This window comes from Bacillus rossius, chromosome 15, assembly GCF_032445375.1.
Source record: "Bacillus rossius redtenbacheri isolate Brsri chromosome 15, Brsri_v3, whole genome shotgun sequence".
NCBI lineage: Eukaryota > Metazoa > Arthropoda > Insecta > Phasmatodea > Bacillidae > Bacillus > Bacillus rossius.
The window spans coordinates 44,724,781-44,838,859 of NC_086342.1; the positions used below are offsets into that span (position 1 = coordinate 44,724,781).

The following is a 114,079-nucleotide window of genomic DNA, read 5'->3' on the forward strand; positions in this document are numbered from 1 at the left end:
TGTGCTACGTTTCCACCATGACCATGACTTGGCCGGCCACCCAGGTACTGACCAAACACGACGGGCAGTGGGTCAGTTCTACCACTGGCCCGGAGTCACCCGCGATGTACGAGATTACGTGCGTGAGTGTGAGATATGCCAGTCGCGGAAGGCTCGAAGATGAGATGGGGAGGAACAACAGCAGCCCCGTGAGCCCACCACGGCATTCCAAACACTAGCGCTCGACGTGATGTGCCCCTACCCACGAACTCCTAGAGGACACTGCTTCATCCTCGTAGTAACCGACCTCTTTACACGCTGGACAGAGGCCTACCCATGTCGGAACGTGCGGGCGGCCACGATCACCAAGATATTGAGCACAGAGTTCCTGCCACGCTGGGGCTACCCACAGTCGGTTCTCACGGACAATGCCAGTCAGTTCCTGGGCCGGTGTTGGAAAGCCTGGTGTGGAGAGCAACAAATCCGGCACCACACTACACCTGCCTACCACCCGCGGGCCAACCCCACAGAACGCAGGAACCAGGAGCTGAAAGTGCAACTCCGCATCCGTTTGGGCCAGGACCATGCCCAGTGGGACCAACACCTCACAGACGCACTCTTTTGTGTCCGGCGCCAGACGAATGCCGCCACCGGTATGACACCCGCCGAGATGGTCCAGGGGCGCAACCTGCCACTACCCGGGGAGTGGACCACTCATGGGGTTCCGCACACAGCGGAAGATTTGGAGGAACGGGCCCAGCGTCGCAACCTCGCACACGAGGGCGCACGCCAGAGGCAATGGGCATATGCGCAGGAGATCACACCTATAACAAATCAACCCCCTCCTGGGGTGCGGGCCGGGGATCAAGTCTATGTCGGGGTCCACCCGTTGTCAGCTGCCCCTCGCAATTACTGCGCGGGGTTAGCCCCGCGATGGGGCGGGCCCTACACCGTTCAGAAACGGCTCGGACAGACGACATACCAGGTATGCCTAGGCGGGCGCCGAGTGAAGAAAATACACCGGGATGACCTACGACTCGCCCCACTCCCAGGAGACAGGCTCCCGGGGACACCGACTCCCAACTGCCCATCCATCGACACGAGGTCACAGGGGGAACCGGATGAACCGCAAACACCCTCCGCTGGGAGGAATAGCGAACTACCCGACGTACAAACCCCGTGCCGACCGCAGCCTCAACAAGAAAACCTGGGGCAATTCAGCATCACAGATGTCTCAGCAGAGGAATCTGAGCTCGAAGCTGATGGCATGCCGCCCACCCTACCAGTCGTGACTGAGCCGGAGGAGCTAGATCCAGAAACACTGGAGTCGCCTACTCGCGGTGCCTGGGGCCACCTTGCACCCCTAGAAGGAGCCACCTTCACAATGTATGTGAGCGATCCGGATGAAGAACCACCCATCGGACCACACCGACAGTCACCGCACCCCCCCTTCGTGGAGGACTATGCAGGAAACCAGCCCACAACACCCGGACCAAGAGGCCAAAACCCGAGCTGCCCATGGGCCGGTGGCAAAACAGGGAGTCCCCAGTGCTATCAGGCAGCTGAAACCAACAATACAGACATGTCACCAGGTATTCCTGAGCGGGAGAGGGTGCCCTACCGTTCATTGTCAGTCCAAATCGGCCTGGAGAGAGAGACAATGGCATCACTGGACCCACAGATGGGCCCTTCGGTAGGAAGCCCAGCGCAGGAAAGGAGTCCATGCCATCTGCAACAAACGCGGGGGCAACCCGAATATGGGGTAACCACCGTAAAGACCAATGACAGCCCAAAACCTCTGGGGAGTCGGGCAGGAGACGGTCGACCTGACCACCCCCGCCGAGTACGACGGCCACCCAGGTACCTGGAGGCATACCACATGGGAAACATCCCAAGGGCCCTCGTCTGGAGACGCCGCCCCCACGTACACCATGAGGGACACGGGGAAGCAGAGCGCAGACCCTACCAGCGGCAGCTCTCACAGGTGCCTCCCACCTGGACCTGCTGCCAGCAGTGAGGGTGCAAACACGCCGCGGGGGCCAGAGCGCGGGGTAAGACCGGTATTCTCCAGGGGGGGGGGGCATTTGACATCGTACCTCCGTGGGCAGTAAAGCCCGGTCCCCACCCCGCCAACACCAGCCCCCGCTGGCGAAATGCACCCTCACACCCCTCCTCCGCGCAGTCACCATCACTAGTCAGTTTTCACCCGCGCGCGACCAAGGACGGAAGTGTAACTCTGTGAGACTCGGCGAGACGTGAGACCGCGAGACGTGAGACCGCGAGACGTGAGACCGCGAGACGTGAGACGCGAATAGTGAGATATGTGAGTGTTTTCCGGACGCGAACTCCACACCGCCGACGAGCCTAGTGAGCTGCACAGGGGCTGACGACCCACACCCATCGTGGCCTAGCTGCAAGCTAGCCTGGCGCCCATCCGGACCGAACAGTATACCAGCCGACTTCCCTACTAGGCTCACCCGCTAACGCAGCCTCCGTTACCGGGACGACGGCAGATTTTATCAAAAATAAAAAATAAAAAAAACAGATACGTACATTAGTGAGCATACTATATCAATGTTTACGTTTCAAATGTTTCTTCAGATTAGTCGATGATGATTTATAACTCAGTTTTTGTTTACACAAATTACAATTAGCAAACTCATTATTTTCCGTAAAAAAATTCCACACAAATGAAGTCTTTTTCCTGCACTTATCCATTCCTTATTTCACTATAAAGATACTAACTACAAAGCACGACAGCCCGCAACAATGTACATGGTGGTAATTAATACACGGAAAGGACGAACTGCAGTGAATGTTAAACTGATTGATACTGGCTGTATCAGGCGGGCATGATAGTAACAGAGGTAGAGAACTACCGGGCGTGATAAATAATGTATCAGAGACACCGATACCTTTTTACGCTGGTGATGACGGCACGGAGGATGTGTACCCTGTAACGAGATTGCTGATACCTTGTCGCTTCCTGGGAACGCTAAAGCTCTGATACAAAAGTATCAGATATTTGTAACTAGGTACATTACTGTATCAGTATCAGGTTGGAACAGATACCGAAAATTGCTGTAACAACCCACCTCTACATTTAGCTGTCTAGCGGGTTGAAACTTGCGGATCATTCCGCTATCGGAATTATTCCGGCAGCGTCAAGAATAGGGCCCCTAGCCGGATCCTTCCGCCGACGTAGCACTTGTTACCTGGCGTCCGCCCCGTCGCAATTTATACATTCCGGTGCGCGCACGAGTGCTTTCAGTGCACACGCCTTCGTGAGACGTTGATGAGGCATAGCGGTCTATGCGTCATAGAGGAGCATTGGCGATCGGCGTCACTATCAGGAAAGGGGGCATAATTTAGTTCGCATGGCGCCCAACAGATAACATACCAAGGCGGTGCCACATATGCGGGCATGGACCTAAAGGCATCCCCTGGTTGGGGGAGGGGAGCCGAAAAAATGGCAGGTGACACTAGGGCATGTGGAGAGAGGGAAAGAAATAATTAGGTCGGTGGGGAGGGGAAGAAAATTCCTGCTTAGGGTGGGAACCATGCTTTCGCAGGCCGGATGCACGGCAGTGTGTCTGGCATGATGGGAATTGGAGCTCGGATATATGTAACGAAACATGAAGTGCCTGCGCCGGGCGTTTGAGGTCGTACGTGATGGCAGTCTGGAAAAACCGATCTGCTGCCAATGAGGTGTGGGATGGCATGATACGTTCGGCTAAAATGGTTGGACCAGCTCTGGTTAAAGTTTAAATTGTAAAAGCTCCATTGGGTGCATAAATTAATAAAATTAAAGATGAGCATCTTGATGCTCATCAAAAAACGTTAATACAAAATTTAAAACCATGACGCCAACCGCCGGTGCTCCCTCTGGTCCGCAAAGGTCGTTATGTCACAACAACACTTACTCTTAAGTGCCTCGAACACACCCGAGCGTGATGTCCGCCGAGTGTGTAAAAGTGCGTCGCGACGAACACCCAAGCGACGACAGCGCCCGACCGGGTGCGGCAATGCGCCTAATTAAATATGTAATTATTCTGTTAAAACAAAAACAATCATATTAATAACAATTAAAAGAGAATTAATTCAAGGGAAATTATGTCCAATTGTTCTATAATCATATATTGTGAAATATGTCAGTTAAGTCCAAAACTGGTCGGAGCTGTTTTCCCGCGCTGCACGTGTCGAGGCGCGAGGCCGCAGGGCGGTCTCGAGTTCAGTTACATCGGGAGCTCGCAGGGGTCAGTCGCTCCGCGAACACAGAGCCATCAACTTTCGCGCTACATCCAAGTCTCAGCAATAGTGTAAGTTCTTCAAATCCTTTTACCAGCTCTGTGCTGACCCCACTCAGTCGCACGATATTTCGTGCGACTCGTTAACTAATTAATTTTTATCCCAGCAGGGAGCTTTGCATTTATTACGTAAGTTCATGTCCAGAGTTTAAGGACAGCGTAATTGAGTTACGCAGTTTTCGGCTCAAAGCAAAGTAATCGTTATCGTCGTAGACTCTTAGCAACGTGTGTCGAATTCTTACTTGTTAATTTACGTCTATTAACTTTCATCGTATGTAAATACATACAATCTAACCGAGTAATAACTGATTAATAAGTGACTGTAATGTGTATGTTTCCATCTTACCGGGTCTACGTACTTTTCGGGACTTCAATATTTTGGCACAGGTTGCCGTCGTCCGGGGTCTCGGGCTCGAGTCCCGGTGCGGCTCCTAGCGGGAATGGCTGTTGTCGATGTAGTGTTTCCGGATGGGCGCCAGACTAGCTCTGTTTCTAGTCGATAGGTGGGTCGTGGGGTCGATTGCCCCTGCGTGGCCCACTAGGACCGTCGGCGGTGTTGCGTGGGATGTAAGGAATTCCCTACTTGGTGGTGTTTGGGAGTCGTATGGCTAATTGATTAGGCGCTGAAGTAATGCAACAAATGACGTGCGTCGTTTATTCATGCGACTGTGGGTTTGGTGTAATTCCGTTGATTACACACCACATCGTACAGATGGTGACGTCACACAATACAGAAGTTACACAAAGTTAGTCTGAAAAGTTACGTAATAAGGCATGGCACAAGTTTACAGAAATGTTACGTGATGGTGCGTTGCACAAGTTTACTGAATGTTACGTGGTGGCGCGTCGCACAAGTTTACTCAAGAACGTTCCAGGTTCAAGGCGTCGCACAAAATTACTAAAATGTTACGTATTAGCGTGGCACTAGGCGGTTCTGAGCCTGGTTACCCAAAAGAGGGGAGAGGGCGTTTGGAGGCGGCCAATCCCGTATATCAATGTCTTGAGGCGGTGTTCGTGTCCACTGTATTGGAGCGCGGACCGCAGCTAAATTCGTCCAAGTTCTCTTATGGGGTGGTGTCAGCGCCGGGGCGACTGGTTTTAGTTCAAGTTCTGTGGTTCGGGAGGCGGCCCGTGCCGTATACTGAAAACTACCCCGCAGACCAACTGTGGTGCAGGGGGTTTTAAAATTTATGCGGCCGGATTAAGTCCTGGACCGAAAATTGGACCGGGTGCGCACGGAGAGATTAATAAAAAGAGATTTCGAGGAAGTGACTATAATTACCAGAAGTGAGTTCAATGCAGACAATGGATGATGTCTCTCCGTGGGACGTGCGTCCGCCCCGGTCCGCGAGTCGCGCTGTACTGGCGTGATGTCATAGTGTCCGGCCGAGGCTCGGTTTCCCTCGCGCCAGGGTTGACCTCATTACGTTATTTTATAATGTAACACGTTAATAAGAGATTTTAAGGGTGCTAAATTCCTACATTAATTATTAAGGCTAAATTAACATTACTCATCCCTTCTACAATTTAGAGTTAGTATGTTTACGAATTATGTTTTTTAAACTATACGTCACACCAGAGATTGTTCGTCTCTTGCCGGACTGCTCCGGTGGGGGGTAATAACGAAACACAAGGGGTTAATAATTATGTCACATGGGTTAATTAACTAATCTAGGCAGAAGGCCGCCAGGGGGACACTCACACACGTATCGACACATTTACACACGTGAGTGTCCGGGTACTCCTACGTCGCACTTTCGTTAAGCCACTTTTAATTTATACGTAATATTGTTTAGATTCTGTGTGTGTTTTAGCAACGTGGTCGGCTGTAATGTCGGTCTGTTTATTATGGGGCCGGGTTCTACCTTGTCTGCTGGTGGCTCGCCTGACTCGGGTGGGCCATGGCTAGGGGCGCGTTCCGTTAGCGGAGTTGAATACTGGCGGTTGCAGGTCGGGCTTTAGGATGGCCTTCGGTCGGACGACGTCAAGGTTAGATTACAAATAGCTTTAGAACATTCGTTTGTATGTGCCGTTTACCATGTTAACGTAATTGCCTGCATAAGCTGTTGCAGCACAGTAGCTCCGCAACTATCCGCCGCATCTTTCACGTTGATAATCGGCCACTGTATAAGTCCGTACATACCACTTTGCAACCTATCCTGGTCGCGTGCACCATTTACGCATAGAGACTCGCGTGCCGCAGCGGTCAGACAACAGACGCGGCCAGTACTGGGACCAGTGAGTGTAACGGTTCTGAATAAAGTGCAGTGTCGTGTCAATCAGTTTACCATTTATTTATAAGGCATCCTGGGTGGCCTGAACAACCCGGGTAGGTTTCGTACCGCGACGCGCTCCTGCCTGCAGCCACGAGGCCGAACCCCCGTTAAAACCCCCGAGATCATTTTCCAAACTAATAATTACTTAAAAAACTTAGACAGGCAGCGGGAGTGGCGTCAACCGTGCCAAAAAATCCCTAATTTGCGGCACAGATGTCGTTCTCCTAATTAATGATGCCCAGGAAATGTTAGTTCTCACTGCCTGCTGTCCCGTCTGTAGGAACGATCTTCTAATTTTTCAAAATTTAATCTCGCCCATGTCTCTATTGCACACCTCAATCACCAACGTAAAAAACACGGTCCCATGATAAATGTCATAACTTCCCCTTTACATATTCTGCATCAAAGTTTAATCTTGGGTGGCGACCGAAACTTCGACAAACTATGTCCGACTGTATCGCAAAGTGTCATGAAAAGTTAAACTACCGTTTGGGTTTATTGTCGTAATTGTCACGCCACACTGTCATCACCTGCCTGCCGCACTCGCACTATGCATTAACGCCTTATATTTCCACAAACTTGGAGTACGAATCAGACGTACCACTCGTCTCTCTACTAGTAGTGTTCATCCGAGCAATTTACAATTGCCCAACTACTACACATTTACAAGTACAACTTCTACTTCTGATTTAAATTTCTGACGAAATTTTCTAAGTTCGGCTCGTGGTGACTTCCATCAAGATTATGGCAGCAAGATGATTTTCAACGGTGTATCGGTGGCAGTGTTGATGTCTTCCCCGGAGCCGCGCGTCCTCACCCCGCACTCTCTACCAGGCTTGTCCACTGGGGGCCCTTTTGTACCCCAAATACGAGCTTCTACCATGTGCTGGAAGCACACCGATTTTTCATGACTACAGGAACAACACGACGGCGGCTCAAATCCCCGCGAAACTCGAGGATAGCCGGACATTGCCAAAACAGCCGAGGCATTTCAACAAATGATGTCATTTACAGAGTCACTCTCATGCCCATTCCCATGGCTATCCACAAGTGCTTTCTCCTTCAGGTTAATTTCTCTCAACCTCCTTCCACACCATCAGTTCGACATCTGTCCCTGACACTTTACCACTCACGCTATCACTAGTGTGGACCTAGGATTTACGAGGCGTCAACACACTGGCACGGTGCTACCCAACCTCGCCTGGGCACTTGACTCCATTCCCCACCCTAACTGGTCCAGCACATTGCTTCCACTGACATATCCTCACCTCATCGGCCTCCTCTGCTCATGCCATCCCACCCCGGACCTAGCCATCTCGGCGGGCATCTGAGTCTGCTCCTCTTTTTCGCCCACGTCTCTGATGAACACCTGCCTTCTAGCTTCCTGTCTCCGGACGGATGCTTTGGTATAACCTCAACTCCCTCGCATACTGCATCGGACTGAACCACTCCAAGTACCAGTCCACCCTTTATTCCCGACTACATGCTTACCAACACAACCCACCCCAATCTCTTCTGGGCTTCTCAAGTCTACTATCTAGGGTCGCCCTAAATCAAGCTTTCCCCTTCATTCCTCATCAAGACTACAATCAATCCTAATCTTGTGCCATCATTGTGCAGCTGGCCGCCGTACTGAGACCATCGTTCGGCACCCCACTCAAAATCAGCGTCACCGCATATCACTCGTATGTCATTTCACACTTCACCTACTCATGTGCAGTTTGGATTCATTCCCATCTGATCACTTACTCATATTTCCTCAGACTTCCCTGCATGACTATGAGAGACACTCCTGGACAGGACTCTCACGCAGACACACTCCGTCAGATGGCGGATGAGTTTCTAAGACAACTCGCCAAGCCGAGCCACCAACCACTAATACCATTGTTCAGCACTGACCACCACCGTGACAACACCGATGTCCCTGTGGCCGGTGGATGCGGCAGACAACATGGGAGACCACCGCATTCATCAGTAGTGCTGTGGGGCTCAAACCATGACATCATTATACTCTGCTTCTTTTTTATCATCTTCAAAAACTCCATGCTGCCCACATCGGCAGCACCTAGTGCCACCCCCGGCAGGCCAAAGATGACATAGCCAACCAAGTAGCCAAGTTATAAGGACGGTGTTGTTGGTGGCGCTTTGTTTTTGTAACTTTCAATAAAATCATTGTCACCACCAAGGCCAAAGTGACCAAGTATTTTTTTATAACAGAGGTCCTTCATTAAAAAAAGATATTTTTTTTTAGTAACAAAATTTGACTTTAAAATTGGCCCTATCATAAGAACTAGGTGAAATTCCATTTCCTTGGTTATTTTTTTTTGGTACAGTTATAAGTTGTACATATTTACCCTTGTACATGGTATTGTTTTATTCCAGATGACATATTTTCCAAATGAAATTTATTAAAATTTCATGAAGTTTTAATTAGAAGCCTTAAAATTTTGGATTTTGTGCACAAATTTTGCTTAAAATTGTTACTCTGTGCTTATGCTAAATTTTTCACTACAATATTATGAATATGGTCTTCACATCTGTGCTATCCTTTTGCTTGAAAGACATGACACTAGTAAAATCCACTACCTATAATTTTAACAAAAATGGGGGTTGTCTGTAAAGTCGGTTTACGGATGATAATTTTACGTGATGTCATAAGAAAACATTGATGAAAAATTGCATACTTTTTAATTTTCAAATATTATTTAGTTTTTGCAAATTTAATTAAAATAATTTGTTTAAATATAATCACGAACAATTAGTTATAGAAATAAACTGAAATCAAATCAATGTCAATAAATTATTAATTTGAAATGACAAAATTTGGACAAATAAATCAAATTTTTTAAATTGCTTCTTTTAAAAATCCCACCTTAACCTGTTTGATATTATAGATTTTCTCGCACGGTGGTTGGCCGGTATTTGCACGCTCGGCTCAGGCAGAACGTGACAATGAGTCATGCTTTTTCATGCGTGCAGCCGGTTTCAATTTACAAGACGTTATTACGTTAAAAAAAACCTTTTACATGCAATAAGTTATTTAAAAAAGACTTTGTGATGACTGCTTACTAAAAGTTTTGGCATAAATAATTATAATATACATAAACAACAACTCTAATTTCCAAAAGAAGCATAATTATGCTTCCATTGGAAATTAGAGGTGTTTTATATGCTATTCCAAAGTATCCATTTCCATTAGACAAAAAAAGTGAAATCACTTTTTTTTAAAAGCGGTGTAATTATTTCTTTACATAATTCACACGAAGCAAAGCTATTTTATAAATGCTTTTATATGATATAATCATAAAAAATAAATAAATCATATCATTTGTCTTATAAATACTTCAAAGAAATTGTTCCATTAATGTCTCATTATACTGCATTAATATTAAGACGCAGAAAAATTCTGAAATTGTTAAATTTAGTCATCAAAGACAGAAGAGTTAACATTTCAACACTAGCTTTTTCTGGTCAAGCGGTTTTTAAGACAGCTATTCTGGGCCCATTTCTGTACGATTGAGTTACACAACCTCTTTGAAAACAGGGAGCAGCAGTTTAGGAAGAAGGGAGGGAAAAAAAAAAAAAAAAAAAAAAAAAAAATTCCACCACTGCACAAGCTGTCGTTCAGAAATCATGCGCATGCAATGTGAAAGAAGCGAAGGCTGCGATGATGTTGCCTGGACTTGAGAATGCAGAGGTCGAAGGGGCAATCTTTGCCGACTATAACATGTAGCACCGGGATGAAGAAAGGAAGTGGCAGTGACTGTGACAAACTCCATTAGCACACGCTACACCCCCCCCCCCCCCCCCCCACCCCAAAGACATGCTTCATCTTTCACCTCCCTGCCACTCAGAAGGCAGACAAGAGTGGCGTAAGTGATGCAGTTTTTAGAGGCAGAGCGCGTAGATTTCAACTAAACTCTCCCCATAGTTGAAAGCTGTCGGAAGGGCTTGGAGTTACAGTGAAAGTACAAAACCGCCCCACAGCACGAAAAGACTTATTTGCCAATTAAATGAAAATGGTTCAAGATACTAAAAATTTCATAGTTCATAATTATTAAGGTCGCAACAAGTTTTTATCCACAAATTTTTTTTTTACTATGGTGCACATGTTATTGACAGAGGCAAAATTATATTGTGAATAGTGAAACTGAAATATCAGTGAAATTGAAGCCAATACACCATCAATATCAAACACCAAAATGAAATTTTCTTGCAGAAAACCAAATTTTTTTTTTTCCTTCAAAAGAATTATTTTAATTTTATTAACAGTATTTGAAACAACAAAAATATACTACCATTAGCAATAACACATTTCATGAGGCAGTGAATGTGACATAGCATTTCATTCTTTCATAAACAAACATTTTAACAAAAAAAAAAAAACGACTTCAAAATAAACAATTCCAACACAAAATAATATGCACTAAAAAGTAAAAAAATAATTGTGTATTCTTCTATAACTTAATAATCAAATTACTTTTTCTACTCATCAATATGTATGTACGATCTATGTGTTTACCACGCAAGAAGGTAGGTAGGTACCAACCCACTTCAAATATAACTCAACACATACCTATGAATAACAAACAATGATCAAAATGTTTTATAGAGTTCTCCTAAGTAAAATGAAATGAAAAATATTAGACTACTTAAAAGTCAATCAAATTATTACGATAATATAATGTAGTTACAATTATTGTTATTTTTGGAGTCGGTGTCAGCCAAGTATGCTAGTTTTCCTTGGCTGACACCGACTCCAAAAATAACAATAATTGTAACTACATTATATTATCGTAATAATTTGATTGACTTTTAAGTAGTCTAATATTTTTCATTTCATTTTACTTAGGAGAACTCTATAAAACATTTTGATCATTGTTTGTTATTCATAGGTATGTGTTGAGTTATATTTGAAGTGGGTTGGTACCTACCTACCTTCTTGCGTGGTAAACACATAGATCGCACATACATATTGATGAGTAGAAAAAGTAATTTGATTATTAAGTTGTAGAAGAATACACAATTATTTTTTTACTTTTTAGTGCATATTATTTTGTGTTGGAATTGTTTATTTTGAAGTCAGTTTTTTTTTGTTCAAATGTTTGTTTATTTTTTTCATTTTTAGGGACTCTGAAGTATTATTTATTTTATACTTTTTAATTTAAGTTCGTAAATATAAATACAGGTATGACATGTTTTTTAAACTACCTCTTGAAGTCACGTTTAACCAAATTAAATGAAATTAAAACAACAAACTTAAAAAAAAATGTTGCTATTGCTAATTAGCGCCATGGCAGGCTCCTAAGAATTGAAGAGTTCCGTTACTTTGTCATGGATCCCATGATCAGAACCTAACCAAACTCTCATTAAAATACCCTTGAAGTACGTCTTTTCCAATAAAAAAAAATTATCGAAATAGGTTGGCGTGATATTGAGTTATTCGTCCTTTTGTCGCCCACACATTTAATGAAAATTTAAGACTTATATGGTTTTCTCATGGATGCCATTGTCAGAACTGGACCAAATTGAAATGGGACCACACGGGAAGCACCAGCTTTCAAATGAAAAAAGAATCATCAAAATCGGTTCACCCAGTCGAACGTACTGAGGTAAAAAAAAAAAAAAAATATTGATAACCTCCTCTATTTTTGAAGTCGGTTAAAAATAACAAGTACTTTCACCTGACTACTATATGTATATATATTTTTAAAACCTACATTTAATATGGGAATAGGTAAAATAAAGAAAAAGAAAAATTGTACAAATATTAGAAATTTATTTAAAAAAAAAATAGTACCATGTGCTAATCAAAACTGTAGAATCTGCTCTAGCATATTTACATATACATTTCAATGGGTTTGTAGTTTTCATCCACTAAAATATCACATTACCGTGTTTTCTCACATAATCGTTGCACATTTTATTCTAAAATCAAGTTCGAAAAGTAAAGGTGCGATGATCACGCGTAAAAATTTATTTTTGTCAGGTAAAGTTATTCATAAAAGCAAAACCCGTTCATGGAAAGTACGTTTATTTAAAAAAAGGTGGAGTATACAATAGCACCCCAAACAATTTATATTAATTCATTAAACAAAAACCTTTCTTCAAGGTTAAATAGAAAAACAGAATCTGTGACCCGAACGCAAGCCACTTGAAGCTGTGACGTGAACTAACGCGTAACTGTCGTAGTACACACTTGCCACGAAAGAATGCGGGCTATCAAATGTAGTTAACTCGGAACCTGACAGAGAGCGCGCGTTGTATGAATCGGCGAGATATCGATATTAGACTACGTGTGCGCGCTCTATACTGGAAGCAACATAACCAAACATGAATGATGCCATATAGCGCTGGCTACATGTTCATAAGCGGTACACCGCGGCGACGCAGGCGGTCAGATAAAGGAGATAACGTTTAAAAACGCCTTTAAAAGAATATTTACACGTCAGACAACTTCGTATTTTCGTTAATTAAGTGGTAATGTCCAAATAAATATTAGGTTTCTACTTTAAAATACATCGTTTTATACGGAAGAGATACCTACACAAAGCGCTCGGGATATAATAACAGGGACCAAAAACAACATGCGACGTATATGCGAGAAGTTTTTTATCGCAATTTTGACGGCCTAAAACATGAGTGCCACAATTATGCGATAAAAGAGGGTACATAATCAATTCAGCAGAAAGCACCAATCTAGGTACTTATGTAACTTATTGCACTATTATGTATATTCTCAACTCAAGGAAATACCCTAATGTCTATTTGTAAACTAAAGTAAAATTTTTTTATACACCTTACAATAATTACACAGAGTCATTTCATAGGTAACAAACAGTTCAAATGATAGCTTCACTTTTAAGGTCAATTAATTTTAAAACAATGTATTGGATCCAGAGATCAAGTCTGCAAATCATTTTGGTCTAGTTGAGCACAGGTCGGAAATAATACCTTCAAAGTTGAGTCTATTCACTATAAATATGTACAGTTGGTCCTTAATCATGTAAAACTTGAGTTGTTGCAGACAATTTTGAGAACAACTTTTATGTTCCTGGTGTTTACATTATTAAAGCATTACCACTATTATTATATCTAAGTGATAGTCATTTGCCAATTAAATAAATAAAATAATAATATTAATACATAATACCATTTTATAATTTCTTTTTAAACCCCAAGTATTTTAGTCTAACTTTCTTGGATTACTAAGTAGTTGTAAAATAACTAAAGTCAAGGAAAACTTTGTGGTTTTTGACTTAGATATGAGAAAATATCAATAAATTTTAGGGGCGACTGAAATGCTGCCCCTTGGAAGGGGGCATTTTCTTAGCATGTACTAAATAAAGCAGTACACTAATTCACATCACGCAATGTGTACATTTATAAACACTGAGTTAAAAAACTAAAGTTAATGTAATGGACGGGACTAAACGTACAAAGTGACTTGTTTTCTCACACTTTTAACAATTATTTCTTGGCCCAATTTATTCAGTTTTGAAAACGTGAAGTGTTTGCAAACGAGAATTATTTCAGTATAATTTTTCACATTCGTTAGGAATTCTTCCGGGAAATCAAGTTGAAGAAACACCACACACGTTTTAAGTCACTTCAAGTAAATAAACAAAAGTTATGTAAAACCAGGTATAAATTTAAAATGCATTGTAGCTTCTCTTCTAAACAATACCATGTCACTAACTAAATAACGAAAGATATGAAGATACAAGATATATAACTTTGTGTTGTAAACACAGCACAACGAGCACGGTCACAAATAAAGTATCACAATTGAGGTGTTCATAAACAACATTGATATCTGTTTCCAGTGTTGCACATCTATGACGTTTTCAGAAATGGCATCGATCAACTCGTGGAAACAGCTGTACTTTGAGCCAAACTTCACGTTTCCATGAAAATGTTTAAATTCAGCAAAATTTGTTATTTTTTTTTTTTGCAATTTTTCTCTAAATTTACAATGATCCATTTATCAGGATCCCTACCAATTGAAAATTTATGCGAAATTGAAAACCAATTTACACCAAAACACTGTGTAGTAATTTTATAAACACAAATTTCAAATAAAAATTGCCCAGTCAATTTTCAATACAAAATAATGTAATACATAAGAAAATATAAATCCAGTACAAAGAGGGTCCAAATAACTCTCCAGGGATCATCATACATTATTTTTGCCCTGAGATGAATCAAGAGATTACATTTGTCCATTATTCAGTTCAGGGATTCATTTTCATAAACAGTAAACATTTTATACAATAAATTTTCAACTTTCACCAGTCACAACTCTCACACGATATTTGGCACAACTGAATTAATTAGAATTATTGAAAAACTAAACATACATAAGAGGGAAAAAAAGCATTCCACTGTAATTGAAGATTTCCCTTAATATCAGCGGGAAAAAAACAAAACATTTAATCACAATGTTAAAACTTCAAAGGAAAAAAAAAGTGTCATCTTATTACTCTTACGAAAACTTGTCAGGAATTTAAAAAACAAACCAGAGAGAACATCCACACTTAAATTTTTTTACATACTACGTAAATTAAGTTATTTCCCAGCAAACAAACTACAAACCTGACATTGCTACAATCTTGTTCAAATATTACTAATTAACCGAATCAGTTTGTACAACCTAAAAGATTATCTACATATCATTAAGAGACATTTTATTCCATGAAAACAATGGTTTACAATTTGTGTTTTGTATCCACCCACATTTCCTAAATATAGTCAATTATTCCATTTTTCAGGCATTTGTTTACATGCTCTACATATTTGCCATACACAACCTTGGTAAGGAGCACTCGCAGACAGCAACGCAAGTCAGAATTTACTCATTGAGAAGCGAGAAATTAAAGAACATATCAAGTAAAATTTTACCGTTAGAATTCAATGAAACGTTAATATTTAGTAGTTCAATAGCTTGACAGGAAAACCATCTCTTACATTAACACGATAACGCTAAGGCAGCTGTTAGTGGATTCAAAAGCCTTCAACCACACACTGCACAAACACAACACGACACGTTACGTCTTTACAAGAACACAATGTACACGTATGCAGGTGGTGATGAGAGGTCATGTTTCATATATTACATACTTACACATTAACCACTGTTGGGAAAAAAATGGGTCAGTTCTTACTGAAACTCAATATAATATAATAATATGTCTGATCATAAAAATATGTACACGTGTGAGCGCCTGTTGTGCGAGCTAAGGGGCGTCGGGACGCGAGTGGTTGCGACGGGAGAACGGGGACTTGTGGGAGGTGAGCCTCGTCTCGTAGGCCAGCTGCCGGCGCGGCGTCTTGAACCGCGGCACGGGCTGCGCGCGGAAGCTCTCGGCCAGTCTGCGCTGCGCGGCCGCCTCCGCCTCCGCCTCGAGGCGCGCGCGCTCTTCCCGCTGCACAACACAAGCCACCACCACAGCTGTAACTGCGACGACCGTGCACACGCAGTCTGCCGTGGCAAGCCGGGGTTGTTAAATTTACCGTCGTTTGCACACGACCCCTTCTACAGGCCGGCCAACCTCGACCAGCTTGCCTCTCTTGCTTGATCCTGCCTCAGGCAAGAAAGTAATCTTAAAACGGTGTATATATGTTAACTTCCGTTAACAACGGACAATCATATACTTCGGTTAACAATGGACAATCATATCTTCAAATCACAATAAAACCCCAGTATTCAAAATATTCTTTGTTCAAGGAAAGATATTATACATATATACACACACACACACATATATATATATATATATATATATAGGCACATACACATGTATCAATGCACGCACGCACGCACGACGAGAGGTTGAGACGCTCGGTGGGATTCAGCAGACACCTGACCACATGGCAGCAGTCACGGCACAACAGAACAATGAAAGGATGCAAATAAAGGCAGGGGTTCCCCTGCCAGTGTGTGCACAACGTGACAGTAAATGACTTGTCGAGACACAGTTTCCTGTGCAAGGCCATCTATTGTGCCCAACAAATTAAAATACGTAACTGAACCTGGCTCCTTGGACACACACCAGTAACAACCACTAGTGCCGACTGAGTTAAGGATGTGAGACTAGTTTTCATGCTGCACCGGTGTCTAGAAGGACAGGCTGAACACATAGACGGACAGACGGTCAAGAACCGTTACCCTTCAAGATACTGGCCGGGCGGACGGCTTACAAGCATGGCAGTGACTGGTGGCACAAAAGGAAAGCAGGTTGTGGTGAGGGGGAGAGGTGTAACCTCCCTTGTCTCACGCAGCAAGGCGAGACTGCAGTCCAAGGTCACGCAGCAGCATTGAGATGGTGACTGTCAGCTACCTACACCCGAACGCTAACGGAGAGAAGTGGCCAGTAAAGGGTAGAGGGAATTTTCATCTGTCTCCAATGGCATGCACGACAACACGCATCAATAATGTCAAAAATTAACATTTTTGTTAAAATTTCACCAAGCTCAGGCTTACCTGAAAATCTGTTCCAGTTTCATTCATACATAATTGTCTGCAAACAATGTTGCAGTTGTTATTTCGGTGAGGCATATATGAATAGGAACTAGTGATGTGTCCACCCTGTTTCACTGTTCCGCCAGTTTTTAAGCAAATTAACTGCCACTGGGAATCGTGAACACAATCCCGGATGCCACAGAAAGGTATACAGACAAACAGTGAAAATACAAAAGACTTCTGCCAGAGGTGTTTTACTGGCCTGAGTTACCTAGTAAATTAATTTTAACTATCCCTGATATTGTTTTTAATTGTGAACTTCACAATTTTATTTCCTGAAGTGTAATTAGTGGCAACGATAAACTTTTGTTCCCGTTGTGTCCAACTTACTGCCATTGCTATTCAAACAATTATATATTATTAATTTGGAATCTAGTTTGATGATTTGTGTTAAATGAATAAGTTAGTAAAAAATGCCTCTATTCACTCTCTTTATAAATGTAGTTTAACAAACTAATAATCATTATTTGTTTTTAATGACATATGTAACAGTTTGTACAAGTATACTATCCAACATAATATAAAGTAAGAAAGTATCTAGTATTTACCATGTTTTCTCGCATAATCGTCACACATTTTATTCTAAAATCAAGTTTGAAAAGTAGGGGTGCAACTATTATGAGGAATTTTTTTTTTTGTTAGATAAAGTGATTCATAAAAACAAAACCCATCATGGAAAGAACGTTTATTTAAAAAGTGAAGTATAAAAGAGCACGCCAAACAATTTAAATTAATAAGTAATACATACATCTAAAACCTGTCTTCAACTTTAAATAGAAAACCATCTGTGATCCTAATGCAAGCCGAACAAACGCGTAACTACCGTAGTACACAACACGACAGAGTGCTGGCTATCAAATGTAGTTACAGGGTGTCTACTGAGTTACAAAAATAAAAATTAGTGACTTTTTCTTGACTTTTTCATGACAATTTCCACTGAAGTGTGACCACGAAACTTGTCAAAATGGTATAATTTTTAAATGTTATAAAATTAAGTGTAGCCTATACCTAGGGCCTGGAATTTTCGCGATCGCGAATTTTGCGAAAATTCGCGCGAATTTCGCATGAAAACGCGAAAAGTACATTCGCGAAAACCACAACATTTCTATATTACACTGCGAATATATCCCCGAAAAGTACCATTACAGTAGAATCCCGCCGATGCGAGCCTCCTCTGATGCGTCCATTCCGTTTATATGACCGTTTTTTTGAGAAAACATGAAAAATTTAAGCAGAGAAAGTCGAAAATTTGAGTAAAATCGGCTGAAAAACAAGTCTGTTATACTTTGTTGGGCTCTATGCGTTCACGTTTATCTTGGCTAGAGCTGTACTGTAAGCAGCCAGGCATACAAAAGACGTCTAAAAATAGATACCACCCCTCTAGACTGGCCACGCGGCAGTGTCTAGACGAGCTCGGCGCCTCCACTATCGCACGAAAAGCCGTCTCAGCTGTCATGTTATCTTACCCGCCCGGCGGCTTGACGTCATACGTGACGTGACGCGACGCTTACCTCTCCCATCCCCTGCTAATTCTTCAAGGCTCATCCCTCCCAGAGCCACAAACCATGTAAAAACAATTACCCCCCCCCCCTCCTCATCCAACTAACAATTCAACACATTCCCTCCCTTATTTCAACCTTCTGCGTGAGAAACTGTCAGCGTGTTTTTTTTCTCTTTTTTTTTACGCTGCGAAGGGACGTGGAAAAGATAATTGCTTGAGCTGTCAAAATAAACATCCCTGATGGCAAGGACGGGAGCGCATCCTGTCGGTCTGTCGCTGTGATTATCTACTCCAAAAACATGTCACAGCATTTCAGGATAGCATTGTTCTTATTTCTTTCGTTTATAGCCGAATGTTTTCTACTTGATCCACACAAGGTTAAAGTATCCTTTAACCCAAGTCTTGTGTTTCAGCATAATTACCTTATTTTTACATAAGCCGTGTTCGTGTATGGTTTTGATGCTCAAAATTGATCTGGGGTATAGTTCACACTAAGTTTCTTCTCATTTGTGCGCTGGGGTTTGTTCAAGTGGCAACCCCATGTTCCTCCACTCCATTAAATACGAGCATATCAGTATCAGAAACATGGGTTTTATTGTACTGACAATAGCACAGTGATGTGCAAATTTTGCAACTGTAAAGTTTCATGGGATAGAAAAGATTTCATTGACAAACACCTAAAGTCGGCTAAGCATGTGGCATTGGCAGGAAAAAAAAAAATTTGTAGTTGCAAACATCTATAGCAACGTGTCTGTTTTGTGTAACTGTTTTGGATTTAATTGGCTGTTATTATGCATATTAGCCTATTCCTAGTATACATGGATTGTTTATTAAATATGTAAACTATTATATTCAATAACTGCACAATTTAGTCAACATTTAAAATACCGGTAAAATTTCCATTGCATAACGAAAATACAGACTTTAAACCACCGCTTTTCTAATGTGAAAGTACCGCTTTTTGCATATTGAAAACACCGAAATTTTCCAGGCCCTACCTATACCTTACATCAAAAATAAAATGAAAAATTGAACGTTTACTTTTCTTTATCAAAATATACAGGCCTAAGTGCTGGAAATAAAGACATAAGATAAGCCTACAAATGAAGGTTAGTTTGAAACTTAATATAATAAAATTAATTATATCTACTTTCACGCATGCCAATTTTTCGTCGCACTTTAAGCGCTAAAACACGTTAACATTTGTTGGCAAACATTTTCAGCACATTATATCATAGAAAATATTACAATTCCATTCCGTAGCACTTTAACCTCTTCGACAATGATTTCAGTTGGAAAATAAAATAGGGCGGTAATTTAGGGATTTTGTTGTTTTGTAATTTGTAAACATAGTCGTTAACAAAACAAAAATACATCACACATTTTTGGCTTTCTTTTATCCTAGCCAAACATAAATTTACGTTTCGTACACACAAACAAGCAGTAAACAATCGAACTCAACGCTAATAGTTCGATTATGAACGCTCGCGCTCGCCATTTGGCCAACAACTTATCGATATGGACGCGGGTCGCGCGCATTGACGCCTTGACAGCTGCAATCGATTATGTGCGATCTGTAGAGTAAGAATGAAACTGACTTTGCCGTGACCGCCACGGAACAAATACCATCTTTTTTTTAAGCGTGTAAGGTACGAGAATTGAATAAATTACATTTTCACAGCATTTAAATGGACTTTTTTTTTTTTTAAATATAGAAGAGCAACTCGCTATTATTAAATTTTCTCTGCATTCTATGTGAAATTTATGACGTTGCACGTAGAATAGAAGCTGTAAGCAACATTTTAAACGGGAATTTAAAGTAAACGTCTTATGGCGAAAATGGCGGGACTGGCCTAAACACGGGAAAATGTTTTGTGCGGGAAAATCTTAAGCGATGATTTTCCTGAAAATGCAAGCTGCCAAAAGCACAAAAAATATGGTATATACAAGATCAGTGCACAAGAAATACACATTAGCCTTGTAATTATTTTTTCGTGACTTTTACCAATATATACTTAAAAATTGTGACTTTTTCGGGACCTTTTACAACATTCGTGACTTTCGTGACCTAGTAGACACCCTGAGTTAACTCAGCACCGAATAGAGCGCGTGTGATGTATGCAATCGGTGAGATATCGATATTCAGCTACGTGTGCGCGCTCTATACGGGAAGCAACAAAACCAAACATTAATGATTGCAACGAGTGCTGGCTACATTTTTGTAAGCGGCACACCGCGGCGACGATGAAGGTTATACAGTTTAAAAAAATCTTTAAAAGATAATTTAAACGTCAAGACAACTTCGTATTTCCGTTAATTAAATAAGTAAGAGGTAATGTCCGAATAAATTAGATTTATATTTTAAAATACATCGTTTTATACGGAACAAATACCCACATGAAGCGCTCTGAAACTAATAGGGAGACCAAAAACATCATGCGACGTTTACGCAAGAGGTTTTTTTAATACAAATTTCAAAGCCCTAAAATATGGGTGCGACGATTACACGAGTGCGACAATTATGCGATAAAAGAAAGTACTCATACACTTAGAGAGCTGTATATTCAGTACAGTAGAGTAAAACCTTTTTGTTGCGACCCCATTTATTGCGACCACCTCTCTATTACAACCCGATTTCGAGGAACCGTGAAAAAATTGCCTAAAATCCGAAGAAAATCTGAGAGAAAATAAGTTTCTTGTGGTGAGTAGCATGTTACTGCGTTTCTCTAGCCGAGTGCTTCCTGTCGACCGCTGTCAGCGCTTAACAACCCCCATTCCACGTCCCTTTGCCGGCAGGGTGCAGATAAAGGTTTTTGTGGCAACGTGTTTACGTTTAGCTTTTTGCGAGTGTCTAGTTTGGTACGCAGTTAAGGCAAAGCTACCTGCTGGATTTCTCTTGATTTTGATTACTATCGGTTGACAATACACAGCGACCGACTGGATGCACGCCCGCCTCGACTTGTTTTAACTGCCGCAGCGATGTTTATTTTGACAGCTCAAGCAATTATCATTTCCCGTGGGTTGATAGAAAAAGGTCGCTTCACCCAGCATAAAAAAAAAAGGCTATGCCACTTATTCCCCACGCAGGAAACACACTGGCTGCCGTCTGTCTCCCCCGCATTTATCTTTCTTCTAACATTCCACGTCTCGCCTCTCGCGCGAGCAATAACTAGGGCCACGATTATATGGTAAATCGCGAAATTTTCTGTGAATTTATATGGAAAATACGAAAAAAGTGATTTTTAAGAAAAACAGCTAAATAACACCGAAATTACACAACACAAGTCTCTTATATTTTAATGTAAAAAGCTTGATAGTCAAGACTTGCCCGGGTCCTGGTTGATAAGCTGGAAAAATTTCCTGCCTTGCATATCTACATGCTTCCTCTAATCAGCTTTAGGGTGCCGTCTGTTCAGCGTGTGTGTTAGTGAAGCGGGATGATAAGAGCGACGATCAGTGGTAGTTCTAGCGCGGTAAAACCTCTAAGTGCAAGGCTCGTTCCCGTCAGATAACTGTGAAATTTGAGCGGTGACCGTAACATTATATGGCGGAAAAATAAAGATAAAGGTGTAATGCATTTCCCTCTGATACTTTCAAAAAATTTGTACAGTGAAACCCCTTATTTACGTTACCGTTATTTACGTTTTCCCGTTATTTGCACTATATTCTTCAGGTCCCGTTTAGTTCCCATTTAGTCCAATACAATACTTTCACGCGAATTACGTTTCAAAAATCGAATCCATCCCGCTATTTACGTCATGTAACAACCATAGTAGGCCTAAAAACATTGTGAAAAACGTAACGTTTATAGTCGGCAATAAACATTTTAAATCGCAAAATATACATATTTTATAACATGAAAAGTTGCTTTTATTTCTAAACATGTAATAATTTAAGCCTAGGCGTGTAAAAGTCCGAGTAATTATAGCAAGAGACAATCTAAAATGCACGAGGGAAAAACGTAAACTCACTAATGTATAAACGTGGCTGATTTTTAAGTTCTGATACTGTATTTGTGTCACAACTTAGCCGAAATACTGGTACGAGACAAATTTCACATGATAAAATGAGTGGACTCTTGGTAAGTGTTTTATACGTATTTTATAATTTCGGAAGTATTGTACAGTTGACGCATATTTTTTAAACTAACCATTTATTTCTGGGGATCGTAAATCATTAATTATTGGTATCAAGACTTCACGATAAACGTAAACTTGAACACGTCACGGCAGCGAGAAAACTGGTGCGTATACCAATAAACTGGTATTAGAACTGGACAAAACTGGTACACGGAAGGTGGAGCTTATATTTTTTTCCGCTAAGCTCGCATCTATTGGCTGGCTGCTGATGGAACGTCACGAGTCTGGGCGGAGCGTTGAGTGAGTTATACTGCGCATGCGCAGCTCAGAGAACAGAGAGAGCCAGCCGGCGAGCAAGCCGCGCCATAACAACAGCTGATTGAGTACAATGAACGTTCGCGCACAGCGCGCTATTGACGGTAAATTTCCAATTTGCGGCCCTTTTTTTTAATTTTTTTACCGTGGTGCAATGCGTATGTGTAATGTAGCCCGTATTTGTTATGAACGCTGCAGGATGTGACTATTTTAATTAACTTTAACAAATTTCTTACTTTTCCCTTTATTTACACTTTTTTACTTTGTCCCCATGAAAAGTGCAAATAAGGGGTTTTGCTGTAACTGGTTTTTTACACCTAAAACTTCAAAAACATGCCTTTTAGCCATTTTATCTCAATAGAACCAGTTGGGCATTAACAAATACTTAAATGCTTTTCGTAAACAGACTCCAGTCCGATATCTAGTGTAGTTTGGAAATCGCGTAGGTTTTTCGTGGCTGTGCACGGCACACGACTGTAGTTGCCATGCGTCACGCGCCGAGAATGTTGTCCGGCAGGAAGGGCGAGTATAGTTCATTTGCGGCAAAAATGAATACTTTTACTGCCCTGCTAAATTTTTCCATAAAAGAAATTTTGAAGTTTCAGTGATTTTCCAGCAGAAATAATGTTGTGTAACTAACAAACAAATTTATTGTATCAAAACAATTAACGGTAAATGGCTGTTGCGGGGGCCCTTAAAAATTTTTCATTTTACCAGAAATAGACTATACAAACCTTGCTTTCGTTGCACGCAGTATGGAGAAGGGGAGGAAGCATGTTGACAGTTTCACATGCCAAAGGACGCTAAAGTAGGAGGGGGAGAGAGACACGATGATTTGTATTCCTGGGAGGGATGAACCTTGAAGTCTGGGCAAGGGAAGGAGAGGTAAGCCGTATGACGTCATGCATCCGCCGCCTGTGCTGCCACCAGCCTGTCTAGACTATATTCCCGCGCTCCCACTTACGTTGCACAAGCTACTGCTGCCGTATTTTTAAAGGAATTGTCCCATTATTTTTTTGTTATTCTTACATGAACATTATTGGAAGTATTAAAGCCGACACAAAAATACGCTGTGTGTTAAAATTAACAGATTTTAATGATCTTTCATTTCGTTTTTTTTTTAATTTTTCTTCTGATTTTCACATTTGGTCAAAATGTCCAATTTTTTGACGGTTCCCGAGAATGTATTCGTAAAATCACTGCTTCGTTAAATCCGGGGTTCGTGACATCAGGGTTCTAGTGTATTTAACTACGGTAAGCAGAAAACGTACACGTAAACTAACCAGTAAAAATAAACTGTCTATTGACATATTTTCTTTAGAGGTGGCCTGTAGGGCGACGGACTTGTCATGAAGGTTGAAGTGGGTTTAAAGCAAAGCCGTCTAGCATTGTGAGTGACAGCATCCTGCCATTGTACGGCTGGTTTCTTAGCGAGTAGCGGTTTGGAAAGGAGGGGGGGGGGGGGGGGGGGGGGGTTTGAAATCAACTGAAAATTTCGGAAAACATCTATTATGACCCTATTCCTGGGAACCATGAGGGGTCGTTTAAGAGAGGTTTGACTGTACATCAAATTGTTGCAGGACAGTTGTTCAACTGTTCGGTGTAGTGTACAACTGAGAGCCATAGCCAGAAAAAAAATTTGTGTAGTTGACGGGAGGGAGTCTGCAATGAGGGGTTGCCTCCCCCAGCAGCCACAGAGAAGAACCCAGTGACAAGCTCCACTCACACCCTCTCCTTCGACCTGCATCTCTCATCTGTCACGTCTGTGCAGAGGTTCAGGAAGCCCCGGGCCAAAGTGGCATAAGTGAGGCATCTAACAAGCAATGACTGTAGTTTTTCAACTAAGTTATTACCAATGGCAAGATACCGTATTTACTCGCGTAAAGGCCCCCTTTTTTCTTCTTCCAAATTTTAGACTTCAAAAAGGGGGGTGGGGCGTAAATGCGGGCGGGGCGTATACGCGGGCGGGGCCTCTACGCGAATTTGGAGGATAAAAAATTATAGATTATCCTTTTCTTCAGGTATTAAAACCAACATTTATTAAAAGCAAAATGAAATACCGCCACATCTTATATAAAAGCCAATTAAATTTTGATTTAAACAAAACAGCTGACGGAACAACTGACCACTAGTGCGACGTGCGTCTTTGTTCTAATGAGGGAGGTATGGGCAGGAGGGAGAGGCAGAGGCGTGGCTTAACCTCCCTCCTGCCAGCCAGCCAGCCAGCCAGCCAGCCAAACAAAGGAATGTTAGAAATACCAATTTCATGGTACGTGTACCAGGTTTCATAGGTAATTCCTTGTCGTACTACCGGTATAGTTTCTTTTGTCGTAGTTTTAGAAATCCAAAATTAAATTATTACAATTAGGTAGCGGTAAACAAAAAACGAAAACCAGTTTTAGACATAAGGTTAGTTTAAAAAATTTAACTGTGATGGTCAAGTTACATTAAAAAAATGGTTTACAAAAATACCTCGCAATAGTTATGGTGTAAACGCACAGCATAACACGTTTAGCGTACCGTTTTTATCACCATAATGCAGGTAAACACGTTTCACCAAAGGCATAGTAGGTAGAGGTAGAAAATATTTACATACAGTTAATATGTTCTGTTAAGAATGAATTATCTGCATCTACTCCCCCTCCTCGTCGACATCGTCAGGGTCGTCGGTGTCGTTCTCGCTTGCGCTGCTTTCCCCGCGGTTCTTCCACACTTCATCATCTTCCGTGCCGTCTAGTGCGTTCGATAGGCCAGTCACTTTGAAATTTTTTGCCACAGTTTCCACAGGAATGGCACGCCATGCTGCAAGAATCCACTCGCACACAGTAGACAAGGAAGCCCTCTTCATTCTTCCTGTCGGTGTCAACGTGTGTTCGACAGATCTCATCCACTCGCTGTACTGTTTCCTGAAGTGGGTTTTGAAAGGCCGGTTCACAACAACGTCTAGAGGTTGCAAAATCTTAGTTAAACCTCCGGGTATTATGACAAGATCGCACCTCTCTTCTCTAGCCCTCGATTTCACCTTCTCCGTCAGATGGCCTCTAAAACTATCCAACACTAGCATGGAGCGTTGACGTAGAAGACCACCTGGCCGCGAATTCCAAACTTTGTTCAGCCAGTCGACAACCAAGTCTTCGGTCATCCACCCCTTTATCTGTACACGGACAAAAATACCATCCGGCATATTTTCCTTTGGCATAGTTTTTCTAGCAAAGATCACGTACGGCGGGAGTTTGCGGCCGTCAGCTGTTATCACGAGCATGACAGTGGCGCGCTGTTTCTCTGCGCCGGTCGTCCTAATGGAAACTGATCTGTCTCCCACTGGGTTTATCGTTGTGCTCTCAGGCATGTCGAAATAAATTGGAGTTTGATCAGCATTTCCGATCTGGGAAAGCATGTATTGGTGCTGCTTTCGTAGCGATATCACATAGCGCTGGAAGGCCATCATTTTCTCTTCAAACTGCTCTGGCAGTTTCTGTGAAACCGTAGTTCGCCTACGTATTGAAAGATCTTTCCTGCGCATAAATCTGCAAATCCAGCCATAGCTGGCACGGAATTCGGTGTGTGGAATGTTCATTCGTCTTGCAATTTGATTTGCCTCGACTTGTATCATTTCTGTTGTCACAGCATATCCCGATTTCCTTGTGTCCATTATATATGTATAAACTTCATCATCAACTTGTGGGTACTTGCATTTTCCTCCACGGAAGGCACGTTTAATTTTTGGGGCCTTTTCCAACCCAACGCCTGACACATTTTGCATCCACGTCGAATTTCCTCGCGGCAGCGCGTTTACTGTGTTCGGCCGCGTAAGCTATGACCTTTAAGGCCGTTCAAGGGACTCGGTCAAGTTGTTAAAGGCCATGTTATATAAGCATTTGTCATACATATGCAACAAGTATGCATTTGATGCATGTATAGTAACATTTCGGAACCAAAACTGCTGTAATTATAATTTTTATTACAAATTTTATATCGTAAATGATTTCATACAATTAGAGTTAATTTTCTTTTTTTTTAGTAATGACTAAGGATAAGTTGTTTTGAAATGTTTTCAATATCATTCTCAGAAATTTTCAATTGGTTAGAGCAAGGAGATTTATTTCTGCAATATTAAGCATTATTAACATTTGAACAGAAAAAAAGTAGGGTTGTAGTCTACAAACAAAATAAAATTAGTTTAGGGATATTATGGATTCATACTTTCAGAGGCTATAGCCTAGACTGTTTACTTTATTCTGATATGTGGTTTATATATTTACGATGAAAAATACAGCAATGGGGTATGAATAACTGTAGACGTGCGTCGCTCCCGCGGGAGATACCGACTTCGTCTTTCTTTCCAGCGCGACCCTCGTCTCCGCGTGACCGTTCGTTGTAACTACGTCGAGGAGCTCTAACCAGCCTCGCCGCGTATGGCAAAGAAACATTTTCGCGCACATTTTGTGTTACTGATTACTTTCGTAAGTGAATTTGTTATTCGTGTAACTTCCGTGCTTCATGCCGAAGTCTAAACCACTACCGAGCCGCTATCGTAAATAAATAATAGTTTAAAAAACTAAAAAACACGCTTTATATAGAAAACCAAACTAAAAAATAGAAAATAAATTTTAATAAATTTGAATTAAGAATAGTGTAAAAAAATTTAATAAATATAAAATAATAATAGTGTATGTAAGAAAAAATATATTTTATTTAAAAAAAAAGTGGGGTGCTTTTTGAGATATTATCGAAATAATAATCCTACTCATAAATGTCAATAAAATATTTATAACTATTGACACCATGCACCCACGCTTTTTTTTTTAAATAAAATACATTTTTTTCTTATATACACTATTATTAATTTATATTTATTAAAAAAAATTACACTATTCTTAATTCAAAATTATAAAATTTATTTTCTATTTTTTAGTTTGGTTTTCTATATAAAGTGTGTTTTTTTTTAGTTTTTTAAACTATTATTTATTTACGAGAGCGGCTCGGTGGTAAGGCGACTCCAGAGACAGCTGATAGCGCTGCAGTGTTGCCAACGTACTTGCTTCTCAATCCTCTTGCTCCGCAGGCAGAAGTGCGCCAAGGCTTTCACCTTTGCCCCTATCAAAGGGGTCGCAATGTCACAGCTACATCTCTCGCAGGGCCGGTAGCAGCGGGGCACAACAAACTAGCTCACTGAGAAACCGCAGCACTGGTAGAACTAGTGAATTATAGTTGTTTTCAGTTTAAAACTATGAGTATTGTAAGCTTGTTCGTAGTTTAAGTATGAGTTAAGTTTTTAAATTTAATGTTCGTGGATTTCGTGCTACGATTTAGAATGGTATTAAAGAAAAAAAAATCGTTATATGGTAATGCAAACGCTTGTATGAGACATGAAACTTCCTAGTTCGTAGTTCCAATGTGACTGCATTTATGTACCTACGTCTAACGATGTTTACATGTATATATACGTATATGACTCAGAAAAATTTTCGGTAGGTTACTCTTTGCTCAATAATTACACAAATCATAAAACGACGGAAAAAAAAGTTGTAATGAACATCTGCGAGCTAGTTTTTTGAATGTTGGCTTACTGAATTTATTCGCTGCGCCAACTTGATATTTTCTGTCACGAGGTTAAAAAATATATATATTATGTTTATGGTAAGAGCTTGCCCCAGCAATGATAGTTGTAGGCTATGCACGTGACTTGCATTACAAGCACAGCGCGTCCCCAAAAAGTCATGGCCTGAATTTTATCTCGTATTTACAGATGTTTGTTGTTAAAACAGCAACGAATATCACAAAAGAAGAGCAATTGTCGGTATTTCTTTCGTTGGAAGTTGAACCTAGAATTTTAGTTTTAGCTAGCCTGTTAACATTTGAAGCACATGCATGTACGTAACTTCAGTACCTATGAACATACATTACTTATCTATGCTATGTCAAATACACAATGTAATACATATTATGAAAATTATAGTAACACGTAACGCACAAGAAAATAGAATACTAGTATTTTAAATAAAATATTTCCTTCGGTGCTTATTATTCTTCCTAAATTATTTACAAAATTATTATCGTTCACGGCACCTACTCTCTTCTCCACATGTGTCTCTTTGAAATATTTTCGTGTATTTTTCAGTTGAACCAGGATATCATAAAACTTGCCTTTCTTACCAAACAACATTGTCTTGTCTCTGATGAGAATCGGTGTCCAAAGAGTAGGTACTTCCGAATAGTGCTCGCAGAGATCCTTTACCCCTCGAGATCTCTGAAAAGGAGGTTTCTGCCATCTCTGATACGTTCCAAAATTCTCTGAAGATGTAGATGCATCCTTTTCGCATGCGCAAATAAATGGTGAGAAACTCGCTTCCTCTACTGCGCCTTTGTGTTCTACAGCAACTAGTGTTCATCGTCATTTTTGTTTTGATATATACATAAAATTCATTATAGAAATATATACGTTCATGAATTATCAACTCTGACGATATTTTGCAAGATTAGTTGTCTTATTCAAATAATACAGTTTTATTATTCAAATAAATACGGACCACCTAATTTGTATCATAAACGACAAACTAAAATTGGCATGACACAATGAAAACGTTACAGTACACAACTTCAACGTATTTAATACACATTTCTGAATTTAAAATTATTTGTGTTTTTTAACCTAACTCAGGATTCGCTAGTTACTAATCTATCTGTGGAATTTGTCACATCACATCACACTACAAGAGATTGTTTGCTATGGGCAATAACCATAATTTTTTGTATGTCCATGAGTCCGGGCATGGTGGGAAATTTGCCCGAAGTCGATTGCCCCCCTCAATTGGAAGGGGGTTCAAAACCCCAAAAAATTTTAAATTTCAAAAATTGATTTTAACCTACTTCTAATTGTTACACAGAGATGTGGGCATTTTATGACTGTTGGTCAAAAAACAATTGAATTTTTTTTAATATTTAGTTTATTCAATGATAAAAGCTTTTTTTTAGTTTTTTTAATTATAAGTTTACTTTTAAATACCAGAATACTTAAATCCTGATTGTCTGTATGGGCAACTAGTCTTTTGGTGCCATAATTGCATGTTTAAGTCACAGTTGGACATTCGCCAACACCAAATCCCAATTCAAACTAAGCAATTTACTGAATAGATACAGTGCCCAACAAAATGTGCCTCGACAAAAATATATTGCAAATAAATTTACTTCAACATGCAAAGTTTTACAACTAAAGAAATGTACAGAAAATTCACAAATAAAGATACGTTGTCATTTCATGCCTGTCCATGTCGCATATGTCTTGCTGTTTATGTCAATTTTTGTTTTGTAGTCCCCCACAATTGTCAAATTAATAATTTGTAATTCTATCGCACAACTATCAGATCCTTAAGGGCGCCGTCTGGACGATGGAAGGAAGCCACTGTAGACATTTACCTCTATAACTCTCCTTTAGAAAAGTACTTGAGATTTTCAATTTTTGTTTGGGCAGGAAAGGAATAAAAAGAACACTCGACGTCGGTCTGGTGGATTTAAGTTGTTTCATACCCACCTTGACACTTTTGCGACCCCGCAAATATCACGAAAATGGCTCTTTTCAACCTATGTTTTTGTGCAGTAAAAATCGTCAGAATTTAAAGAACTCACCAGTCAGACGCGCCCTAGACCTTCTTGCATTGATTCCTGCATTTAAACAGGCATGTCACCGCGGAAAATCTTCCGAGGCACTAATAAAGGTTAACGTATGCACGGGCGAAACTGCTAGCCACCTCGTGGCGCCCGCTTTAGCTGTACCGGCAGCCGGCTGCTATCTCTCCCGCCGCGGAGGCGTGGCGCGTAGGAGAGGGGTGGGGAGGTGGGTGCGGGCCGAGGCCTTGCCTACTCAGGGCGATAGTGGCCCTTCTCCTCCTCTTCCCCCTGTCGATAATAAAATATTTACTTGATTATAGCTTTAATATAAATTTTAATAAAAATACGCATTTACATTCTTGGTTCGAACCTGGTGAGGGCAAAAATAAATTGCGAAAAACCACTAGAAGACTTTCATACTCTGTTAGTTTACTTTTGAAGAATAGCTTACATGTTAGTTTTCTCTATTGTTCTTTCAGTTATTCCTTCATCAATTTAATTGTGATTACAAAAAAAAATTCGTTGGTTTTATTACGAATGTGACTCTTGCGATTTTTCAAACGAGAGAAATTTTACACAGAATTTTTTCCATTTTTTTACATTTTGTTAACAAATTCTATACGTACAAATTATCAGAGAAAACTGGTTGTTTATGAGGTAAAATTAAACACATTAGCACAATATTATTATACTGTAAGTTAGGACCCTTTGAAATATAAAGTAAAGCTTTGATTCGTGTGTAGTCGAGTGACCTTCAGAATATGCTTTTACTAAGTGATTACTGAGCTTGCCCGCAAGTGTTTACCATAAAACCTTAGACCTATGTGTATCATCAAGTAGATTTGTAAAATTACAAACAGTATCTTGTTTTTCGTCAGAAAATCATTCGAGAATTACTGATGAAAGGTGCTGTTATTTGGCCTAAATTTCTTAAAGTTAATTTAAGAATGCAAAATATTTTTTTAAGGATAGAGCATGTAATTTCAATTCCAAGTTGAATTTTTAGAATTGACATAGTTGGTCTTATTTTCAGGACACAATTTGTACCACCTGAAATATATTTTACTCACACTACTACAGCAAACCTCTCTGAAACAAGGTAGGTCTGCGTTTTTGTGATTCATAGACATGTGTATAAAAATAATAATTACACTGAACAATTAATTTAATTTCAGAACTAGAAATGGCAATGAATCAGAAGCTGAAAGTAATCGAGGAACATTCTAGAGAGAAGCAAACTATGGTTCTGTAGTTGTTCCAGATTCAAGAGATCTTGTTGAAGGGTGAGAAACTAAATCAATACTACAGCTTAAAATAATTTTCATTATTTTATTAATCATACTTATATTGGCATGTAGAACTGTGAACACGCCGCATTTTATGAAACTGCAGTCTTATGTCAGAAGTTGGCAAGAGGTAGCAAGAAATTTTGTTTAGGATATCTGGGCGAGTTTGTATTTTATCAATAAATTCAGCAAGTGTGTAACATTATTTAGTTCAATATAAATATATGTATTTTATTCCATACGTCATAATAAATATAACAAAATGGAAGCCATTTTATATGAAACTGTACATAATTCATTTTTCAAGTGTTAGCATATGGTATTTAAAGAAGAGAAATTTTTAAGAAGTTTAATAGTATTGTATTACTTTTCTAAACATAATTATGTATTGAAATGTTACTTTTGGAAATAATTTAATGGCATACATATCTTAGCCTTTTAATTAAGTTATTAATTTTATTTTCAGAGAAAACTTAGTTTCTCTTACAATTCTTCAACCAGTACCACCTGACGACAAAATTCCTCCAGAGAGTTCGTCAACACACCACCCAGACATAAGCCCAATAGGTATGACTATCTTGTAATTTAGCTCGTTAAATTACTGCACAATTTTCTTACTAGTAATTTAATGAGGTATTATTGTACTCTTAAACAGGTCGTTCATTTACTTTTCAGAGTTACAGTCATTTCTGATCAAAGTGACTGTCACCAATAAGTTAAACAAGATAATATTATCATACAAACACAAGCAAGTTCATCGCGGAAGAACAGTTATGAAATACCCTCAAGAAATCTCTCTGAGCTCTATGGCTGTTATTATTATGATGCAAGTGGTATTGAACCCCTTGACCAAATTTATGTTGAAAATTATAAATTACAAATGAATTATGATTATTTTCCCAGTTCTTTTGTAAAAGAACATTCTCTGACTGGGTGAAGAATATTTGATGTCAACCATTTATTTAATGAAATAAGAAGAATGAGCAGGCATAACAAGGCATTAGATTGTTCGTATGAAAATATTAAATTGATTAACGAACAAAGAAAAGGTATGGAGAGTGTGTATCATTTCCAGTGCTCCATGTGTGGTGTGAAAGATAAATTAGTCTCGGACAATCCAAACAAGAAGTGTATGGACATTAACAATGCTTGGGTCAGCAGTATGCTACTAACAGGACAATCTTTTACCCAAATGAAAGAAATTACATCATCGCTAGACATGCCTTGCTGTTCTAAAGATAAATATTACAAATGTGAAAGGCAACTACAGTCTGTTATACATGACGTAGCATGGCTTCAAATGGAAGAAGCAGTGAAAGAAGAAGCTCGCCTAGCAGTGGCTGCAGGCTCCGTAGATGCAGAAGGGATTCCCCTTATTACTGTAATAACTGATGGAGCTTGGTGTAAACGATCATATGGAAATTACAATGCAATGTCGGGAGTGGTAAGTCTTTTGCATTATCATTCATTTATACTGTTTGCATATCATCAATAGTCAATCCACTAAATATTTGACTGTGTGTATATATTTTTTTCCAGGCTTGCATCATTGGTGCTCTAAAAAACAAAGTAATTTTCATTAGTGTTAGAAATTCATAGGTACTGCTGCATCTGTACCCGTGCAGAGTCAAAGGATATATCTGTCAGTGATCACGTTTGCTATAAAAACTGGACAAATCTGCTACAGCAATGGAATCAGATATAATTGTTGTTGAGGGGTTTAAGTGTAGTGTTGCAATGCATGGCGTTAAATAACACCAGCTGATCGGCAAGAACCTACAAGAAACACTTCTTGATTATTTTTTGCTAACACATTTTCCTTTCAGATATTTTATTTTAAATTTGCGTGTGTTCAACTATTGTCACTACATACATCTTTAAAAGTAGATAACAAAAACAATTTTTTGGTAGTTATTGAAAGAGTTATAATACATAATGTATTTGTATTATAGGAGATGGTGATAGCAGCGTAATGCGCCAGCTGGAGAAAGCGAAACCTTACGAACATACGTTCGTAATACAAAAAATAGAGTGTGTAAATCACATTCTCAGGAATTACCTCAGATGATTACGCGATATTGCTATGAAGACTAAAAATTCATGTGGAAATGTTCCCATAGTGATTAGGAAAGCATTGTGAAACAGGCTACTACCGTACTACGTCTTCGTTATGCCATCACGTGTGCAATTAAATACAGAAAAGGTGAGAGAGGAATAACTGAACAAGAACGTGTAAAGGAATTACGGAGTGATATTCATAATGGACCATTTCATGTATTCGGGGACCATTCAAAGTGCAGTGAACGAGAATACTATTGTGATGGTTCTAGAAGCACAGAAGAAAATATAGTTCCAAGTATGAAAAGTATGGGCATGTGGGATGAAATAATGTCAGCAAATAATCTGGTAGTTCATCATGCAGAAAGTCTCTTGAAAAACATGACAACAAATAGAGCTGAGTCTTTTAATAATACAGTTGCAAAGTTTGTTATTGGTAAAAGAGTCAACTTTTCTCTCCGTGGTGGATACCTTACCAGAAGTGAACTTTCCGTGATTTCGTGCAATGCAGATGGTAACGAACAAGCCGAAATTCACAAAAAATTCACAAATCACAGTCCTGGTGAATATTCAAAAAAAATATTTAAAAGCAAAAAAAAAAAAATTCTGCTGAAAAAAGAAAGAAGAGGCACTTGGAAAACCCCACAAAGAAGACTAAAAAGAAAATTAACTTTTCAGAAAACTCACATTATGGCAATGTTTCTCAGATACGAGACATGAATCCTGAATAATACGAAAAGAAAAAAGAAGAATTTTTGAGAGGACTTCAGTGTGACTGCAAAAAAAATTCAGGATATCCAGTCATCAACCACTGGACAAAGGCACTGACTGTATTTTGTGGAAATGTGAAAGAGCAAAGAGTTTGACGGTTTCAAATTTCGGAAAAAATATGTCCAATGAGAGAAACAACACCGCACTCTAAAACAGTTCAATCTATTTTATAGTCAACCTTCTCTGGAAACAAAGCAACTAAATATGGAATTGAGAACGAACCTCATGCAGTCACTCAGCTGGAACAGGAGCTGGGCTTAGTCATAATTCCTTCAGGACTTTTCATTGACGAAAATATGCAATTTCTAGCAGCATCGCCTGATGGGCTCATTGGTAGTGATGGCATCATTGAAATCAAATGCCCTGCAACTGCCAAGACTATGCTTCCTGAAACGGCAATTCTGGAGAACAAAAATTAATTTTTGTGAACTAAAGGATGGAAAAATGCATCTCAAGATCGGTCATATGTAGGCTACATGTACCAAATTCAGGGACAACTTCATATTGCAGGTCGCAAATTCTGCCTTTTTGTCGTTTAAACTCCAAAAGGAAGGCTTTTTTAGAAAATCACAAAAGATGACCATTTCTGGAAAAGTTTAATGGAAGAAAAACTTATACAGTTCTACATGAATTCATTACTGCCAGAGTTGGTGGACCCAAGATTAACCCGCAATCTTCTCATAAGAGAGAACCTAAGTAAATAATAGGTAGCAGTTTTGTTCAGTATCTTCTGTGGACCATGTAAGAACACTATTAAAAATTATATTATAAGTATATTTATAAATAACATATATATATTTAAGGAGGAAACAAAAACAATATGGAATTTCTTTCCATAACGGTGACAGTGAGTTAACACATTCATAAGCAGAGGGATTGTAATGAGTTGAAAGGATTTATGATATTTACAAACAAGTTTTTGAAGATGTTATCAAGAACGCTGCTCAATCTTACATTTTATTTGTCAGAACCACACTAACGTGTCATGATGTATGTTGTGTCCTTTCGTAAGTTGGCAGCAGTGCGATATGTTGTAAACAAAAGGTGATTATGGCGGGACACGGCTACGACGGACGTGGCAGGTCTTGTGTTGTGTGCGAACAACGAGGTGCAATATGAGTACCATGAAGGCTGCGATGTGTGGCATTAGTGTCATCTACATAACACTGGCGACGAGGTCGGAATAACAACGCATTATCGGGTCGCATCGGGCACGTTGATAATCCGCGGCAGCATAACCTAGATGGCGTCGTGGAACTCGTTTGGTGAGTTTGTTCCGGGCCGGGATGCCTGGCAGACGTACGTAGAACGGGTGAAATACCTGTTTATAGCGAATAAGATTACGGACAAAGAGGAGCAGAGAGCCATATTTTTTACGGTATGCGGGGCCGAATTGTACACTTTAGTGGCGTCGTTGTGCCTGCCGAAAGCTACCAGTGAAGTGGATATTAAGGACATTTTAGCAGCATTGTCCAATCATTTCAACCCCAAGCCGAGCGAAATCGTGGAAACTTACAAATTCCACAAGCGAGATCAACAGGAGGGTGAGTCCATCTCAGAGTATATGGCCGAGCTACGGCGTCTGTCGGCCCACTGTAACTTCACAGATTTGAACAGGGTGTTACGGGACCGCCTGGTGTGCGGGGTGCGCGACAGGACACTGCAGCACGCAATGTTGGGCAAGGTTGATTTAACCTTCCAGTCCGCCCTGGACATGGCGACTGCGGCCGAAGCAGCGGGTCGGAACGCAAGTGATCTAAGAGGGGAAGTGAGCGGTTTGACGGGAGCAGTAAATCGGTTAGGCCTAGGTACCTCCAAGGACCGGCACACCGGACAGAACAAGTCTAACCTGGGTTGTGAGGACGGGCCACACAGGCGCACACTCGAGCGGCAGGCTTGCTGGCGCTGTAATGGATCGCACAGTCCAGAGAATTGCAAACACCGTTCCTCAAAATGTAATTATTGTTCCAAGCTGGGACACCTTGAACGGGCATGCATATCGAAACAGAAACACGGTTCCAGGGTGCAGGGGACATCAAGAGGGGCCAAAACAAACCCTAGTAGCGGGGATTTTCATGTAGCGGATGGACCAGATCCAGCCGGCGAGCACTCTAGCCTGTACAGTCTCTACCAGTTACAGGCAAGCACCCCCAGGAATCACCCGCCATTCAAAATGTGGGTACAGGTGGACGGTAAAGACCTAGAAATGGAGGTGGACACAGGGGCCGGATTTACCGTTATAAGTAGCGAAACATTTGAGAGGTTATGGCCGAGCAGACCAAAGCTTAAGGCCGCGAATCTTCTTCTCCACACTTGGTCCCAGGAGAAGCTGCGGGTACTAGGGGCACTGGAAGTGCGTGTACAGACGAATGTTGCAGATGTACAGTTACCACTCTTAGTGGCAGATGGGCGTGGACCGAGTCTACTGGGGCGGAGCTGGCTAGAGCCCCTCGGAATTTCAGTAGAAGGGGTGCACACCATGCACTCGTTAGCAGCAAGCATGGCCGCACAGCACCCCAACGTGTTTGCCAGCACAGACCTGGGGCACTATGTAGGGCCCCCAGTGAGCATAGACATTGAGCCAGATGCCAGACCAATTTTTCGTAAGTGTCGGCCTGTGGCATTTGCACTGCGCGATGCCGTAAGCAAAGAGATAGACAGACTCGTGGAACAGGGAGTGTTTGAGCCAGTAGCGTATTCTAAGTGGGCAACACCCATTGTTGCTGTATGCAAAGCAAATGGTTCTGTCAGATTGTGCGGCGATTACAAGTGTACTGTGAATCGGGTGTGCCAAAGCGAGACTTACCCTTTACCAACTACAAATGAGGCTTTTTCCAAATTGGCCGGTGGTAAGATGTTTACTAAATTAGACTTGGCTGATGCATACTTGCAGGTGTCCGTGGATGAGTACACCGCCGACCTACTGACGGTAAACACCATGAAAGGTCTGTATCGGGTCAGGCGGTTGCCCTTCGGCATCAAGTGTGCCACGGCGGTGTTCCAGAGACTGATGGAAACCTTACTAGCAGGGATAGGAGTCGCGGTGCTGTTAGACGACATCCTCATCATGGAAGCGACCGCTGAGCAACACTGGCAGCGGGTCAACCAGGTCCTGGGTCGGTTAGAGGCAGCTGGGTTACGATTGAAGGAGAATAAATGCGTGTTTGCCGCATCATCCGTTCAATTTTTGGGGTTCAGCGTAGACAGTGCTGGCATACACCCAACGACAGCCAAAGTGGATGCTATACACCTTGCACCGGCACCCACCTGCAAAAGGGAACTACAGGCTTTTTTAGGGCTACTCAACTTCTACGACCGTTTCCTACAGGGTAAGGCCAGCATAGCCGAACCACTTCACCGTCTCCTGGATGCTGGGCATAAATGGGAGTGGACTGAGGTTCATGAAGAAACCTTTCACGCTGTAAAAGAGCTTCTTCAGTCAGACGCAGTCTTAGTACATTATGATGCAACGAGGCCTGTGTCATTGACATGTGATGCTTCAGAGTACGGCGTGGGGGCAGTTCTGGCTCATGTGGAAGAGGATGGGAGTGAGAAAGCCATAGCTTTCGGGTCGCGCACATTGCACAAACATGAGCGTAACTACGCACAAATAGATAAGGAAGCACTCGCAGTAATGTTTAGGGTGGTAAAGTTCAGGCAATATGTGACAGCAAGACCCTTCACAATTATCACAGACCATCAACCCCTGTTGCGGTTGCTGGACCCCACCAGGCAAACGCCAGATTTTCTATCGCCAAGGTTGCTACGTTGGAGCCAGTTACTGTCCATGTTCGATTACAGGATCACATATCGGCCAGGACAGAGCATTGCGCATGCGGATGCTTTAAGCAGGTTGCCGTTGAAGGTTACAGAAGTCCAAGTGCCCGCTGCGGGAGACGTGTTGATGTTGGAGGCATTGCCAGATCCCCCAATTGAAGCAGCCAGGATTGCTGCACTTACAGAGGCAGATCCAGTATTGGGTGCGGTCAAGAAGTATTGCGGTGGCGGCTGGCCACAGAGTGGCGCAGTGGCTGATGAGCTCCGCCCGTACTTGACACGACGGGACGAGTTGTCCCTGTACAAGGGGTGCATCCTTTGGGGCAGCAGAGTAGTTATCCCCTCGGCGCTAAGGCAGGACCTGTTAGTAGTGCTCCACGCAGCTCACAATGGCGTGGTGAAATCAAAGGCAATAGCACGCAGCTACATGTGGTGGCCAAAGATGGACGACGACATTGAGAGAATGATAGGGCTGTGCCAGCAATGCCAACAGTCACGGGCCAATCCACCCCAACGTGTACCTGCTAGTTGGGAACCAGAAACCAAACCTTGGGCCAGAGTACACATAGACTTTTTTGGGCCGTTCCAGGGCAAGGTTTTCCTTCTCGCTGTTGATGCCTACTCCAAGTGGCCGGAAGTCAGAATAGTAAGGTCTGCATCATCAGCATGTGTGGTGCGCGAACTGCGGGACATTTTCAGCATTCACGGGATTCCAGAATGTTTGGTCTCTGACAACGGATCCGCGTTTGTGTCAAGTGAGTTGGGAGTGTTCGCAAGGAAAAATGGTATCCGGTTAGTGCGCACAACACCTTTTCACCCCTCTAGTAATGGGCAGGTAGAGCGCATGGTCCAGACGGTCAAAGGGAAACTTAAAAAGGGGGGCACGGGTGACTGGCAGACCCGGCTAGCACGAACATTGTTCGCGCTGCGTACCACCCCAGTCACTGGAAGTCACAAGATACCAGCTGATCTGCTCATGGGTCGTGCCCTTAGGACAGCTTTGGACCTGATTCAACCGAACCCCAGCAAGTCGCCCTCAGTACAGCCAGCAGCTGAGCGCCATAGCAGACACTTCAAGGCAGGAGACACAGTGTGGTACAGGGCTTACTACAAGAACACCAAGTGGTTGCCTGGGACAGTACAAAGCACACAGGGTCACCAGATATTTATAGTCAAGGACGACATCGGAGGAGAGCATAGGCGCCACAAGGATCAGATCAGGCACAGGGTGCCCAGCGGATTGGCTGAGGCAGATGGGCACCTGCCTGCGCGGGGAGGGCCCAATGAAGCAATCGAGAAATGTGCCGCGGTCCAGGTTCCACCTAGGGGAGAGCAGCCCAAGGGTGAGAACGGCACTCGCAGCACCCATGACAGGCGGCAACAGGCAGCAGTAGAAGACACCGCAAGCTGCGAGGACGACACAAACCCCTTTCGCGGATTCAAGATGAATGAAACCGTTGGCAGCGGTACCAGCTACGCGGAACAGCTCATCCAGCAATCCATCGAGAGGGATCCAGCCAGCGTCTGCATCAGGGGAGGACCAGCGTTGGGAGAGCCCATCGCAGAATGGGAGCACAAAGGCACCAGTGACTCTAGGAACGACAATGCACGGCTCGCCCAGGATCCGGAACCATCGGAGAGCGACCAGGCGGCTGGAGCATGACGGTACCCACAGAGAATCAGCCACCGACCCAAGAAGTGGGAGGACTATGTACTGTACCACTAGTGTAGCATAGTGTAGTAAGATATTTGGCAAGGTTTTACTGTACTGTGATAGGGAGCTTTTAGTAGGGAGGAGGTGTTGTGTCCTTTCGTAAGTTGGCAGCAGTGCGATATGTTGTAAACAAAAGGTGATTATGGCGGGACGCGGCTACGACGGACATGGCAGGTCTTGTGTTGTGTACGAACAACGAGGTGCAATATGAGTACCATGAAGGCTGCGATGTGCGGCATTAGTGTCATCTACATAACAATATAGTTCTTCAATGAAGATATTTAGAAAACATGGCGGTTTAATTTCAACTTAAATATTGGGGTTTACAATGTACTTTTTATAGGACTAGTATTTATACAGGTAATATGCCAAGTGTCATTCTGATTGGGAAATGATGTTTAACAAGAAAACCCGTTTAAATGTGCTCGTGCATATGTGTGTGGTGAGTTTGAGAAAACTGAATGCAGAAGGTGATTTCAAACAGAAGATGTAAAATTGGTATCTGCATAAATAAGAAAGTAAAGGTGTGGACATTGCTGAAAAAAAATGTTTATTTTTGGATTGTATGTAAATACATTCAAAAATGTAATTAATCTTTACCACAGTTCTATATTTAAAAACAATTTTGTTTTGTGGGTTATTTCTATGCATTATTTTCTTCCTCTATTTTGTTTGGTTTGTGGATTCTTAGGTATATTTCGAAGAAAGACTACCTATTGTTATTGAAGCCGTTACCGAAGCCATTGTGAAATCAAACGTTTGTGTGTGTATACATATACAATTTATGGACACGATACTGCCTTAATTGTGCACAAATCATTTCCAAACTGATAAATAAAATATAGTAATAAAATTTTGGTCGAATTCTTTAATGGGCATAATCCCACCAAAGGGGTAAAATGGGGAAGGTTTTGATTAACTTAACAATCGCTTTAAATCCCATTGTATGACAAATATTGCATCGATTAAACGTATTATAACTCGTAGAAGTAATACCAAAAACGTTTTAATACATTTTTGATACGACCAACCATAAATGCAAGGGTCGGAAAAAACATGAGTTGAGGACAGAAAAGTTCGTAACTTCATTAGTAGACACATCATCAAATCTGTTTGTATAGTTTGTAAATGTTATAATTTTTAACACAATATTTTGTCTTTAACAATTTTTGATAAGCCAAATGATTGCTCAGGGGGTTGTAAATAGCAATGTTGAAATATAAAAAAAAACTCAATTTATGGTAAAACACTTAAAAAATGAATTATATAACAATTAATGTTAAATGTATATTTTTATTTTTTATCTAAAACTTTGGTCCAAAACAATTTTTGATTAGACCGAAAGAAGTTGAAAAAAAACTCATGTGGAGATAAAAAGAACTAAACAAAACTTCCGTACCATGTACCTACTCAATCAAAGTCATTCATATTTTTACTTAACTTTCTATATATTATCAAGAACGTTTATATGAAGTAAAATATTATGTAACCAGCCATTATTGCAAGCCGTGGGATAAAAATGGTTAAAAGACAAAAAAATCATAACTTTTTAGTTGATATACTATCAAAAATGAAATAATTTATTGCAAAATTCCTAAACATTATCCAAAACCTTTGGCTGAAACAATTATTGTCGATACGACAAACTATTTACAGTTATAATGGAGGTTGAAAAAAGTTTTATATTTCCTATAAAATATGTTGAAATTTATTTTTAACTATCTTCATATTATCATAAACAATGATCCAGAACAAATTTTTTTTTGTGATCACTTATTAGTGCAAAGTATGAAAAGTAGTGTTAGAAGGTAATAAATGCGTAGGCGTAATATGAAATACGTTCTATGTTATTCAGTCCTGGATGAATTTAACTAAATATTTTAAAATAGTTTTGGGCCATGGAATAAGACAGTGTCCATTAGATCAATTTTGAATATTGTAGAACGTACAGGATGCTTAAAAAGTTTCATAAGTTTATAGAAGATTTTTGAACATTTCATGAAGCGATAGGTACTTCGAAATCTACCTAAACCTGTAGTCTGTGCCGAGAGTGATGGATTTCGATTACTCAATTTATCATACTGTGTAGTGCAGTGCTTACGAAGAAAGTTGATTGACAAAAATTTATTTTGCAGCTGCCTTGAAGAAAATGTTTTTTGCTGTAAGGTATATTTTTATTTTGTTACTTGAAGTTTTAATATTATTGAATAAATATTTTATTTGATGATTTTGATTCGTTTCATTTGTTATTAAACTTTTTTAAAACTTATCTACTTTTTATTTCATACCAAACATTCTTAAACTTAAAAAAAAATTCAATCATAAAAACTCAATATTTAACAGCCGTTAGTAAAAATGTGTGCCTTTTAAATTATTTGTTTTTAATATATCCCTACTACTAATTTTAGTCTGAAAATTTGCCTGTTTACCTACGTATTTTTGACACCCTTGTGACTGAATAAAACTGCCCGTGCCCTTGGTGCAGAAATGCTGTTAATTTAGTAACCATCAAAATTTAAAAAATATATAGTCAAAAATTAAGAAAAAGTACAAAAGTCAAACATTTTTGGTATTAAATATATGTAAATTAAAATGCTCATTCACAGGGTGACTGTACTGGTGGCACCAGAGAGGTTTTCAAGTAGTTTTGCGAATAACCGGGAAAACATCACATTGTAATCAACCATCAATGTAAAGTAGTGTCCAGACATGTATTTCTAAGTCAGAAATTCAGACAGAATTATTTTTGACGTATGCAGTCACATTTGTCTGTGTGACATACACAATAATTTAGTGTTAATACGTTACTATCAACCACTAAAATAAGTATTTTGCTATATCGCTACACTAAACATATATGTATGCAATTGGTACGCCGGCTACGGTAAACTAAAAAACGCAGAGTGATTCAGACACATGGCGAGTCGGCAGGGCGGCTCTTAACTGTCAAGCAGTGTCGGCGTGGGGAGGAGGGTGGGTACTAGTGGAGTGGGGCAGTGAGCAGGAGGAGATAAGAGTAGTTCTGAATGTCGCCACTCAGCTCCGAGCAAGAACGACATGCTATGTACGCGGTCACGCGTTTACTCTCTAGCCAGACGGCGCCCTTAACAAATGACTTGAATAAATCATAATCACAGACGAGCTGTTAATGTGAAGTGTAGTTTCTCCAAGCAAATGTATGGAAGCTGTTTCCTACATCAAGCACTGCTTATGTGAATGACTACGAGCTAGTACTGCGTGAAGCTGGCTGCTGTACCCAAAAGTCATCCGTGTTATTCTAGCTGTCCAGAACAATGGACAAGATGAATTAGATAGGTGTGGAGGAATGAATGCAAGGGTAAAATCGGAGTTCCTGAGAAAACCCACCAACAAGGTCCGCAACGTTTAAAATGCGAATACATCTTATTTGACTTCGCCGGTAGTCAAAATCACTTTCCAGCGTAATAGTCCGGCAGAAATTGGCCGTTTTTTGCATGAAGTGAAATTTGGAGTCTATAGTTTTGTTTTAGGTGTCAAATGAAAGATATAAGTGTCTTGTAACAGAACTTCACATGACGAGATTCAGGCTGAATAAATAAATGATGCCGTAGTGTGGGGTGCCTTGTCGATTGGTATAGGTGTCAAGTGGAAGAATTACTATCAGTTATGGATATTCCATGCATGTCCTGTGAAAATTTTGTAAATCAGAAAGAGAAAATCGGGCAGGTATAACTTTTGCAGGACTACTTATATTTATTTTAAGTAATCCGATACTAGAGTAAATTAAGTCTGTTTTCTTTTTAGTATATTAAATGTTACCAATCTCCACTGTGTTTCAGGCATGGGAAAAACATGTGACTTCTAAATTTAAAAAAAGCAGGAGACGAAGAAAAGAAAATAGCAGAACAGAAAGGACATTTTCTGAATGGCATTCCCTACATAGCAGAAGAAGGTGACGGTGTATGGGGGAAAAGAACCTATGGGCATGGCTATAATTCATCAACAGGTGTTGTGAGTAAAGGAACATTAAAGAAAACTGTAAATAACAATTTTATATAGTTAATCAAATGTCCAGATTGGTAGAAAATCTCAATGTTACCTATAAAAACAGTAAAACAGTAAACAAATTGTAAGAATTCAACCGGCAGACAACTAGTGAAACGTGGTTTATGTACGTCATTTGTGGTGGTTTCTGATTCCATGAATATCATTGTGACCAGCTTAACTGTGACTTATCATGTAATTGATTATGATCATAATTGCAGTTCTGAAAGTGTACACGAAATTGTACCAATGAAATCCGAGATGTGACTATTTAGGCACAGTAGCAGCCGCTATAGATCTGGGATAGAAAATATCGAATGCGATTGCTCCCAAGGAGGTTGGGGGTTGCAGGAATCCCAATTCTCTTAATTAATATTTTGTTATGGCTCCTATGAACACAGACTTCTTAATGACAATGCAATCATGATAACACACCTGGTATGACAGTAAATAATAAAAATGTTTTATATTGCCATCTATTGACAGGTAAGTGAACTCACGGCACACTAAGGAATGAGGTAAAAGAAATTATAAAGCATTGGGATACTGAAAAAAGTGAGGGAAAAGTTTTCAGGCGCTGTACAGGATGAGACGTTATTTATATGCTAACTATGCAGACAGAAATCTTAAAGTCAAAAGAATAGGGAAACATTAACAAATGGGCCTATCGTGACTTATGAGGGAGTTATGCACCTTAAGAGGAGGAGATGGAAAACGTGTGATTGAATGATAAATTTCTCCCTTGGCCTGTTAACTTTGTTAAAAGTACCTATTAATTTTTTGTAGGGATGGGGCGACTGAATCCAATATCCGCCGAATCCTAGGGATTCGAAGGTTCGGCGGGTCTGATATAGGATTCGTCAAAGGATTCGGTTTTTTAATATTTACGGGAAAAAATACAGTAAAACTCGCTTACGAGGTCCCGCATGGTAGGTTTTTCCGTATAAAGCGTTTAAATTGCCCGAGGTCTCATCATTTACGCCATTAAATGTGTGATATAAAGTCAGTTAAATTTTTTTCTGAAACTTTCTGTCTCAAATAATGGCGCACGTAAATATGAAGAAAAAAAAATGAACAACATACTAAGAAATATGGATGATGTACCATAACTACAGTACAAACCCAATAGTTATTTTAAGATAATTACCATAAAAAGAACTAAAGATTCTTTGCAGAATACCATAATTACTACAGAAGCATGATAGCTACCATATTTGCACTATAGTTACCGTAACAACTGAGATGTATATTTACCGTGATAGTAATATATTATTTATTTATGACATATTAAATTAAAGAACATTGTTGGAAAAAAAAAGGATGTTAAACTTTGATATGTACGGTTGGCACATGTTGCTAAGAAATAATGCGATCTGAAAGAATGCAGTACTACTACGAAAAGTGAAAATAGTACTCTTGGATTTTTAGGTTATGGCAGTCTCTTTCGTTTTTCAGTAATATCGGCCGAAAATTAATGAGCGTACTGTATCGGAAGTCGGCAGAAATGCAGATTCAACTAAATATTGGCAAAATCGGCTTCTTCAATACAGCTCTACATTTAATGACATGCGTAAACATATTTCAGACTTCAGGATATTGAAAAAGACTTTAATTTCAATTTCCATGTAGGTTTATTGTGTGTATGTTTTTTTTGCAAGTGTAAATTGAATGAAGTAAAATGCTTTTATTTTTATTACTTTCAATTGATTAAACGTTAATGACCAGTTACAGATATTTATGACACTAATTTTGAGGTTAAGAAATTTTACTAAAGCATTCCAGCCAAGCAGGTTGCCAGCGAGAGACGCTTCTCTTCTGCTGGAAACACTATCTCCAATCGTAGAGCTAATTTAACTCCTGAACGTGCAGAACAAATTATTGTTCTGAATGATAGATTAAAGAACAGAATTTAATACTCTGTGACAATCTCTCTCAGAATTATTGTGCTGAAAAGTGGAAATGTTGAAACAATGTGAATGTACTTTTCATACAACATGATTTTTGGTGCTAAGTTTGTTGAAGCTCAGTAAGGACTCCAGAAAAATTGACATGGATGAAATTTTTCCAAAGATATGTTACATTTACACAAACATATAGGGTACTTGGTTATGTTAGTTGGATGATATCATTTACTATTGAACCAATGGAAACAGGTAACATTCAATGGAAAAAAATATTTTTTTTATAGCAGTGCAAAATGTAAACCACACTGTAAATAGTTACCCAAAATTAATAAGCCCACTTCATTTTAATACTTTATTCAAACATTATACTAAGTTTAAGATAAAAATAATTTCCCAAAAGTGTAACTGTACCACAAAAGCTCGAGCTCGCTCGAAGTAAAATTCTTAGGCTCGCAGACCTCAAGCTTATTTACAGAAAAAATCCTAACTGCTAATCTGTACTAAAACTGAAATTACTCAAGAAAAAATTTTTGTCTTTATATACACATACCAGAAATGTACCAAACTACATGTGATAAAGTCAAGGGACTTTTAGTGCAAGCAGAATACATCTCACTTACATTAGATATGTGGACATCATCTGTTAAAAGATTCGGGTTTGGGTTCGAGATTCGGCAATTCCAGTCGAGGATTTGAGTTAGGATTCGGATTCGAGGAAATCAGGATTCGCCCCATCCCTAATTTTTTGATTATGAGCGCCAATAATACCATTGGGATGCATACAAAACCGGTGTAAGAATTCGCTTGTAAGTTCTCTGAAATGTTGCACCAGTCTTTCATGTGTGACGACGAACCTAAATCAGTATCTTGTTAGTGTTCCGAGCATGTAAATTGTCGCTACAATTGGCGCCAAATTTAAACCTTGTTCCCTATATGCGCCTGCCAGTGGCGGTATAATACTACACTAGAAAGGACTGATACGAGAGTCCCGTAGGTTACGTCAATATTGCTTAGTTACAGACAACCAAATTGGGAGTAGCAAAATTCAGCCAACTAAATTATTTAGGCCGGCGCAGTGGCTGCATTGACTCTACACGATGCCAAAAATTCTCCCTGGATTACCCGATCACAACACTTATTTGATATTCAATAACATTAAGTTTGGCGTAAGGAAATACAGATTTTTATAAAAATTAAGAGAAAATTACAATAGTCCAGAATGTATAAAAGAGAAGTTGGGCGCGGCGGTGAATTTAATTCGGCTATTTTCCACCATCTTTTAAGGACTCCAGAAGAAAATTTTAAAGTCAAAAGTAATTCTCATAAACAAATACAGAATCTTTACTAAAACCTTGGAGCTTAGATTGCAAAGGTGTCAGAGCCGTGCACTACGTAGGTCATGCCACTCCAGAAATGACCCCAGTGTATGTAGACACATTCACGGGATGCAGAGCTGTTTACAAACCTATACTAATCAATCCACTGTAGTTCTTATTGTCGATTAGAGTCTGGTGCCTTCCGAGTTTACTTACACCAATTGGCTTTGTAGACCAAAGCCGTCATTTGACGCGAATACAAAAAAAAAGTTTCATCCCTTGATTCTTTGATGTCTCGCCTACGTCATGAGATGAGAAGCTCCGTTAGCCTCGGTAATACTCAAATTGTAAGACTAGTTTTACATTGAAATTAAAAGGAAAAATAATGCTTTTTAATTTTTATTGTTATTAACAAATAAGTAACTTTTATAAAAATGTTTCATTCGATTTGATTTTTTTTTAAAATTAACGCCAAAGACATCACAATTTACTAGGAATGACATATTATTAAGTGAAATACACTGATATTGTTGATAGTTTCTGCCATGACCTGCTTCTTAAAACAATAACCTTCTTTTAAAAACATGTGGTTTTTAGTTATCTAAAGAAAACACAAATCATCTCACATTGTAATAGTTCTTTGAATTTAATTGTTTTATAACACTAATTAGACCATTTCAGTACATTTGTATTACTTTGCAGGCTATTCTTATCGGACTGGAAACGCAGAAGATACTTCACCTGGGCATCAGAAATAAATACTGTAGTATATGTTCGATGGCCAAATCAAGGCAGAAAACTATCCCAGATCACGTATGCTATAAAAACCATACCGGTCCTTCCACAGCCATGGAGAAAGATTTGATATGCGAGGGTTTATTCTGGGGGACTTTCATTGTGCAATTACAAGGAAACAATCGCTAGCGCAGACATTACTTATCGCTGTCTAATGTGCAATATAATAATTAGGTACGAAGTTTTAGTGAGGTCTTCTTTACCTCATACATACTGTGTGTGTATCAATCCTCTTACTTGGAAGAATTTGTTTCATTTTAAATGTTAAAAGTTAATGTAATCACTTTAAATAAAATTCTTCAACTTGCTTTCTAACGTTATAAGACTATATCATACAGGCAATGCTCTAAACTAGTGGTGCACCGATGCGGATACCGATGAATCGTAATCGGCGATTATGGGTACTTACCGATTAATCGTAATCGGCGATTATCTTAACGATTACTTTGCTGATTATCTACGTCCCGTCGTAATTAAGTAGGTTTTTACCGTGTAATATTTTGTTACACATTTTAGGACGAAATACGGTAATATTTGTATATATTACAAAATTGATCTAACTCCGTCATATCAAGATTACAGATATTTCGTTAAGTTTAATAAATTTCATTGCCTCGAACAATAAAAAAATACATTTTTCCTACACGTTTATTTACGTTTCGTCTTTTGTTCTGTCTAGTGGCCTTGTACATTGCCTATAGCCAGAGACGTAAAATAGATGGCACGCAATCAAAATACCACAAGCAGTTGCAGTGGATTCTATGAGAATCGATCTTTTCGAGTCGATAGTAGCGGTTCAAAATCGTGGTACCGATACCTTTCAGAGTTTATCACTGCTTTTTACAAACTCGTTATTGGCGTCTTTGGCAACATTATCCGTTGTGTTATTTGTATGTGACGTGAAAAGTGAAAAAGTATTTATAATTTTATAAATTCAGTCAACATTAATAAAATCACATGTGCTAGAATTGGTTTTGAGTCATTTTTATATAATTATAGTGAGATGGCGACTAGGGAGAAAAAAAGTGAAGTGTGGAAACATTTTTCTACAAACTCAAGTGAACAAAATATAGCAACAGGTTAACATTGTTAAACGGTAATTTCTCGATGCAACCTTATGTGATATTCGATAATAATGCTAGTTTTCCGCAACACAAACTTACCCACTGTAAATTACAATTATTAGACTGTAGTTCAAGTTCTTTACAATAAAAAATATAAATAGAATTTAATTTACACTTTGCAATGACTTAATAGTGTATTTTATATATATTTTATACTGTTATTATAACTGTATTCTCAATTTTACCTAATCTTGTTATTAAATTCACATGGGAATAAAAATTTTTGTGTGCATTATTACACTTAAAAAAATTTCTTCATTATAATCGGTAACTGAATCGGTATCTGCCGATTATTGCTCTCATAATCGGTAATCGAATCGGTAATCGGTAAAGTCATATCGGTGCACCACTACTCTAAACAAAGTGTGCTCTTAAATATCCAACAGTACAAAATTTTACCCACTATTAATTTCTTCATAAGAGCAGTCATTTGTAGAAGATAAAAAAAGGCTACATTAAGTGTGTTAGCATATTTTAGAATGTTTAAATCATATTGCAATATATTATCTTGCAAACGGTTGCCAATTACAGTAGAACCCCGATTTTGCGAACACGGATTTAACGAAAACAGCGATTTAACGTAAAGGTTTTCAGGAACCATTAAAAAAAACACCAATTTATTAAAATAATAATATAGATTTCCAAAAAATGAAAGTAAATAGTAATGGAATCTTATTAAAAATTACACTTTGTGGTGTCAGTAATAGAATGGAGGTACTATATATTAATATGTGCCTTTGCATCCTCTGTCCAAATACGAAAAAATTAAAAAAGTTGTTCAAATTGCTTAAAAACTGCGGGCGCTGTAACTGAATTGCGTAGGTGCGTGCCATTGCGCGCGCCTGGATAGATAGACTGTCCGCGACACATGACGTCATGAAGGGTTTCTTTGTCCGCATCCCCCTCACCCTCTTCTATGCCTGGCTTGACTCACCACGTTATCTTCCAAACACGCCCGCATAGTAACAGTGCTAGCCAATAATCACACGTTTCCAAATATTCCCTTTCCCATCCTCCAGGTTTTTTCAACTCGTGACCACGTCACACCAATACGCCATTATCATTATTCTCTAGAGGTGTAAAAGTAACGAAAAAAAGCGTCCCCGTATGTATTCGTTACTATAACAATTAGTACTCGTTACTATCGTATCACGTTACATTACTCGTTACTTCTGAAACCGCATACCATGCTATGTTATGTTGCAGCAACGAATCGAGTCGTATTGCGTACGCGTACAGTATGACGTCGCGTAAATAATAAATAGAATATAAACAATTAACAATATTTGATAATTAACAGTTTTTGTTAACCAAGAAACAATTAAATCTCATTAGAGCGGCTTTTTTATACTATCTCTTTTAAGATAAGAACAAAAAAACGTGAAAATACGCGATAATAAAAACATATTTCTAATTTGTAAACAATACTTTAAGTTGTTTCTGTTCCAATCTCAAACTTTGTCTACACACACAATACCTTTAATAAACAGTAAAAAACTTTGACGAATTTCCAAATTATACTTTACTTAATAAACAAACATAGTTCTTTGTAACGCAAATTCATCGAATATGCGCGCGCATGCGTAAAACATACGAAAAATGCGAGTAACGAGATGCAGCCGTGTGTAACGTTTCGTTACTCGTTACTAGATGGCGCACCTGTTACTCGGTACCGAATACATACGGTTTGCTACAGCTTTATTATTCTCAGTAAGAGCTTTGTGCGCGGTGTTTAGTTTTTCGAATACGTTTTTTATAAGTGCTGCGCAGCTCAGCGAACAAAGAGAGTCAGCCGGCGGCCACGCCGCGCCGTAACAGCAGCTGACCGAGTACAATGACCTTTCTCCGCGTACGGCGCGCTATTGACGGAAATTTTCTTATTTTTTATTTTTTACTGTGACGCAATGTGTATGTAACTCGTATTTGTTATAAACGCTGCAGGTTGCGACTGTATTTTAATACACTTTAACGTATTTCTTACACTTTACATATTTTTAAACTTTTATTTTATGCCTCATTTTTCACGGTTTCTGAAAATCTGTATGTACCGAGGTGTACGTACGAACCGGGGGCCGTACGAGCGAGATTAAAAGACGTTGAAGATGTAAAGTTGACGAAGTCTGAGATAGCACGGCAGCACAAGATATCAGCGTCGACCCTGTCTACGATATGGAAACGGTAGGGACGCGATTATGAGTGCGGGGGTCATTGAAAATCGGAAAATCGGATTTAACGAAACATCGATTTAGAGTAAACATTTTCGGTAACCATAGCACTTCGTTAAATCGGGGTTCTACTGTACAAGGAAACAATCGCTATCGCTGTCTGTGCAATTTAATAATTATGTATGAAGTTTTAGTGAGGTCTTCTTTACCTCATACATTTGCCATATATTTCACACACATATCATTCCAAATAGTTTGATTTTCTTTTCATACCTTAACGGAATATCTTTTAGACCAACAGAAATTATAAGTATGGAGATAATTCTCACATATTGCGCATCCACAAGTGAAATATATATAATTTTATATCTATTGATGTTAAAACAAAAAAAGATAACAGCAGTTTTAATAATTTGGATCATGTTTAGCAGCAAGCTACAACATATACAAATATTTTCAGACATAATTTTTAAATAATATTTAGGTTTAAAAATCTTTTAAATTGTTTTGTTATAGTAATGAATATTTTTCATTTTCAAACCATATTTGTTCCAAACTCTTGCGCTGACAGTGGTTGTTATGAAAAAAACCTTGCAGACAAAAGTACTACTCTTAGGATGTACAATCAATTCTAACCCCTTGGTATGATTCTCCTATTAACGAATTTGATCGAGATTATTTTTCACTAGATTCTATGTATCAGACTGGAAGTAATTAGTACAATATTACACAGTATTATGCCCATTATAAAGTTACATACGAAAAAAAATAAAATTTATGTTTACACTTTTGAGTTGACAAAGCTTAAAAGATGTCAGGGTCATGAAAAAAAAATAACGTAACAATTTTCCGGAATTCCCAACATGGTAACCACTACAAAATGTAAAACTTTATCAGTAATATAATATAAATCTGCGGTCCTTGCTGATGTCATGCGCCAAACCCGACAGCGGACAGCGAGGAGTGAGATCTGAGCTGTCTGCCACTTCCTCCCCCCACCCTCAACCAACGCGCCCGGCGAGGAATGAGATCTGAGCTGTCTGCCACTTCCTCCCCCAGCCCCCTGGGATAGCCCACAAGCCGGCGCGACTACCTGCTGCAAACAGTTAGCCATTCCTCCGCTAGTAGAGCTAGGGGCGATTTTCTTTCGCGCGTCGCCCTACCCGCTGTACAGAGCCGAGCGACATAACCTTCCCCTTTGAAGCCTTCCTCTCGACTGAATACCCAGCGGCGCGACCCTGAGTCTTATACAGCGCTCTTAGGGGGTTCAGTGATCAGTTTTTATGCTATTGTGAGTGATGTATCAGTTTAAAGTCATTCCGAAGTGGGGACGATTTTTCGACCACTTGAACAGCCTTAACTTAAACTCGACTGTGTAGCTCCACCTTTTTCCGCCGATTTTCATGTTTATGGTAACGAAACACGCACGCTCAAACAATGCAACAGACAACGTGTAGTGCGAATCGGCCCGAGCGCGTAAAGCATGGCAACAGTGTCGGCCCGAGTGCGTGAAACATGGCAACACTGTGTCTGCCAGTAGCACTTGCTGACTGCTCCACCCACTTCTCTCCCTCCTTCACTTCCCCTCTTCCGCTCCAACAACGCTACGCATCAACACATGCGCGAGAGTTCAGCTTTCTTTATCTTTATGTCGTTTGAGATGGGACTAACTGCGTACGTGTGTCACGCCTCACGTCAGTCCTACTGAGAGCGGACAAACTGTTATACCAGTCTCTGTATCACTGCCGCTTACAATACATGGCTTGCTGTTTGATGCATGCCAAGCTGCCCTGCCCTCAGATAAACCCAGAAAAACACATTTTTAATTTTTTTCTAAAAAATGTTTACAAAAAATGGGGAGGGGCGTATACGCGGGCGGGGCCTTTACGCGAGCAAATACGGTATGAGTATGCTGTGTTTACTTAGTGCGTGATCCCAGGAGTGGTTTTCCACACACTAAACACACCAGCAAGTTAAAGAAAGTAGCCGAGGGCAGCGAACTCACCTCCCTCTGCACCTGCTCCTGCTGCTCCAGTCTGGAGCGCACGCTCTCGTCGAACTGCCTGCGCTCCTTGGAGCGCGCCTCCGTCTTCAGCGCGACGTTCCTGGCCCTCAGGGGCGAGCGCTGCTGCTTGCGCGGCACGAAGGGCTGCTTCCTCAGCACCAGCGCGGGCTGCGCGCGGAACACGGGGTTCCTGTTCTCCTCGGAGCAGGCCTGTCGCACAACACCACGGGTCTCACCTTCGAGGCACGAATATCATACATCAATCACAAAGTGGGCAGGTGTGGTTTAAAGATGCAATCACATCTCGGAAACCAACCATACCGGAGGAAAGGTATCCAACATTAACAACACACAGATGATGTGTCGGTCTTGGTTCTTGCAGGGTGTCTACCAGATATAGTAAATTAAATTCCCTGATTTTTCCAGGTTTTCCAGGTCTAAAACTTAATTTTTCCAGGTTTTCTTTAACACAATTACGAAATTCCACGAAACTGAAAAAACTGCATAACAGTACATTGACGGGTTTCAAAGTATTTCAACTCACTTAAATTAGTAAAAAAAATTACCTTCTTCCAGACATGGCCAAAGTGACTCAATTGATGGCAAATAAAACATGCTGCTACAAATATTTCACACACTTCCTTTTGCAAAAACATTAGTAAAAGGAAGCTCCCATAAATTTTGCACTGACTCAACTCTTGCATCTATTGCACTTGCTTCAGAACGAGCGAAATCCCACACTTGAGCTTTCTTCAACTGCAATGCCTTGATCTCTTCAACTATTCTTTTTTCTGCCTTCTTCTTGTCTGTAGCTTCCTTTTCTTTTTGTTTTGTTTGCAGGGCTTCCTTATGCCTACAACTAGCATTTCTTACATACTGTAACATGGACTTGGTGATATCAACATGCTCTACACCTCCAGAACTTTGAACAAAGTCGTACACTTGTCTTTGTGCAATCAGTGTTTCTTCCTGCAAGTTTTCAGTCAGCAGATTAGACTGAAAATCCTCTTTCCAATGATGCATTTCCATGGGAAAGTACCAACATTATTCTCACAAACTTTAGAAGGCCTGTTTTGGCAGCTACTGTATGTGCCTTAAGAATGAGCATCCAAAAATGATCAAGGCGCCCATATTCTCGAGAAAAATACGAGAACAGTGCTTCAAAATCTTGCGAGGAACATACCAAATGATATGATCACTCAGCTTCTTGTCCTGATAGCCACCTGTTTCGAAGACAACATTCTAAACTATACGTCACATGCTGTTTCCTCACACCTGAATTTAAAGCCACAGACGGACATAAGCAGGAAATTCCCTTGGTAAGTTTGTACTTCAGGGGACTTTTGTCTTGAAGTTTTTTTACCATAACCTTCAGGCAAGTCCTAACATCATTTTTCAATAACAGGACAGACTTTTCTGGTACTTTCTCTTTCTTGATGGCATGGTGTACTGCATATCCCAACTTGATATTGTTAGCAGTAAATAGATTTTCCTGGTTATCTACATCCAATCGAGATACATTGCATTTCTCCCTAAAGCTCTTCAGTACCACTGGTTCCACAAATTTTCCTGCCAAAGCTAATAAAATGTCTACCAGTGAATCATTGAGAAAAGGTGCCATGGGTGCTTCACTTTGGAACATTGTAAGAAACAATTCTAGCTCTGATGTCAAAGAGTAGATGAATGTCAATTTTACTTCTAGAAGATTATCATCAAGAGCAATTTCACTACATTGAAAGAGACAGATGAAATGGAAACTTCACTAATAAATTTATTTAGGTGGGGTAACGTTTTTGTGGCATACTCAGCAACTGCAGTATTTTCTAACCATCTGATTGCACAAAATTTCTTGGGAAAAAGCTCTAATCCAGTTATTCTAATGTAATCTGCCCTCCTTGCAGGTACATGCTTAAACAAATAGTAACTGTCCCTCAAAAAACTAACAATATCCCACTGTGTAGCAGAAATTCCAGTTTTGAAAGCACCATGGACCGAATGAAGCCCACAGCTACCAATTTCTAGCAATGATGGTGAATCTTCACCAAAAGTGTCTGTGATATGTATTATCAAAGCTAACAAAAATTCCCAGTTTACGTTGGGGCCATCTATAGATACCTGCAGAATATTTTGAATGTCAACAGAGGAAGAGAGCTCCCAAAAATGCTTGCAGTAAACACTGAGATGCCCCAACAACACTGATGTTAAGTAAGCTGAAACAACTTGGTCTTATCCGAGAAAGGGAAGCACATGCCGCAGCACGTCACATCAGCAGGATAACAGACCAGCTTCAACCAGTTTGTATCACGTGATTTGACGCCACTTCCGAATCCGATGGTAAACATAACAAATAGATGTGGGAACTGTTAGTTATTTGCCATTCAAAAATAAATGGGAGAGGATATACACTTGATGCAACGTCAATGTGAGCTGATCAATAAACAAAAAACGTATTGCCAACTACAACCTACCAAACAAAAATTCCCTGATTATTCCCTGAATACAACATTCCCTGATTTTTCCAGGTTTTCCAGGTTTTCCAGGGTCAGTAGACACCCTGTTCTTGGTTCCCTCACTTCCAGGCAAATTAACTGGCACTGAAAACTGGAAACGTAATACTAGCACTCAGGGGTGCAACAACAGGGGGGGTCAAGGGTATTTCCCCCCCCCCCTTCCCCACCCCCTGAAACCTTGAAGTGGGGGCAAACGGGGGCAAAGAAAGTGCTGTGTAATCAATTTTTAGATAATAAAACTGCTTAAATAGCACCATTTTCCACTTTGAAATACAAATTTTCCCGGGGAGGACCCCCGGACCCCCCGCTTCAATAGGGTGAGGCGTTTGCCACGCCTCCATTAACTCCACTTTTATTATTTGTTTGTTTTAACGTCCTTTTGATTTGGTATAAATTATATCATATGTTATGATAGATGGTTTGGCACTTGGTTCATTCTCGCCCTGAAGCTTGATTAAAACAAAAAGCATTACGGACATTCGCGGCGCTGCGCGTGTGTGTGTTTCCGCGAGCCAACACCGCGCTGCGCGCTGAGCCTTATGACGTGATGGTGAGGCGTTAACCTGCGACGGTCTGCGGCTGGCGAGCAGGGAGACGGTGCTGGCGGCGGGTGGAGTCGACTTCGCCTCGCGGGTGCAGGAGTGTTGCGCCGCTGCTAAAATGGAAAGGCTGTTCCATTCACCTACGCATCGACCAGTGCCCAGCCTGGGTTATCGTCCACCATGCTGCGCAACTACAAGTAAGCCTCGACGCAACCGTTATTAACAACCGGAGACCGGGTTGGTTTTTTCAAGGAAACAATGAGCAGAGAGACTGGAGTGATCATAAACTCAAATTCATTATCTTGCTAGCATCTTGAATCGTAATGTGGCGAATTAAACTCTACTTCTTTTTTTTACGCTACGTGAGAAACTACGTAAACGGCAAGCCAGACTTAACACGTTGCTGTGGTGCGGGATGTTAGACTTGCATAATTACATCATAACTAGAGACCGGTTTGACCAAAACATTGGGAATGTGCCTAAACAACATTTATAGACAATTACGTCATCCAGAATTGTAATCAACGGACCTGTTAGGGAAAACTAATGCTTTCTTAATGTTTGTAAAATTACCCGTAATATGGTGGTTGTAATGAGTGATTACATTAGATGTCTTTTTCTTTAATGCGAGATCTAGATCTGCAGATTTGTGTAAATGGTTCTGTATTCAATGTACCAAGCCAATGCCAAGCGGGAAAATTAAATAGTAAACAGGCAGTGATGCTTTCAATTATTATCCAGGTCAATTTTTTTTGCCTAGGGACCGTACTTGTCACTGCATTTAGGTACTCCCTTCTGCGATCTCCGACTTCAAACTCGAGCGCCTTAAGTAAGGCCTCAAGGGGGATCGATGATTCTTTATAAAAAGGTATATTGCCCCCCCCCTTTGGAAATTTAGTTGTTGCGCCCCTGCTAGCACTACAAACAATTTTGCAATCAAACATTTCTCAGTGGGGGAAAAAAAAAACAATATATCTGCAATAAAACACAGTTAGTGAGGGACATTATTTCTCTCTGCAGGCGACACAAACACAGGGAGCTTTTCATCCTCCCTTCAAGGCAATGAACAGATACTTCCTGCACGACCTTGGTCCAGAACAACCACCTCTTGTTCTTGTGCTTCTGGACAGTGAACTGTTATTGAGGGTATGCCTATAGGATGGAACAAGGAGAGAGGGTTGCCATCAGCAAACACATGTGGTGGAAGAACACCAATATTATGTTCACATCAATATCACTACCTTTTTGAACAGCCAGAGACACAAGAAATTCATTTTGAAAGGGGTAAGAGAGTAAAAGCTCAGTTATACAGTAGAATCTCGTTATAGTGAGCACGGTAATAGTGAGAACACGGCTATAACGAGGTATTTTTGAGTAATTTACGGCGTGATCGCTTGAAGCGCGGGTTTTTGTTATTTGTCTGCTTTATCTTCACCCCCCTCGCTCGCCATTAGACATCTTGCCGTTGACGCCTGTCACATTCTTCAGCCGTGCAGTCGCCACCTAAGTGCGTGGCTTTAAAATTAGAATCCCGTCCTTTCTTTCTTTTATCAAATTTCCGTTAGTTATCTAAGCCGTGTGTAGACAAAGTTTGAGATTGGAACAGAAACAACGTAAGAAAGTATTTTTTACAAATTAGAAATATGTATGTTTTTGTTTTTATAATCGCGTATTTTCACGTTTTTTTGGTTATCTTAAAAGAGATAATATTAAAAAGCCGCTCTAATGAGATTTAATTGTTTCTTGGTTACCAAAAACTATTAATTATCAAATATAGTTAATTGTTTATATTGTCGCGGTCTGGAAATTTCAGTATTTTTTTTCTTAAATTTATTTTACTTTTGTTTCTCGTCAGGTTTACGTGTTGGTGTACGTGCACGTTTCCAGGCTCGGCTGGTTGATTTCGACACGCGGGTATTGGAATATAGGTTGCTGCGACATTAGTTTACAGGCACCGCGGGCTTTTGCGAGGCTGCGTGGTTAGCTAATTCTCGCGGGTCGCTGGCCAGGGCCCGCTAAGAGGTTGCAACACGCCGTTCCAGAAAAACCCGCTGTGTAACGTCGATTTTGTTTGTTCTGCCACGCGAGGCTTTTGTGTACTCGTTTTGAGGACTCTGTCCTGATTAGTGTTGCCATCTGGCGTCCGACTTTGGAAACGTAAACTGAAAAAAAAAAAAAAAAAAAAAAAAAAAACAATCGAGCAGCGCAAGAGGGAGAGGGGGAAACTCGCTCGCGCCTGCGCAGAAGGAACGGCTGACTTCACTTGTTCTTCATTTTTCCTTGTGGGAGAGGGGGGACAGCGAGTTCCCCCTGGCTAAGTTTTCCCGGTGTTCGTGTTTTTTTTTTCCCGGCATGGCCCAGTTTTGTAGTTAAAACCTCCTTCCAGGGAGGGGCCGAGGCTTTTTGCCTGGGGACCTCTCTGGAAGCCGGGTCCACGTCGGTTTGAAACAACTTTGCTTCGCCTCAAGTCAGAGGGTAAGTGGTTGGCCATGGCTCGTTCGCAACGATCATTTCTTGGACGATCTTCGTCTTAATCTTTTAAGAAATAATGTAGTATTATTCCATCCCTATTATTTATTATTTGGTTTTGGGAAAAATCGACGTCTGGTTATAAGCATGTATGTAGTGGTAACTGGGAAGTGTACTGTTCCTCAGCGGAGCTGCGGCGACGGCCATGTTGTTGTAGTGATAATTGTTTGCCGGCTGACGTCACTCTAATGTGTATTTAATGTATTTATTTATTCGTGAATCTACTTGATAACTTATTTGTTATTAATTTTTTTTGTTAACCTTTTTTTCTTCTTCTTTTATTTCTCAGAGTTTGTTTATTGTGCTTCTCATATTTGGATTAGTAAATAAAATCTGTGCTTGAATGAACTAATCATGTCTCTTTTCAGTGCATAAATTATACCCTACACTTCCTGTATAGGGAGAAGACATGGTCTCGAATACCATGCCTACCTATGAGCTACAGTACTACCTCCCCCCCAGTGTTATAGGTTATTTATTATTTTGTGTATAGGTGTATGCAGGACGTCTGACGGAGTCACGTCACAATATTCTATTTATTATTATTTACGCGACGTCATACTGTACGCGTACGCAATACGACTGGATTCGTTGCTGCAACTTAACATAGCATGTTATGCTGTATCAGAAGTAACGAGTAACGTAACGATAGTAACGAGTACTAATTGTTATAGTAACGAATACATACGTGTACGCATTTTTTCGTTACTTTTACACCTCTAGTAGGCACTACCGTATTTATTTCCGAATCGCTAGGGCAGTTTTCTTGTAACTTTTGTTTCGGTCAGTTGTTGGGGTATCTGTCCGGGAAAAGGGTGGTAATGGCATGAGTTTAATCCCAAATTTATTTTCTAAAAAAGTTCACAGGTTTCTTTAAATGAAAAAAAGTATAGTTTTCCAGCGCCTATTACGTTTGAGGCGTACGTGCGTTGCCGCAGCCGCACTCCTGCTTTTTTGTAAGGAATTAAATCGTCGCGCTACACTAGCACCACCTGTTAGTAACATCCCGAACCAACATGGCCACCAGCAGACAGCCACGTCGACGATAGATAGCAGGACAATGCTGCGTCGGCCGCGGGCTGAGATGCTATACTTACGTGGTGTGGTAGGGTATTCTGGTTATTTTGACGCAATCGGTGATCGCATCCGTACTTATGGGGTATCGTTTTAAAGAGAATTCACACGTATGCTCAGAGAAATTAAGATTTCGTTAATATAACCTGTTATTTTCCAATTATACAGGTTTAAACACACTTTTTATGCTATTTTCGGTTAATTTTTATTTTTTGGGGGCCAAAATTTGTCCAATACGGTTATAGCGAGGACACGGTTATAGCGAGGACACGGTTATAGCGAGAACACGGTTATAGCAAGGATTAAACCCGGAACCGTGACACCTCGCTATAACGGGACTCTAGTGTATTTTCAATTTTATTTTTTCATGCGATGCCCCTAATTTAGTTAAATATGACTTATCTGTTCTTACAGCAGCACAATACACAAAGTTTTATAAACATAATAAAAACTTACAAATGAATACCAATGTAAAAAAAAAGGGGCATTTGAATCATATTTAAAATGAATTAAGCATTGAAAAAATGAATTTATACATGTAGTAACCTAGCAAACAAAGTGAGAACCACTAAAAACAAAGATAAAAGACGTTTCCGAATAAACGAACTAAATACAGGAGAATCCCGTTATAGCGAGCACGGTAATAGCGAGAACACAGTTATAACGAGGTATTTTTGAGGAATTTACGGCATGATCGCATGAAGCGCGCATTTGTTATTTGTCTGCTTTATCTCCACCCCTCTCGCTCGCCACTCGACATCTTGCCGTCGACACCTGCCACATTCTTCAGCCGTGCAGTCGCCACCTAGGTGTGTGGCTTTAAAAATAGAATCCCGTCCTTTCTTTCTTTTATCAAACTTCCGTTAGTTATCTGTTCATTAATATTATTCATTACTGTGAACTCAGTATAACAAATGCTGAACGTGCTGGGGATATGTGCGTGTGTAATGCAAAGGCTAGGCTACAAAGAATGCAGTCCTTTTGTTTCGTTTCTGACTACGTCGCTAAAAGATAAGCCGGCTATCATCCAAACGCCCATACTCAGGGTGTGCCTGTGACTTCACAGTCACAGCATCACTGGCTGGCTTCAAGGCCAAGGTATGCCCAACTCGAATAAACCAAGCCTTTGAAAATACATATACATTTACTTGTACTCATTTCTTATTATTTAAAAAATAGACAAAATCTATTTTTTCCCACCATTAAACTTAACAATGTGAGCTTTTTTTTAATATAAATGCTCTTAATTAATTAATTGGGACATTTTCATTAACGAATAATAACAATGTTTATAACTATGTTAGGCCAAAAACGTCAGAGCCGTCTTTATACTTGTTGCTAATTGATCGCGTTAATAATACACAAATATTTATAAACTTGTTTGGAATTATTTCAGTCGTGACACGTTAACAAACATGTCACGTTATTTATTTTACTATCTGACAAATAGTAGGCACTACCGTATTTATTTCCGAATTGCTCGGACAGTTTTCTTGTAACTTTTTTCCGGTCAGTTGTTGGGGTATCTGGCCGGGAAGGGGGTGGTGATGGTTTGAGTTTAATCCCAAATTTATTTTCTAAAAAAGTTAACAGGTTTCTTTAAATGAAAAAAGTATAGTTTTCCAGCGACTATTTCGTTTGAGGCGTACGTGCGTTGCCGCACTCCTGCTTTTTTGTAAGGAATTAAATCATCACGCTACACTAGCACCACCTGTTAGCAACATCCCGAATTAACATGGCCGCCAGCAGACAGCCCGCGTCGACAATAGATAGCAGGACAATGCTGCGTCGGCCGCGGGCTGAGATCACTGAACAAGATACTTACGTGCCATGGTAGGGTATTCTAGTTATTTTTACGCAATCGGTGATCGCATCCGTACTTGTAGGGTATCGTTTTAAAGAGAATTCACGCATCTGCTCACAGAAATTAAGATTTCGTTAATATAACCTGTTATTTTCCAATTATACAGGTTTAAACACAATTTTTATGCTATTTTTGGTTAATTTTTTTTGGGGGGCCAAAATCTGTCCAATTCGGTTATAGCGAGGACACGGTTATAGCGAGGATCAAACCCGGAACCGTGACACCTCGCTATAACGGGACTCTAGTGTATCAAAATTACTCATAAGATTATTAAGAATGATAAAATGCAAGCATAAAACTACGTTTCTTTGACCTTGGATCATACTATCAGCTGATGCTACTGCATTACTTAAAGACTCTACATATGTAAAGTTGGGGAGGGCAGGGGTCTGCAACGCTACACATTCTGCGAATTTTTCACTACAACCTATTGTTTTTGAGATACGGTGCAAAATTACGACATTTTTGAAAGGTTTGGGAATCCATTATAGACTTAGATATTATGAGTACTCGTGGTCAGTAGCAAGGTACCACTGCCAGTGCTCACGCACCTGAGATGTGTTGTCGGTGGATGCTACGGAGACTTCAGACGACACAAGCTGCTTGCGAATGCCGGCCGGCAGCGGCTGGGCGTGGAAGATGCGAGCCTGTCTCTCTTCCTCCAGAACCTGCAACACAACACCATCCATCAGACCATCACACCTCCAGCCACCAATACGACATCCACACCACAACTAGAGAAGCCTCTCACGTACCACCGTGAAAGCCAGCTTATATTGTGTATTGTGGCACGATAGCTTGATTGTCCCCCCCCCCCCCCTCCATCAGTAGGGATGACCTGACTATCGACAGAGTCGCTAGATTATCTCTCTTATCCCCGCCAGTCCCGCTTGCAAGGCGACTAGAGCAGCAGATAAACTCGCAAAAATACAAATGCTGCACCTGGAAAGTCGATCGGGCACAGCTTGGTTTTTTGCTATCCTCAGTGTGACTTAATTCCTATACTTAAATGTTATTATATTCATGCAATAACTTTTACAGTAAAAGGTCACAGAAAACAAGCTGTGTGCCCACACTGATGAACGTTATGCACTCAAGGGATGAAAATAAGATGTTGACAATAAACTTCTTTCCCTGTATAAAACAATGTATTTTAAAGTTGAAATCCATTACCAGTTAGGATATTAACGCTCACTCAATTAACTAAAAGAATAATGACGTCCAATACGTAAATTTTGTTTTAAAGATGTTTTCAAACGTTTATAACCAGTGATGGGTCGATTCCGATTCCGTAATCGGTTGGTTCAATTGATTCCACTAGTCTTGGAATCGAATGAGACCAATTTTTTAATTGTTTTGGTAAGCTTGCAAATTACAGCCAAGTGTCTTTCCAAAATATTTCTTACTTAAAACGAGCAGCGCTTAACATACACAAGGAATTTACAGCAACTTGGTCATGTTGATTTCACTTATTTCATGCAAATACATTAAAGTTTAAAGGGGACAGATATGAAACTGAAATTAATTTTTGCGTTCACGTCACTTGAGTTGGTTCATCGCTGTATGGTTTACCGTGGGAGGAGGCACAATAAAATGTAGGTTGTTTACAACGGTAAACAAAACTGCAGTGACCACAAGCAGTAATGTTCAATAACTAAAATTTCCTTTTAACTTTTATTGTTACTTCAAAACTTTTCTAATGGTTTACTATTAAATGCAGTGCAATTGCAACATAAGTTAAGGGAAATGCTTTCGCTTATAGCGAGAATGTAGGGAATGCTAAGGTAAAAATGGTGGTGCAGTTAAAAAAAGTTAATTACAGGAATTCGTAAATCCCAGGTATAACAAATACTTATACAGCAAAACCCCTTATTTGCACTTTTCATGGGGACAAAGTAAAAAAGTGTAAAAAGGGGAAAGTGTAAATAAAGGGAAAAGTAAGAAATACGTTAAAGTTAATTAAAATACAGTCGCATCCTGCAGCGTTCATAACAAATGCGGGCTACATTACACATACGCATTGCACCACAGTAAAAAAATTAAAAAAAAAAAAAAAAAAAAAAAAAGGCCGCAAATTGGAAATTTACAGTCAATAGCGCGCAGTGCGCGGAGAAAGGTCATTGTACTCAATCAGCTGTTATGGCGCGGCGTAGCCGCCGGCTAGCTCTCTCTGTATAACTCACTCAACGCTCCGCCCAGACTCGTGACGTTCCATCAGCAGCCAGCCAATAGATGCGAGCTTAGCAGAAAAAAATTTAAGCTCCACCTCCGTGTACCAGTTTTATTGTACAGTATATTATTATATGCACCAGATTTCTCACTGCCGTGACGTGTTCAAGTTTACGTTCATCTTGATGTCTTGATACCAATAATTAATTATTTACGATCTCCAGATATAAATGGTTAGTTTAAAAAATATGCGTCAACTGTACAATACTTACGAAATTATAAAATACGTTTAAAACAGTTACCAAGACTCCGCTCATTTTATCTAGTGAAGTTTATGTCTCGTACCAGTATTTCGGCTAAGTTGTGACATAAATATAGTAACAGAACGTTTATACATTCGTGAGTTTACGTTTTTACCGAGTACATTTTAGATTGTCTCCTGCTATAATTACTCGGACTTTTACACGCCTAGGCTTAAATTATTATATGTTTAGAAATAAAAGCAACTTTTCATGTTATAAAATATGTTTATTTTGCGATTTAAAATGTTCACTGCCGACTATAAAAGTTACATTTTTCACAATGTTTTTAGGCCTACTATCATTGTTACGTGACGTAAATAGCAAGATGGATTAGATTTCTGAGACATAATTCGCGTCAAAGTATTGTATTGGATTAAATGGGAACCAAACGGGACCTGAAGAATATAGTGCAAATAACGGGAAAACGTAAATAACGGTGACGTAAATAAGGGGTTTCACTGTACAAGCTTTAAACACTTGAAAACATCATGTTTCTGACCAAGAAAAGTCAACATTCAAATTTACTTCCTGCACTCTAGAGGCCCACCTTAAGTCTATTAACCCAACACAACTTGCCTTTTTAATTCTTTCTTCCTTGCGTCGGGTGATTTCCTTGTCTCGCTCTTCAAAACTAAATGGTTTTACCTCTGTAGAGCGCTTCAAGGGTGTGTTCTTGCGAACCTGAACAGGCACGCCAAAGTTGAATACTTCTTTTTTCACTAGGACATTTTGTCCTTTGTTCTCCTGGAAAAAAATTTTAAACTGAAAAATTGCACCCTATGAATTTTCACATCTCAAATACAAAACTTTGACCAAAAGAGTTGAGCTTTAAATGAAAAATATTTATTTAAGTACTCTCTTTTTAATAATAATAAAAAATAAAAAAAAACCAGGAACATTTAAAGTTTATTTTCGTTTCAAATATGAATGCATTAATTGGTTGATGACACCAAAATACATAAACAGAATACTTTCAATTTATTACTACAAAGTAACGGTTTTTGTTCATGGCTTCTGTTTATTATTAGATATGACTAGCAGATTTTCATCTGAATTTTCACCTTGCTAGACAAACAATTCCCACTGGCTTTTAAAAATTGAGTTTCTCCTAGCACACACACACACACGCACACACACACAAAACCAAGCTAATTCAAGGCTTCCAGATTATTTCCGGTTGAAAGGCAAAACTATTCCCACTCGTAAATAACCAGATGTCGAATACCAAGATTGGATTACAAAAATTTGCTGTAAGATGGCACTTTCTTAAACTAAACTAAACTTGTTAAATAATAATAAAAAATCTAGAAACATTATAGCCAGTTAACTATTTTAAAGCATTTTTAAAATTTAGTATCATGAGACTGTTTTTAAGAGTTAACAATTAAAAACACACTGCAAAAACTATAAAAAGTTCAAAAAATATTATTACAAAGTAACACAGCTACGTTATTTGCAATTAAGATACATTAATTTTTTTTAAATTGAGAAATGGCACTTTTAAGTGCTATTCATGAGAATATAAATATGTATTTAGGTTTGTCCAAATTCTAGGACCAATTCATACATCTTAATCTCAGTGTAATAAAATTTACGGATATAATTTTTAGCTAAATTTATTTATACTTCTGTAGTGTCTGCATGTATGGTTAAGGATGATATATAGAGATGGTGATTTATAGCATTTTTAAAAACAAGATTTAGCCAATTCTCTCATTTCACATTACTGAAGAAAAGTATATTTTTAAAAAGCATTAAATAATACACACATTTAACAACCACAGAAATAAAGATCTAGCACAACTACAAAGATAGCCCATCTTGGCAGGTTTCCAAACAATGTTTTAGCACTTATGAGTGCAATAAATTGAATATTTAAATTTATAAAAAATATTTTTTAGCCGTGTTCATGGCCATAGTTGATTTAGAGTGCACAAATAATGTTTCGAAACTCGATTTTTCAATTTTTTTTTTTTAGTTTCTTTAATTTTCGTCTTCTTTTGGTTTTCGATCATGCCAGAAACCGTTGCTTGCTGTTTTATGGACTTTTCTTTATCCGACTTCTCAGTGAATCTTTTTTTTTGCAGCCTGATGTCCATAACATTTAATGTGCTTTTCAAGTACAGGAAAGCTTCACTATAAAGAACATGAAGGGACCAAAAAATAGTTGAGTTTGTTATACTGAAGTTCTTTATACTGAAACATAAGCATTGTTATAAATATGTATACCGATAAACACATGAAACACCTTAAGTGTACTAAGGTTCAGTATCTCAGTCATTAGTCTATGGCCGCTTGAAGAACCTGTTCACATACTCTCTGCTGATGCTTTGTCTATGGTCAGGAGACACATTGTAGGCAGAGCTGCCAACCTCAAATCACACCCATCAGTAATGACAATTATATGGAAAAAGTACATGTAAATCATGCACGATAAATTTTTCCTGAGGAATTATGACACACACAAGATAAAATAAGGACAATAATATGCAAAAAAAAAAAATGAAAAATGTAGGCCTATGCATATGAATACAATGAAAATTAATGAATCAAAGAAAAAAAAAAACGATTTGAACAATACAATCATCTGAATATGTAAGAAATGTCAATAATTTTACAGGAAATATTCAACCTTCAATTCAAAGTATGCAAAGTTATACTTTTGAACAATTGTCTTTTTATTTGCTTCTTTTATCCTGGTTGGATAAGAACTGTCTTATAAACAAACAACAGAACTTGTAAACAATAACTCTGCGTTAGTTACTTTCGTTTCTTCAGATGTAGCGAAAAAACTACGATATGGATTTATTGCTCGTCATGACTATAAAATATTCCGCATGTTTCTTTAATTCAATGTGCCCTCTACAGTCATCCCTTCCAACGTGTGCAATCGAAAAGTCACACGTGCATACATTACAAAACGCATGGTGTTCCAAAACATTTGAAGACGACAAGCATCGTCATTCTTTTGAATAGTTAGGTCTTAGGTCGAAAGTTTTGATGAATTGCGTTATTTTTTTTTCTCCCCCATATACACTTTTGTTCTGTCACACGCTTCATTTCTACAACCGGCACTGAAGAACACAACGCTATTGAAAAACGTAAAAAATTTCACGCCTGTAGACACGACAAAAACACTATGGACTGTGATGAAAAAAATGACTTTCAAAAAATAAATTAAAACACAGGTTAGCCAAAGTACAGTACAAAAATTATCGTAATGTAAGTAGCCAAAAAACGAAAAATCCGAGAATATGTACTAGTTGTATCGTACAACGGACGTAATACCATTCCAATATTATTTCAAAACACGAGAATTAATCTACTATTTTCGATAGTACGTGCGCACACATACTAGTTCCGTTATTGTTTTTGTTTACGTACACGCTGTTACGTTTGAATAAGAAAATTAAAAATAAAGAACAAGTTTTTGGATGGTAATTTTTTTCATAATGTGCCTCAAGGTTGTTCGTTCAAGTGAATATTTTTGTTTCACGAAGAAACGGACCGTCGTAAAATTCGTTAAGATGAAATAAAATTCAAGGTTATTATATACGTTTTTGGCGGGACCAAACAATGAGTTCGGTTAAGTGAAGTGTTCGTTTAACTGAAGTTCGTTGTACTGGTGCTTTCCTGTACATCTTTTATTTTTCCACTCCAGATGGCGATTACATAAATTGCACATTAAAATATTCGAATCACTTTCGTAGAACTGTTCACTTTTGTATTCATTTATGCGATCGCGAATGGAAATGACATTTCGTCCCATTTTTACCACGAGAAATAACAGTATACAACACATTCACGAATATGCACGTATTTGTAAACACACCACCTTCCACAGACTACACAAGAACGCAGCTTTCACGTGAAACACAGCAAGAAAATGGGACTTACAATTGTTAGCACAGCGAAGCAGAGATGTCGCAATATGGTGGCCCAAAAACTTGTATTCTGCAAGATGACGGACAATCTTCCAGCTAGTGGTTCTTTACTTTTTTTATAATCGCGAGGCACGGATGGCCATTCTTCATTCAATATTTACGAACAATAGTTGTGAATGACGTGACAATAAGATACTTGTGCTGAATACGCCATAAAATGATGGTTTCTTTTCATACTGATCTGAAACGAAATACAATCAGTAAATAAATGGTGTAGAGTGAAGACGAATCTACGTTTTTTTACCTTGATTTCACATTTATTTCGGAATAGTCTAGATTTCGCATTTAATAGAGGAAAAAAAATGTAATTTAGCATTTTTTTGCATCTATTTCGCGAAAACAAAAAATCACCATCCCTAATCATAAAGATTGTATATAATTTTTCAGCTAAATTTATTTATACTTGTGTAGTGTGTGCACGCATGGTTAAGGATCGTAAGAGTGTACTGTAAAAGAATGTGTCGTGCAGATGAGAGGCGGCAGCACCTGCACGGCGGCCGCGAACACCCGGAGGTGGGGGGCCCTGCGGTGGGCCTGCAGCACCGGACGGGAGTCCACGGGCGGGGCGCACCGGGGCGCCAGCAGGCCCCGGGGCACCGGCTGGGCCAGGAACCGGTACCTGGGCGCCTCCTCCGGCTCCTGCAACACGCGACAACACTCGCAGCCCGCGTCCCTGTAGCCACACGCCTCGACACTTTCTCACTCGCCGGACCCTCGCATCACCTCGCCACGTTTCCGCGCTTGTAGGACATTCAGGACGGCTCTCTTGCGAGTTTCATCTCCCGATCGTCACAAACCCTGACGCCAGCTCATTCTCCAGCGTCAAACATGCAACACTCTTAGTCTTGGATGTGGATTCACAGCATTGTTTAAAAGGATAGTAATGTTTTCACACTAAAAAAAAAGCCACTGAAATATTGTATAAAGTTTATGTTATCGAAAAAGCTACAAATGCATAAGATAAAACAGTATTTCAAATTAAATATAAGTTTGATCAGTAAAAGAGAAATTTACGCATTTAATATAAAATTTTTTTTTGGTGAATTTGCATTTTACGTATTTTGAAAAATCAATGAGATTGACTTGCCAAAAATGTTTCTACTTCTTACAGAGCAATTTATCATTTTGAATTACCGTAACATCAAAACAAGAAACCAGTCCCGCAGGCACGTTTGTGCTGTAAACAACATACAGTAAGTCCTCGGTTTACGTCGGGGTTAAGTTCCTGAAAACCGCGACGTAAATAGAAACGACGCAAAATGAGCCATGTTTCATGCCACCGGCCGGCCACGGCCCAAGGTCGGCCAGAAGCGCTGGCATACAGACGTGACAACGGGCAATTTTATCAGCAAATGACAACCGACAGCATGGGAAACAAGTCCAACTATTCTACGTTCACTCTTACCTGAGTTTTGGAATAAACAAAGCCTCTTGTAAACAAACATTTTCATTGGCTGCCGGCCGCCGCGCACATTATTCGTGCGCAAGAAATAGTCCCTTGGTTACGTACCATTTGTAAGTATTTTTACACTGTCTTTTTATAACAATTGTTGATGTATAGCATTACAGCGATTCATCATTAATTTCCAATACAGTTTAATGTGTCAGCAAGTATGTACTTACAATTATGTTAGCAGACACCGTGTGTACGGTTGCATAGACAAAAGGTACTGTACAGTGTACAGTTGATGCCCGGCGCAACAGTTGCATTTCGGATTCGCGCGCGCACGGTTTGTTATGGCTGACGTCGGACCGAGTTTTGTAAAACACAGAACGGGAAAGCCTTTGAAAAGTGCACAGAAAACTATTGTGTTGAATGTTTTTAAAACATTTTAAGACAAATATACGGATTGTCGTGTGAACGATATCGCGAGTTTAACTGAGGAATTTAGGCGTGTTTCGAAGAGCAGTGTGCTTCGTGCAAGGAAATAATTACAGGACACCGGGACATTTACATCTTCCGGGAAGAAAAGGAAACTTGAGTATCCTGTTATAAAAACTTGTGATGATTTTGTGAAGACGGTTATTAGGCGTAAATTGCATAGTTTTTTCTTCGCAAATGAACCACCTACGCTGAACAAGGTGCTACGGTGCTTCCTGTTATATTACGTCTCCGTTATTTTATTAGCACCGACTGTACTGAAGTGTGTGTGTTGCAACTAGTGCTTGGCGCGCCTGATGAATTCAGCCTATCACTTGCTGACGCGGCGGTGTTTGTTTATTTCAGAACTCAGCTAAGAGTGAACGGAGAATAGTACTTCTCAGCTTTATAGAATGGTTATTTAACCAGCTGCTTTATTACCTTTATTGATTGAAATATAAAAACAGATATATAGTACATACTGTACGTAAGAGCAGGAAGCGTCCCTCATGATGTATGATAAGGCGGTGAACGTGTAGCTTACGCTACATAGCATAAATTAACTACCGAAGGAAACAAAGAAATATAAACGAATTATATACGGTGTTTATGGTTAAAATAAAGATTTGCGGTCATTGTAAACGACGTTATTGTGAATCGGCGACAACTTAAATTGAAACATGAGTACTCAAACATTAGCGACGTTAATCCGAAACGACGTAAATCGGTACGACGTAAATAGAGGACTTACTGTAATAGCACACTAAAGTGTCAAGAACAAGAAAAGGTTGACGGCATAATTCTGGCAACAACCACATTTAAAACCTCATAACGAAAATACAGCAAAATTCACCTCGGTTACCCCATTTAAGCCATTTAAATTTAGAATTCATTTCATAAAGTTGTAGGTTGGTTTTTATTTGAAAACATTAAAGGTCATGTACTAAGCAAAACAATATTTAGTTTCTATGGTTTTTTTCAAAGTAAAAAAAAAACAATAGTATATAGCTGATACCATTAAGACATGGGTAAAGGCCTACAGAGAAACATCACAAGGAAATGTATAAGTATTATTATTTTGGACTTTTAACATCACATACCGATTGCGTACTGTAGTTTAAGTTATTATTGAACGTTTTAGTTGCAGTTTTTTTTAACTTACTTTCGCCAGTAAATGTAGTACCGTATAAACCCACGTACCACCCGCCCCCGGGTAAGACCCGCACCCTTATTTTTAGAATGCCATGGTGGGAAAAAAATGTTTTTATTGCAAATCCGCAAGGAAAAAAAATAATTTTGTCGTGATTTATTTTCCTTTCAAACAGTAACAAATCGTAAAGAATTACCAAAAAAGTACTATGCTACTTATTACAGCCTTGGCATTTGTGTTAAAAGTGTACAGAAGGCAGGCAACTGCAATGTGACAACATTGCGCGAGTAGAACGTGGCATCGCCGCGCGCGATCGAGAACAACACGCCGTGTGTGAGCGTGACCTTGCCCTGCTCCCAGCTGTTTACAGTTACAGTCTTCCGCGTCCATTATCGTGCACTGGGCAATGACCTCGTTCAAACAAAATAAACGATAAAGCACGCGAGTCCTAGCCACGCATAATAAAAACTATTTTTATTACATGCATAATAAAAAATCTTGTGCCTAAATGTGGCATATTCTACAGCTTCCGCAGCTTTAACACATGCCTCTGAAATGCTATTAATTTCTCATCGTAGCTTGTCGGTAAACGCTGGCAGATTGTAGTACGCCGCCTCATGGACAAACCCTTTATTACCATGAACCTGCACATCCAGTTCCTACTTGCTTTAAAGCCTTCACCCACGCCAAGTTCACGAGCAATTTACAGCGCCTTTAGCGAACACATTTCCGTGCTTACAGTGCACCCGAATTGCCGTCTGTCCTGATGTAGTCGTGGAGTTTTTCCTCTATCTCCGGAAACTTTGCTACCGCACCACGGAACGCACGTCTATCGCCACTGGCCGAAAACAGTTTGTCTTTACTTTTCCTCCAATCCCTCACACATGATTCGTCGACATTTTTTCGCCCAGCAGCACGGTTACCGATTTCTTCCGCTTCAATGATTATTTTTAATTTTTCCGCAACTGTGAAAGAACGCAACTTTTTACGATTCATTACAATAGTTGCAGCCAACACACGTGTAAAACCACTGGGTACTTTGCAAATGAGGATAGGACAGTGCGTGGGAGCGTGCGTTTGTAACCAGCGAAGCTGCAGTGTGACAACGCTGTGAGGAATGTGACCTTGACTGTCTGCCGCTTCCTTCCCCTCCTTTTCCCCTACCCCTCTTGCCTATCGGAGCAACTTCGAGTCGTGTTGGCGTTATTTCGTCACCGTGCTAAAATGGCCCAAGACCCGTGTAACACCCGCACCCTACTTATTCGAACTTGATTTTTTGAAAATAGGTGCGGGTGGTACGTGGGTTTATATGGTATTTATTGTTTTATGTAAATATTTTAAGTATCTTACCACCAGTGATGCACCGATTATGCAGCCGGTTAATCGGCAACTGCGATTATTGACCCAATGCCGATTAATCGTAATCGGCGATTACCAGGTTAGGTTATAACCGATTGCCGATTATTGTAAAATTTGTTGCTGAAACCCATACGACTTGAAAGAAAAGAAAATACATTTAAAGTTTAAACCTTAATAAGTTCTTGAATTGAAACCACAAACGGCTGAAATCTCTTAACGAATATGACGGTGGAAGGTAGGGAATGTCAACATCTCGGAGTGTACATAGATACACTCGCCTGATAATCTTTGCTTGTTTCGTGAATTGTGCTCGTACATACATAACTGCCCCGTTTACTATTTACAGTATTTACCCCTTTCAATTCATTTACTTACTGTATAATTTATCCTGTTAAATAAAGTAGTGAATGGTATTATTGTCTACAGCCAAATCACACACGTGATTTCTTCGCACAAAATATTTAGTTAAGAAAATAAATGCATTTTTAAAGCTGTCACAATTCACAATATGGCATATGTTACTTATATTAGTAAATGTAAGTCTGAAAAAAAAAATTGGACATGGTATCGTAGAAACGATGCGCCTAACTAATTTTCACTGCGTACCGTATGTCGGCCATGTTTGTTATGTATGATGTGAGGTTGGACTTGGAACGGATAACACGCACAAATACACAATAGCGCCATCGGTTCACATTCCACTGCCGCTACATAATTCCCTTTCTCAAAAGATTGAGAAAAGTAGGCTCACGTGATGCTAATTAGTAATTAATAAACTGAAATTGTGATTATTTGGCATTTTTTTAAATTTAGTTTTTACTTTTTAGTAGGGATGGGGCAAATCCTGATTTCCTCGAATCCGAACTCAAAACCTAGACAGGAATTGCCGAATCTCGAACCCAAACCCGAATCTTTTAACAGATGATGTCCACATATCTAATGTAAGTGAGATGTATTCTGCTTGCACTAAAAGTCCCTTGACTTTATCACATGTAGTTTGGTACATTTCTGGTATATGTAAGTGTATATAAAGACAAAAAAAATTTCTTGAAAAATTTAAGTTTTAGTACAGATTAGCGGTTAGGATTTTTTCTATAAATAAGCTAGAGGTCTGCGAGCCTAAGAATTTTACTTCGAGCCGAGCTCGAGCTTTTGTGGTACAGTTACACTTTTGGGAAATTATTTTTATCTTAAACTTAGTATAATGTTTGAATAAAGTATTAAAATGAAGTGGGCTTATTAATTTTGGGCAACTATTTACAGAGTGTGTTTACATTTTGCACTGCTAGAAAAAAAATAAAATTTTTTTCCATTGAATCTTACCTGTTTCCATTGGTTCATCAGTAACTGATTTTATCCAACTAACATAACCAAGTATATGTTTGTGTAAATGTAACATATCTTTGGAAAAATTTCATCCTTGTCAATTTTTCTGGAGTCCTTACCGAGCTTCAACAAACGTAGCACCAAAAATCATGTTGTTTGAAAAGTACATTCACATTGTTTCAACATTTCCACTTTTCCTCACAATAATTCTGAGAGAGATTGTCACAGAGTATTAAATTCTGTTCTTTAATCTATCATGCAGAACAATAATTTGTTCTGCACGTTCAGGAGTTAAATTAGCTCTACGATTGGAGATAGTGTTTCCATCAAAAGAGAAGCGTCTGTCGCTGGCAACCTGCTTGGCTGGAATGCTTTAGTAAAATTGCTTAACCTCAAAATTAGTGTCATAAATATCTGTAACTGGTCATTAAAGTTTAATCAATTGAAAGTAATAAAAATAAAAGCATTTTAATTAATTACATTTACACTTGCAAAAAAACATACACACAATAAACCTACATGGAAATTAAAGTCTTTTTCAATATCCTGAAGTCTGAAATATGTTTACTTATGTCATCAAGCTGTATTGAAGAAGCCGATTTTGCCAATATTTAGTTGAATCGGCATTTCTGCAGACTTCCGATACAGTACGCTTGTTAATTTTCGGCCGATATTACTGAAAAACGAAAGAGACTGCCATAACCTAAAAATCCACGAGTACCATTTTCACTTTTCGTAGTAGTACTGCATTCTTTCAGATCGCATTATTTCTTAGCAACATGTGCCAACCGTACATATCAAAGTTTAACATCCTTATTTTTTTCAACAATGTTCTTTAATTTAATATGTCATAAATAAATAATATATTACTATCACGGTAAATATACATCTCTGTTGTTACGGTAACTATAGTGCAAATATGGTAGCTATCATGCTTCTGTAGTAATTATTGTATTCTACAAAGAATCTGGTGCTTTTTATGGTAATTATCTTAAAATAACTATTGGGTTTGTACTGCAGTTATGGTACATCATCAATATTTCTTCGTATGTTGTTCATTTGTCTTTTCTTCATATTTACGTGCGCCATTAATTGAGACAGGAAGTTTCAGAAAAATTTTTAACGGACTTTATATCACACATTTAACGGCGTAAATGATGAGACCTCGGGCAATTTAAACGCTTTATACGGAAAAACCTACCATGCGGGACCTCGTAAGCGAGTTTTACTGTATTATTTTTTCCGTAAATAGTAAAAAACCGAATCCTTTGACGAATCCTATATCAGACGTGCCGAAGCTTCGAACCCCTAGGATTCGGCGGATTCGGCGGATATTGGATTCGGTCGGCCCATCCCTACTTTTTAGTCATTAACGGGAGTTAATAAAATAAAATACCAAATTGCAACCATAATGTTTGCACAAGTGACGATCAGAATTGAAGTTGTCAACACTGCAATAGTAAGTCATGAATAGAGACACGGAAATTTCGCGAATCGCGATATCGCGAAATAACACCGCAATTTACCTTAATTCGCGACAAAACACCGAAATCGCACAGCATCGAGAAATAAAACTGATAATAATGAATTAGACCACCCATGCAAGACATCGCGAAAAACAAGTAAACACGACGTTGACGGCACATCGCCATTTTTCTAAGTTCCAACATGGCCGCTTTGTAGTAATGAAAGTAAATAATGATTTACAGTATTCCCGTCACGTAATCATGACAATTTGAAACGAAAGCAGTAATTGCAATCATAAACTAATTAAAAAGAGAAAAATGTACCTGAGCATCAACACAAAGTTAATAAAAAATACCGGCGATGTTTTCAACACAATATAGCTACCATGATTTTCAACCCGCTGTATTTACACATTAATCTTGTAGAGAAATATAAAATTTTAATTCTTCCTTTCATGTTGAACAGTTAACAACCTCATGCTTTCAACTACGTTTGACTGGCTTGGCAACCTACTCGTTAGAGCTGTAGGTGTAGCAAACCGTATGTATTCGGTACTGACTGAGTAACGGGTGCGCCATCTAGTATCGAGTAACGAAACGTTACACACGGCTGGATTTCGTTACTCGCATTTTTCGTATGTTTTACGCATGCGCGCGCATATTCGATGAATTTACGTTACAAAGAACGATGTTTGTTAAAGTATAATATGGAAATTTGTCGTCCAAGTTTTTTACTGTTTATAAGAAAGTATTTTTTACAAATTAGAAATATGTATGTTTTTGTTCTTTATTATCGCGTATTTTCACGTGTTTTTTTGGTTTTTATCTTAAAAGAGATAATATAATAAAACCGCTCTAATGAGATTTAATTGTTTCTTGGTTAACAAAAACTGTTAATTATCAAATATTGTTAATTGTTTATATTCTATTTATTATTATTTACGTGACGTCATACTGTACGCGTACGCAATACGACTCGATTCGTTGCTGCAACATAACATTGCATGTTATGCGGTATCAGAAGTAACGAGTAACGTAGCGACACGATAGTAACGAGTACTAATTGTTATAATAACGAATACATACGGGTACACTTTTTTTTCGTTACTTTTACACCTCTACCACTCGTAAACATGAACACATGGCACTACGCCGATTGATAAGCAAAATCAGTGACCTTTAACTGCCGTAACTACACTTCTCAGCAAATGCAATACGACCACAGAGCAAGTGAATACGGCGTCAACGGGACAAAGAACAGCAGCAAGAAATATTAAAAGAATACTAAGTTGAGACATTTTGTGCCGAGGCAGCGCGCTAGGCCACACCGGGCCATGCCGAGGCAGCGTGCTAGGCGACACCGGGCCGTGCCGAGGCAGCGCGCTAGGCGGCACCGGGCCGTGCCGAGCTGTTTCAAGCCTACAATTTTTATTTGCCAATAGTGTTGACTTTAGAGTGCAGTATACGAGTATACGCCGTGCCACTATTATTTAGCCAAGCAAAACTTGTAGGTCATAAAACCATTCTCAAAAGTTAAAGTAAACATGAAAAACCAAAACAGCGAAATAAAACCGAAATTTGATTTTTTCAAAACGAAATTTAAGGAAAAATAAAACCATTTTTACGGGACTCTAGTCATGAATATTGAATACTGCAGTTTTTTTCGTAGACAATGGCCATTAACATAAACACATTGTAGTTTAGCTTTGTATTTTGATTGATCAACATAATGACGTCTTCAAGATCGAAAACTACATATCCTAGTGCAGTAATACATAAAAATCTGATTACAGTATTTCAATAAAAAGGCGTTCAAGTAGGAATATTTAGTAAAAGACTTTGTTTTTTATTTAAACTTTACGCAAAAACTGATAATCAGTAATCGTAATCAGTAATTGCAATTATTAGCATAATAATTGGTAATCGTAATCGGCAAAGTATAATCGGTGCATCACTACTTACCACAAATTGTTGAAGCAACTGATCAATATAATTTTGCTCTATATGTACCGGTTATTTCATTTGTTTTAATTTTTAACCACAATAAAATCTTGGCTCGACGTAATCACATGATGTTTGTTTACCTACCTTCTTTTTCACCTCTGTTAGTTTGAACGGTGCCGGGTGGGTGAACTTGGGGACGCGTTTCCCCAGCTTCGGAGGCAGAAACACGTGGGGATCCAGAGGCTGGGCATGTATCTTGTGGCTGTGGACAGCCAAATAAAGTTTAATAATTAGGATTTCATATTTACAACAAAAACCACTTTGTAACTCTGCCATGGACCAGAAAAAGTTTGAATTCCAAAAGTACCCTCTTTTATCGCATAATTGTCACACCTATATTTTAGGTCTTCAAAATTTGGATGGGTTTGGTTTTTAGGAATAAGTTTACCTAACAATTTTTTTTTTATTAACGTCGCACCTCTAATTTTCAAACTTGATTTTAATATAAAATGTGTGACGATTATGCGTAAAACACAGTAAAACTCAAGGATTGCTAGAGACAACTGGCTGGCACCCCTGCTTTCAACTGTAACTTCACACAACTCGCCATACTAAATATCCCACAATACCAACTAAAAATATTACTATTAGACTGACATATTTGATAAAACATATTTGTTGCACAACATATACATACATAGCACTGCAAACAACAACAGAATTATTTTGTTTTGCTCACTGCAATTTAAGTTTAATTAAAAAGTACTTTTATTTATTAACTAATACAGTAGAATCCCGCCGATGCGACCCCCCTCTGATGCGTCCATTCCGTTTATACGACCGTTTTTTGAGGAACCGTGAAAAATTTGAGCAGAGAAAGTCAAAAATTTCAGTAAAATCAGCTGAAAAACAAGTCTGTTACACTTTGTTGTGCGCTATGTGTTCACGTTTATCTTGGCGAGCGCTGTACTGTAAGCAGGCACTGCGCCCGTCACCTGATAGCATCTACGCACGCGTCTAGTCTATTGCCGTCCCGGTTCCGTGCCGACGTATTAGGTGCTTCAAGTGTGCGTGAGAGATAAGATAAGGTGAAGAGGGCGAGACCTGCCAGCCAATATATTTGTGGGAGGGGGAGACAGATAAAAGAGAGCGAGCCCTGTAGCAAGCGGAAGTGGTGAAGGTTGACATTCACCGTCACACTCTCGCTAGCTAACGATGCTGCTGGTCGCCAGCTCCCCACCCCCACACTTTTACCCTTTTTCACTCTCTCTCTCTCTCTCTCTCTCTCTCTCTCTCACACACACACACACATGCGCTTACCCTACTTCTCGCATTCCTACACGTCAGCCGGACGGACCAGAGCGATAAGCGCCGCCAGACCACCCGTTGTGTCACGGGATGCAACCTTTCAAACCCCACACTAATACAGCCCGCAAGAGACATAATAGACCTTTAATAAAAAGTTATCATTTCAATACTAAATCGTCTGATTTTTCTATACAAAGACGGCGAAAATGGACACGCTGCACTGTGTTAAAATTTTTCTTTTCTCGGCAATGGGAGCTCCAATATTGCTTTCTAGGGTATCGTTTTTTTCGGGAGACATCATGCTATTTAAATATTGTAATATGAATTTAAAAAGTTGTCTTTTTTACACCATATACTATTTTGAATATGAAATCTATGCGAACAAAGGCGATTTTTTAAGGTTTTTTTAGGGGTGGGGGGGAATTGGCCCGAAATTCTCTATTGCGACCCTTCCGTTTATAAGTCCGTTTTTCCGGGAACCGTGAGGGGTTGCATCAGCGGGATTCTACTGTATATTTCATATTTAGTTTATTGTAGTTCGAGATTAAGTCTATAAATAAGATCATCATTATTATGGAGTGTAAAAAATGGCACTCTCATATCAGTATTATCAAGAGATAATAATTATTTGGATTATTTAATTTTGAAAGTTTTCCATTTTATTACTACCAACAATTTCTATATAATTCCAGGCAATTAAACAGTACTTCTAATTTATATTTGATAAACACCAAGTAGAGAGAAAGAATATATTAGTTAACTAACATAGTAAACAGTGTAAATTAAAGAAGATATGAGAATATAAAAAAAGATACCAAGTACTCACCCAAGTAGAGAGAAAGAATATATTAGTTAACTAACATAGTAAACAGTGTAAATTAAAGAAGATATGAGAATATAAAAAAAGATACCAAGTACTCAGTTTTCTCCTAGACATGTGTCATTCGGTTACCGGAAGTAAACAACAAACATGTATTTAACGTCTAAATTACGAGAGAGAAAATGACCCAAGTTTAATCTGAAGTTGAAAATAACTTCCTTTAATGTTTTTAGGCGCAACAAATATTAAATTTTTACAATTGTTTTTGTTATGTACGGTTAAAACGCAAATTTTGGCGGCTGCACTAAAGACGTGGTAGACATCCGGAACTCTGAGCTGTTAAGACTGGGTTCGCCCGTCCTGCTCAGTCTGTGTGGGTGTGCTGCACGCACGAGAGAGTGCAGCTCACCGGCTCAGCTCTGCCACCTCCAGCTCCTCACGCTGCTCCCTGGAGGGGTAGTCCACGGGCCGGACACGCGTGCAGGCAGTCAGGTGGGGCGTGCGAGCAACCGTGGGGGCCCTCGGCCCCTCGCCGTGCCACGTCTGCGCGTCTCCTGGTACACACGCACGTCACACGTCGCAGCGCCTGGCTCAAGGCTCCGTCTTACACTCTCTCCCTCGTCCTCATACCGTATAATACCACCAACAAGCCACACTATCTTAATTAGTGGTGCACCGATATGACTTTACCGATTATGAGAGCAATAATCGGCAGATACAGATTCAGTTACCGATTATAATGAACAAATTTTTTTTTAAGTGTAATAATGCACACAAAAATTTTTCCCATGCGAATTTAATAACATGATTAGGTAAAATTGAGAATAGTTATAATAACAGTATAAAAATATATAAAATACACTATTAAGTCATTGCAAAGTGTAAATTAAATTAACTTCTATTTATATTTGTTATTGTAAACAACTTGAACTACAGTTTAATAATAATTATTGTAATTTACAATGGGTAAGTTTTTGTTGCGGAAAACTAGCATTATTATCGACTATCACATAAGGTTGCATCGAGAAATTACCGTTTAGCAATGTAAACATGTTGCTTTATTTTGTTCACTTGAGTTTATAGAAAAATGTTTCCACACTTCACTTTTTTTCTCCCTACTCGCCATCTCACTATAATTATATAAAAATGACTCAAAACCAATTCTAACACATGTGATTTTATTTATGTTGACTGAATATATAAAATTATGAATACTTTTTCACTTTTCACGTCACATACAAATAACACAACGGATAATGTTACCAAAGACGCCCATAACAAGATTGTAAAACGCAGTGATAAACTAGAAGGTATCGGGACCACGATTTTGAACCGCTATTACGACTCGAAAAGATTGATTGTCATAGAATCCACTGCAACTGCTTATGGTATTTTGATTGTGTGCCATCTTATTTTACGTCTCTGGCTATAGGTAATGTACAAGGCCACTAAACAAATAACAGAACAAAAGACGAAACATAAATAATTGTGTAGGGAAAATGTATTTTTTATTATTCGAGGCAATGAGATTTATTAAACTTAACAAAATATCTGTAATCATGATATGACGGAGTTAGATGAATTTTGTAATATATACAAATATTACTGTATTTCGCCCTAAAATGTGAAACAAAATATTACACTGTAAAAACTAGTGGTGCACCGATGCGGATACCGATGAATCGTAATCGGCGATTATGAGTACTTTCCGATTAATCGTAACCGGCGATTATCTTAACGATTACTTTGCCGATTATCTACGTCCCGGCGTAATTAAGTTGTTTACAATAACAAATATAAATAGAAGTTAATTTAATTTACACTTTGCAATGACTTAACAGTGTATTTTATATATTTTTATACTGTTGTTATAACTGTATTCTCAATTTTACCAAATCTTGTTATTAAATTCACATGGGAATAAAAATTTTTGTGTGCATTATTACATTTTAAAATTTGTTCATTATAATCGGTACCTGAATCGGTATCTGCCGATTATTGCTCTCATAATCGGTAATCGAATCGGTAATCGGTAAAGTCATTTCGGTGCACCACTAGTAAAAACCTACTTTATTACGCCTGGACGTAGATAATCGGCACAGTAATCGTTCAGATAATCGACGATTACGATTAATCGGTATCCGCATCGGTGCACCACTAATCTTAATATATATAAATCCAGTGTCCTGATGTTTGTTTCCAGTGAACTCTTCACCAAGTCAACCGATTTCGACGGAAAATTGGCATTTATGTGCAATTTTTTCCAACCTGAGAGTTAAGATGGTTTTTATTTCGATTAATGGTCTTAATAATTTATAATTAATAATAAATAACCGATCGCCACGGGTAAACAAAAAAATCATAGGTCATAGACATACAAACAGTAATTGTGTGACATTTCTCTATGTCCAACACACTGACATATAGCGCTATCCAGTTTGCTTTAACTCGCGGACAATAAAGCTCCATGTGTTTAGCCCGGGCAACGCCGGGTACTGCCGCTAGTTGTTCATAATTATGGTACTTCTGTGACCCAACAAATACAACAGCTATTTGAATAAATTTACAGGCAAAATCCCTTAAGTAACTGTTAATACTTAGCAATGACAATAAAATTACAAGCCATTCGCAGGTTTCCAAAGTACAAAATTCAATTTTTCAATGTGTAAGCTTGGTGCCAAAAGCTTTGACATTAAAAAGCATCGAGGCTCAATTATTTCATAGCTAATAGAGGGGTCATTCCATGAGATTTCAACCAAATAAAAAATATTTGGTTGCTGCATGTTTTTCAAAAATTCCGAAGATTTGTCCATTCATTGGTTCATGTTTTGAGAGATCAAAACCAATTTTATAAAAAATTATTTTCTTTAATTTTTGTCTAGGCACCTGTTTGAAGATGGCGGCGTATGAAGATTTCAGCATTTTCAAGCATTTACGAAAAATGCTATATCTCCTTCAATTTTTATCGTAACAACTTTTTAAAACATACATTTTACTCAGCTCTAAATGCTGTTTAATTTTTGTTATAAGCATTTCCTGCTGTGATAATTAACATATTTTCTGTTATTTTTCAAAGTTTACCAACAAAATTGACTTTTTTTCCAACTTTAAGCCTAAAACCTTCCATGAAGGACATAAAACATTCCAATGATTTCTTGTATGTGTATACTACAGTATTAGTATTATGTGGCAGATAGGTGAAAATTGGGGTGTTTTGAGTCCTTTCATATTTACAGGCTGTTAAAAATGGAATATTTCTGAAATTTTCCATTTTCAGCGTAATTTTTTACGGTGTGGGACACATGTGAAAAATTTAACATTTACACAGAATGTAGTTCTATTGAGGTACTTTAGCATATATAAAATTGGTGAGGGTGTTTTGCAAATTAAAACCAAAAAAAAATTTTGAATTTAGCAGAAAATCACTATTCACTGACTCAAAATTAGAATTTATTTAGATTGGGAATTGCTAATTTAACAATACACAAATAAGAAAACACAATGCTTAAGATGATCTGCGAACACTTATATACAATGCAGTGTATAAATAAAATAATAACAGTAATTAATGTTATCTGCACTGAAAATTGAAACACCTAATGAGAATGCATAATGTCTCTTCTGTAAAATCTTTCTAAAGCTACTGGTAATTAACACACAAGGAAAACTTCTACAACAGGAGTGGCTCTGTAATAAGTGATGTTATTCCTTCAAATATAAAAATATTGCTATAGGGCGTGTTTTTATTCTCATTCAGCAAAGCAATGAGATTGTCAAACAGAAAGAAAAAAAATAAGAAGTGTGAGGTAGTAATAATGCCAGTTGAGGAATGTAATCTCTATGAAAGTTTGCAATTTTTTATTGTCGCAACTCTTTTACATAATGCTTAATCTATGATATTAGTGTTTGTTTTGTTTTTTATATAGCTATAGGTGCATTGTTTTGGATGATGTATGAAATGAAAATCCTACAGTGAGTTTTTCTATTATTTTACATGATTGTGTTAAAATGAAGTGTTCAATTGGACATTATTTGAGTGAAGACTGCCACAAGAAAGACTATGGTAGAAATATTACAGACCATTTAAAAAGGTTTAGTGAGTTAAGTGAGAAGAATCAAAGCCTTTTGAATCTAAGATTACAACAATGTGACATTGAAACAATCTGTACTTTCCATGAGAAGAAGTATTTGGAAAAATTCTCTCACCTGTTTGGGAAAACTTGTTCAGATCCATTCAGTGTACATAAAAAAGTCATTTCTAAGGGTCTCAAAGAAATATCTCTGAATTTTTCAACAAGGTATTCAATACTTAATCCAAGTCTAAAATTGATTCCTGGTAAAAGTTTGTGCATTTCCTGCAAGAAAAGAATAGTGGATTTACAAACATGTCAAGAGGAATCATCTGAAGATGATCTCTATCATCCTGTTGAAGAAACTTTAGTTGAGGCAAATTTGATCTGCGAGACATTGGGTGTGTCACCTGTTAAAATACAAAAACTCAGCATTGAAAACCGACCTCGAGCCTTAGACACAAAAGCCAACAAAATTTCTTCAGCTTTCAAGAAAAAAATCTCCACTTCTCTTGAAATCTGCACAGTGGAGGAAAGTGAAACACTACCACCAGAGGACGATTACAGTACTTTGTTGAACTGTTTAAAAGAAAAGTTCAAGCAACCATCCTCTTTTTCTGAAAAGGTAAAGATTCTAAGTTTGGCACCAAAATCCTGGTCGATTGCTAAAACATGTGAATATTTTGATGCTACCCCTTACCTTGTCAAAACTACTAGGAAACTTGTCAAGAAGCATGGAATTCTACCTGGCACGGATCACAAGAAGTGTAACAGACTAACTAATGAAACAGTCAAAGAGGTTGTGAACTTCTACGAACAGAATGACAACAGCAGAATCTGTTCAGGTAAAAAAGAGTACATTTCCATAAGAAATGAGCAAGGACAAAAAGAGCACAAACAGAAAAGGCTAGTTCTTTGTAACTTGAAAGAGCTGTATGCAAGCTTCCGCAGTGAATACACAAATCACAAAATTGGATTTTCTAAATTTGCAGAGCTTAGGCCTAGGTGGTGTGTGTTGGCTGGTGGAAGTGGCACTCACTCTGTCTGTGTCTGCCTTGCTCATCAGAACATTAAGTTGATGTTAGATGGGGCAAAGCTCAACATAAATTACAAGGATTTACTTGAATCTATTGTGTGTGATGTAGAAAAGGAAGAATGCATGCTTAGTGAATGTGACAGCTGCCCTGGACCAGAGGTGTTAACAGATTTGTTGCAAATGGAACTGAAAGCCATGAATGAAGGCTCTGAATTTAGTGGAAGTGAAGATGAAGAAAAAAGTGGTGAGTGTAGCAATAATGATGACTTTATAGAGAGTGTCACTTACACTTACAAACAGTGGGTGAACACAGACAGGGCAGATCTCATAAGTGTTACTAAAACTAATGATGAGTATATTGAGGATCTAATTACAAAGCTGACGAACCTAAAGAGACATCATTTTGTAGCAAAAACTCAATCTGCTTACCTCAAAACCAAAATAGAGAACTTGGATTTGACTGAAGGAATTGTTCTTGCAGATTTTGCAGAGAATTTTTCCTTTCTTGTGCAAGATGCCATTCAAGGATTCCATTGGGTGAATGATCAGGCTACCCTTCACCCTTTTATCTTATATTACAGGGATCAGATGAAAGGCTCAGTGGAATCCAAATGTTTTTGCTTCATAAGTGACTGTTTGGAGCATACAACAGCTACTGTTTATGCTTTTCAACAAAAACTGATCGCTAAATTGAAAGAGGATTTTCCACAAATAAATAAAATTATATACTTTTCGGATGGTGCAGGGGCCCAGTACAAAAATAGAAAAAACCTTATAAACCTCTGCTATCATGAGATTGACTTCCACCTTCAAGCTGAATGGAACTTCTTTGGTACATCACATGGTAAAAGTCCATGCGATGGCATTGGCGGGACCGTCAAACGCCTTGTTTCAAAGGCCTCCTTGCAAAGAACCACAACGGGTCAGATATTAACTGCAGAAGATATGTTCGCATTTTGTCAAGAAAATATTAATGGAATTGCCTTCTTATATGTGAAAAACAAAGAAATAGTTTCAAATGAGGCATTTTTGGAAAATAGATTCAAAAATGCTAAAACAGTCCCAGGAACAAGACAGAAGCATAGATTTTTACCATTTGAAGTTCGAGGATGTATTAGATGTTTTATCACATCCAAATCAGTCAAATACGAGGATGTGAAGGTCGAGCATACATTTGACTCCCAGTTCATCCCGGTGAAACCACAGGGAATTAAAGAAGGAGCTTTTGTTGCATGCATCTACGATGAAAACTGGTGGGTTGCCGAGGTTGTGCAAGTGAACATGGATGAGGACGACTGTGATGTTCATTTCTACCATCCTCATGGTCCAGCTGCTTCATTTTTTAAATCGAGAAACGACCAAGTTCGGATGCCTTTCGACAACATCCTACGTGTTTTAACAGTTTGTGAATTTTCAGTTATGACAGGAAGAGGAAGACGCCTTGATGCAAATGTTGGAAATGAAGTGACTGAAGTTTTGGCACACAGACTACAATCCAGAAAAAAATATTTCAAGAAATAGACTGGTAACAAATGTTTTCCTAAAGTTGTGCTAATGAACATTTCCTAGGTTTGGCAATAACATTATGACTTGTCAAAATTGACTAAAACGTTATACACACTGCTAACATAATGAGAATATGAACAAACAATTTTATTTAGGGTCTATGTTTATGGATTTTCTATTGAGTTAAATACATTGTGTTGTCTATTTCGAGATCTTCCACAATGTTTTAGAGTATTGTGAATATTGATTTTTTTACTAAATTCAAGATTTTTTGTTGGTTTTAATTTGCAAAACACCCTCACCAATTTTATGTATGTTAAAGTACCTCAATAGAACTACATTCTGTGTAAATTTTAAATTTTTCACATGTGTCCCACACCGTAAAAAATCACGGTGAAAATTGCAAATTTCAGAAATATTCAATTTTTAACAGTCTGTAAATATGAAAGGACTCAAAACACCCCAATTTTCACCTATCTGCCACATAATACTAATACTGTAGTATACACATACAAGAAATCATTGGAATGTTTTATGTCCTTCATGGAAGGTTTTAGGCTTAAAGTTGGAAGAAAAGTCAATTTTGTTGATAAACTTTGAAAAATAACAGAAAATATGTTAATTATCACAGCAGGAAATGCTTATAACGAAAATTAAACAGCATTTAGAGCTGAGTAAAATGTATGTTTTAAAAAGTTGTTACGATAAAAATTGAAGGAGCTACAGCATTTATCGTAAATGCTTGAAAATGCTGAAATCTTCACACGCCACCATCTTCAAACAGGTGCCTACGCAAAAATTATAGGAAATAAATTTTTATAAAATTTGTTTTGATCTCTCAAAACATGTACCAATGAGTGTATAAATCCTCAGAATTTTTAAAAAATGTGCAGCAACCAACCCTGGTTGAAATCTCATGGAATGACCCAGAGGACACCACATCTCACAAATCCACACACCATAATACCGTGTTTTATTGCATGATCATTGAACTGTTTATTTTAGGGTGTCAAAATTCTTGAAAGGGGGAGGAATGGGGAAACCAGTAGCATGATGCTTTTGGTCCCCACTGTTAAGATTCAGAGCGCTCTTTGTTAAGTAGTAAACAAGGATCTTGCCAAGGTCACAGGACGAAGCATTGTGCGACAGAAGTCACTTCTCCAGTCGCAGCCAGGCAGTGCAGTAGCTGCGATGGGGAAACACAGTAACTATTGCGAGCTTCAAAATGAAAGTAATCCTTCACGCCGAACAACACGGAAACAGAGCGGCTGGCCGGGAATTTTCCATTAACGAAAATTGCTGGTGTATATGATCACTACTTGACACACAGGAGAAATGGTTTATATGTATTTAAAAACCAGCAGCTACCTGCGGAAAAAAAAAAAAATTTAAAAACCAAACAAAGGTACAGCAACGTTTGCCACATTTCCAGCTTACGAAGCTCTGTACTTGAAATGTTACGAGCACTGAACACCTCGCCCGACCATACGACGGCCACTCCCTCACCTTGCAACTTGGTGCGGAATCTCAGCGGCGTCTTGGTCTGGAACTTGAGCACGGCTTCAGCCATGCTGACGTACTTCTGGGGCTGCTCCTCCCTGCGGTCCTCCCTGGCTCGCTTGAGCAGCAGGCTGGTCTTGGACGTGGCGGGGGAGGGGCGGGGCTCTCTCGGCCCGGCCTCCGCCGTCTCTCCCGGATCCCCTTCCCCTTCCTGTGGGAACACCACACTCTCAACCCCCTTCCATTCCTTTCAACTGAACATACTGCTTTTAGCATTAACCCCAAAACAAGCGCACCTCTGAATATGACGTGACCCCAAACTTTTTGATTGTAAGTACACTAGAGTCCCGTTATAGCGAGGTGTCACGGTTCCGGGTTTGATCCTCGCTATAACCGTGTCCTCGCTATAACCGTATTGGACAAATTTTGGCCCCCAAAAAATAAAAATTAACCGAAAATAGCATAAAAATTGTGTTTAAACCTGTATAATTGGAAAATAACAGGTTATATAAACGAAATCTTAATTTCTGTGAGCAGATGTGTGAATTATCTTTAAAACGATACCTCATATGTACGGATGCGATCACTGATTGCGTCAAAATAACCAGAATACCCTACCAAGCCACGTAAGTATAGCATCTCAGCCCGCGGCCGACGCAGCATTGTCCTACTATCTATTGCCGACACGTGCTGTCTGCTGGCGGCCATGTTGCTTCGGGATGTTGTTAACAGGTGGTGCTAGTGTAGCGCGACGATTTAATTCCTTACAAAAAAGCAGGAGTGCGGCTGCGGCAACGCACGTACGCCTCAAACGAAATAGGCGCTGGAAAACTATACTTTTTTCATTTAAAGAAACCTGTCAACTTTTTTAGAAAATAAATTTGGGATTAAACTCAAGCCATCACCACCCCTTTCTTGGACAGATACCCCAACAACTGACCGAAACAAAAGTTACAAGAAAAGTGCCCTAGCGATTCGGAAATAAATACGGTAGTGCCGACTAGAGGTGTAAAAGTAACGAAAAAATGTGTAACCGTATGTATTCGTTACTATAACAATTAGTACTCATTACTATCGTTACGTTACTCTTTACTTCTGATACCACATAACATGCTAGGTTATGTTTTAGCAACGAATCCAGCCGTATTGCGTACGCGTACAGTATGACGTCTTGTAAATATGTAATAATAAATAGAATATAAACAATTAACAATATTTGATAATTAATAGTTTTTGTTAACCAAGAAACAATTAAATCTCATTAGAATGGCTTTTTAATATTATCTCTTTTAAGATAACCAAAAAAAACGTGAAAATACGAGATTATAAAAACAAAAACATACATATTTCTAATTTGTAAAAAATACTTTCTTACGTTGTTTCTGTTCCAACCTCAAACTTTGTCTACACACGGCACAGATAACTAACGGAAGTTTGATAAAAGAAAGAAAGGACGGGATTCTATTTTTAAGCCACGCACTTAGATGGCGACTGCACGGCTGAAGAATGTGACGCGTCAACGGCAGGATGTCTAGTGGCGAGCGAGAGGGGTGGAGATAAAGCAGACAAATAACAAAAGTGCGCTACAAGCGATCACGCCGTAAATTCCTCAAAAATACCTCGTTATAGCCGTGTTCTCGCTATTACTGTGCTCGCTATAACGAGATTCTACTGTACATGAAGCAGACTTAATGGATCGGGAAATCACAATTCAGGTACTTAGTATATGAAAATTATTCCAATTATTAGATTTATGTATTCCAGATTACTAGACCCTTTCAGTCAGTAGAGTGAGATTTACCTGGTCTCTCGAAAAACCACGCCGCAGTCATAAAATCAAAAAGAGTGTTTTATGACGGTATAAAGTCAACGTTTGTACTTTATAGAAATATTTATATTGATCAATTTTGGTGGTTGCAGAAGTCGAAACAAAAAAATTGTTTGATTTATGATATGCAAATCTTTACAAATTTTAAATAAGCTAAAACTTTATTTTGTCTCTGGAAGTATGCTTATCTTTGGTTTTTTTTAAAAAAAATAATAAATTTGTTGTTTATTACTATATTTGTAAAGAATAGGAGATTCATTTTGATTATATTTTGCTTGCGTTAAAGCACTGATTTTTTTTGTTTAAAGAAAAATTGTAGAATCGCGTGATACAAACAAGGACAAGTAAAAAAATATTCTTTAAGAATATTCGGTTTGTTCCATTTTTCGGTCATTGATAATATGCGTCCGTAATTTTAGCAGCAAACTGGAAACTTCGTATGATTTGAATTAATACTTAAAAAAGATATCGAAGAGCTGTTTTAGTAACGGTAAGATTTATTTATCGATATATACCAAGAATTAAGTAACTTTATTGAAAATATTGTGTTTTGATAAGAATTGTTAATTATCGTCGAAGATTTCAACACTAAAATTCACGGAAGAACATGCAACGAAACTTTTATACTAGAACGAAGATCTGCCTAATTATGCTACCTTAATCGACGCAAAGAAGAACGGTTAAAATATCCTGAGGATTTGAGAGAGAGACAATTCAATTATTCAATCGACGACGACTGAACCACGTTAAAATAGGAAAGGCGCTGCAGTTTTGACGACACGAGCTAATAAGAAGACGTCTCGGGAGCCTAGCAGGAGGACAACCCAGCAGCCCGGTCCGCGAGAAGGACCGACTCGACGGCGCAAACTAAGAAGGAGGCGGCCCACGAGCCGAGCAGTAGAACAGCCCAGCAGTCCGGTACGAGAGGAGGACTGAGTCAACGACCTACCAGCTATCCAGAGCAGGAGAGCCAGCTACACGCGGATCGTCGCAGAGTCCTGGTCATCGAGGAAGTCAATACGTCTGTAGAGGCTATAACTGTCACTGAGGTCGGTTTTTTTTCCAGTCCCCGTCCAGTCGTCGATTTGGAACGTTTCCCGTTTGTTGAATTTCACGAACATTATTTTTTTTTTAATATAAAAACATTGATTTCCGCCTGAAAGACTTACCAGCGTCATAATTTAAATCCAAGTCTGAATCTCTTGTTCTATAATTATTAGAATAACTAAACTAATTAATTTAAATTAACTCTCGGGATCCCAAGACTATTGAATAGTAAATATCTGTTTGGAATTCTTTCAGGGCATTAAATTTGATATAAACGTTAGTCTCTGATGTAGTAATGTTTCACCAACACTCAGTGGTCCACGCTCACCGAGTGCTTTCAATCCTGGCTTAATACATAATTTTTACTTAATTTGAACTTACCACAACTTAACTTTCAAAAGAAACATATAGAATTATTGAATCGTTTACCTGATATAAAACAAATTGTTGATATATTTACACTACACTAACTTTGAATGAGTTTTTTTTGTTTTGTTTTGAATTGGATAAACTTGTTACATACATACACAAAGAATTCCAAGCATTCTAGAATAAGTTAATAGTCTAGTAGGATAAAAATGTGATCAATGTATGTATAATAATAATTGTACCCTGCAACGGCTCTGCCGCACTCACATTAGGTCTAAAATACACCTACTTTAGTTACAGACGCAATTTTACTTTTATTTACGACACATAAACTAGTTACATTGATTTACCTTGATAATTTTAGCTGTTTGAACCAAGAACATCTAATTCATTTTTTTTTTAAACTGACGGAACTCGACGGTTGTGAAAATTTGTTAAAGAAACATAATCAATTTTTTTTAGCTTCACACACCCGTTGGTACGTCAGTTCTGGCGCCCAACGTTTAGGCTCGAATTTAGGTGAAACACACTGACTACTACACTGAGACGCGGAGAATACGAACGTTAGGACACATTTAGTCTGGAAATCGAAAAATATGCCATTTGGAGAAAATAGAGAACCATACTTCCTCAGAGGAAATGCGCTAGAAGAGAACAGTAGCACACGTTCAGAAACGAATGCTGAAGAAAGGCTAGAAACGGGAGAAATAGGAGCAGAGACGATGTCGGAACTCCATGACAATACGAACGTCCCGAATAACCAAAAGTTACAACGAGGTGAGGAAACGACTCGAACAGAAAATGAACACCAAACCGTGACACTGGAACAAATGTTTCGAGTGCTACAAGAGGAAAAACAGGAACGTGAACGCAAAAGACAGGAACGGGAACGCGAAAAACAGGAGAATGCCAATAGACTAGACAATATTGTACGAATCTTGAATACGACGTTAAATAATTTGACTGCAGAAACGGAACAAATTAGGACGGAGGTTACACAAACACAACGGACCATGGAACAAAACTTTTTTGTTGTACACGGGCGGATTGAAACCCTAGAGAATACGGTACCGCTGTTAAAAGAAAATGTCAGTCAAGTACAGAAGGATTTAGAAAGTAAAGTAAACCGAGTAGAAATACGAGTAGAAGAAATCGAGAGGAAATTTACACAAAACACTGCGTTGAATATTACTAAATCAACTGTCCCCAATGAAAATAATAACAACAGAAGCGAAAACATTAGTGTAGCTAGTTCAACTGGGATAAGTGTAGAACCAGTCACTATAGTTAGAAATAATGTTCCGTTAGTTACTGATTCCATGTTGACCCTGCATCATCCTGCTCGAAAATGGCTAGATAACGTACCTAGTTTTGCCGGAAAAAGCACAGAAAATCCCAGAAAATTTATTAACCAGTTCGAAGAGTATTGTAATACGTTTAACCTATCCGAGACAGACAAGATGAAAAGCATTGGCCATTGTCTAAAAGACACCGCATTCTATTGGTGGGAATTACTGAAAGATTCTATCACTGAATATAGTACATTCCGTAAGGCATTTATACAACAATTCTGGAGCACCAGAATACAAAGCAATTTACGTATTCAGTTGCATTCTGATAAGTTTGAACCTAAAAGAAGCCAGAATCTAGAAGCACACATTAACAACATGTATGAGAGAAGTCGCTATTTGAACTGCAACATGGAAGACGAGGAATTTATAGCGATGATACTATCACAGCTACCCGTTAGATATGAGTTACAGTTAAGCGGACGAAATTACAACGGAATAGTAGATTTTAAGGAACAGTTACTGAACTACGACAGGCTAGAAAAACTAGACCGAACTAGCGTGAATAAGGAGACGTTCGAGCGGAAGAACAATAATCCACCCGCACCATTGTACCAAAATTGGCGAAATAAACCTACAGCCACGAATAACGAACAGAGATCACCTCGCATAAACGCTTTTAACGTAGAACAACCTAGACAGCAATGGTATCATAAAGGATACAGGGGACGATACAAAAACTTTAATTATTGGAATCAACCGAACCATACTAATGGGAACCAAAGACAACAGGGTAATTACAACCGGGAACAATACCCTAACCAACGACGGGAAGGGGCCGTTTGGAGTTCAGGTCCAAAAACTAATACGTATCCGATAGAAGAAGGATTCGCATGTGACCGGAATGCATCACACGGACAATATCGAGTAGAAGCACAGATTTTTCAGCCGACAGAGAAAGCAATAACGACTGCAAACCACACCGAGCAAGGAACATCGCGAGTTGAAAATAATCGACAATTTATTTCTCCAAGTAACTGTGATAATGACACGAAATGGCAGTGTAACCGAAATAATGATGGTGTTAATTTTAGTCAAAGAGTGGACTCAAATCATACTACTTCAGAGAGGTCTGGTCGAATTACACCAACATGGCAACCTGACCAGATACCTGGACTTGTTAACCGCAGGGAAAACTAAGCAGGGAGGGCGTATCACAGCTCCTATCACCACTCCCTAATACGAATTTGGAAGGGGCTAAACATCACCGTGAACCTTGTCTAGAAAACCAATCGAACACAGTCATCACGAAAAGAATAAATACCGTAATGTTCAGAGAAAACGAACGCGACTTTCTGTTAAGCGAACCGTGCATCGAAGCCGGGAATGCAAAAGAAGCCTTGTGTCCTGAAATAACACTTAGCATAAATGGGGTCAAATCACCGGTTCTACTAGACAGCGGAGCAGAATTTTCATGTATTAGCGAAGATTGTATAGAAATGATAGAAAGTACAGGAATCAAATTACCACGTATGCCTGTCCCGACCATTAAAATTTTAGGAGTAACGTCAAGGGCTAGTCCCATTATTAATAAACAGACTTTGCTAGAAATTGAAGGATTAGGTAGCGTAAAGCGCGTACCTGTTTTGATAGTGAAAGGTTTGGCAAAACCAATTATACTTGGAATCGATTTTTTGACCACATACAAAATTATCATGGATTTCGGAGGATGGATGATTACGGCTATGGATAGCTTAGAGAACCCGACCACCACGGAAAAATGGGAAGTGACGGACAACTGCGTATCACTCCTTCGTGATGTAAATTCGTATGCTATGATATGCTCTACCATGGCAAGTAATTTAAATGCGACTGATGACGATTTGCGTAATGCCATGAGTGAAATTACTCTGATTAGCGACAAGGAGAAAACGGAACTATTTCAAGTTTTAAAGCATTTCCAAGACATATTTTCCGACAAACCTGGACTAAACAAATTATACCAAGCTAGCATAGAGGTGAAACCAGGCGAGCCATTTCATAGAAAATCCTACCCGATTCCAGCCAAATTTTTGAGTGAAGCTGAAGAATACTTACAATTGATGTTAGACTGGAAGGTAGTTGAACGAGCTCCTAGCCCATACACCAATGCTATCCTGTGCGTCAGAAAGAAGGACGGTTCCGTACGCCTATGTCTGGATGCGCGGGAAATTAACAAGATTACCATACGAGACCGAGAAAGCCCACGGCCGACAAATGACATTCTACGCTTATATCAAGGAGTAAAATTTCTAACAACTTTAGATTTGTCAGCCGGGTATTGGCAAATTCCATTGAAGAAGGAATCACGGAAATACACGTCCTTTTTATTTAAAAATTTCCAGTACATATTTCGAGTCATGCCTTTTGGGTTATGCAATGCCGTGGCTGAATTCACGAGATGTCTAGACCAAACATTAGGACCGGAATGCAAAAACTTCGCTCGTGCTTATGTCGATGACATACTTACAACTTCGACATCCCTGGAAGAACACTTTATCCATATCGGCATTGTTTTGACCAAGCTACGTGACGCTGGCATGACGGCAAAATTGAAGAAATCTGTGTTTTGTCGCCAAGAATTACCTTTCTTAGGTCATATTTTGACACCAACCGGCATTAAAACATCACCCGAAAAATTACAAAGTATTACTAACTTTCCAACACCAAAGAACGTCAAACAATTGAGAACTTTTCTTGGCGTGATCGGATTTTATCGTAATTATACTGATAAGATAGCTAAAATAGCTGTACCACTTTTCGGTTTATTAAAGAAGGGACAAACATGGAAGTGGTGCGATGAAGAAAAGAAAGCATTCGAGGACTTGAAGAAAATTTTCATTGAAGAACAAGTATTGCATCACCCTATTCTAGGTAGAGTTTTTTTGTTGTATACAGATGCTTCCGCTTATGCGCTAGGTGCAAAATTAGCGCAAATCGATGACGAAGATATAGAACGAACAGTCACAATGGCAAGCCGAACACTAAATAGTGCCGAAAAAAATTATACAGTCACAGAACGACAAACTTTAGCAATTGTATGGGCCTTACAAAAATTTAGGGACTTATTGTTGGGTGAACATGTAAAACTGCTTACTGATCATCAATCATTATTATTTCTTAAAACTGGCAAAATTTTCGGTAGTAGGCTAACTCGATGGTGTCTACTTATACAAGAATATGACATTGAGATTTGCCATATTAAAGGCAAAGAAAATGTGGCAGCGGATTACCTTAGCCGGGTACCGGATGTCGTGGAAAACGAAAAACTGAATCATCGTAACCCGAAAGAATTCTTAGTTGCTCATCTAGTGGCGGAACAAATGGCCAACAACGATGTTATCAGGAATGCTTTCCTAAATTTAGCTCAACTTCAAAATGGGGATGAATTTTGCCAAAATATTAAGGGAAAACTTCAAAACATAGTACCAGAACATAAACTCAATACTAAATATTGCATTTCTAACGAAGGTATTTTATTTTACCAAAAGAAACTATGTTCCCGATTCGAGGATTTATGGAAACCGGTCGTACCTAAAGAATTAGTAAAGAATATTGCATGGGAAATACATCATAACTGTGCCCACATTGGTTCCAAGAAATTGACCGCTACCTTAAGTAGAAAATTATACTGTCCGAACTTACCCAAAATTGTAGTGAAAATTACGAGATCGTGCGACCTATGCCAAAAAGCAAAACATTCACAACGCAACTTAGTTGGAGAAACACAACCGATAATTCCTAGAGGACCTTTGCAATTGTTGTCGGTAGATTTACTGGGACCATTACCTCGCTCAACTGCAGGAGTAAAATATGTATTTGTAGTCTTAGATGTTTTCTCTAAGTACGCCAAGCTCTACCCAATAGTACATGCTTCCGGCAAGGTCGTCCTTCAGAAAATGAAGAGATTCGAGGCTGAAGTGGGTCACCCCGAAGCGGTTATTTCAGATCACGGTACACAATTTACCAGTTCGATATGGCAAGAAGGATTAAAGGAGATGCATATTACACCCACCATGTCTTCGGTTAGACATCCCCAAAGTAACCCGGTAGAAAGACTAATGCGCACGCTAGGCAACATGCTACGCACGTTTTGTTATGATGCACAACAAAGTTGGATGACTAAATTACCATTTATTGAATGTGTTATTAATCATACCATCCATAGTTCTACTAACACCACGCCATACGAAGTGCTTACCGGAAAACCGTCCAATATCATTCCAGAAACAATGGTACCAAAATTACAACATGATGTCGCTGAGGAAGAGCAAGACGAACTGAACGAAATACGACGGGAAACCGAGGAGTTAGTTAGGGCGAAACTAACCTCCGCTGCTGACATGAGAAAGAAGCATCAGAAATTATCCGGAAAAACTACTTTCGATTGCGGAGACCTGGTACTAAAAAGAACCAATCCAACCAGCCAGTTCTGGCAATACGTTACCCGAAAGTTATTTCTACTATTCGACGGACCATACCTCATAACTATAGTCATTCGGAATAATTGTTATGAACTCTCAGACCTTAACACCAGGCAGATTATAGGACATTACAACATTACCCAACTGAAAGAATATCACAAACCTGTTGTGACCGAAAATATTGAATGATTTATACATATGTTTAAAATATCCTTACGTTGACCTAGCATTCTTTGTATGTTTTTTTTTTATTTATTGCAACATGTATGTAATATATTCTTGTTAGGATATTATGAGTTTAGTCATTAGTCTTAGTAAATGTAGGAATATGACAACCTCGTTTGGTGGACGATAAATAATAATGAAGATGTAGATTCTGTTATCTATGTGTATTAGAAATGTCATTCTGTTTGTTCTATGTATGTTTAAACTGCACATAATAGACATTTCTAAGAAGGGGCAATCTATAAAGTCAACGTTTGTACTTTATAGAAATATTTATATTGATCAATTTTGGTGGTTGCAGAAGTCGAAACAAAAAAATTGTTTGATTTATGATATGCAAATCTTTACAAATTTTAAATAAGCTAAAACTTTATTTTGTCTCTGGAAGTATGCTTATCTTTGGTTTTTTTTAAAAAAAAATAATAAATTTGTTGTTTATTACTATATTTGTAAAGAATAGGAGATTCATTTTGATTATATTTTGCTTGCGTTAAAGCATTGATTTTTTTTTTGTTTAAAGAAAAATTGTAGAATCGCGTGTTCCATTTTTCGGTCATTGATAATATGCGTCCGTAATTTTAGCAGCAAACTGGAAACTTCGTATGATTTGAATTAATACTTAAAAAAGATATCGAAGAGCTGTTTTAGTAACGGTAAGATTTATTTATCGATATATACCAAGAATTAAGTAACTTTATTGAAAATATTGTGTTTTGATAAGAATTGTTAATTATCGTCGAAGATTTCAACACTAAAATTCACGGAAGAACATGCAACGAAACTTTTATACTAGAACGAAGATCTGCCTAATTATGCTACCTTAATCGACGCAAAGAAGAACGGTTAAAATATCCTGAGGATTTGAGAGAGAGACAATTCAATTATTCAATCGACGACGACTGAACCACGTTAAAATAGGAAAGGCGCTGCAGTTTTGACGACACGAGCTAATAAGAAGACGTCTCGGGAGCCTAGTAGGAGGACAACCCAGCAGCCCGGTCCGCGAGAAGGACCGACTCGACGGCGCAAACTAGAAGGAGGCGGCTCACTAGCCGAGCAGTAGAACAGCCCAGCAGTCCGGTACGAGAGGAGGACTGAGTCAACGACCTACCAGCTATCCAGAGCAGGAGAGCCAGCTACACGCGGATCGTCGCAGAGTCCTGGTCATCGAGGAAGTCAATACGTCTGTAGAAGCTATAACTGTCACTGAGGTCGGTTTTTTTTCCAGTCCCCGTCCAGTCGTCGATTTGGAACGTTTCCCGTTTGTTGAATTTCACGAACATTATTTTTTTTTTAATATAAAAACATTGATTTCCGCCTGAAAGACTTACCAGCGTCATAATTTAAATCCAAGTCTGAATCTCTTGTTCTATAATTATTAGAATAACTAAACTAATTAATTTAAATTAACTCTCGGGATCCCAAGACTATTGAATAGTAAATATCTGTTTGGAATTCTTTCAGGGCATTAAATTTGATATAAACGTTAGTCTCTGATGTAGTAATGTTTCACCAACACTCAGTGGTCCACGCTCACCGAGTGCTTTCAATCCTGGCTTAATACATAATTTTTACTTAATTTGAACTTACCACAACTTAACTTTCAACAGAAACATATAGAATTATTGAATCGTTTACATGATATAAAACAAATTGTTGATATATTTACACTACACTAACTTTGAATGAGTTTTTTTTGTTTTGTTTTGAATTGGATAAACTTGTTACATACATACACAAAGAATTCCAAGCATTCTAGAATAAGTTAATAGTCTAGTAGGATAAAAATGTGATCAATGTATATATAATAATAATTGTACCCTGCAACGGCTCTGCCGCACTCACATTAGGTCTAAAATACACCTACTTTAGTTACAGACGCAATTTTACTTTTATTTACGACACAAACTAGTTACATTGATTTACCTTGATAATTTTAGCTGTTTGAACCAAGAACATCTAATTCATTTTTTTTTTAAACTGACGGAACTCGACGGTTGTGAAAATTTGTTAAAGAAACATAATCAATTTTTTTTAGCTTCACACACCCGTTGGTACGTCAACGGTAGTTCAGAAAGCAAAGAACGCGCTGATGTACGGTGGTCGTGTCTGAGTGGGTGAAAGAGGAGAGGGGGTACCTTCCCCAGCCTCCACAGTGAAGAGAAGCAGAAAGAACCCAGTGACGAGAACTACATCTTGCATCTCTCACGTCACGCCTGTGCAGAGGTTCACGAAGCCTCGGAGTGAAGTGGTGTAGGTGACATAGTTTACAGGCAGAGCATGTAGTTTTTTAAGTGGAGGTTCAGGCAACAGTGATTAACACCAGTTGTGACACATTTAAGAGGCAGAGCCTGTAATTTTTCAACTAAGCTGCTCCCAATGGCAAGGCACAAGTTTATGAATATAATGCGACCCCCATTTTTAGTTTCCACAGTTTTGGTAAAAATCATAGCATCATAGCATTATATTCAGGTAAATACAGTATGTCTATTGTGCCTTTCCTCTGGAAGGTGACAAAAAAATGGCTCGTATTTCCAACAATACCGCACAAAGTAACCTCTTTAGTTTAGGTGACTACACATTAACCGCGAGGTGTTTCACCATCCTTAACTGGAAGTTCAGAACTAATAATGTTTGGTCTATCAAACATACTCGAATAACCAATATTAATGTATAATAAATTGATGATAAAGTAATTCTCATAAACATAATTTAATAACACTTACATGATGCCTCAAATAGAGTTGGGCCTGTACGAACTGGCAACAGCAGATTATGCCAACATTTAGTTGAATCGCCGTTTCTGCCGATTCACGATTCACTTGTTATTTTTCTACCAATATTATTGAAAAATTAAAGTGCCTGTCATAACCGGAAAAATCCATCAGTAGCCCTACCCTTTTCACTTTTTGTACTACTAGGTACCTACATTGAACTCTCATCATTTTTTTTAGCTACACGTGCCAGTCGTACACATCAAACTTAAAACATTTTGTATTTTAATAACGTTCTTGAATCTAGTACATCGTAACCAAATATATCCCCAGAAGGGTGAAGTTAGATAAGAACCAAAACAGCCCCAAGGTAGGACGACCCTTGTAATCCGGCCAGGCAGCTACGAATCTGGCATCGCGGTCCAGTCTCTCGCGTTTCTTGGAATTAACACTGCAAGCTAAGATATGAACTCCCACCAGCAAAGGAATCATCCCGCCGTCCCAGGCGTGTGACGACACGGCGGAGGAGCCCACCTGCTGGGAGAAGTCGAGGACCCGGCCCTCGGTGACGTCCAGCCGGGTGATCATGGGGTGGGACTTGCGGGCGCTGCGGGCGGAGGGCGTGCGTCCCGACACGCACAGCTGCTGCAGCGTCGCGCTGCGGCACGCGGCACACACCTCAACCACTCGCACCTGTGCACCTCCACTGCACAAGTCTCAAGATGACCTTGCAGCATTGCAGGTTCTTTCCCTTTTGATATACGAAAAATTTACAAATAATACATTGCTCAATTTCTGTACTAGATTAGGTTTTTTTTTGTCAACTGTAAATAACAAGTTATATGTTTCAAAGTGTTTGTAGATCGGCAATGTGTTTTTTTTGATCATATTGGAGATTTCTTAGTTTTTAACTATTTTTGAATGTTTACTTAATTTAAGTTGGTAAAGCCACTTAAAGCAATTTTTTTAAAAGTAATATTTATTATATTTCTTTGATTCTAAATGCTCTTAATGCATGGAAACAGGGATAGTTCAAGAATATTCTAAAACAATCAGGCTGAAGCAACAATTTTATCAGTTCTACAAAAGAAAGAAAGAAAGAGAGAGAGAGAGAGAAGGGGGGGGGGGGGGGGGCAGGTCTTGTGGCAGGATTAGCTGATATTTTTCTATGCATTTTTGTGATTGGTTGGGAAGACGGGCGGCCACAGAGTTAATCAGCGTATGGTCGTAGTGCTGAAAAGTCGCAATCAGGCGATGGCTCGGAATAAACATGATGTAGTGGAAGCGAGAATTTCCTAGCTGTGGTCGGAGTTGTACCGTCCATGAATAACCTTTACCCTTCTTTTGGAACTATCGACTAGAAATATTGAAAAGTCATCAGTGATGGCACCCAACGATGGTCGGATTAAGTCGTCATTGTTCCGAGAACGGAGTCCTTCTACGTGAACTGTAACTTGCAAGAAACCCCGTGATTTACTAACCAACAGCATGTATTTTAATTTTGAAAAAAAGTTTTTTTTCCCCCAAGACTTTTATTATTTTATTCACGGAAAACCTGCAATGTAAATTTTTTTTTACCTTTTTTGGTTATTTTTTTATGCTGGACGATGCCCAAATAATAAACTAATATCTAAAAATGATGTTTTGCAACACAATCAAGCAACATGAAAACAGTCAAAAAATACCATTCTTAAACCTTTTTTTAGTATCAAGAAGCGCCCATGTCTTCAAAATTCACCAAATTGATTTGCAAGTACAAAAAAATAAAGAAAAAATTAAAAACATTTCTGAATATTAACCACTAAGTATTACTGTGTTTTAAAACTGCACATCCTTCTTGAACTCCACAGCACTCTTACTCACACCAAGTTATCTTCTTCGTCTGCAGCTCCATTACGCTGCGGACTGGTGTGGCATATTGTCGCAGCGTCTAACTCATGAACTACAGTTCCATTAGTAAGCGGAACTTCCATCCTCGTAGGGAAATTTCCTGTGAGCACACAGACGGACAGTCATGCCTTCAAATATCAACATGAAGTAATAGTGCTAACAGTAACGTTCCATCACGTCACCTGACTAATGAACAAATCCAAGACATACAAAAAGTAACCCACAAGAAAAATTCATTACAACACTATTAGATAAAGTAAGTTGAATTAAAAAAAAACTTCATTTACAGAATACAGTACTGAATTTTTTTTCAAATATGTAGTTACTAATCAAAATTTAATTTGAATAAAATTATTGAGGTATAAATCTCATTCTAAGACAAAAAATTATGTAAGTATAATTTTTAACATTCATTTACAATCAGTTAATGCCACACCACAACAAACTTAAGCTTTTCAAAAGGACAAAACAGTATCATATATAACAGTTGAACAGCATGCAATTCAATTGGACTAGCTACAATCGTACATTGGGATAAGACATACAAGCTCGGTATTAGTACCTATGTAGAGTTCGTGCTAGTATTTTATTGCTAAAACAATGTAATGTTTTTGACTAAAAGAAGCTCTGAATGTCTTACTACAGCATAATTTAAGAACTTTATTTAACGAATAAGATTGTGTGTTGAATAGATTTTGCCACATATTTTTGTTTATTATGGTCATGGTCCAGTATCCAAGAAGATAAAATTTATTTTTGCATTAGGGGTATAATCTCCTCTGTGATTCCATAACAATACTCTTGACGTAACCAAGATTATGTCGCTTACGTCATTACCACCCCTACATTCTTACTGGACACACGCAGGATAATGGGTTTTTTGGACGGGAACTATAAAAACATTATAATTCACGCATTTAATATTTTGAATATTATACTTTTACGGTATCGTAAAGTAGACTCTAACCCCCCTTCTCTAGTTTATTTTGCGATACCAATGTTTCATTTTCAAAGAAATTACTGTCAGTAGACCTTAAAACTAATGGGCGTGTCGTGACATATAACCACATGCACTATTTATTAGAAAACTTCATGATACTGAAAAATAGAAGTTGCTGGTAGAGTGGTAAAATATAATGAGTAAAATACTAGCATCGCAAACTAGACTGGGTCAGGTGGAACGTAGTCTACTTCGAGATACCAAGAAAATATTTTCTCTAAAAGTCATACTTATACAAATTTAAATACTGGTATTGCCAAATAGACAATACAGGGTGGGATTGCAGTCCCTTTCATTATGCAGTGAAAATATTATGACAAACTGTTTCAATTTCACAGAAGGAAACATTGGTATCACTCAACAACTTAGACTTGGTAAAATTTAAGTCTACTTTACGATAACTTAAACCTATAATTTAACTAAATGAAATACGTAAAAATTTCAGTATCTACATTCTCTCTCACTAAATCCCCCAAATTTCTCCACTTATAATGTAAGAATGTACTGTACCGATACACGGCCCACATATATATATATATGGTCAGTAGGGCGTATTTAAGGATATATAAACAGTGTTTGAGGGGGCCTAGTCAACAATGGTCCGCGGTATTGGTAAATATTCGACTTTTGAAGTGATAGTGTGACGGCGCAAGCGTGCCAGCGCCAGGAGAATTAGCGGCAATCAGCAACCGCCTGAACTCAAAAACGGGCCAATAGGAAAGGCCGCTGGTGACGCTGGGCGGAGGTATAAAAGAGCCGCCTGGCGTTTTCTCGGGGAGTCGGTCCGCTGCGCAGTCGGAGCACGTATCGCTTCGCGTGAGAAGTTTTCGCTACCTGCGATTCCGGGCTGCAGAATCGCGACCTGAAGTTGAACTGTCGGTATTATTAATACTGCCCGCGGATTTGGGACTGTATTTATCGAATTCATCTACGCGTCCGCGGTCCGGGAAACAACTACGCGCGTGCCTGAACTTCGCCTCGTGTGAGTGCTCTGGTGACCTAAAGTGTGTGGTGCCTACCGGTGCATCGCAACGCACTCCCGGGGACAGCCGTCACGCGGGCTGGAGACTGCGGAGCCAGTGCAGCATTCGCAAGGTAAGGCGCGGTCGCCTTGAGTAGGCGCCAGCGCATTGTTGGACTGCAAACTCCCCTCATCTTACACGTGTGATTCCCGCTACGAGACGTTATCGCAGAGACTGTGCCATCTAATAGTAACTGTCCGCGGTCCCCCCAGAGGTCCTGGGGATAGAACTAGCCTACCGGCAGAGTTTTAGCCCGGAGCAACCCCCCCACCATTATTTAATGTGTAGACGGCATCTACGTGTTGTGTTGGATACCAACAATAGAGACTGAACTTGAATTGGACTGTTGTCGAGCCGGGTGCCCTTCGTACGTCCTGCAGTTTCAATAACATTTTCTTTTTTTTTCTGCTAGTCACATTGTGCCTCAGAGAACTTTAGCCATTATCGAGTATAAATGTAATTCCAATGTTATGTTATTGTTTTTTTTTGTACTACAGTTCAGTCTCCTTAATTATATTTTAAAGTTATCGCAAACAGGGCTAAGTAATGTTAGGCACTCGTGTATTGACAAATATCATCTGCCATTCATGCAGTCCTGTGTTTGTAAACAAACGAAGTGTTTGTTTATGTTTGGGTCACATCAGTCCAGCATAACGTGTGCCTGTCGTCATCATATAAGTGTTACACTACAGTACCAGTCATAATTGCTTCAGCACAGCCTTTGTTGATGACTACATCAATATCCATATCATATTGCAATGTGAACAAACATAATTTTTTTATTTTATTAGTTGATCTACCTTCACCAAAACTTTCACTTTGTTTTATCTCTTCAACGGTAATGACGTGACTACATCTTGGTTACGTCATCATTATTATTATGAAATAGCAAAAAAGACTACTCCCACATTAATTTTTTGAAAGCTTAATCAACCAAAGTAAATTAATGGCATTAGGCGATAAATATCTTACGTCGTGGGTTTTCCTCAAAGTTAAAAGAAAATTACAGTTTACATCACTAGAGACGTTCCTGTTACAGCATTAATAAATACTAGCAGTTCATGAGACTTCACCCTTTCAACCTACATTACAATACCTGTGCATGAAAAGTGTCATCACCATTTATTGTTTACCTGTCAGCGTGTATCGCTTTGTTTAGCACAACTACGAAGAATAAAAACCATGCTAATTCTTCAGTTTCATATACTGAAATTTATCCCTGGATCCTGAAATCTTGATCCTGATGGCATGATCCTGTTGTACATGATTTTTTTTTTCAAACTACAATCAGAGCACGATCTCACGTACTAAACTAAAACAGTAAGCATAAAGTACCACATAATCCAACGCGATCATGCATCAGGATTTTTAAACGTACTGAATTAAATCAGCACACATAATGTACCAGTTATTTGATTGTTTTTGATTGTTAGTTACACTTGTGATTAGCTTCCGCAAGGTGGCAAGGATCACCCCCCCCCCCCCTACTCGCCCATTTCTGAAACCTCTTCCTCAAGTCCTTTCCTCTTCTCGCATCCAGTATGTTTCCCTCAATCCTATTCCACTCCCACCCCGTCCTCACCAGGAACACTTTTCTTCCTATTTCCGTTCTTTTCCACTCTCTCTGAATCTTCCATCCATGATCCCTCCTGTCTCTATACACCCCTTTGTTCAACCTGCCTCCCAGGATCAAGCCAACAGGATCCAGGAATAAACTGGGATACATGAAACACTGGCCATATCAAACACGAATATACAACGGCTGTTATCAAAGAATTTCTTGGAAAGACTGAAAAATTAAGAGGCCGTGTCACAAATTTGCGCTCCTATCTATATCAATGTTATTTTAAAAGGCAGTTTTTCTCAAAGTCTATAAGAGGTAGGGGCCAGAAATTTTGCCTACTGAAAGTATACAATACATTTAACATAACCGCTTTTTTCAAATTTAGTTATCATATCATATATTATTTCTGTGATGAAAAAAATATAATCAATATTTTGATTTGTCCAGATACAGTGGAATTTTGCTTATATTTATAATTATTTAGCAAAAACTGAAAAGGCCATTGAAATGTATTGTACATTACCTTCCGATCAGTGTCTTCATGATCATGATGGGTTTAAAAACCTGGTTGTAATCAAGTCTTTAACTATTTCATGACAACATTTATACTTAATAATTTGGAGATAGGCCTTTTCTATCCTAAGCCCCTGAGCTTTCACTATCTGGTCTGGCGACCGACCTGACACTCTTCAACCACCCCAAGGGTCTCCGATTGCACATCCGATAAAAAAAAAAGCTGTTCGTTCATTTGTTTTTGTGTCACAGACTTCACACATTTATGCCAAGGGAATATTCCGCTGATGTGACGCCATACGAATGTATTATTCGCGACCATACAACTTTTTTGTTTGTCATCGGGAAGAAATGTTCATTTTGAATTGAGCATTTTTAAATGTCAGCGTAGAATATGCTTATCTGCCCATTTTGTTTCTTTCCATAATAATGAGTAAAGTTAACATTGTCATAGACATTTTATTATATTCGTTTGCCGTCCAAGTAAAACTGTCACACTATATCGCACGTAATTATATATTTTACTAATTTGTTAGTTGTCATTTTATTTAAGTTACAAATAACAGTAATCAAAAACTATTACTTAATAGTCCAGAAAAGAGATTGAGTTATTATGCATTTAATAGGGGTTTAAAATATGGTACTACATACATATTATATATATTATACATATTATATATATTATACATATATTATCTTGTTGTCTTCTTTGTAACTTTGCTGGAAGAATGGCATTTGGTATGTATGTTAACTCACAATGAAAATACTTCAGAAGTACTCAACAGTGAACAACCTAGGCCCTATACTAATTTCATTATGTTCATGGAAATATAATTAAAATTACAAATAATGAACTGTATGTGTTTCACGTAGAGATATCGTACGAACTGTATGTGGTACAGACCAACATTTGCTAAGGCTCTGAAAATACTTAATTTCAGTTAATGTGTGGAGAATATTAAAAGTTAAAAATAATGATATATATAAAACAATGCAAAGTTATCAGCATAAAAATAGAAGTTATTTTTACGTAGCGCCTATTGGAATGAATATTTTGTGTTGAATTATGTGGCATGATTAATATTCTCTTATGGTATGTGTGTTTTGTTAAAATCTTATAAAACATAACTTACTGTTGAAGGATTTTCATTTATTTTTTATTGTTATGATCTTATTTAAACAAGTGTTAATTATATTACACATGTCTATTTTAAAAGCATTTTAATGTATACTTATAGAATTGTAATAGGCTTTATAAGGACTCTCAAAATGCATGTGAGCATCTATAATTATCTACATCACCATTATGGCCGTTTCACAAGATCAAATATTTATTGAATTCAATCAGTTGCATTCATTGTACATGATTTTCAATTTGTACATTGAATTCAATACAAATTGAAGATGTTATTCAACTAAGCTTATTAACTTATAAGTATTTTGTTTGTCCAGTACATTAAAGTAAAAGATTCTCTATTATTTAAATAATGAGCATCTATAAGCAATAACGTTTTCTAAATATTTACATAAACATAATGAAATCTAATTTTTCAATACTTTATATCTACGATCACATCAACGGCAGTATTATGTAATCAATGAGGTAATGAAATATCTTTAAAAGATATTTTCTCCTCTGTAAAGTAAATTTGTGATACAGCCCTCTTAATGTTAGTCTAGTGAGTTATTTCGTCTTCTAATATGCTACAGCAATATATAAAACTAAGTTTTGTTAGTGTTTTAGTCTTTTGTAATGTTAAAGTGTAATGTAATCAATTCATTTTTTTTGTAAATTCTTATTCATAAAGATACATATCATAATAAGATAAATAGTAATATTTGTAAATTTAGATTCTTTGAAACAACATCGATAAGAGGTTCTCCTACCTCTGTTAAACTGTATGATGGTGCATTGTAAAAAAATTAGGTAGTCTGACTTAAGTGAGATTGTATTTAGATTGTGTGTAATGCATATGCAATATCTAAGCATAAGAATTTATGTTATTATCCTTTTAAAACGTTACACTATGAATTTCGTATACTTTTTAATGTCAACTACCATTATTTTTCACGGAATATTACATCCAGATAAAGAATAATTACCACATGTTTGAAGATTAATTGTATTCCGATACATTTAAAGTATTAAAATTTTTAGATACGACTCATACTACAGTTGTAAATGTGAGGTTTCTTGATTCTGAATCCCTGCATCCGCAATTTCCTAGTGAGCCGCCGGTCAGATTGTCATCCTCTCAGATTGTCGAGGAACCAGATACATTTTTCGTCGAGTAATCTGGCGGTATAGTAGCTTTATCACGCGCTGCGGTTACAGTTACTTCGGTTGAATAAGCCACTAAATCTCACTGTTAAAAGAGAGAACTTCTAGACCAGAATATTGGAAATAAAAATTTACTGACACGGCCTCTTAAATGCTACTTCAGTGCACAGCATGTATTCCTCACAGAAAATGAACAAGGTCGACATTTCTATTCAAATTTTTGACTCCCATTTGATTGTCCGTTACGTGATCAAAATAGTACATACTTTAAATGCAATGTAACAAAATAAACATTTCATAATACAATTATTTATTCTAATAAAACAAACATGAAATATAAGCATTAAAAATTCCTTATAATTGCAATACAGTCCTTATTTAAACAAATTTCATTATCACAACACCACCTACATTGTCTAAAGTTCTCCAAAAAAATTTAACACACACTGATAAAAAACTAAAGGCAATTGCATGAATATTAAAATGTAAACTGTAAACTGATATTTTTTTCACAAAAAAAGTAGGAATTAAGAAACCTTCCTTTCAGGATTAATTCAGGAACACCTGTAGTATATGGAAAAAATACATTCCTATCTATTGCAGGTAACAATAAATGGTGGCGGCACTGTAAAAGCTCAGGTATTGCATTTAATTTTTTCACAAACTAGTAAGAATTACTATACCATTTCTTCTAAGTAAGTTAAGGTACGGGTGTAGTGTGTGAAAACCATGTTTTCCGATATTTTTCTTTCAGTTTTAAAAAGGCACCATGTCCGATAATTAACGAACAATTAATAGATTACATTCGCGACTTAAAAATACTTGTTCATCAAAACAACACACAAACCGACACGGGTAAACAATTAGCGGAGGCTGCCGCGGCAATGCGCAGGTATTAAAATGCGAGATAAAAACTGTGTTTTCTCATTAACTAGTAGGAATTTATTAACGCTGTTTTCAAGGTAAATACAAGATCGTCTCTAGTATTTCAAAAAGGTATTATCGTAATTTTATTTTAACTTTTCGGAAAAGCCGTGACGTAAGATATTTAACATAAGATATTGTCCGGGGTTTTAAAGATGATTTTGATACGAAACACACAAAAGCCAAGGTATTAAAAAAAAGGTAAATCTGTATTGTACGGATTAGCGCCAAAAAAAATCGTACAAATATGAAATAACTTTCATTATATGCTCTTTTACGTCCTATTTTCAAAACTGCCTGCGGAGATTAAAAATTCCAATTACTTTTGGAGATATCGCCGTTCTTATTTTGCAATACAAGCCCTATGTAATCATTCAACAGACGCCATTTTATATTTTGCCGTGTGTGCGTGAATGCCTAAATAACAGAAATTTTCCATTAGGTAAGGTTAGTTACATGATAAATACTTCAAAATAAACGGAAATTAATAATAATATCAATTAATTTTACTTGTATAGTTTTAAGTATTTATAATGTAACTGACCTGACCTAACAAAACGGGACAAAGGTAGATTAGGTCAGGTCAGCTACAGTATAAATACTTTGAAACTGAACGGTCATTAAAAATAATAAAAATTAATTTTAATGGTTGTTTAGTTTTAAAGTATTTATAATGTAGCTGACCTGACCTAACAAACCGGGAAAAAGGATGAACAGTAGGAACTCACGTAATTTTCTTTTTACGTGATGTAGTCGTTCAACTACGTCGCGAAAAAAAAAAAAAAATCATTCTTGTAAACAAGCAACAATGGTGAAACGCGGGAAGCCTACGATTCACTCATCCTTCTGGACATACCCGAATACTCACGTTGGCAAGCCTTTCAACAGACGAGAGGCAAACGCCCGATCGTGCATCTTCGGTTTTTTTTTTTTTTGTTTATTGTAAATAAATATGCAACTCATGAAAACTAATGGTCAGTTAGGTTGTTAGCTACATTATAAATACTTCAAAACATTGTGGATGGTTGATTTGGTTAGGATAGCTACATTAAAAATACTGTGAAATCATGTAAACGGTTTCCTAGTGCTGGATAGCTACATTTAAAATGTTATTTGCTAAGCAACCATAAAATGATTTTACAGTTTTTTTAATGTAGCTATACTTACCTAATATAACCAACCATATACAATGTTTTAAAGTATTTTTAATTACTTCTTGCTAATTTTAAGAAAAGAAGGCTTGCCAACGTGAGTATTCGGGTATGTCCAGAAAGATGTGTGAATCGTAGGCTTCCCGCTCAACGCCGCAGCAGTGCACAAAAGGAAATTAAAAAATTCAATATCTCCTAAAGTATTTGGAATTTCTGATCTCCGCCGGGTTTAATGAAAAGAGGAAGTTAAAGAGCACAGAATAAAGGTATTTTCGGATTTTTTAATTTTTTTTTAAAAAAAATCGCCAAAAAATGAATATTAAAAAATTCGATATCTCCAAAAGTAATTGGAATTTTTTATCTCCGCAGGCGGTTCTGAAAAGAGGACGTAAGATAGCATATAATGAAAGTTATTTCATATTTGTACGATTTTTTTTGGCGCTAATCCGTACAATACAGATTTACCAAAAAAAAAAAAAAAAAAAATAAGAACGCTGAAAATTAAAACTAGTTAAACTTACCAAAAAAATCATCACTAACTTCATTTTCAGGTATTGTGAAGTCCACAAATTTGGGTGCATTAAATTCGTATCGGTCCATCTGTAAAAATGCAGTAATTATAAATTTCAGAATCCAAATTACTGTTCAATCAGGATACTGCTCAATAAAATTAAGTAAAAAAAAAGTTAAGTAGACACATCTAGGCCAGCTTGTACAGTCTTGATTTCTCCATTTAATTAACTTGCAAAGATTGTACTTACCTCGCTCTGCAAGCAGCCCTATAACTTCAAAAATACATCAAACAAACAACACAATTTACAAAACATTCAACGGATCGCTGTTTATAACAGTGAGCGGTCAAACAGTCAACTAGAAATTTCAAAACTACCAATCAGAATTCAGCTAAAACACCAACGTAACAACTTACAATATCCTCTTTTTAAAAATTTCTCTTCGTGCGTTTTTTTTTGTTAGCATGTGGTTGATTAAAATGTGACAACAATATTGAGGCCAGCTACTTTCACACATACATGGTGAACCAAACGAATCATTAGCCATTTAGAATTTTAGTGATTTGATTCTGTAAATCTGTAATGTCTCTTTTGATGTGCCACTTTTCATTAACACTAATGTGTCCCAAGCCATGATCTTGAAGTATCACATTAAGTGTGCCTACTTATCTAACAGAGATCATCTTGTGTATCAATCAATAGTGTTTGCAGCATCCTAGGCATATTTTTACCTGACATCTGGAGTTGCGTTTCAAAGACGCGCACACATAAATAATTGCCAGAACGAAATGTGTTGCTGGGCAAAGACAAGAAGTGAGGGCATAAAGGCATTTGTACATGGGATGTTACTACTATACAATTGTATAACCCTGGTCTAATGTGCCGGAGATCTACTGCTAAACATCACATAGCTGATATCTTGAATAGGTACCAAATGCCCAATGCCCAATGCCCAATGCGATAACCCATACAAGAGTCTAGCGACAGCAATGCTACCTTCCTGCAACTGGCCGCAAATGCCGATCCTTTCCGAAGTTAGCCGATCGGGAGCGCCTACCCCCTGGATGTTTTTTATTTTTAAGCGCGCGTTTTTTCTCTCCAGTATAAAAATGCCACATAGACTGTTTAGTGGATGGTTGGTTATATTAGGTAAGTATAGCTAACATTAAAATTACTGTAAAATCATTTTATGGTTGCTTAGCAAATAACTTTTTAATATGTAGCTATCCAGCGCTAGGAAACAGTTTACATGATTACACAGTATCTTTAATGTAGCTATCCTAACCAAATCAACCGTCCACAAAGTTTTAAAGTATTTTTAATGTAGCTAACCTAACCTAATTGACCATTAGTTATCATGTCCTTAACTGAAAATTACAATTTAATTAATAAATATACTTTTATTTGCATTCATTATTCAAATATATTTTGCCGTCGTCCGGGGTCTCGGGCTCGAGTCCCGGTGTGGCTCCTAGTGGGAAAAGGCGGTTCTTGATCTGTGTTGTCCGGGTGGGCGCCAGACTAGCTCGTTTCTAGTCGTGAATTTGGGGTCGTGGATGTATGTGCCCCTGCGTGGCCCACTAGGGCCGGCGGCGGTGTTGCGTGAGATGATTTTAAATAAGAGACGTGGAGTTGAGGTGGTGGTGTCGTACCTTTTATTCAGAGTAGCGAGTCGTACACAATACAACACTCTACAGAGGTCCCCGGGGGGTTGTTACTTGTTATTCCGTGGCGCCGTATTGTTTGTGTTCCGCGTTACGTGGCCTCGGATGCTGTTATGTCTCAGACGTCTCACTGGGTACGCAGGTAACGTAATTTCGTAACACAAAGGCGGGACACAAAATACGCTGAATTAAGGGGGCGCGTACAGGTTACGTGGCACTCGTTACTCGGGTAACGTAAGTTAGCAATACAAAATACGGGATACAAAAATACACTGAATTAAGGGGGTGCGCACAAGTTACGTGGCACTCGTTACTCGGGTAACGTAAGTTAGCAATACAAAACACGGGATACAAAAATACACTGGATTAAGGGGGCGCGCACAAGTTACGTGGCACTCGTTACTCGGGTAACGTAAGTTAGCAGTACAAAATACGGGATACAAAAATACACTGAATTAAGGGGCGGGCGATTGGAGACGGCCAATCCCGTATGCAAATGTCTCGGCGCGGGTGTTGTGCCCACTGTGGTGAAACACGCACCGCAATTAAGTTTGTCCAAGTTCCCTTGCGGGTTTGTGGTCAGCGCCGTGCGCGTGACCTTAAATAAAGTTCTGTACGTTGCGGGAGACGGCCCGTGCCGTATGCTGAAGAGCAGCCCCGCTGACCAAGTGTGGTGCGGGGTGTCCTTAAGTTGATGCGGCCGGATTAGGTCCTGGACCGAAAAAAGGGACCGGGTACTCACGGAGAGGTTAAGTAATAAAAGGGGTTTGGTTAATTAGTGACTATATTTACCGGACGTTACTTTCAATGTAGACAAAGGATGTTGCCTCTCCGTGGGACGTAGGTCCGCCCCGGTCCATGAGCTGCGCTGAACTGCCGAACTGGCATGGCGTCCGAGGGAGGCTCGGCCTCTCTCGCGCCAGGCGTGACCTCATTACGCTAGACTCCAAACGGGTGTGTCTGGAAGAGATTTTATTGTCGCTAAAATCCTAATTTAATGTTTCAGGAGGAATGGGTACGGTTCTTCTTTTGTCTACTCAGGTTTCCGCGGCTTTGTCTTTAATTGCTGTTCGGGTCGCCTGACTCGGGTGGGCCATGGCCAGGGGTGTGTTCCGTTAGCGGGAGCGTATACTGGCGGGTGCAGGTCGGGCTCTGGGGTGGTCGTCGGCCAGACGACGTCAATTTATTACTTTTGAAATGTTAAGTGATAGTATTTATTTTTACAAGTACAAAAAAAAGGTCGTACCTGTCGGGATTCGAACCGTCAACCTTACGCATAGATGATAGCGCCGCTGAGCGCTCAGCCACGAGGCCAAATTTGATGATTGGAAGTTTCAGATGACATATATGATCGTGCCGCCGGCCCTGGAACGAGCCTGAGCAGTGCGGCAGCCGGCCCCGGAACGAGCGTAAGCGGTGCGGCAGTTGCAGGAAGGTAGTATTGCTGTCGCTAGACTCTTCTATAACCCATTAAGCGACAATTTGGCATCAGACTTTTGGTGTTGTACCAGCTGGGAGGTGGCAGAGAGAGAGAGAGAGAGAGGTGTGTGGTGGGGTTTGCAAGTGTGAAATTGAATCGCACAGAAGGGCGATACCATATCAATAAGCAGAAGTGTCTTGCAGTGGTGTGGGCACTCAAGGAGTACCAGCACAATTGATATATTTCTGCAAGGACTTTATTACATTCCTACATTGTTTTCAAGGGAAAACTAAAAAATTAAGAGACTACTCTCTAGAACCTGTTCTTTCAATATATTATAAATACTTTCTTTATTTTAACAATATACTATTAAATATTACATATAAGTGCCCCACAAC

The 114,079-nt window shown here is 38.8% G+C and overlaps 1 protein-coding gene across 2 annotated transcripts; it reads right to left on the minus strand.

Annotated features, from left to right (window-relative positions):
• Nucleotides 1–12,332: 12,332 nt before the first annotated feature.
• On the minus strand, nucleotides 12,333–111,490 carry LOC134539555 (targeting protein for Xklp2 homolog). Of its 2 annotated transcripts, none has more exons than XM_063381692.1 (12): nucleotides 111,329–111,490; nucleotides 110,607–110,685; nucleotides 101,604–101,730; nucleotides 100,275–100,398; nucleotides 87,812–88,016; nucleotides 80,103–80,247; nucleotides 77,710–77,827; nucleotides 68,946–69,098; nucleotides 65,092–65,259; nucleotides 62,596–62,712; nucleotides 53,526–53,735; nucleotides 12,333–15,987 (listed from the first exon to the last, which is right to left on the minus strand). In XM_063381692.1, the coding sequence occupies exons 1-12, from the start codon at nucleotides 111,434–111,436 to the stop codon at nucleotides 15,799–15,801; spliced, it is 1,743 nt and encodes a 580-aa protein (XP_063237762.1). In that variant the 5' UTR covers nucleotides 111,437–111,490; the 3' UTR covers nucleotides 12,333–15,798. The 2 variants fall into 2 exon arrangements, with proteins under 2 accessions (XP_063237762.1, XP_063237763.1); XM_063381693.1 differs by lacking the exon at nucleotides 111,329–111,490 and adding an exon at nucleotides 110,847–110,985.
• Nucleotides 111,491–114,079: the final 2,589 nt, after the last annotated feature.

Coding starts and splice junctions, on each gene's coding strand:
- LOC134539555 (XM_063381692.1), bottom strand. CDS start 111,436: ATGTACAAATGCCTTTATGCCCTCACTTCTTGTCTTTGCCCAGCAACA. Junction 100,399..101,603: donor GACGAAGAAGATAACTTGGT/GTGAGTAAGAGT, acceptor CGCGTGCCGCAG/CGCGACGCTGCAGCAGCTGT. Junction 15,988..53,525: donor AGGAGCAGGTGCAGAGGGAG/GTGAGTTCGCTG, acceptor TGTGTTGTGCAG/CGGGAAGAGCGCGCGCGCCT.